The sequence below is a fragment of the Heterodontus francisci genome, chromosome 40 (assembly GCF_036365525.1).
Source record: "Heterodontus francisci isolate sHetFra1 chromosome 40, sHetFra1.hap1, whole genome shotgun sequence".
Taxonomy (NCBI): Eukaryota; Metazoa; Chordata; class Chondrichthyes; order Heterodontiformes; family Heterodontidae; genus Heterodontus; species Heterodontus francisci.
Window position 1 is genome coordinate 11193954 of NC_090410.1, and position 144179 is coordinate 11338132.

Genomic DNA, 144179 nt, shown 5'->3' on the forward strand with positions numbered 1-144179 from the left:
TTGGGTAATATCCTGAAAGGGTGGGGGAATATGTCGAGAGGGAGAATCAATTATGATATCTAGCTTCTCAAAACTGGGCATCCATGAGGTGCTGTGGGCCATCAGCAGCAGCAGAATTGTATTCAACCACAATCTGTGACCTCGTGGCCCGGCATATCCCCCACTCTACCATTACCATCAAGCCAGGAGACCAACCCTAGTTCAATGAACAGTGCAGGAGCAGCACCAGGCACACCTAAAAATGAAGAGTCACAGGACGACTTGCGTGCCAAACAGCGGAAGCAGCATGCCATAGACAGAGCTAAGCTATCCCACAACCAACGGATCGGATCAAAGCTCTGCAGTCCTGCCGCATCCAGTCGTGAATGGTGGTTGACAATTAAACAACTAACCAGAGGAGGAGGCTCCATAAACGTCCCCATCCTCAGCGATGGGGGAGCCCAGCGCATCAGTGCGAAAGACAAGACTAAAGCATTTGAAACCATCTTCAGACAGAAGTGCTGTGTGGATAATCCATCTCGGCCTCCTCCTGAAGTCCCCAGCATCACAGATGCCAGACTTCAGCCAATCTGATTCACTCCATGTGATATCAAGAAACAGGTGAAGGCACTGGAAACTGCAAAGGCTATGGGTCCTGACAATATTCCGGCAATAGTACTGAAGACCTGTGCTCCAGAACTTGCCGCGCCCCTAGCCAAGCTGTTCCAGTACAGCTACAACACTGGCATCAACCCGGGAATGTGGAAAATTGCCCAGCTATGTCCTATCCACAAAAAGCAGGACAAATCCAATCTGACCAATTACTACCCAGTCAGTCTACTCTCAATCATCAGTAAAGTGATGGAAGGTGTCATCAACAGTGCCATCAAGCAGCACTTACTCAGCAATAGCCTGTTCACCGACGCTCAGTTTGGGTTCCGCCAGGGCCACTCAGCTCCTGACCTCATTACAGCCTTGGTTCAAACATGGACAAAAGAGCTGAATTTAAGAGGTGAGGTGAGAGTGACTGCCCTTGATATCAAGGCAGCATTTGACTGAGTGTGGCATCAAGGAGCCCTAGCAAAACTGAAGTCAATGAGAATCAGGGTTAGAGTCATACCTAGCACAAAGGAAGATGGTTGTGGTTGTTGGAGGTCAAGCATCTCAGCCTCAGGACACAGCTTAGGGTAGTGTCCTAGGTCCAACCATCTTCAGCTGCTTCATCAATGACTTTCCCTCCAACATAAGGTCAGAAGTAGGGATGTTTGCTGATTGCACAGTGTTCAGCACCATTCGCAACTCCTCAGATACTGAGAATAACTCACTTCCTGACTCCCCATAGCTTGTCCACCAACTACAAGGCACAAGTCAGGAGTGTGATGGAATACTCTCCACCTGCCTGGATGGGTGCAGCTCCAACAACACTCGAAGCTCAACACCATCCAGGACAAAGCAGCCCGCTTGATTGGCACCCCATCCACAAACATTCACTCCCTCCACCACCGACGCAAAGTGGCAGCAGTCTGTGCCATCCACAAGATGCACTGCAGCATCGCACCAAGACTACTTCAACAGCACTTTCCAAACCCGCGGCCTCTACCACCTAGAAGGACAAGGGCGGCAGATGCATGGGAACACCACCACCTGCAAGTTCCCCTCCAAGTCACACACCATCCTGAGTTGGAACTATATCACCGTTCCTTCACTGTCACTGGGTCAAAATCCTGGAACTCCCTTCCTAACAGCACAGTGGGTGTACCTACCCCACATGGACTGCAGCGGTTCAAGAAGGCGGCTCACCACCACCTTCCCAAGGGCAATTAGGGATGGGCAACAAATGTTATGCTTGCTAGTGATCTCAGGTGGGGGTCTGGTGGGCAGAGTCTAAAGAAGATACCCAGACAGAGTCTGCACTTGGCCCAGTCTGCCAGTTACTCCAGGATTTCCTGCTCCCCACCTCTTCAAATCCAGAAGCGGATTGAAAGGAGGATGACACCGGACTGATATCTGTTGCCTGGAGACGAGCTTGTAGATCAAAGGCTCACCTTGGTGTCAGACCAAGCAGCATCCTCTGTCGGGAGGGGGAGGGGGAGGGGGGTCCAAAACACTGCTACCCATATCCTAACTCGCACCAACTCCCATCACCCACTGTACTTACCAACCTACATTGCTGCCCGATCCAGAAATGCTACAATTTGAAAACTCTCATCTTTGTTTTCAAATCCCTCCACGGCCTCAACCCCTCCCTATCTCTGTAACCTCCTCCAGCCCCACAACCCTCCGAGATCTCTGCGCTCCTCCAATTCTGGGCTCTTGCGCATCCCTGATTTTAATCGCTCCACCATTGGCGCCCGTTACTTCAGCTGCCTGGGGCCCTAAGCTCTGGAATTCCCTCCCTAAACCTCTCCGCCTCTCTCTCTCTCTCTCTTTCCTCCTTTAAGACACTCCTTAAAACTGACCTCTTTGACCAAGCTTTTGGGTATCTGCCCTAATATTTCCTAATGTGGCTGGGGGTCAAATGTTGTCTGATTTAATGCACTGGTGAAGCACAGCCTTGGATCACGAGCAATCAGAAGGAGTTTTCCTGATCCCTGCGCTTGGAGTCAACAGCGAACCTGCTACAGACTCGACTTTTAATGTAAAGTTGGTGTGGTCATCCAACCAATTTTGGATGCAATCAGCAGCACTTACCCTCCCCCACACAAGTGCCATGGAGAGAGAAAAGACTTTCTCCGAGGGGAATGGATGACCTTCACACTGCTGGGAATGTTAAACAGCACAGGGGTGTGACAGTAACACATCGTTGGGTCTCACACCTAGGTGTTTGCTTAAATATTCAAGTGTCTCGCACATGTTTGCCTTTTGTGAAAGCAGATGTTCCCGTGTCTGAACCATAAATTCAGCTGTTCGAGTTTCACTCTCTTTCTCATTACTCTCGAGTTCTTAAAGCGTCTCAGGTCATTTTATTACGTGAAAGGCACTATACGATTGCAAGTTGTTGTCAGCTCTCCAGCGGGCCCTCCGACTTGGGTAGCGGCAAGAGCCAGTATGCGTTGCCTTGGTGACCGGGCATCCCAGCGTTCCACTGGCTCTGCTGGTAGCACTCTCGCTTTCTCAGGTTGTGGGATCTTGCTGTGCGCCACTACTTATAACCATGGCCGCTGCTCCCCAATGCAATTCATGAAGCACTTTCAAGATCTTTTGGGGACGAGTGAGAAGGCGCTGCATGAAAAGGAATAACTTGCATTTCTATAGCACCCTTCATGACTCCAGGATGTCCCACAGCGAATGAAGTACTTTTTGAAGTGTGTTCACTATTGTAATATAGGGAAAGCGGCAGCCAATTTGCTGAGGAAAATGAGTGGAGGGAGACAGAGAGAAGGGTGGGGGGGGGGGGAGGTGGTGGAAGAGATAAAGGACAGGGACAGAGAGTGGAAGAAGGACAAATGGAGTGAAAAGGACAAGATACAAAGGGGGAGAGTGGCAGAGATCAGGAAGGAGAGAGAGAAAGGGAGAACAAGACCAAAAGAGAGGACAAAGGAAAGCACAAGATGGGGAGGAACAACAAAAATAGTGAAAGAGAAAAAGAGTACAGGAGATATGGGGAGAACGACTGGACAAAAAAAGTGAGACAGAGGGGAAGAAACAGACGAGGAGACCAGACAGAGTGATGTCGAATGTGTGAATGTACTTAATTAGCAAACAGGCAATAAATTGTCCTGAGCTACTTCTGGAAATGTTTTTACAATCTGCAGGATGTGGAGAAGGTCCAGGGCATGACCTCCCCCTGAGGGTCTCGTGGACCTGGGACCCCAGAGCGAGGAGGAGGGGTTTGTGCCCCTCAAAGACCACCCGGCTAGTCTGTACGTTTGCCCTTCTATCTCTGAGAAGTGATGTGCAGGAGGCTCGGGGTAGGGAGGAGTGGCGGCAGGGGGTGGGGGCAGTGTTTATCTCTACCCTGTGAATTATGGTCATTCTTACAAGAGCCTTGTAACACTGCGGCCATTTGTACCTTGTACAACAGTCACCAGCCAATCTCACAGGTCAGAGAGCTTTCTGCAGCCTCACGCCAACTGACGTCTGAACTTGATCCGGGCACAGCATCTAATTATTCTGCTCCTCCCTCCTCCCCAGCTGTCCTCCAGTACTTCACCTAAAAGTGTCCTCCTTCATTTGGAAGTTGAATCAGCGAGGCTGTTCAACAATGGGAGGGATCACTGGACTGCAATCAGGAGTACGAACCCTGGCTGATTTATTCCTCTCCCTCATTCAGGAATACGGAGACCCACGCAGTGCCCCTGGCCAAGATCAGAACCAAAACTGAGACAGAAGGAGTTAACTGATAGGGAGACAGAGAGACAGATCGACATTTGGATGTACAGGGAGGGCCAGAGAGAGATACATACACAGTCAGAGAGTGATAGACAGAGGGAGAATAGGCAAAGAGAAGAATATAGAGAGAGACAGACAGAGGGGCAGAGAGACAGACAGACACAGACAGAAGGACGGAGAGACATGCCGACAGAGAAAGAAACACAACAGTTGAGGCAAAGAGACCGATTGAGATAGACAAAAAGAAAAAGAAAGACATTGAGTGACAAAGGCAGGCAGCGAAAAAGATAAAGCGACAAAGGGAAACAGCAACAGTGACAGAGACAGAGGACGAAAGAGGAGATTCAGAGAGGCAGAATCCGATTGAAAGACAGAAATACAAGGGGAACAAAGGGTGAGAGAGACAGGAACACAGAGCGAGACGTACACAGAGGAACAGAGACTGAGGGTGAGATTCAGAAACGGAGGGAGAGAAAGTGTGACAGGGTGATAGAGTGAGAAGGTCACAAAGAGGTGGAGAGAAAATATGGTCATGTTTGCCAGAAAGCGTTTGAATTGAAAAGAGCATGCAGCCGTACCGTCAAGAGTTTCCAGCCATTCACTGTTCACCCAACCATAAGATATTAGAACCTCATCCGCCTCTCCCTTCGAGCTCTGCGACTGCCAGTTTCTGAGGCAGGAAAAGCCTGTGTCCAGTTCCAGGAGACGCTGAGCATCCTTCTGTCCTAAGATCATCAAGGTGGAAAAGATTGCATTACTTCAATTTGTTCTTGGACTGCGGGCAATTCCTGAGGCACTGAGGGTGAAACTTCCCCTGGAACCATTGCAGACGGTGGGCTGATTGTTTTGGACAGGCCATTCCAGGATGAAGGAATGCTGATATATCACTGATAAATCCAATAGGAAATTCAGGAGAAATTTCTTTACTGGAAGGTTAGAATTTGGAACTCGCTATCGCAGGGAGCAGCGGAGGCGAAGAGCAGAGATGCATTTGAGGGGAGGCAAGATGAGCCGAGGAGGGAGAAAGGACTAGGATGTTATTCTGATCGGGTGAGATGAAGAGTCTTGCGTGGAGCATAAACGCAGTTGTGGTCCTGGATGGCTTATCACACAGCTGTAAATTCCCTGAAACACTTTCTGAGTTAGGTCCAAGTTGGGATGACATTTGACTTGATGGGGAACTTGAGGGAGGTGATGTTGTTGCCTTAACGTTGCTGTGTTTGACCACCTCATCCACTAGAGAGACATAAACTCACACCCCCTCTCCCCGGCCTCAATATAATTTTCAATAACCTCAGCAACACAAGATGAGAATAACCATCTCTGAGCCATGAGCCCCTCTCACAGGTTACCCACTCTGACTGCCTTCAATAGCCCTGCCCACCAAAAATAGATCCAATTGCCCTTAACATCCCCGGCATTCCCTGCTTCCAGTGTCTCTCTGGATTGCTGCACCAGATTCCCTCTCCGGGTGATTCGGGTTGCACGTTCCGGCTGGGGACCCTCGCCTGGTGGGAGCACCTATCTAAAATTCGGACACTCACTGTGATCCGATTTCCGAACTGTTAAATGGTGAAGGTGGAGAATTGCAGGAGAGTGTTAGAGACAATGGAAGAGAGGGAATGGAAAAAGTCATCGGAAGAGAGAAAGACAGGCAGAAATAGAGAAGAGGAAGACGGAGCATGAGAAGTAGGTGGAGAGTAGGGGAGAGAGAAGGAAGACATGAGGAAGGGAAGTGAGGGACAGAACAATGAGAGACAGAAAGATAGACGGGGCAGAGAGAAGGAGAGAGAGAGAGACAGCAGCAGAGAAAGAAATGGAGTGTCTGTAAGAATGTCAGAGATGGAGACAGAAAACGTCTGAGACAAATAGTGAAAGACCGAGAGAGAGAGGGATTGTGAGAGAAACTGAGTGGGAGACCGAGTGAGAGAAAGAGAAATTATTTGTGGAGGCAGTGTTCTGAAATTCTCCCTGGTGTAATGGGGGTGAGACGGGCAAGACCACCAGGGAGGTGGTGGGAACATAGTCAAGTTGCATTTCTGGGAGTTTTCTGGTCCTCTCATTAACTCCCTCAGCCCCTCCGAAGGAAAACAGGTGGAGTTGCTGCAGTGTCTTGAAGCTGATGTCCTGGGAACAGGAGCAGGCCATTCAAGCTCACGAGGCCCTGCTTCTCAGGCTGGACTCCAGTGCTTTTGTGTGTGAGCAAGTGGAGGGTTTACCAGCCTCCGCTGAGGGGCATATGTGGGTCCCCTAATGTGGGTCCAGACCAGGCAAGTGGGCTGAAAATCCTGAGGAGAGGAAATTTCCGGATCAGTTCCCGTGATCAGAGGACCGAGGGGAATCTGGGAGTAAACGTCATCATCGTGACCCAAAGAAATTCACGGTCGGAATCTTGGGGATAGAGACCTGGAGCAAGAACCAGGAGGCACCCAAAGTGAGTGCGACAGAAATCAGACATGGATTACTAGAGTGGCTAAGATTGAAAAGAAAGAGGAACCCTCAAGAAGAGAGAGAGGGGGAGACACACAGAGACAGGGAGAGAGAGAGCATGACAGACGGACAGGGAGAGAGACAAACGGACAGGGAGTAAGTGATAAACACAGATAGGGAGAGAGAGACACACACAGGGAGAGAGAAACAGAGAGTCACAGGAAGAGATGTAGAGAGCTAGCGAGAAAGAGAGAGCGAGAGACAGACAGCCCGAGAGAGACACATACACAGACAGAGAGAGGGACAAGGGGAGAGAGATACACGGACGGGAGAGAGACACACAGAGACAGGGTGAGAGAAGATGCATAGATGGAGAGAGATAGAGACAAGGGGGGAGAGAGAGAGAGAGAGAGAGTGAAGTAGACACATAGAAATGGGGAGAGAGGGTGACTCGGGTAAGCAGAGACAGACACAGACTGGGAGAAAAAGAGAGACAGAGCGAGGTATAGGAGAACACTGATATAAAACATCAATAAATATAGCTTAGGACTGAAAGAAATTGAAAGACTTATGTTTTAATATTGTAAATTTGATGTAATCAAATATGTTTAAATGGAAAGCAAAGGATTGAATTTAAAATTAAATTATGTGCTACTAAAATCCACATACAAATATTTCTTGAGGGTATTCTCTCTTGAGTGTGATTTATTTCAGAGATTTATTTTGTATGAACTGTTTCTATTACACTTCCATGTATTTTAGACAGTCAGTTCATTTGAGGATGGGTAAAGGTTGCTGGAAGCACCAGTGGAGCAAATTATGTCTAACAACAATAATTTGTATTAATCTAGCACCTTTAATGTAGCAAATCATTCCAAAGTGGTTCACAGGAACATTATATATAGAACAAAATTTGACACTGAACCACAGAAGGAGATATTAGGACAGATGACCAAAAGCTTGGTCAAAGAGGTAGGTTTTAAGGAGTGTCTTAACGGAGGAAAGTGAGGTAGAAAGGCCGAGAGGTTGAGGGAGGGAATTCCAGAGCTTAGGGCCCAGGTGGCTGAAGGCACGGCCGTCAATGCTGGAGTGATTAAATTCGGGGATGTGCAGGAGGGCAGAATTGGAGGAGCACCGAGATCTCGGAGGGTTGTGGGGCTGGAGGAGATTACAGAGATAGGGAGGGGGCGAGGCCCCGGAGGGATTTGAAAACGAGGATGAGAATTTTAAAATCGAGGCGTTTGCTCGACCGGGAGCCAGTGTAGGTCAGCGAGCACAGGGGGTGACGGGGGAACGGATTTGGTGCGAGTCATGACGCAGGAAGCGGAGTTTTGGGTGGCCTGAAGTTTACGGAGGGTAGAATGCGGGAGGCCAACCATCCAGGAATGCATTGGAATAGTCAAGTCTAGAGGTAACAAAGACATGAGTGAGGGTTACAGCAGCAGATAAGCCGAAATGTAGCTGTCTTCAAAATGGTCAGAAAATCAGACCAAGGACACAACTAAATTTATGAGATGGACTTTGACTGGAGAAGGTTACTGGCAGGAGGATGTAATCAAGAAACACTCCGAAAATACTCACTGATTTGGTTGCTGTTGAGATGTAGTCTTGGTGAGAAGGCTCCATTTATCACCCTTACCTAGTTGCCTTGGGAACATCAGAAGGGTGACATTGGTCTTTGACAGTAGCCCAAAACGAGGGGTAGTGAATCGGCGGCTCGTTTTACACGCTTCACCAAGTGGCAATTGATCTCTGACTGACCCTGGTCTCTAAAATAAAGAGCTTGCATTATTACAGCACCTTCCCTGCTTTTGGAACGTCCCAAAGAGCATCTCAGTAAAACAAAATACACTCAGTGTAGATACCTTTGTTATACAGTACTGAGGGAGTGCTGCACGGCTGAAGGTGCTGTCTTTTGAATGAAATGTTAAACCAAGGCATCGCCTGCCTTTTCAGATGGCTGTAAAAGATCCTGCAGCACTGTTCGAAGAAAAGCAAGGGAAATTTTCCCTGGTGTCCTGGGCCAATATTTATCCCTCAACTATGTCTCTAAAACAGATTATCTCATTGTGGGAGCTTGCTGTGCACAATACTGACTGCTGCAATTCTTACAGTATCGCAATATTACACTTCAAAAGGAATGTGTTGAATTGCTTTACGGCCACTTTGAGATGTCCTGAGCTGTTGAAAGGCGCTATATAAATGCAAGTTCTTTCGTTCATTCTTTATCTCACTGCTGTTTGTGGGAGCTTACTGTGCACAAATTGGCTGCCACATTTCCTACATTACAACAGTGCCTAATTTCAGAAGCACTGCACTGGCGGTAAGGCACCTTGGTCGTAAAAGACGCTATAGAAATGCAAGTCTTGCTTTCTTTATCTTAAAACAAAACTACTCAGCTATGCTTTTAGTGCGCTCTCGGCTTTTCTGTTACATGGGAGGAAAGATTATTCGCGGACATTTAAACCAGCGGTTTGTAATGAGAATACTCGCTGGAGTCAATGTCTTATCAAATTGGAAGCCATTTACAATCAGTTCGGGCTGATTGCTTGTTTGAGTTTTGGTTGTGGGGGGGATGATTACTGTGGATACTTTCACAGCCGGAGAATGTTTACTTGGCAGCTCGGTATTCAGAGTCTGCCACCAGCTCCTTAAACATGGCCCACTGATTCCTTTTGCATTTTTTAAACAATTTGCGAATTTTGTTGCCTTGAGTGGAACATTCCGGCGGCTTCCGCTCATTGGCCGCGCTTTCCCCTCCCGTCAAACTCTCCTGAGAAGGCTGACCGGTCTCGACGGGAGTTTAAATGATTTGATTCTTGGCTTGTGGGCAACACTGGCAAAGTAGGCATTTATTGCCCAACCCTAGAGATCCATTAGTCCCCTTGGGCTAGCCCTTCCTTTTTCTTTCCTGTGTTGTCTGTGGCTCGGTGTATAAACACTCCTGCCTCTTCAGTCAGAAGGTTGCGGGTCGAAGTCCCACTTCAAAGCCCATAGTCTTGGCTGATGCCTCATTACGGTACTGAGGGAGTGCTGCACTGTCAGAGGTGCCGTCTTTCAGATCAAACCTTTAAACCGAGGCTCCGTCTGCCCTCTCATTGGGAAAGACCGCGTGGTACTGTTTTGAAGAAGAGCTGGGGAGTTCTCTGGTGGTGGGTGTGCTGGTATTCCCAGGAAGGGGAAAGGTTCGGGATGCTGGTGAGGGGCTCTTGCCCTTAGTGTTGGTCTGTTTCACTCAGCTTTTCGTGGCTCTGTTTTTAGTTTCCGTGTCTCTTACTAGTCACGCATTCGATCTCATAAGTGGCTTTAACTTTTCTCATTTTGCCTCCTATTGTCTTAAGTCGATATCACACCTGCTATTTAAGTATCTCCTGTTTTCCACTTAACCACTTCACTGCTTATTATATTTTCAATGGGTGTGGGTATCTGTGCACATGTGTGTGCTGTGTGCACACTTGTGTGTGACTGCGTATGTGCATGTGAGTGTGTGTATGGCTGTGCATGTATGTGATGTTACTGGATGTGTGTGCATGTGTGTGCGAGCGACTGTGTGTGTGTGTCAGTGCGTGCGACTGTGTGTGTGTGTCAGTGCGTGCGACTGTGTGTGTGTGTCAGTGCGTGCGACTGTGTGTGTGTGTCAGTGCGTGCGACTGTGTGTGTGTGTCAGTGCGTGCGACTGTGTGTGTGTCAGTGCGTGCGACTGTGTGTGTGTCAGTGCGTGCGACTGTGTGTGTGTCAGTGCGTGCGACTGTGTGTGTGTCAGTGCGTGCGACTGTGTGTGTGTCAGTGCGTGCGACTGTGTGTGTGTCAGTGCGTGCGACTGTGTGTGTGTCAGTGCGTGCGACTGTGTGTGTGTCAGTGCGTGCGACTGTGTGTGTGTCAGTGCGTGCGACTGTGTGTGTGTCAGTGCGTGCGACTGTGTGTGTGTCAGTGCGTGCGACTGTGTGTGTGTCAGTGCGTGCGACTGTGTGTGTGTCAGTGCGTGCGACTGTGTGTGTGTCAGTGCGTGCGACTGTGTGTCAGTGCGTGCGACTGTGTGTCAGTGCGTGCGACTGTGTGTCAGTGCGTGCGACTGTGTGTCAGTGCGTGCGACTGTGTGTCTGTGCGTGCGACTGTGTGTCTGTGCGTGCGACTGTGTGTCTGTGCGTGCGACTGTGTGTCTGTGCGTGCGACTGTGTGTCTGTGCGTGCGACTGTGTGTCTGTGCGTGCGACTGTGTGTCTGTGCGTGCGACTGTGTGTCTGTGCGTGCGACTGTGTGTCTGTGCGTGCGACTGTGTGTCTGTGCGTGCGACTGTGTGTCTGTGCGTGCGACTGTGTGTCTGTGCGTGCGACTGTGTGTCTGTGCGTGCGACTGTGTGTCTGTGCGTGCGACTGTGTGTCTGTGCGTGCGACTGTGTGTCTGTGCGTGCGACTGTGTGTCTGTGCGTGCGACTGTGTGTCTGTGCGTGCGACTGTGTGTCTGTGCGTGCGACTGTGTGTCTGTGCGTGCGACTGTGTGTCTGTGCGTGCGACTGTGTGTCTGTGCGTGCGACTGTGTGTCTGTGCGTGCGACTGTGTGTCTGTGCGTGCGACTGTGTGTCTGTGCGTGCGACTGTGTGTCTGTGCGTGCGACTGTGTGTCTGTGCGTGCGACTGTGTGTCTGTGCGTGCGACTGTGTGTCTGTGCGTGCGACTGTGTGTCTGTGCGTGCGACTGTGTGTCAGTGCGTGCGGCTGTGTGTGTGTCAGTGCGTGCGGCTGTGCGTGTGTCTGTGCGTGTGTCTGTGCGTGTGTCTGTGCGTGCGGCTGTGCGTGCGGCTGTGCGTGCGGCTGTGCGTGCGGCTGTGCGTGCGGCTGTGCGTGCGGCTGTGCGTGCGGCTGTGCGTGCGTCTGTGCGTGCGTCTGTGCGTGCGGCTGTGCGTGCGGCTGTGCGTGCGTCTGTGCGTGCGGCTGTGTGTGTGTGTGTGTGTGTCAGTGCGTGCGGCTGTGTGTGTGTCAGTGCGTGCGGCTGTGTGTGTGTCAGTGCGTGCGGCTGTGTGTGTGTCAGTGCGTGCGGCTGTGTGTGTGTCAGTGCGTGCGGCTGTGTGTGTGTCAGTGCGTGCGGCTGTGTGTGTGTCAGTGCGTGCGGCTGTGTGTGTGTCAGTGCGTGCGGCTGTGTGTGTGTCTGTGCGTGCGGCTGTGTGTGTGTCAGTGCGTGCGGCTGTGTGTGTGTCAGTGCGTGCGGCTGTGTGTGTGTCAGTGCGTGCGGCTGTGTGTGTGTCTGTGCGTGCGGCTGTGTGTGTGTCAGTGCGTGCGGCTGTGTGTGTGTCAGTGCGTGCGGCTGTGTGTGTGTCAGTGCGTGCGGCTGTGTGTGTGTCAGTGCGTGCGGCTGTGTGTGTGTCAGTGCGTGCGACTGTGTGTGCGCGTGCGGCTGTGTGTGTGTCAGTGCATGCGACTGTGTGTGTGTCAGTGCATGTGACTGTGTGCGTGTGACTTGTGTGGGTGTGTGACTGGATGTGTGGGTTTATCTCTGTGTCCCGTGTGATTTCCTTCCCCCTTTGCTTTGTTCTGATCTTTTTTAATTGCACTTCATCAGTTAAAACCTTCCAGTTGTGATGAAGGGTCCACACAGGGAACGTTAGCTTGTCTGTTCTGTTCAGTCTGCCCCGCTGAGTGTTTGCAGCATTTTCTGTTTTTAGTTCGGAATGTCAGTGTTATTTTGTTGTTCCTTGTGTTGGAGGAGGTTCCTGCAGGGACAGAGATGTCAGCACTGGGGATGGGGCATTGTCCCAGTTTGAGTGCTGCCAGGGCAGGTACAGCATGGGTTAAATCTTGATTTAACTGCCAACTCGAGAACAATTCCACCTTCCGACACCCATTGAGACATTTTTAATTTTCCATTTCAGGCCTCTCTGAACAACAACAACAACTTGTGTTCATATAGCACCTCCAATGTGCTAAAACATCTCACGACGCTTCACAGAAGCGTTATCAAATAAAATTTGCCACCGAGCCACATAAGGAGGTATCGGGGGCAAAAGCTTGGTCAAAGAGGTCGGTTTTAAGGAGCGGCAGAGAGGTTTAGGGAGGGAATTCCAGAGCGTAGGGCCCCAGGCAGCTGAAGGCACGACCGCCAGTGGTGGAATAATGAAAATCAGGGATGCTCAAAAGGCCAGAATTGGAGGAATGCAGAGATCTTGGAGGGTTGAGGGGCTGGAGGAGATTACAGAGATAGGGGGGAGGTGAGGCCATGGAGGGATTTGAAAACAAGGATGCGAATTTTAAATCCGAGGCGTTGGTGGATTGGGAGCCGGTATGTCTCGGCAAGCACAGTGGGGTGAAGGGTCAACGGGACATTGGTGTGAGTTGGGATATGGGCAGCTGGGTATTGTCAACTAGCATGTTTCTTGAGATTGCAGCAAGGTCAGATTCGCGCAGGCCGACCTCTGGTACTTTCTGTGCATGTGTGATGCAGTGAGCAGTGGTGGGCTATTCGACTGGGGGTGCCATCACAGTTGAAGTCGTTACAGTCCTTTGCTACCGTAGCCCCTCCCCTCTCCCCCATAATGTCTTTCTGGCAGAGAGGTTGTGTCGGGGGTAGGTGAGTCACAGCTTTGTGATCAGGAGAGGCTGAATTTGGCACCTCCCACTCCCCTCGTCCCAGTGTGATTACACCAGTTGTAGACTTCCTACCGACACCTAGACTGGCATCAGACCAGGGATCAAAACATGGGCCCTCCTGGTGAGTATCCACAGGGCCTTGTAAGAGGGGGGAATCTGCGGTTTCCTTCACTCCATCTACCTGTAGGGTTGCCAACTCTAGTTGGGCCTATTCCTGGAGATTTTATCACATGCCCTTCTGCCTGCAACTGCTCTGCCCAGTCAAACAACCTCTTTTCCACATTTCTACTATTCCTATACCTAATAAACAGAAGTCTTCAAAGAATATGAAAAAAAAATTATTTATTACTGCTGTGATTTTATTTCTCTTCCCCGAGTGTTGCTCACTGTAGTGTCCTGGAGATTAACCTTCAATTCCTGGAGACTCCAGGCTAATCCTGGAGGAGTTGGCAACCCCATCTACTCGCTGTAGGATTCTGTTTATTGAAATTTCAGGAGAGAATTCCCTCAGGGCTCGGGTAACGGGAAGACTAAAGATACAGGCAGCCTGAGTCTGTGAGAAATCGGGGATTATTGAGTCTGCCTGTGCATCATTCCATGGGTGAATGAAGCAGACCAAAACCTCAGCCATTCAATAAAAATACAAGCCAAGATATTTAAGCAGGGTCTGGAGTCAATAAATGAAACAAAGTAGAAACAGGTGTAGAAAAAGGCATCATAAGGAGACCTATCTCTAAACTTGTCGGCAGGAAAGGGTTAATGCAGATTGGTCATCAATTCCAAGGGAGTGCAGATAAACATTGAGAATTATTGGGTCAGTTAAAGAAAGAGAGAGTGACACACACACAGAGGGAGAGATGGAGGCAGATATAGTGAAAATGACACACACAAAGGAGTGAGAGAGGGGGAGAGAAATGGCAGCCGACATAGAGACGGAGAATTGCTAAGGGGCAGAAAGTCAGGAACATAAAGGAGGGGTTCACAGAGATGGAGAGCTAGAGAGATAAATGGAGACCCAGGTGGAGGCAGAGATATATAGAGAGATAGAGAGACACAAACAAGGAGAGGCAGAGACAGACAGAGACAAAGGGAAAGAGAGGTGGAAACATAGAAACAGAGAGAAAGGTTCACAGAGTCAGAGAGAGAGAGAGACACACACACAGACAGAGAGAGGTGGAGACATAGAGAAACAGAGAGAAAGGCTGACCGAGACACAGAGAGAGAGCGTGACATATAGACGTACAGATGGAGAGAAGCATACAAAGGCTCATGGAGAGAGACACACACGCGCAGACAGAAAGAGAGAGAGATTTAGAGATGGAGAAACAGAGGCAATGGTTCACAGAGATGGAGAGATTAAACACAAAGAGGCAAAGACACAATGGGAAAGAGTGACCGAGATGAACAGAGACAGAAGAAACACTGAGGCACAGAAAAAGAGAGATAAAGATTTAAGAGACAGAGAGAGAGAGACAAAGACGCAGAGGAAGAGAGACACAGACAAACACAAAAGCAAAACGGAATGACAGACTGTGGTATAAGGGAGAGAGAGAGCAGGACACAGACACACACACACAAACAAAAGGGCAGAGTGAGAGAGACAGAAATATGACCCACTCTGGGGTGAATTGGTAGAGGCCAGCAGCAGTTACAGAGGCTGGTCACCCATGACCTTTTTTCCCCCATCAGACTGGCTGACTGCAGTTTTTATTAACACTGGCCCCACAAGGGGTAGGTCACTGAGCAGCTTCCGAGCCTAGTCCGCTCACTGGGGGATGGGGTATTTACATCCAGTACATGTCACCCTGACCCGAGCTGCTTGGGGCCTGCACAGGTCTGGGAATCTAAAGGGGGTGGGGAGCACATTCTGGGAGACGATTCATAATCCGACATCACGAACAAGGGACCATTACACCAGATGGGAAAGAGCTGAGTGGTGCAGAGAGATAAGGAGCGAGACAGTGGAAAAATAGACTTGAGATAAAGAGAAATGAAGGAAGAAAGATTCTGAGGTAAATTCTGTGATTTCTCAATTATTTGTTCAATTGGTGCCAATACATCAACCCAGTGCTCCCTAAAGTTCCTTAGACTATTATGGTGATCTTTTAATTTGGATGAATCCTGAAAAATGAACAAACTTTCATTTATATAGCACCTTTCACTGTCTCAGAATGTCTCAAAGCACCTTACAGCCAATGAGGCACTTTTGAAGTGTATTCACTGTTGTAATGTGGGAAATACAGCAGCCAATTTGTGCACAGCAAGTTCCCACAAACAGCAATGTGATAACCAGTTTTTCTTTTTAGCAAAGTTGATTGAGGGATCAACTATTGGGCGGGATACCGGGGGAACGCCCATGGACACCTGCAAAATAATGCCTATGGAGTCTTGTATGTCCACCTCAGAGGACAAACAGGGCCTCGGTTTAACGCCTCATCCGAAAGGCAGCACCTCCAGCAGTGCAGCACTCCCTCAGTACTGCACTGGGAATGAAGGCCTAGATTTTATGCTTAAGTAAAAGCAAGAAATGCTGGAAATACTCAGCAGGTCTGGCAGCATCTGTGGAGAGAGAAGCAGAGTTAACGTTTCAGGTCTGTGACTCTTCATCAGAGCTGGTCACTGACCTGCTGAGTGTTTCTAGCATTTCTTGCTTTTACTTCAGATTTCCAGCATCTGCAGTATTTTGCTTTTATTTTTATGCTCGAGTCCCTGGAGTGGGACTTGAACCCACAACCTTCTGATTCAGAAGCAAGAGTGCTGCCCACTGAGCCACAGCTGATGAGCAATGGCAGACTTAGAGAGTAATTATAGCCTTATGCGCCAGGCAGGAAGCTGTGGGATCAGGTGGAACGGTTGTTTTGCAAGAGTCAAATTGACCAGGGCATGAGTCCAGAGTTGCACCCGTCAGTTTCCCGATGGGCGAGTGAAGTTGAAATTTTCCCAGTAAACTCGGAGGGGAAAGCTGGATTTACAAGTGTGACTTCCTGACTTCACGCTGGTTTTGTTAGGGGGAGTGGGGTGTGGAGCTAGTTGCATTGCCTACTGACAGCGCCTGCTTGGAAATTCAGGCCTGCGTTGGGCGTGACCTCTTGAGTAATGGTGTCCATATGTCTGCCGACCGTTCGGTCGCCACTGTGAAGAATGCCCGCTACCTGCCTTGCTGCCAGTCTAAAGAAAGTGGATGTAACAGCCACCAGCTGGGTTGACGAATGCTGGAATCGCAAGGAGAAGAGCATGTAAAAGTGACTATAATCCACCTCGACAAATGCCCCTCCCCACGGTGAGTGAAGGACCTTATTCCATTGGTGCTTCACCCGAGTGTGATGGAAAAGCAGATCCAACCCAAGCTTCTGACCAGGATGAAAAAGAATTTTTGTGCCCGTTACACCTTATACGCTACTATACTGTCTTCCTATTACAGCAGTTCATTGCTTTCCTGGAAACTTCATCCAGTTGTTAATCATCCTTTGTGTAAGGAAAGACTTCTTGGCACCATCCCAAACTTGCCCTGCACCTCCTCGTATCAGTGCCACGTTGTCCTGGATGGAGGTAGGGAGCAGGATGGATTTCTCCGACTCTACTTGACCAACTGTGCCTCCTTAATGGCACTGGCTAACTCAGCAGAGTCCAGGGATCGAATCTTGCACCTCTCTCATGGGCACCAGGTCAAACACTGTACTCAATCACTGATGTTTACCCGAGTTGCTTCAGTTTAAGAAAATAATTACAGTGGACGGGCCAAGTCTATAAATCTAGAAACCGCGGTTAGTTGGTGCCAAATTTGGCTTATAAAAATCTGCAGGTTGAAGCCGGAAAGGGAGATTGAGGGATGTGGCGAGTTTAATAGGCTGGAGATCCTTGGAAAGAGCAAAACAAAGTGGGAGATGGTGCAATGGGTCCTTGTTTTCAACATGGTGAGGACATAGGGAGGGAGGGTCTGCTTAACATCAAAGTCGCAGCTTGATGATGTCATCAGTGCCCTGACGCCATCTTAAGAGGCCTGCATGGGAACCAGTCCCAGGGAACCATGGAGCAATTGACCGGAAGAGGACAAGGCTACCAAAATCTCTCTCCTGTGGAATCCTTGTGGCATGGGAGGGACAGAATTGCTGCTATAGTCACCCACTGCCCCCGCACAACACACTCCCCACCACCCCATGTTCCTCACAGGTCCCTCAAGAAACACTTGGGCTTCCCAGGCTTGGTCTTGCCCCTTGTCTCCCACTGCCGGTTATCAGTTGCCAAAGCACACCCCCTCCCCCACCACCCCTCCGCCCAGTGCTAATTTTTATGGCGGGGTCTGTTCCTTTGAGTTCGGGTATGGGGGAATTTTTGGATTATTTGAATGAGATTTAGGATGGCCTGAGCCTCATGCTGATCAAACATGGTGGAGGGGAGGGTTCTCGCCTCCCCCAAACATATCCATTCCCTCCCCCATCTCAGTTAAATCAACCGCAGTGTGTCGGACAGGACAGTCAGTGCAAGTTAGGCAAATTGACAGGACCCACCGCCATGGTCATGTCAATACAATAAGGTTGCATTTAGTCACACCACTGTTCCTGGCCAGAGTGCGGACGATTGAGTAATTCCCTCATCAATCACACCTGGTTACTGGAATTGATTTTACGCACATAATTTGTATAATGCAACTATCCTCCACTCACTGCATTTTTCTGGAGAAATAATCCTGTTTTTATTGGGGGGAGTTGCTGTAGTTTTGGTCATGAGCTTTGTTTGCTGCAGTTCATAGTGACACTTTTTAAATAGACTCTGTAGACTGATGTATTATTTATTTATTTAGAGATACAGCACTGAAACAGGCCCTTCGGCCCACCGAGTCTGTGCCGACCATCAGCCTCCCATTTATACTAATCCTACATTCCTACCACATCCCCACCTGTCCCTATATTCCCCTACCACCTACCTATACTAGGGGCAATTTATAATGGCCAATTTACCTATCAACCCGCAAGTCTTTTGGTGGTGGGAGGAAACCGGAGCACCCGGCGAAAACCCACGCCGACACAGGGAGAACTCGCAAACTCCACACAGGCAGTACCCAGAATTGAACCCGGGTCACTGGAGCTGTGAGGCTGCGGTGCTAACCACTGCGCCACTGTGCCGTCCATATTGTGCTATTTAAATAGACTCTGTAGACTGTTTGATGTAGTGTGCTATTTTAAATAGATTCTGTTGAGTACACAGATTTTGTTTGCTGTAAAATAGACCGAGAGTCCTGCTGTAAATCCCATATTCCTCACTGCTTTTGAGGGCATCAGATGAAGCTGGATACGGGGTAACTGTGACTATCTGCCACTTGGTGGTTTAAGTGGAACAGTTTCCCCTGATTAAAAGTACCATTTAGTGTGTGGTTCCCTCGGCGTCTCCTGGTTTAGGCTTGCCAACCCTCCAGGATTAGCCTCTTCTGCTGCAAGCAAAGACAGGGTAAAAATCACAGTGTGGTTATGTTCATAATTATTTCTTCATTAGTTATTAAGGTATTGGAGATAGGGGAAAGCATGGCAGTTTGGCTGACGGTCACGAATCATCCAATCAGGAAGCAAGTTGTCTGTTCACTTTCCGATTGGGGGAGGTGGGCTGCCATGACGATGAACGTGCCAGACAGTCAATGGTTGGAGGCGAGAGGCCATGTGATGAAACCTCCAGGAATGTGGCCTGCCAGAGTTGGCAACCTGGTACTTCACCCAAGTGGCTGTCCATCCCATGTGAATCTAGACATTATTGCCAGGCTAATAGTCATGGGGAAAGAAGGGATGCATTGATGCCTTGTGACTGCTCCCTGTCGTGCAGTTTACAGCATTTAATTGTGTCTGTATTATGGGCACAAATTGATGCCCTGGAGCTAATGACAGTCTCACTCTGCTGGTTTCCAGCATGTTTCTGTTAATATTTGTGGTGCGGAGGTTGGCAGTCATTGCTGAGTAGAGTTATTCACTTGAGGACACTCTGAGGGGCTCACATTGTTCCGACTTAGCAGTCTGCAGTCCACTGACCGGTAAGTGTCTCGGGCCGAGAAATCATTTGTCTTCAGGTTGTAAGAGGCCAACATCAATTTAAGATTTCGGCTCCCCTCAAATCCTTGGACTTTGGGACAAAATACATTAAAATACTAGCTCATTGCCTGTGGCATTGCTCCCTGCTAACAAGGAACGAAAGACTTGCATTTATATAGCACTTTTCACAACATCAGAAAATCCCAAAGCCCTTTACAGCTAATGAAGTATTTTTGATGTGTAGTCATAGACATTATTCCACTTAGAAACCACCCAAATTCCTCGATTAGATTCCAGCCTGTAACTCATTCCGAGGTATCTCTTATTCTAAATATAAACCATCCAAACCCCTCAATTAGATTCCAGTCTGTAACTCGCTCCTGGGGCATGTTATTCTATATATAAACCATCTGATTCCCTTGCTTAGATTCCAGCCTGTAACTCACGCCCGGGGTATCTGTTATTCTATATATAAACCATCCAAACCCCTCAATTAGATTCCAGTCTGTAACTCAGTCCCAGGTATCTGTTATTGTATATATAAACCCCCCGAACCCCTCAATTAGATTCCAGTCTGTAACTCAGTCCCGGGTATCTGTTGGTCTATATATAAACCATCCAAACCCCTCAATTAGATTCCAGTCTGTAACTCAGTCCCGGGTATCTGTTATTCTATATATAAACCATCCAAACCTCTCAATTAGATTCCAGTCTGTAACTCAGTCCCAGGTATCTGTTATTCTATATATAAACCATCCAAACCCCTCAATTAGATTCCAGTCTGTAACTCAGTCCCAGGTATCTGTTATTCTATATATAAACCATCCAAACCCCTCAATTAGATTCCAGTCTGTAACTCAGTCCCAGGTATCTGTTATTCTATATATAAACTCCCTGAACCCCTCAATTAGATTCCAGTCTGTAACTCAGTCCCAGGTATCTGTTATTCTATATATAAACCATCCAAACCCCTCAATTAGATTCCAGTCTGTAACTCAGTCCCAGGTATCTGTTGGTCTATATATAAACCATCCAAACCTCTCAATTAGATTCCAGTCTGTAACTCAGTCCCAGGTATCTGTTATTGTATATATAAACCCCCCGAACCCCTCAATTAGATTCCAGTCTGTAACTCAGTCCCAGGTATCTGTTGGTCTATATATAAACCATCCAAACCTCTCAATTAGATTCCAGTCTGTAACTCAGTCCCAGGTATCTGTTATTCTATATATAAACCATCCAAACCCCTCAATTAGATTCCAGTCTGTAACTCAGTCCCAGGTATCTGTTATTGTATATATAAACCCCCCGAACCCCTCAATTAGATTCCAGTCTGTAACTCAGTCCCGGGTATCTGTTGGTCTATATATAAACCATCCAAACCCCTCAATTAGATTCCAGTCTGTAACTCAGTCCCGGGTATCTGTTATTCTATATATAAACCATCCAAACCTCTCAATTAGATTCCAGTCTGTAACTCAGTCCCAGGTATCTGTTATTCTATATATAAACCATCCAAACCCCTCAATTAGATTCCAGTCTGTAACTCAGTCCCAGGTATCTGTTATTCTATATATAAACTCCCTGAACCCCTCAATTAGATTCCAGTCTGTAACTCAGTCCCAGGTATCTGTTATTCTATATATAAACCATCCAAACCCCTCAATTAGATTCCAGTCTGTAACTCAGTCCCAGGTATCTGTTGGTCTATATATAAACCATCCAAACCTCTCAATTAGATTCCAGTCTGTAACTCAGTCCCAGGTATCTGTTATTCTATATATAAACCATCCAAACCTCTCAATTAGATTCCAGTCTGTAACTCAGTCCCAGGTATCTGTTATTCTATATATAAACCATCCAAACCTCTCAATTAGATTCCAGTCTGTAACTCAGTCCCAGGTATCTGTTATTCTATATATAAACCATCCAAACCCCTCAATTAGATTCCAGTCTGTAACTCAGTCCCAGGTATCTGTTGGTCTATATATAAACCATCCAAACCCCTCAATTAGATTCCAGTCTGTAACTCAGTCCCAGGTATCTGTTATTCTATATATAAACCATCCAAACCTCTCAATTAGATTCCAGTCTGTAACTCACTCCCGGGTATCTGTTATTCTATATATAAACTCCCTGAACCCCTCAATTAGATTCCAGTCTGTAACTCACTCCCGGGTATCTGTTATTCTATATATAAACTCCCTGAACCCCTCAATTAGATTTCAGTCTGTAACTCACTCCCGGGTATCTGTTATTCTATATATAAACAATCTGAACCCCTCAATTAGATTCCAGTCTGTAACTCAGTCCCAGGTATCTGTTGTTCTATATATAAACAATCTGAACCCCTCAATTAGATTCCAGTCTGTAACTATGGCCGTTGTGTCTTATGAAAGACTCGGAGCTAGGTGGGACTACTGTTCCTTTTGAGTGAGTTGATAAAGTACTGAGTCTATATTTAACTTCAGACACTCATTGCTCTCACATTATTTTCTAAATATGGATGAAAATTGCCCTCCTGATGGATATTATTTATTTAAGTTTGGCCACCCATTGTGCAGTGTTGTTGCACATCCCATGCTTTTTCCTCTCGTTGGAATAATAATCAGCCGGTCGGCAGCTTCTTTCTGATTTAACCCCTCGCTGCCAAATCGCCAGAGAGGCAACTGTGATAGCGTGACCAATCTTGGGATGTTCCCTCTTCTCCCCCCCCGCCCCCCATCTCTCCCGATTTGGGGTGCGGTTCCTCGGTTGCTGGTCAGCTACCAGAACCCCATGTGCCCATTGAACGCACATGAGCTGAGTGTCAGCAGGCTGTTTGACCACAGGGTGCGTCGCAGGCGAACCCGATCAGTCCAGAGTCAACATTTCGTGCGTGCAGACCCTTCCCGGGTCGGGAGTAACCAGCTCGCGAACAGGAACTGGGAGCCCCGGCTGACCTTTCGCCCCCATGACCTCAAGGTTATCGTAGTGCCTCTCTGCCACCTCATTGACCTGGAGTCTCCAGAAATTGGCGATTTAACCTTTAGGACAGTGTGGGGAGCAAAACCAATAGAAAACTCATACGGGCATTAAAAACATCTTTTTTTAACACTTCTATTTTTAGTTATAAGAGCAGTTGGAGGTGGGAAATGTTTTGTGGTTGACAGTCAAGTATCATCTAATTGGGTAATGAAGAGTGCTCATTTCCAGTTGGTGGAAGGTGAGGTGCTGTGAGGATGGACATGATGGGTGACCAATGGTGGGGGAGTGGGGGCGGGGCAGTTGGAGGTGAGAGGTCACGTGATGAAACCTCCAGGAATGCAGTCAGAGTTGGCAATACTCATCTCAAGTCCCACTCCAGACTTGAGCCCATAATCCAGCCTGACACTCCCAGTGCAGTGCTGAGGGAGCGCTGCGCTGTCAGAGGTGCCGTCTTAATGATGAGACATTAAAGCAATGCCCCATCTGTCCTCTTGGCTAGATCTGAAAGATCTCATGGCACTATTCTGAACAAGCGAAGGGGCATTCTCCCTAGTGTTCTGGACAATATTTATCCCTCAGCCGACCGATGATTGGCTCATTGCTGTTTGTGGGAGCTTGCTGTGCGCAAATTGACTGCTAAGTTTCCTAAATTACAACAGCGACTTCACTTCAAAAAAAAGTTCTTCATTGGCTGAGGTGTAAAAGGCGTTATAGAAATGCATGTTCTTTCATCCAGCGCCACCAAATTAAGGGGAGATGAGGAGAATTCTTTCCGATTGGACAGTGGTCGGGATCTGGGATGCTCTGCTTGAAAAGGTGGTGAAAGCTGATTCCATAAGTAATTGTAAAAGGGAATTGGACAGGTACTTGTTGAGGAACTCGCAGGGATACGGACAGAAAGCTGGGCGGGGGCAAGTGGGACCACGCATAACTGCTCTTTCTAAAAGGCGGCACTGGGCCTGATGGGCTGAATGGCCTCCTTCTCTGCTGTAACTATCTTTTTAAAAAAATTCCTTCATGGGATGTGGGCGTCGCTGGCAAGGCCAGCATTTATTGCCCATCCCTAATTGCACTTGAGAAGGTTGTGTTGAGCTGCCTTCTTGAACCGTTGCATTCTGTAGCAGTTTGGTACAACTGAGTGGCTTGCTAGGCCATTTCAGAGGGCAGTTAAGAGTCGACCACATTGCTGTGGGTCTGGAGTCACATGTAGGCCAGTCCAGGTAAAGACGGCAGATTTCCTTCCCTAAAGGACATTAGTGAACCAGATGGGTTTTTACAACAATTGATAATTTCACAGCACCGTTATAGAATCATAGTCAGTTACAGCACAGAAGGAGGCCATTCGGCCCATCAAGTCCATGTTGGCTCTCAATGGAGCTATCCAGTCAGTCCCACTCCCCCAGTCGATCCCTGTAGTCCTGCAAGTTTATTTCTCTTAAGTGGCCATCTGACTTCCTTTTGAAGTCTTTGATTGTCTCCGCTTCCACCAGTCTTGTGGGCAGTGAGTTCCAGGTCATTACCACCCGCAGCGTTAAAAAAAAAAAAATGCTTCCTTATATTCCCCTTGCATCTCTTGCCCAAAACCTTCAATCTGTGTTCCCTAGTCCTTGCACCATTAGTTAATGGGAACAGAATTTCCTTATCTAACTTATCTAAGCCTGTCACAATCTTGTACACCTCTATCAAATCTCCCCTCAATCTCCTTTGCTCCAAGGAGAACAACCTCAGCTTTTCGAAACTAACCTAGTAACTAAAACCCCTCATCCCTGGACCCATTCTGGTACATCTCCTCTGCACCCTCTCAAGGACCCTCACATTCTTCTGAAAGTGTGATGACCAGAACTGACACAATACTCCAGTTGGGGTCTAACCAGAGCTTTATAAAGGTTCAGCATAACCTCCCTGCTTTTGTACTCAACACCTCTGTTTATGAAGCGCGAGATCCCATATGCTTTACTAACCACTCTCTCTCAATATGTCCTGCCACCTTCAAAGACTGATGGACATGCACCCCCCAGGTCCCTCTGTTCATGCACACGCTTTAGAACTGTGCCATTAAGTCTATATTGCTTCTCCCTATTCCTTCTGCCAAAATGCATCACCTCACACTTGTCAGTATTAAATTCCATCTGCCATCAGTCTGCCCATTCTGCTAGCCTATCTATGTCCTTTTGCAGGCGGTTCATATCGTCCTCACTGTCTGCCATACCTCCAAGTTTGGTGTAATCGGCAAATTTTGAAATTCTACTCTGTATTCCAAGATCCAAGTCATTTATATATAGGGGAAAAAAGCAGTGGTCCCAGCACTGACCTTTGGGGAACACCACTGTCGACCATCCTCCAGTCTGAAAAACAATCAATTTTTTTTTTTATCCAATTGGATACTGACCCTCCTCTTCTATGAGCCTCAATTTTGTTAACCAGTCTTTTATGTGGTACCTTATCAAACGCTTTCTTAAAATCCATATAAAGAACATCCGCCGCATTCCCTTCATCAACCTTCTCTGTTACTTCATCAGAAAATTCAACTAGATTAGTCCAGGATGATCTGCCTTTTACAAATCTGTGCTGACCATCCTTAATTAACTTGAACCTCTCCAAGTATCTGTCGTTTATTTTCCCCCTGATTATTGTTTCTAAAACCTTACCCACCACTGATGTTAAACTAACTGGCCTGTAGTTTCTGGCCTGTCCTTACACCCTTTCTTGAATAAGGATATCACATTTGCCAATCCTTTGGCATCTCCCCCATATCCAGGGAAGATTATGGCAAGCCATTCCGCGATCTCTCTTCCCGTTTCCTTTAGCAACCTGGGATGCAAGCCATCCAGACCAGGTGTCTTATCTACCCTAAGCACAGCCAGCCTTTTTAGTATCTCCCCCTCTCAATGTCTACCCTATCCATTGCCTCTACTCTCTCCACTTCTACTGATACTTTATCAGATTCCACTTCCTTAGTGAACACTGATACAAAGTACTCATTAAGTATATTAGCCTGGCCCTGTGCCTCTAAGCATATATTTCCCCTTTTGTCCCCAGTGGGCCCCGCTCCACCTCTTACTACCCACATACTATTTACATGCTGGTAGAAGATTTGTGGGTTCCCTTTTATGTTGACTGCAATTCTATTCTCATATTCTCTCTTTCCTCCTCACCTCCCCTTAACTTATTGTATAAGGCTTGGTTCTCACTTGAAGAATTCACCCAACATGCATCATACACCTTTTTTTTATTTCATCATCATCTCGATCTCCCTCGTCATCCAAGGAGCCCTGTTTTTTGTTCCCTTACCTTTCACCCTTGTTGGAATGTTTCTAGCCTGTACCTGAAGCAACTCTTCCTTTTAAAGATAACCCATTGTTCTCAAACAGCTCTTCCTGTTAGTCTTTGGTTCCATTTTAACCTGGCTAGATCCCTTCTCAACACATTGAATTAGGCCTCTTCCAATCTAGACATTCTACCTGATTTTATTCCTTGCTTTTCTGCATTACCAGTCTAAACCTTATGATACGATGATCACTCTTACCCAAGTTTTATTTTTATTCGTTCCTGGGATGTGGGCATCACTGGCAAGGCCAGCATTTATTGCCCATTCCTAACTGCCCTTGAGAAGGTGGTGGTGAGCCGCCTTCTTGAACTGCTGAAGTCCATGTGGGGTAGGTACACCCACAGTGCTGTTAGGAAGAGAGTTCCAGGATTTTGACCCAGTGACAGTGAAGGAACGGCGATATAGTTCCAAGTCAGGACGGTGTGTGGCTTGGAGGGGAACTTGCAGGTGGTGACGTTCCCATGCATCTGCTGCCCTTGTCCTTCTAGGTGGTAGAGGTTGCAGGCTTGGAAGGTGCTGTCGAAGGAGCCTTGTTTGCGGTGCTCCCCAGCAGACACTTGGTCTACCTCATTGCCCAGCACCAGATCCAGCAATGCCCCCTTTCTAGTTGGACTGAGAACATACTCATAATTCCAGATTTTTCTTTAATTAATTGAACTTAAATTCCACCAGCTACCATGGTGGGATTTGAACCTGTATCCCCAGGGTATTAGCCTGGCTCACTGGATTAATCCAGTGACACTACCATTACACCCCCATCTCCCCATCTCCAACTCAATCCCCCTCGTCTCTCTCTATATCCCCATGCTGTGTTTCCCTACTCAACAGCAACTGAACATCAAAATGAATTCATGGGCTGTATCAAGGGAGAGGTCCTGTCTGATAGTCTCTGGTGTCTCCTGGATTCAGAAATAAAATTCCACAACCCTCTCCCTCCAAACAGCAGATCAGACAGGCACTGTAAAAGGGATAAAATATACAAGATGAAGGGAAAAAGCTGTTCAAATACTCCATATATATGCACTGCCACATGACTCACCTTTCTCAATGATTCACGCTGTTTCTCTACAAGATGTACTCTGGAGAATTTAGAAAGAGGCTGGCAGGAAGGAACTCACCACACTAATGATATAATCATAAGATCTAGCAAATAATTCCTTGCTTTAAAGTGTAGAACATGACGAGGAGTGAGACAGGCAGAGGAACTGGTATCTGAGAGTGGGACAGGCTGTGTGTGGGTGATGGAGGAGCTGGTATCTGAGGCTGTATTAATGATGGTGAATCCACATACTGTTATTTGGGATTCAATTGCTTACACAATGTGACTAGTCTGTAAAATTCAACATCATTGCAAGTTACGATGCACATTCTGCTGACTGGCTTCCAGCACTGTGTGGAGAAGATCAGCAGAACTCCGAGAGTTAAGGATGTAAGGATGAGAACCTCCACCCCCACCCCCCCCACCCTCTTTTTGTTGGTTCGCAATCACTGATAACTTAATAAATGACATGTTGTTAGGGCAATCTATCACCTTGGAGATCAGCCAACTGAAGACAGATGGTTAAAACATGGAGACTCGAAACAAGAATGTCAACCAGACCAGCTACACAGTACTGGCTATACGGAGCTGGGGGAGAAATCCCTGGTCTTACACATTCTTGTCTGTTGCTGCTTTACTCTGACCCCAGTGTGGACCAGAGAAGGGAGACAACCCGTATTGTTTAAACAGGGGATAATTTAAAGAAATATTTACAATTTCAGAATTATTTTAACTATCCCCTTCATTACTTATTTACCCCTAAATCCCTCCCCTTCGGTTTTGGGGACCCCATCATGGCAAGGAGAAGGTTGAGAGATTGCAGTTTTGAAGAGAGGCACAAAATAAATTAACAGGTATTTCTCTCAGCTGGAGTAGTGTGTGGAGTTTTGGTTTCCTTACCTAACGAAAGACATATCAGCCCTGCAGGGAATACAATGAAAGTTCACTTGACTGGTTCCTGCGATGAAGGGCTTGTCGAATGAGGAGCGATTGAACAGAATAGGCCTATATTCACCAGAGTTTAGAAGAATGAGAGGTGATCGCATTGAAACATATAAAATTCTTCAGGGCCTTGATAGGGTAGATGCCGAGAAAATATTTCCCCTCACTGTGGATCCGAGAACACGGGGTCACAATCTCAGAATAAGGGGTCGGCCATTTAGGACTGAGATGAGAAGAAATGTCTTCAGAGGGTTGTGAATCTTTGGAATTCTCTACCCCAGACAGCTGTGGATGCTCAGTCATTGAGTATATTCGAGACAGAGGTCGATAGATTTTTGGGTTTGAAGGGGATTAAGGGATATGGGGATAGTGCGGGAAGCTGGAGTTGAAGTAGATCAGCCATGATCTTGTTGAGTGGTGAGCAGGCTCGAAGGGCTGAACGGCCAACTCCAGCTCCTATTTCTTATGTTCACTTGGACAGAGAAGATGAAGGAGGAATCCAACAAGGGTTTACACTATTCTGGAAGGTGTTGAGGGAGTCAATAGTGATATTGTTTTCCACTGGTTCCACTGGCACCTTACAGACTGAGGATTCTACTGGATGAACAAGGCTGGAAGGAAGAGGGAAGAGGATTTTTCCACACACAGATATTCGAACAGGGTATGCTTCACCACAAGAGACTATTGAGACAGAGTCTGTGATGTCATTTCGGAGAGAATTGGAAGAAGTGGCACTCACACAGGCCTGATGGATCTTGTTCTGGGACATAAATTTGAAGGTGCTGCCTCTTGTTGGCATACACTTGCTGGGCTGTCGCCCAGTCCCTCGCCTAGCTGGTGCTTAACAGCAGGCTATTGAACCATGGGGGCTGTCACAGCCGAGCCTGATCCTGTCCTTTGCCCAATGTCTGCATCCAGCCATTTTCCAGCAGGAAGCGTTTTTCCCCCTCTTAATTCATTCTTGGGATGTGGGCATCACTGGCAAGGTTGGCAATTATTGGCCATCCCCAGTTACCCTGACAGGTTGGTGGTAGACCTTCTTTTTGAAAGTGGTTTGGCACAACTGAGTCACAGCTGAGGGCAGTTAAGAGTCAATTGTGTTGGTGTCGGACTGGAGTGACATATAGGCCCGAACTGGGTGAGGAGTAAGCCAGTGACCGATTAGGAGCCGGGACCCTGGCTGCAGTGATAGAAGGAGTCACTCCGAGCACGAGTAAGAAAATTTCAGCAGAGGCGGAGAGAAAATTGGAGCCCTGCTGGGCCTCAATTTATTCATTATATAAATTCCCAAAATAGCAACATATTTTCCTTTTGACAGATTAAGTATCTCTCTCTCCTTTTCTCTGTAGACACTGCTGCAATGTTTTATTGTGAGTGAGCCAACATTAACAACTCATTAAAAAGAAGATTTTCATATACTTAGATCAGGACTCGGCCTGAGCTTTGGGACACCTCTGATTCCACTGGGTAATGTCCACTGGTATCTCAGAGGCTAACCCCAAACTCCCAGTGTTGCTATGCATGGTTAACTGTGAAACATTGTTCATGTTAAAGGGCGTTCCACCAGTGAAACATTAAGGGGTGATTTAGTCATCCCGTTTTCCGAATTGGAGTAAGGTAAAAATGGGCTGAAGTTTGGAAGTTACCACAATAAAATGTTTTATCTGCTGACAGCGGATGGATTGTGGGTAAACATGAGGCATTGCGCATGCTGAGCTCTACAGAATAGGACAGCTGGCACAATGGTCAGGCTTGCCTCAGTGCCCCTGGCGTGCAGAAGGGAGGAGTCAATCAAGGTTCAGACGGCTGTGGGTTCAAGTCCCACTTAAAAGACTTGAGCACAAGACCCAGGCTGACATTCCCAGTGCCAGTACTGCACGAGCGTTGCACTGTCAGGGAGGGGGGGTGGGTGGTGCCGTCTTTCAGATGAGACATTAAACCTGATGCCCCTTCAGCTGGATATAAGAGATCCCATGGCACCATTTTGAAGAAGAGCAGGGGAGTTCTCCCCGGTGTCCTGGCCAATATTTATCTCCCATTCAACATCACTAAATCAGATGATCTGCTCATCACATTGCTGTTTGTGGGATCCTGCTGTGTGCAAATTGACTGCTGTGCTTCCTACCTTACAATAGCGACTACACGTCAGGGTTATTTCATTGGTTGGCAATTTGCGCGGAGCAAAGCTCCTGCAGCAATGTGGGAACAGTCAGATCATCTGTTTTATTGATGGTGTTTGAGGGGGAAACACTGGCATTGTAGGAATTTGCCTCAACAAGAGGCTTTAAGGAGAGAAAGGGAGAAAGATAAAGCTGGCTGGGAGAAGAGCAGGAGACTTTAATTGGAGGCAAATGTTTCGGAGGCGAGTTGCGATTTTCCAATGGCTCTAATTTGGGACTTTTCTTTCAATCCTTCTTCGTGTTTCTGCTTCTCTCCCTCAGCTCTCTCAACACCGTCTGGCCCATCCACCCCCCTCCCCCCTCCACCTTACATAGTCCCATATGGAGTAACTCATTGAGCATAGCCGTTACATCAGATCATGAGACACGCGAGTGATGAGATTAGCATTTCTATTGCCTTTCTGTCACAGCGATGAAAATGTGAGTTTTGGAGACAGATTGCCTTTGCTTCCTAGCCCTGCTTGCAATGCAAGCCTCCTGGCCTGTGTCACGAAGCTAAGTCAAGATTCTATGTTCGTCAAGCTTTCCTCCCTTGTTATCATCTGAGCTCGCCCTCTTCTCTGTATCTTCATTCTGTTGAATTCGAGGCTTATCCCCTCCTCTAAATTGTTCCTTGATCCGACTTACCTCGTCTTTTTTGCCCCTCTTACAACTTTGGTGGTGCCCTGAATAACGGATCTTGACCCTTTCCCTCTGTTTCTCAAGAAGAAGAATTAAGAAACAACCAGCAGTAGCCTATGGGAGAGGAGGAAGGGTTTTCTAAACAGCCTAGTGTCTGGAGAGCCAAGATTTAAAACAAAAAAAACCCTGACAAGTGCTTGGAACTGAGCTACACAAACATCTCAGCATCTGAATGAATAACAATAATGGACTTCTTGACAAATTGGGCGATAGGCTCGGAAGATTGATGGACTTGACCTATGACCTTGTTCTTCAGTCACCCCCGGCCTATCCGCAGTCTGCTCATGCTGGTCACGGGACACGCTGTGTCCATAGTGACTTAATTCCATGGGCTGGAGGCAAGGCTGACTTGGGAAAATGAAATGACACTGCGGACATCAGCAGCTGTGCAAAGGCTTTGATTAAAAATTTGCTACACTTTACTAATTAGTAGGAATGCGTTTTGAGTTTTGACCCCGACACAATGCGTGCGACAGGGAGAGACAGATGGCTTCGCTATTGGATGAAAGGGTCTTTCTCTTTGTTTTCGCTCAGTATCCTCTCTTGCCCCCCATCTCTCTCACCCCCCCCCCACCCCCATTCTCCCGAGAGCCACAAGTTCCATTGGCACTGACTGCCCTTTGGCACACTCCGCCCATGCCTGCCACTCTTCATACACACACACACACGCATTCAAGCAGGAGGGTCACTGCATAGTGGTTAAGAGAGTGTGAGCTCTGTCCGATCATTTGCTTACAGATCAGGACTTTGAGGCCAATTTAGAAGGACTGGCAGCACACACACCCTTCCCCAGCGAGATGACCTAAATCAACATGGAATGGGAATCAAGGAGAAGCTAGTTCTAGAGGGAAGTATGATTGCCATTGTGTACATGGTGCAATTCGAAGACCGACACCTGAAACAGATTATCTGATCACTCGTTTCATTCCTCTTTGTGGGAGGTTGCTCAGTGCAAACTGCCTGTCATCTTCCCTGTATTACAACAGGCACTTCAAGAAGTAATTCATCGGCCGCAGTGCTTTGGGACGCCTACCTGAGATGCAGCCGCAGTTTGACGTCTTCTCCGAAAACTGGCACCTCCGACAGGGCAGCACTGGAAGTGTTCACTGGAAGTGTTCACTGGATGTGTTCTTGAACCCCCAACTTTCTGACTGACTGGTGAGAGTGCGACCCACTGGCTGGCACAGAACCCCTGTGTGGCTCAGTACCACACGAAGCCGTGCATTCACCCAGTGAGCGATAGGGTGGCTCAAGTTGCAATGACAGTCCCCAGAATGTGAAAGCGAAAGGCGCTATATAAATGCAAGTTCCTTCCTTTCGAGGAGCAGCTGCAGTTTTTGTAGTGACCTGTTTGTGTTAGTCTTTGTGATGTGATATAGCCATCCTTATCTCTAACAATGTCTTTCTTTCTCCATGCTCTCCCCCTTTCGTGCCCCCAGAATGGTCTGAGACGACAAGAGCTCACATTCCTCAGCCCTCTCCAGCAACTGGAGAGGCAGGTCAATGACCTCCGACTGGATGCGTCGCAGACGTCTGGAGGGGAGCCAGAGATTGACAGCCGCCCAAGCTCTGGTAAGCCATGACTGGGGAGACGGGGGGGGGGGGGGTGGGGGTGGTGTGGTGGGGAGATGAGGGGGGTCGGTGGCATAGCGGTAATGTCACGGAGCTAATAATCTAGAGGTCCACCCTAATGCCCTGGCGTCACGGGTTCAAATCCCACCACGACAGCTGGTAGAATTTAAATTCAATTAAATAATAAAAATCTGGAATTGAAAGCTAGTCTCAATGATGGTGCCATGAAACAATCACGATTGTCGTTAAAAACCCATCTGGTTCACGAATGCCCTTTAGAGAAGGATATCTGCCATCCTTACCCGGTCTGGCCTATATGTGACTCCAGACCCACTGCAATGTGGTTGACTCTTAACTGCCCTCTGAAATGGCACAACAAGCCAGTCAGTTGTCAAGGACAATTAGGGATGGACAACAAAAGCTGGCCTTGCCAGTGACACCCACATTCCATAAAATAATTAAAAAAAAAATTATTAAATATAAATAGCTTTGAGTAATGAATGGATTTACTAGCCAACGATAGAGAATTAAATTCCTGTCGAACAGAAGGTCTTTCAATTATCATGTTACATTTCTTTCTAACTCTTAGGCCAGGCTGCACTTTCCATAAACACAGAGCCTATCTAAATGGTTTGAAGCCTATCCCTTTATTCAGTCTGTGTACAGGCTGGTATGCCCTGGTATAGCAATCAACTCTAGTTTCACACAGTTTCTTACTGGGGAAATACATGGAATGCCCACCAACATTTGCCCAGCACCTTTGAAGGTGGAAAACAGCACATGACTAGACCTACGGTAACAGGTTAAAGCGACTTGTTCGGATTTATTTACGAACAAAATAATATACAGAAGCAAAAACGACGCAGTGAAGCCGCGATGCCAGCCAATAACAGAAGTTACTCAGTGTCTCCAACCATGGAAATGTGGGAATTCACAGAAGTAAAATCACAAGCTGCACACCCGCCATTTCCCGAGACGTGGGGCCAGCGGATGAGACTCCCTGGTGTAATGAGGCATTCAACAAATTGACCCTAAAATGCAAACAGAAAATACTGAAAATACCTAGCACATCTGTCTGGATCTGTAAAGAGTGAAAAATAGCTTCCAGATGTTCCTGTCAAAGATGCACAATATCCCAAGTCAAGGGTTTGAGGTCATTTGAGGGGCAATGTTTGATTTCTGTGCCCTTGGGTTCTTCCTGTTAAGTTTTCCCACTGCAGTTGCCTGTCAACCATTGAAATGTAGTTGGATTGTCTGAAGACTTAGTTCTGGCCTTTTAATCATTTCTCTGTCTGTCTCTTCTCTTTTGTCTGTTTCCCTACTTTTCAATCTTTCCCCTCTGTATTTAGTGTTTCCGCTTTGTATCTCTTTCGAACTGTCTCTGTTTCTACTCTGTAAGTGGCTTTTTTTCAATACCTTTCTCTCCTACTCCCTCATTTATAGTATCTTTGCGTCTGCCTGTGTTTCTGTGTATTTGTATTGCCATGTCCTTTTCTCTCTGTGTTCTTGTATCTCCCTCTTTGTTTCTGTCTTTCTCCAGCTCAATTCCCACCCCCACCCCCTCAATATCTCTATTGTCTGGTTGTATTTGTGTCGGTTTCTTCCCCTACATTACAAGAGTGACCCACACTTCAAAAGTATTTCATTGGCACTTTGGAAGCCCTGTGGTTGTGAAAGGTGCTGTATAAATGCAAGATCTTTCTTTTGTTCTTTCTCTCTCTCTCTCTCTCTGCACCTTTACTGTCTGCCCCACACTGTCCTGTCCCTCTGTCTATCCTTGTTTCTGTCCATATATTATTTCAAAGCTTTAGCAGGAAAACCCCTCATTGATTGAATTATTTCACAACGCATTCCCAGTAATGGGCCTTGAGCAATTGATGTCACTGTGAGAGACATACACGTCCATTCCCATTGGCAGCAGTAAAGCTGATCTGTGAAAAGGCTCATTACTGTCTCCGATTCTGGCGTAACACGTTCTGTTAGTTGCCAGAGTGTGTCAAGGTGCCTATAAAGAGGTTGGCAATTGGCCAAGTGCAGTACAAAGCAAGGAGCAGTTGCCTGCAAGTCCCCTTCGCTTTCTCAAGCTGAGCAACGCACTTCGTGTTTCATGAGTGAGATTTGCATCCCTTTTTGTTTCATCTGCTTGTTCTCGGGAAGTTTAAGGCTGCTTTTACTGCTCGTCCCTAGCTGACCTGCGTAGGTAGGCCTTCTAATAAGAAAGGCTTGCACTTACAGAGCTTGCAATGACTTCAGGATGTTGCAGAGCTCTTTCATGGAATGATGAGACTGCTTACAGCCAATGAAAAACTTTTGTAGTCGCTGTTGTAGCAAATGCAGCAGTCAATTTGTGCACCGTGAGATCCCACAAACAGCAATGTGATGATGACCAGATCATCTATTTTATTGATCTTGGTTGAGGGATAAATATTGGCCAGGGAAGAACTCCCATACTCTTCTTCGAAATAGCACCATTACGTCAACCTGAGAGGGCAGGCGAGACCTTGGCTTCATGTCCAATGGGCATCGAGAATTAATCACATCAGCTAATCCAGATAAGGCGTGGCAGGTTCCCTTCCCTGAAGGACATCAGTGAACCAGCTGCTTTCTTAAACAACCCAGTAATTTCCATGGCCATTTTACTTATGCCTTTCTCAATAATGATTAGATTTCTTGAGCTTGTCTGTCATAACTTTTCGTTTGCTAGTCTAGTTCTGTAATCACTATAATCTCCTGCTTCTCTGTCTGGCTCAAGCTCACAATCTTGTGCCTGTAGGGGCTGTGCCGATCTCCTCGGCCTTTTGTCTTGTGCTCCCTTGCTGGAGAGAAATGGAGGGAGGGCTATCCCAGCATCCTTAGCAGCACTGAAAGCCCTCTATTAAAACTGAAGGCCAAGTAAAAAGGACTTGCATTTCCATAGCGCCTTTGACAGCCTCAGGATGTCCCAAAGTACTTCACAGCCAATGAAATGTAGTCCCTGTTGTAATGTTGTAAATGTGGCAGCCACATTATGCACAGCAAGATCCCACAAACAGCAGACCCAATTGATCTGTTCTAGTGGTGGTCATTGTGTGATAAATATACAGGTGCCTCTGAATTTTTCACTCATCTCGTTCTGGCTGCCACCCTTTAGTTTCATCAGCCAGACAAAAACACACTTTCACAGTGTGTAACTCTAGTGCTGTAGCCAGGTTGAGTTGGCCGTGGCTCAAGTGATAACACTTGTGCCTCTGACTCAGAAGGTTGTGGGTTTAAGCCCCATTCCTGAAACTTGAGCACCAAAATCTAGGCTGGCACTCCAGTGCAATACCCAGGGAGTGCTGCACTGCCGGAGGTGCCGTCTTTCCAATAAACCTGCCTCCCCCCTCAGGAGGACGTAGAGGATCCCATGTCCCATGGATAGGGGAGTTCTCCCTGGTGTCCTGGCCAATATTCATCCTTCAATTAACATCACTAAAATAAACAGATGATCTGGTTGTCATCACATTGCTGCTTGTGGGATCTTCCTTTGCGCAAATTGGCTGCCCTGTTTCCTAACTTGCGCGACTTCAGAGCAGTATTTCATTGGCTGTAAAGCGTTCTGGGCCACCCTGAGGTTGTGAAAGGTGCTATATAAATACAAGTCTTCCTTCTCTTTCATCCATTCTTCTTGGAAGAAAAAGTCAACCTCAAACTGCTCTCCATTGTTTCAGCTCGACGAGTGGCCCATAAAGTTCCGTGCTGCACGTCGTTAGCTGTGCCACAAAGTTAAGCGTCGCGAACACGTTCATCGTGTTGGGTTCACTTGAGCTTATCCAGTGGGAGCTGAGGCCTGGAAACCATGGGGAGATTGTAGGTTTCGTCCCCCTGGTCTGATCAAGGCAGCTGAGCCGCACTGGTGACCGGCGCTGGCAAAGGGCCCAGCTCTCCCGTGCTCGGTGACGAAGACATCCGTAGTCGAATAGCCACTGCTCGCCACCTGGCGCACACACACAGCGGGTGCCGGGGCCAGTTCTGGCAGGGGAGACACTTTACGAAAGGGAATTTTTTTTTTCTATCCTTAAGAAAAACAGTTCGCAATCCATAGATTTTGCCTTCCCTTTAGAGGCTTTGGCAGACTGCCACAGAAGACTGAAAGCTATTACAGGCTGCAATTATCTACCACACTACTCAGCCTGCAGCTTCTAAAATCATTGATTCCCATGACCGAATCCCCTGTGCCCTGTCACTCCAGGAGGGAGGTGGAGGGCTGCTCACCAGGAACTTCACAGCGAGTGCCAGCAGGCTGTTCGACCGTGGGGGAGTGGGGAAACAACAGAGTTGAGCCCAATCCTGGCCATCCCCTCTTGCCCCACGAGCGTGCGCCACGGCCTAGCGATCAGGAGGGAAGCCTGGGCTGCTTTATATTTTTTTTTAGAGATACAACACTGAAACACTGAGTCTGTGCCGACCATCAACCACCCATTTACACTAATCCGACACTAATTCCATATTTCTACCACATCCCCACCTGTCCCTATATTTCCCTACCACCTACCTATACTAGGGACAATTTATAATGGCCAATTTACCTATCAACCTGCAAGTCTTTGGCATGTGGGAGGAAACCGGAGCACCCGGAGAAAACCCACGCAGACACAGGGAGAACTTGCAAACTGCACACAGGCAGTACCCGGAATCGAACCCGGGTCCCTGGAGCTGTGAGGCTGCGGTGCTAACCACTGCGCCACTGTGCCGCTCCTGCTCACGTGACTGCCCACAAAGGGAGTCGGGGTCCGAATTGCGTATGGGGTCAATAAGCAAGAAGGAGACCCCTCCCTCCCTTTCCCCCCGGCAACTACCCCCTTCCCCGCCTTCCTGAGCGTTTTTCCGCAGCTGGGCCAGAGGCCTGGGTCACCTGCTGAGCTTCTCAGTGAGGGGCAGCGTACGTAGGGAGCAGCGACCCTGAAATGTGACGAGAGACAACAACAGCAATGTGCATTTATCTAGCGCCGCTAATGTAGCAAGAACGTCCCAAGGCGCTTCTCAAAGAACGTTCATCAAACAAAATTTTACACCGAACCACTTAAGGGGGATATTAGGACAGGTGATCAATCACTTGATCGAAGGGGAATCTTAAGGAGGAGCGAGAGAAGGAGACAGATTTAGGGAGGGAGTTCCAGAGCTTGGGGCCTCGGCTGCTGAAGACACGGCCGCCAATGGTGGAGCGATGGAAATCGGGGATGCTCAAGAGACTAGAATTGGAGGAGCAAAAAGATCTTGGAGAATTGCAGTAAGTTACAGAAATAGGGAGAAACAGATCACAGCATATGGAAAAATACACCGAAATGGGTTTGACTGTATTGCCTGGATATTAAGATCAGTTTGAGCAGTGCTGACATTGGGCTCACTCGCACATAACCCAATTCACCTCAAAGTTGTGTAATTTCTTTAATTTATCCCCTCTTGCCATCAAAGACAGACCTGTCCCCTCCAGTACTGTACCCCAGTGTTATACAGTGACAGACCTGTCCCCACCAGTGCTGTACCCCAGTGTTATACAGTGACAGACTTGTCCCCACCAGTGCTGTACCCCAGTGTTACACAGTGACAGACCTGTCCCCACCAGTGCTGTACCCCAGTGTTATAGTGACAGACCTGTCCCCACCAGTGCTGTACCCCAGTGTTATAGTGACAGACCTGTCCCCACCAGAGCTGTACCCCAGTGTTATAGTGACAGACCTGTCCCCACCAGTGCTGTACCCCAGTGTTACACAGTGACAGACCTGTCCCCACCAGTACTGTACCTCAGTGTTATACAGTGACAGATCTGTCCCCACCAGTGCTGTACCCCAGTGTTATAGTGACAGACCTGTCCCCACCAGTGCTGTACCCCAGTGTTACACAGTGACAGACCTGTCCCCACCAGTACTGTACCCCAGTGTTACACAGTGACAGACCTGTCCCCACCAGTGCTGTACCCCAGTGTTACACAGTGACAGACCTGTCCCCACCAGTGCTGTACCCCAGTGTTACACAGTGACAGACCTGTCACCACCAGTGCTGTACCCCAGTGTTACACAGTGACAGACCTGTCCCCACCAGTGCTGTACCCCAGTGTTACACAGTGACAGACCTGTACCCACCAGTACTGTACCCCAGTGTTACACAGTGACAGACCTGTCCCCACCAGTGCTGTACCCCAGTGTTACACAGTGACGGACCTGTACCCACCAGTACTGTACCCCAGTGTTACACAGTGGCAGACCTGTACCCACCAGTACTGTACCCCAGTGTTACACAGTGACGGACCTGTACCCACCAGTACTGTACCCCAGTGTTACACAGTGACAGACCTGTACCCACCAGTGCTGTACCCCAGTGTTACACAGTGGCAGACCTGTCCCTACCAGTACTGTACCCCAATGTTACACAGTGACAGACCTGTCCCCACCAGTGCTGTACCCCTGTGTTATACAGTGACAGACCTGTCCCCACCAGTGCTGTACCCCAGTGTTATACAGTGACAGACCTGTCACCACCAGTACTGTACCCCAGTGTTTTGCAGCTTATACACTCTTTACGGCCGCCGCCCATGCCCTTTCTTTGTTACTGGCTCTTTTTATTTTGTACCATTCTAGGAGACACTCCACAAAAGGTTCACCCGCCCGGTGCTCGTTTGACTGAAATTCTTGCGACAAGACTGGGCAAGTGTTTGAGCCACACCCTAACGTTCTGATTTTTTTTTTCTACCCCCTTCCATCCCCCTTTCCTCCTTTCCTCTTTCCCTCCCCCCACCCCCCCCCCCTCACCCCTCCCCCACTCCCCTCCGCTCCTTCCTACAGGCTTCTATGAGCTGAGCGAAGGGCCATCTCCAGCACTGTCTGACTCCTCTGCCTCCATCTTTGCCGAATGCTTTTCCAACTTTCAGTCTGCCGCCTGCAACTATCCGCGGATTGGCTTGGCTGAAGCTCGCATTAATTATGCAAATGAACGGCCCAAATCTTTCGGTAGGTGCCAAGCAGCTGATACCCAGGAGAATTGTCTGGTTGGATGAGTGGAGTGTTTTTGAAGCCGGGTGTCAGCCACTTCGCCTGATAGCTAGATGAGTGTTCAAAAAAAAATCAGCACGTCCACTTTTAGACCAGTAGGACCTTCGGCCCATCGTGGCTGTGTTGGCTCTTTGAAAAATTCTATCCAAATATTCACCCAATTTCCCTTTTGAAAGTTACAATTGAATCTACCTCCAACGCCCTCTCAGGCAGAACATTCCAGATCATAACCTGCTGCATTTAAAAACAAAATCTCTTTATCTCCTCACTTTTTTTTGATCTAAATTATCTTAAACTCCCTTCAGGAATTGTCTATTTTGGCAAAAATTTCTTCTCAGTTTAATTCCTCCATCACTTAGAAATGCTATCTCCCTCCCCCTGTAGTGGGTCCTATCCCTTGCTGGGGTACACACCCTCCATTATCTCATCCAAGGGGCCCTGGACTGTGTCTGTCGTCAGGATGTTCAACCATGGAAGGCAGCGCAGCCCACCCCAATCCAATCCAACGGCATTTCCAGAAGGAGTCACCGAGTAGGGGGCGGGGGTTCAGGACCGCCGAACCCAGAGTCGGGCATTGGAACGGAAGTAGGCCATTCAGCCCCTCGAACCTTGTCCACCATTCAATTAGACTATGGCAGATCTGTATCATAGCTCCTTAACCCACCTTGGTTTCCTATCCCTTAATATCCTTCCCTAACAAAAACCTACCCTGAGATGGAATCTGACACCTGGATTCGGACTTGGCAGAAGGGATGCTCCTTGACGGAATTCAAGACACTAACACTCACTGCTGTAAAGTTCACTGCTTTTGGCTTCCGAACACAAAAAGCATGGAAACAGCCCCCTAACCAGTGTAACAGATCATTTTCATATAAAACACCCTCCAGGAGCTTTACTCTGTATCTAACCCACTTTTTTTTGTAACTTGATATCTTTATTTCAGTGTACACAGGCATACAAGAAATGTGCATGGTGTGTGAAATGTTGTGGGAGAGGGAGAAATGTAGATGGAGAGAGTGCAACAGAGAAAGGGAGTGTTAGGCATGAGAGAGGTAGGGAGCGACTCTTGCTGGTAATCTCTCTCCATTTTTGTCTCTCTTCCCCTCTCTTTCACTCTCGCAATTCGGGAGAGAACAACGCACTGTAATAAGTACGGACCAAGAGGCCCATTCCCTCCTGATCTGTGACAGAGGATCCGTCGTCGGCCAGCAGCTCAATGAGCTGCTTACTGATCCCCCGCCATTTTTCCAGCGAGTAGAAGAAGGGTGAGGCGCGGTCCAAATCTTCCAGGATCTGGATCCGCCACCTCACGTATGCGCCTCAGGACCCCACGAGCTGCAGATCCCTCAGCGCGCCCTTCCCTTTGTACGCCTACCACAGGCCGGGTCCGCGACGGCATGACCGAAACGGGACTCCAAGTCGAGCACCTCCCGATCTCTGCTTCCCACCTTTTGGTCGTCCCCCTCGTGTACTGTTGACAGAAGACACGGATGTGAGTCTTGTCCACATCCCACTATAGCCTCAAGGAGGGGAATCCCCCCTTCTTCCTTCTCCAGTTGGCCCAGAATCGCTCATTCTCCAGTGGCCAGTTGTTAAAGCGCCAGCACTCGGACCCCGCCCGCATGCTGAGCGGAGTGAACTTTGCCCACGCCAGGTGGTGGTCCGAGCACGGCACCAGCCGAGACGCGGGAGACGTACGCCTGCGAAATGTAGAGGCGGTTGATTCGGGACCCTCCTTCTCCAGACCTCCATGTGAAGGCGCTGGAGTCGGTATGGAGATTCTGCCAGACGTCCACCAAGTTGAGGGAGTTGATCAGTTCCCTCAACTTCTCCACTGACGCTTGGCTGCGCTAGGGACCAGAGTGATCCCTCACCGCGAGGGTACAGTTAAAATCCCCCCGAGGATGATGGACTCGTTGCTATCGATAGAGCTCAAGAAAACGGACACTTTTTTCAAGAAGCGTGTTTGCTATGCACCGGACCTGGGCGTGTGCACGTTCACAAAGTGGAGCAGCACGCTACCCAGGTGAACGGCGAGGTGGAGCAAGCGACTCTGCACAAGCTCCTTGACCCCCAGGATCTCCGGCTGAAAATTGGGGCCAACAAGATAGCCACCCCACTAGATATAGGTGACTCATGTAGATCTCACCCTGCCACTCCAGGAGCCAGGTGGCTTCATCTCCCGGAACGGTGTGGGTTTCCTGCAGAAAGCTCACTACGTATCTCCCTTCCCTGAGGACTGAGAGATTGTGAAATCTGTGGTGAGACCCCCTGCTGCTGTTGATGTTGAGGTTGGCTATGGTTACCTTCATGTCAAAAATACTTTGATCCCATCACTGACACCATACTGTGAGGAGGGAGTGGAAGTGCACCTCGCCTTCCACTCCCCCAGCAACCCATTGAGGAACGCTTTAAACCAGCGCCTCTTAACCAGTTTCACGCCTGCATCCTTCCCCGCCTTCTTGAGGGCAGCACAGACGGACTGGATGATCAGCGCCAAACTTGACTACCCACCGAGGGCCAGCTGAACTTTATTGTGGCAAGCCCTGTATGCTGCAAGGAAGTCCCGGAGTTCCACGGTGGGGATGAGAGGAGACTCGGCAGAAGGCATGAGGGATTCCACCGCCGCACTGGTTATGGATTCAAGGTTTTCCTCGGTGCCCCACACTGAGTCCTCATCCTCCTCTGGGTCGTCACTGCCAGTGGCCGACATACCCAGCACAAACTGTGGGGGTGGATGTCCTGGCCGCGCTAGCTGGTCCTCCCTCCATCACAATCTCACCCCAGGATCGATGGCGGAGGAGTCGTCACTGGGTTCTTCTGTGGAACTGAAGCCTATGGGCGCCAACAGCTCAGATCCCCCCCTCCACCTTCATTCCCAGGCCAGTGAGCGGCCCAGGGGAGATGGAAGTTTCCGACTCCGGAAGTCCAGCCAGAGCCGAGATCGGAGGTGGAGAGAGGAGGCCATCTCCTGCCCCACCAGCACCCATAGGCCCAGCAGACGGGGCAGCATTTTCACCCATAACTGGGCCGGGTGCACCATGGTTGGGAGTGGATTTTGGCTGGGAGGGCCGACCCTAATGGGGCCTCACTCTCCCTTCCACTCGGGGCACCCGACCCAATGGCAGAATGGGAGGCTTTTTCAGGAGTGTCTCCAGGCTCCCCCCCACCCCAAGCAGAGCTCCACCTGTTCCTTCAGGCGGGGCCACATGTACAGGGGTCTCCCCCACCCCTCCATCCTGAGGGGTAGGGAGCGCGTGCCGAGGCTTTACAGCCTTGATGGTGGTGACAGGGTGAACCAGGAGACAGCTCCCCTCCAGCAGATGGGCCCTGCACCTCAGGGCCCTCTGTTACCTCTGTGGAGGGGTGCCTTCACCTGTCTTTTTCCACGAGGCGCGGAGGCTCCGAGACCTCCATGTCCTCAGAAGCTTCTGTCTCCGCACCCTCCTTTTGCCTGGTTACCCTGGGCCTGAGCGCAGCCCTGGGGCAGGTGGGTTCCCCGGGATCGGGCCTTGGCCTGAGCTCACTAGGGTTGTGCCTCGGTGTCCAGGGACATGCCTCTCAGTGTATATTTTTTCTCCGTGTCTTCCTTCCACTCGGATGGACACACCCTCCCTGCTGGAGGCCGGGTGCCTGTAGGAGGTGGAGGGGGAGTGGGAGGAGGTGCAGCAGCGCCCTCCTGGGCTGCTGAGGTGGAGTTGGCGGCTGCAAGGTTGGGGCAGTTCTTTCGAACATGCCCCACCCCTTTGCAGGCATGGCACCATGCCCCGTCCGAGGTCCAGAGGTCACGGTAGGCTGTCCCCTGGAACTGAACAGCAAAATAGCCTTCCGTGGCCGCCTCCTGCGCCAGCCGCATGAATAGCTGGCGGCGGACGGAGTAGACATGTCGCAGGCTGTTGTCCCAAAGACTGAGCGGGACTGGGGTGATCCCAGACCTCACCTCCCCCAGATGGTGCAGGTGAGGGAGGAGGAGCTCACTGGGAATAAAGGGTGGGACGTTTGACAACATTATCCACTGTGCAGTGGCCCCCAGAGGGTCCACAGGCAGGAAGGTCCCCCTCCACAGTGAACCTCTTACTCAGGGCCAGGGACACCTCCTGTTCGGTCTTCAGGACGGACACAGCCTTCCTGTACGTTTTCAAGGCTGCCACAATGGCTGAGAGGCCGACAACCTCGGCCACTGCCTTTACGCAAGCCTCAATAGACATGTTGGGCTGGGCATAGCTCTTCACCCCATTGCTGGAAGTGATCAGCTTGAATGGTGAAAGGGCCACATGGGCGGCCGCAGAGACTGCAGCCGCTTAGGTGTTAGAGGGCCCCGCCACCGGCACAGATGGACTTGCCATGGGTCAAGAGCTAAACCCCACCCCAATTGTAGGCCTACAGATTTGAAATAAAGCAAGAATAACTAACTAAATAAATAAATATAATAAGTAATAAGGTAGGGGAGAGGCAGAGGGTATGCTGAAGAGGAAAAGGGAGGCTGAGAGTGATGACTTGCTTCACCGAGGTGGGATGACAGACAACAGTTCAATCAAACAGTCCTTCACAAACTCTTCTGGTCTTCTGTTTGGGGAGAGGTGTCTTCACCTGGGTCAGCCGAAAGTCTTCTGCTTTCTTCTTAGCCAGGCAGCTTCAGCTGACCCAGGCTGGGTAATTGGGGTGGGGACGAAGCTTCCTTGTATGTTTAGTGCAACTGCACAGCTCCCTGCAGAATTGTACAGCCCCCACCCCTTGTTCTTCCGACCTCTCCCACCTCTCCCAACAGTCCAAATCAAATTCAAGTCTGGTGCTCGACATCCACCTCGAAACACAGCCCGATGTTTGAAAAGTCTTTTCCTCCTCTGTCGCAAAAGTTATTCAAAATGCTCTCTCCTGAGCTCTCCCTCTCAAGCAACTGACTGCAGCACTGTCAGCTGCACCTCGTTGATGCACTCAGGGGTCCCAATCAGGCAGAAGCCAACCCTGTGCTATACCTGCCCTGGGAGTGTTTGATGGGACAGTGTAGAGGGAGCTTTATTCTGTATCTAACCCTGCCTTTTTTTTCTAACCCCCGTTTTTTTTTAAAGTTCAGAAAAGGTTCACTAGGCTGATTCCTGGGATGAAGGGGTTGTCTTATAAAGAACAGCTAAACAGGTTAGGCCTTTATTCATTGGAGTTGAGAAGAATGAGAGGTGATCTTATAGAAATATATAAGATTTTAAGGGGGCTCGACAGGGTAGATTATGAGAATATGTTTCCACTGGTGGGGGAATCTTGAATTAGGGGACATAGTTACAGAATAAGGGGGCGCACATTTAAAACTGAGCTATGAAGGAATTTCTTCTCTGAGGATGGTGAATCTCTGGAATTCTCTACCTCAGAGAGTTGTGGAGGCTAGGACACTAAATGTATTTAAGGAGGAAGTAGATAGATTTTTGAAATCTCGGGGAGTCGAGGGGAATGTGGAGCAGGCCCGAAAGAGGAGTTGAGGCCTGGGACAGATCAGCCATGATCTTATTGAATGGCGAGGCAGGCTTGAGGGGCTGAATGGCCTACTCCTGTCCCTATTTCTTATGTTCTTATGTTTCTTAGCCCCCGTTTTTTTTTTTTAGAGGGAGCTTTACTCTGCATCTAACCCCCGTTTTTTTTTTAGGTGACCTTTATACCCCAGGCCCCTTTTATATTTTCATGTTGAGGGGGCCTTTATTCCTCAGGCCCCCTTTATATACATATTTACATTTCTTGTTTAAATAACTTTATTTAAAACCAGATAAATCAACAAAAAACTCAAATTAAAATGCCATTTTCAGCGTCAATGATGCACTCGAGTCCCTGCGGTGCCCACCGGTCGCGGAAGGCCTCAAGCGTACCGGCGGACACCGCATGCTCCTTCTCCAGGGACACCCGGGCGCGAACGTAACCGCGGAAGAGGGGCAGGCAATCGGGGAGGACGGACCCCCCGACAGCCCGCAGCCTGGACCTGTGAATTGCCACCTTGGCCAGGCCCAGCAGCAGACCGACAAGGAGATCCTCCTCCCGGCCCATGCCCCTCCACACCGAGTGCCCAAAGATCAGGAGCGTGGGACTGAAGTGCAGCCAGAATTTGAGGAGCAGCCCCTTCAAATACTCAAAGAGGGGCTGCAACCTCGCACACTCCGTATAAACATGGAACACGGACTCGTCCAGGCCGCAGAAACTACAGGCGGCCTGGGAGTCTGTGAACCTACTTAAAAGTCTATTGCACGGGACTGCTCTGTGCAACACCCTCCACCCCAGGTCCCCGATGTAAAGGGGGAAAACTCCTGCGTAGAGCGACCTCCATCGGGGTTTCCCCTCGCCGCCAGATGGCAACGCCGACCGCCAGGGCGTGTCTGGCCGGCTGACGAGGGCGAGGAAGTGGAGAGTGTGCAGGAGCAGCCCGTACAGGAAACCCCTCCACGCCGATTGGAATGGCACGGAGGGCATTTCCGAGAGGCGGCTCGGGTTATGTGGGACCGGCTACCGAGGAGGGTTTCGGGGCCTGGGTCCGATGAGCAGTTCCGGCCGAGCGGAGGTCAGCTCGGCCGGGAGCGCCCCGCACTCCCGTGCCCCCTCGCCACCCGCAGTGAGGGGCGTCCCGGGGTTTCGGCTACTCCTCCGCCCGCCGGACCGTCCCCGGAGTCGGCTGCCCGGACAGCCGAGGCACTCTCCGCCGGCGGGGGAGCGCCCCGACTGGAGGCAACCATGTTCCAGACTCTGAATAGATCCCGGTAAAAGACAGGCAACTCCCTCAGAGAGGCGCGGCTAACGGACTCCGCCGGGAGCTGCGTGTCGTCTTGAAGGCAGTGACACTGGCGGAAAAAATACGTCGCCAGCGCACACCATCTGGGAGGACGCTCGACGTACAGGTATCTCTGCAGGGTCCGAAGGTGGAGAGTCGCAGCCTGGGTGCGGGCGCACACCAGCGACTGGCTGCCCTCCTCGATCGGGAGACTTAGGACCGCAGCAGAGACCCAGTGTTTCCTCTTACCCCAGAAGAAATCGACGAGTTTCTTCTGGATCTTGTTGGCAAATACAGGGGGCGGGCCAAAGTGACCTACCGGTACCACAGCATGGAGGCCACCAGTTGGTTTATGACCAGCGCTCGGCCCCTGTAGGAAAGCACTCGGAGCAGTCCTGTCCAGCGCCCCAGCCGAGCGGTGACATTCGCCTCCAACTCCTGCCAGTTTGCCGGCCAGGCTTCCTCAGCGGGGTTAAGGTGGACTCCCAGATAGAGGAGGTGCGTGGTGCTCCACGCAAAAGGTGCCATCTCCTCCGGCAGGGAGTCCACCCGCCACTGACCAACCAGGAGTCCGGAACTTTTCTCCCAATTGATCCTCAGGGAGGACGCGGCAGAAAAGGTCTGCTGGCAGTCGCGCATCCTCCGTAAGTCAACGGGATCTGTGATTGCGAGGAGCACGTCGTCGGCGTAAGCCGAGAGGACGACCTGCATGGCCGGCTCGCGCAGAGCCAATCCAGTCTACCTCCTGCGAAGCAGGCACAGAAGGGCTCCACGCAGATGGTATACAATTGGCCAGACATGGGGCATCCCTGACGCACTCCTCTCCCAAATCGAAGGGGCGCCGTCAAGGACCCGTTAACTTTGACTAGACACTCTGCGGCGGCGTATAAAAGTCGGACCCGGGCCACAAAATGCGGCCCGAGTCCGAAAGTGCGCAGAGTCCCGAAAAGGTAATCGTGATCCACCCTGTCGAACGCCTTCTCCTGATCGAGGGAGAGAAAGGCGACCGACTGACCAGTCCTCTGGGAAAGATGGATCAGGTCCCGGACCAGGTGGATGTTGTCCTGGATGGACCGGCCCGGGACCGTGTAGGACTGGTCGGGGTGGATCATGTGGGCCAGCACGGAGCCCAGGCGGGTAGACATAGCCCGGGCAAAGATCTTATCATCCGTGCTGAGGAGGGAGACCGGACGCCAGTTTTTAAGCAGGCGGAGATCGCCCCCTCTTCGGCAGCAGGACGATGACCGCCCTGCGCCACGAGAGGGGCATCTCCCCGGTCGCCAGGCTTTTCCCCCAGGACCCGCGCGTAATTGTCCCCCAGGATGTCCCAGAACGCCCTGAGGAACTCCACGGTCGACCCATCCAGCCCTGGGGATTTGCCCCTCGAGAGCTGGTGGAGGGCGCCAGTCAGCTCCGCCAACGTGAGCGGAGCCTCCAATCCTTCGGCGCCCTCCGGGCTGACCTGCGGCAGGTCCTCCCACAAAACTCTACACGCATCCTCGCTGGATGGATCCGGAGAGAACGACGCACTGTAATAAGTACGGACCAGGAGGCCCATTCCCTCCGGATCCGTGATGGAGGATCTGTCGTCAGCCAGCAGCTCAACGAGCTGGTGAAAACCACAGCCTCCGGTACCGACTGAATGGTATCTGGTGGTGGTGTAGGGGGGGTGGGAGGAGGTGCAGCGTCGCCACCCTGTGCCGCCGAGTTGGAGTTGGCAGCCGGGAGGTTGGGGCAGTTCTTACGAACATGCCCCACCCCCTTACAGACATGGCACCGCACCCCGTCCAAGGTCCAGAAGACGCGGTAGGCCGTCCCCTGGAATTCTACATTAAAGTGGCCCTCTGTCACCTCCTCCCGCGCCAGCTGCATGAATAACTGGCGGCGGAAGGAGTACACGTGTCGGAGGCTGTTCTCCCGAAGACCGAGCGGGACTGGGGTGAGCCCCGTCTTTACCTCCCCCAGATGGTGCAGGTGGGGAAGGAGGAGCTCACCAGGAATGAAGGGCGGGACATTGGATAGAATGAGCCTTTGCGCAGTGGCCTCCAGGGGGTCCACTGGCAGAAAGGTCCTGCCCACGGTGAGCCCCTTGCTCAGAACCAGGGACACCGCCCGCTCGGTCCTCAGGAAAAACACTGCCTTCCCGTACATTTTAGAGGCTGCAACAATGGCCGAAGGGCCGACAACCTCGGCCATTGCTTTCACGCATGCCTCGATAGTCATGTTCGGGTGGACGTAGCTCTTGACCCCATGCTTCGATGTTAATAAAGCAAACGGTGACGGGGCAACAGATGCAGCTGCAGCAGCCGCAGCAGCATATGAACGGGAAGGCCCCGCCACCGGCGAAGAGGGGCTTGCCATGGGGTCGCAGAGCTACGCCCACTCCCAAGAAACAAAGCACACGACAGTTTTCTTTAACACAAGCAATATGATGGGGGAGGGGGGGATGGGAATAGAGGAGGATAGGGCTGAAAAGGACAAGGAGAGGAGAGGATAGGTGGCCGAGTGATGGAAGAGAGAGAACAGCTGCGAGGATGTTACACTTCAATTGGTGGTTGGAGCACCTTCCTGCAGAGTCGACAGTTCACTCTTCCAGTTAGGGGAGGGTTCTTCACCCGGGTCGGTTAGAGCCGCCTGGTTCTCTCCCTTTTCTGTTGTTGTGTAAGGATTTTCTTCAGCTGGGCAGCTCCAGCCGTCCCGAGCCACACAGTTGGGGGTGGGGAGGGAGCCCCTTCTGTGCAGGATGGCAGATAAACACAAGACCAAATACAAGGGCTCCCTATAGAATTTGGCAGCCCCACCCCTGGATCTTCCGGTGCCTTCTCCCTCCCCCAACAGTTCAAACAACCAACAGTTCTCTGGTGCTCCAACACCCACCTCTCCAAAATGACTCTCAGGTCTTCTTAGTCTTGAAAAAGTGCAACAGTTCCACAGTAAATACAGCTGTCTCCACTCTACAGTCACCTCTCTGCAGTAACTCCTCTCTCCAGTTCCAGTTGCAGCAACACAGGTGCAGCTGCTCCCCCTGATTGCTGGCAGGAAGTGCTCCAAATTGACCAGCCAATCCCAGTGCTGTACGCGTCCTGGGAGTGTTTGATGGGGACAGTGTAGAGGGAGCTTTACTCTGTATCTAACCCCCGTCTTTTTTTTTCTGTACCTGCCTTGGGAGTGATTGATGGGACAGTGTAGAGGGAGCTTTACTCTGTATCTAACCCCCGTCTTTTTTTTTCTGTACCTGTCCTGGGAGTGTTTGATGGGGACAGTGTAGAGGGAGCTTTACTCTGTATCTAACCCCCGTCTTTTTTTTTCTGTACCTGCCTTGGGAGTGATTGATGGGACAGTGTAGAGGGAGCTTTACTCTGTATCTAACCTGTGCTGTACCTGCCTTGGGAGTGATTGATGGGACAGTGTAGAGGGAGCTTTACTCTGTATCTAACCCTGTGCTGTACCTGCCCTGGGAGTGTTTGATGGGACAGTGTAGAGGGAGCTTTACTCTGTATCTAACCCTGTGCTGTACCTGCCTTGGGAGTGATTGATGGGACAGTGTAGAGGGAGCTTTATTCTGTATCTGCCCTGGGAACATTGGACTCTCACTTGGGGACATGTTGTCTAATGCTGACTATTGATTGTCGTTTCAGCTGAGCCTCTGCACCTGGACCAAGAGGAGAGTTTGAGCTATGCAGACAGTGATTATGTCTCGTCTATCCCCCGTTCCTTCTCTGCGACCCACTCGGACTCGCTGGAGGCTCTGATGGATGTGCGGCCAAAGTACCAGTGCGACTTGATAACCCGCGACGGCCTGGACCTGTTCCCTTACCCAAGTCCGCTCCACGCCATGGCAGTCCAGAGCCCACTGCTCTGTCAAGCCCTGCGGGTGAACAGTGAGGAGAAATCCTTGTCTCCCAGCTCTTTCCTGAGTGGTTACAAAGTGGATGCCGATGGGGAGATGTTTTATGGTTCCCAGGGCGAGCTGCCTCATGGCCTGGAGGCTGTGCAGTCGAAGAGGCTGGAGAATTACATAGCAGGCCTGGTTCATAAAAGGATATATCCAGTTCGTTCGAACAAGCCAAGGACCAGCCTCAGCACAGAGTCCATAAAAGGTCTGATTAGACAGAGCAGCATGTGCCAGAGAAATGTGGAAGCAGCCAACCCACAAGGTGCAAATTGTGAGCCAACTCATCCCTCATCTGAGAGAAGAAATATCTCCAATTCCCACAGCTTTGACGGAAGTCTGCCATCTCCAAAGTACAGGCCCCAGTGGAATGCAGGCAGGGATCAGTTGTCGGCCAAGAAAAATATTCCAGGTTGCCAAGCACCAGACAGCTTTGTTCAACAGCAAAAGGGTGCCGAGGAGACCCAGTGTTCCCAGAGTCTGAGGAAACCAATCAGGTTGATGGCCAACACCCCCCCAATGAGGCCAACCTCACTTGAGTATCATGAGTTGAATTATCATCCGGCCATGAGGAGCTCACCTCAGGAGAGTTATTACCAGAACGTGTACGAGTTGGATGACAGGCCTCAGGCTTTCATGTCTGTTAGGCCCGAGTCCGTTGACGTCCATTCCCCGACTTTCGACCAGCGGGTCGGGTCAGAGGTCAGAGATAAAAGGTCGCCCCCACACAGCACGGACGACTTGGGGTACCAGATGGTCAACGCGCAGTACATCCCGGCTCAGCAGCAGTACAAAGCCCACACTGCCAACCAAAGCGGCAAGACCAAAGCCGCGGTGCTGAGTAAGGGCCGGTCTTTGGACATGTCGCCCGAGGGAGGGCCTCAGGGCTTTCGGGAGAAGGGCAAGGCCTCGAGCAAGAAGTGCCGCTTCAGCGAGGAGGCTGAGCTGGCCAAGAGGAGTGGGCGGAAGCCTTCCCCGCGGGGCAAGAAGACCTGTCGCTCGCAATCAGAAAACAGCCTCCTCAATAAACAGGGGATAGCCTGCGTCAAGTACAACACGGTGGAGCGGGACGAGGCCATGCTGGCTAGGCCGCTGCGGTCCAGGCGCCACCAAAGCGGCAGCTACCGGCGGTGGAAGTCGACGGCGGAGATTTGCCGGGACGACGCAACGCCGGCGACCTCTGACCCCTACCCACCGGGCGAGGGGCAGCGGCGGGCCAAGAGGTACCAGAAGGCCCCCGGGGCCCAGGGGCCCCCGGGCAGCGACTCGGAGTACCCAGCCCAGTGCCACGAGCCCGGCACGGTGGCGACAACGGGAGAGGAGGGGGGCCCAGGGGTCGGAGTTTATGCTGCCAACTGCTTTGGCGACAGCGAGTCCAGCCTGAGCGAGGTGGAGTCGCCCGGCTTCAGCACCTGCTCCAGTGATACAGACGAGGACGGTGCAGGCCTGGTGTGGCCCCAGCAGGTTGTGCCACAGGCTGCCGGACGTGACGCCGCGCAGCCCAAGGTCTTTGTGAAGATCAAAGCTTCCCACGCGTTGAAGAAGAAGATACTCCGTTTCCGTACTGGCTCCCTCAAGGTAATGACTACCGTCTGATGAAGGGAAGAAGGACGCGCTGGCATTTAAATTTTGGGCCTTTCGCCATCTCAGGATGTCCCGAAAGCGCTTTGCAGCCAACAAAATACTCTACTTTTCTTGAAGCCTGTTTGTAAATGTCGGGAGACGCAGCAGTCGATTTGCGCACAGCAAGATCCCAGAGATAAATGACCAGACTATCTGTTTTTTTTTAAAGTGATTCTGGTCGAGGGATGAATATTGGACACCTAGGGACAACTCCCTCTGCTCTTCCTTTCGAAACAGTGGCCGGGGCCCTCGGTTTAACGTCGCATCCGAAAGAGGGCACCTCCGAGAGTGTGGCACTCCCTCGGTGCTGCGCTGGGGGAGCGGTGGCCCATGTTACGGGGCTCGAGTCTCCAGACTGGGACTTGAACCCAGGAGCTTCTGACTTGGAGGCGGGCGTGTTCGCAACTGAGCCACGGGTGGACCGCAAGGTATTAAAAACAAAAAGAAAATTTGGTCCTCGTTGGCAAGTAGATGCACTTTCCACGGGTTGACAAGTCACTCAGCGTCTAAGAGAATCGCTTCAAGAGGGCGGCACGTCGAAGGGCAGTTTCAATTGGTGGGCGAGTTGTGCTGGAATGTGTTATGTTTTTGCCAGGCAGACAGAACTCACTGATTGTATCAACGGAGGGGTGTGTATTAATTTTATGCAGTGTTAGCGGACTGCGATTTATTTAACTCTATGTTACCATAGAAAGTGTTTGATGTCGCAGTTGCTACAAAGCTTCTAAGGTCAAGTGCCGTACGAGGGCTCGGCTAGTGAGCCTCATCAGTTTGCACCTCTCCATCCTTTTTAGGGCACTTCTTCACCCGTCAGCATTGACTCACCAACCTACGCCAACTCCTCATTCTTCAACACCTCAAATTTAAATTTCTCATCTTGCTGTTTAACTCCCTCTCTGCAATATCCCCCAGCCCTACAATCCTCCGCAACCTTTACACTCCTCCAATTCTGGCCTCTTACGGAATCATAGGATGGTTACAGCACAGAAGGAGGCCATTCAGCCCATCGTGTCCATGCTGGCTCTCTGCGAGAGCAACTCACCTAGTCCCACTCCCCCCTCCCTTTCCCCACAGCCCTGCAAATCTTTCCTCTCCAGATAATTTTCCAATTCTCTTTTGAGAGCCTCGATTGAACCTGCCTCCACCACGCTCTCGGGCAGTGCATTCCAGATCCTAAACACCCGCTGCATAAAAAGATTTTCCCCGTGTCGCTGTTGCTTCTTTTGTCAATCGCCTTGAATCGATGTCCTCTGGTTCTCGGACCTTCTGGCAGCAGTAACAGTTTCGCCCTCTCTACTCCGTCCAGACCCCTCATGGTTTCGAACACCTCTATCAAATCTCCTCTCAATCTTCTCTCCTCCAAGCAGAACAGCCCCAGCTTCTCCATTCGATCCTCGTAACTGAAGTTCCTCTTCTCTTGTGCATCTCTGTCTTTCACCCTTCAGCTGCCCCAGCCATAAGCTCTGGAATTCCCTCCCTAAACCTCTCCGCCTCGCTCTCTCCTTTAAAACGCTCCTGAAAATCTATTTCTCTGTCCAAGCTTTTGGTTCCTGTCTAAAGATTTACTTCCTTTGGGTCCGTGCCACGTTTCGTCTGATTGGCATTCCTGTGAAGCACCTTGGGACGTTTTACTCCAGGGTGCTAAATAAATCCAAGTTATTGTTGTTGATTCTTTCTTTTCTCCCTTTATTATTGGAAATGAAGGACCAGGCCCCGGGGGAGAGGGTATGGAGGGGGGGTGGTTTAATCCCTCAAGCCACTGTTGCTCAGCGAGTCACACGATGGGCACAGTTTTCAAGCCATTTTGTTTTCCCCCAACAATTTGCGACGGCGGGTGATGGAGAGGTTGTGGGCCGGTGAGGCTGACGAACTAACCGACCTGTTATAAGGCACTTGACTGCAGAAGCCCTTGTGCCAGCTGGAATGTGGGGGGGGGGGGGGGGGGGGAGAAGGGGAGGGGCATGGGGTAGGGCTGCCCACGTCCAAACCCGCTCGGAGCTGCTGAAGGCCGCAGTGGAACTGGCTTTCCTCTGGCTGTGATCGAAATCCACCCTGAGCCTTAACAACGAATGTCTCCACATCCCAGGACACAGAAGCGAGGAAAAATAGATTGGGGCGGCCTGCTCTAAAAGCCAAAGCATAGCAGAGTGGGTGGGAATCTGGATTTTGGGGAGAAGGAACAGCGAGAGGGCTGGAATGAGGGCCCCGCAGTCCTAACGTGGCGTGAAGTTAGTTCTGGACCGTGTATTCTGGCTTCTTGTCTCACCTTGCCTCCTCTATGCTGGGCAGTTGGGGGTAGTAAATGTTAAATGCGTATATGTAACCGGTATGAGTGTCCACTTCAGTTATGTAATAATTATACTGCAAATAATTTGATGCAGAGGGGGCTGTCAATGGGACATGGAATTCCAAAAGGATTGTTTTAAGCCCGGTCTGCAACGTGTGGCTCCAGCTGTGTGTCAGAAAAGGCATGTTGAATTAATTTTCTCTGCAGCTACAGTGCAGACCGTGCTGTCTTGAAGGGGGCAGAAGCAGATTCACTTAACGTTCCAAAATGAACTGAATGTATACTGTCAGGGGGAAAAAAGCCGGCATGGCTACAGGCAAAGAGCAGCAGTGGGGGAAGGGGGGGGACTAATCGGGCAGCTTTTTCAAAGAGCCAGCACAGGCACGATGGGCCGAATGGCCTTTTTACTGTGCTGTTTTTCATTTGATTTACTATTTTTTTTTAAGACCGTTTGCAGCTGGTCAGGTCTGAGGTGGGGGAGGGGCTGAAATGATTCTGTCCCGTGGACCCGACTCCTTCCCCCTCCACGTTCCGGCCAAACCCCAACGGGCTCCGAGTGGGTCTGACACAGGCGAAGGTGCGTTAGCCTGGTTGCGTAAATACCCGTGTAGCTGTTGTCGTGGCTGGTGTCTGGTGGGTGAGAGGGCTGTTTTCCCCATCACGGGCCGCCATGGTGCTGGGGGTACAGGTGTGGGGACTCGCAGCGACTGGAGGGTGAAACACTCCATCTAGTGGTAAAAATGGGGCGGGGCGGGGCAGAGGGGAGAGGCCACGGATGGTGGTGCCCAAATAAGGATTGCAAATCTCATGAAGTCCATCGATACGTTCGTCTCGATGTATGACCTATATGGGGGAAGGGGGCATGAGGCAGGGGGTGGGGGAGGAGAGAGGATGGGGGTGCGCATTCAGTTTGACCTCTGACCCACGCTGCGATCTGACCTCCAAACAGGGCTTAAAGCCAAGTGTCATAACCCGAGTGTTCACTAGGGTTGCCAACTCTGATTGGGTACAGTCCTGGAGGTTCCATCACATGACCTCCCACCCCACCCTCACTCTTCCGCCATTGGTCCATCCTCCAGGCACCCCCCCCCACCTTCCCTCGGCCAATCGGAAAGGGAAAAGGCTCTTCGTTACCCAATCGGATGATTCTTAACTCTCAGTCGAGCAGCCTTTTCTGCCCCGCCAGCACTATTATAACTAATAAGAGTACAAAGAGAATGTAAAACAAAAATTCCAATTTTTAATGCCCCTGCGAATCTTCTCTCGCGTTTTTGCTCGGAGCAGTGTCCTGGACATTAATCTTTAATTCCTGGAGATTCCAGGGCAATCCTGGAGGAGTTGGCAACCCAAGGACCCAGCTGTCAGAAGGCTGCTGGTTTCCAGCAGTCTGAGGTTCGTGTCTTTTCCTCATTCAAATCTAGCGGGGCCTGAGGCCTAGCTCGGCTGTGGCTGGTTAACGTTGTCACCTGATGTCACTGTGTCACGGTCAAAGTAGTGTTTATGGAGTATTCAAAGATATTAAAAGTTTTATCATGAAGTGAGTACGAAAAAAAAAGTGAAGCTGTTGTCTTTTTTTTAAAGCTTAGTTTTCACTGTTCTTGCAACCAGAATGGGGAATTAAAGAGTTAAATCATGAGGACAGATTGCAATGGCTTGGCTTGTATTCCACCCGACTACAGACGATTAAGGAATGACTGAATCAGAGTGTTTAAGATGATTAAAGGATTTGCTAAGGTCGATAGAGAGAAACTATTTCCTCTGGTGGGGGCGGGGAGCCCAAAACCTTAAGATGAGAGCCAAGCCATTCAGGGGTGATGTCAGGGATCACTTCATCACACAAAGGGGAATGGAAATCTGGTATTCTCTTCCCTAAAAAAGCTGGGGGTCAACTCAGAATTTCGAAACTGAGTCTTTTGTTCAGCAAGGGGATTGAGCGTTACGGAACCAAGGTGGGTAGATGGACTTGGGATACCAATCAGCAGTCTCGAGGGGCTGAATGGTCGCCATATGTTCCTCTTAAACTCATTTAATGTCCAGAGTTAGACGGGCTCCCTCAACACTCGTGTCTCTGGGAAGTGCCTTGGGGGGTGGGGTGGGGTGGGGTGGGGGTGGTGGGGGGCTGGTATTTCTATATTTAAGTCACTGCATGAACACAAATTATTGTCGGAAAGCGAAAAGGCTTCCAAGAGGAAGCAGAAAAATTCATGTCACTGAGTGGTACTGAGTCAAACAGAGTGTGTAAAAGGGAAAAAAACTTGCATTTATATAGCGCCTTTCACAACCTCAGAGGGGCTCAAGGCTCTTTGCAGCCAATGAAGCACTTTTCAAGTGTAGTCACTGCTGTAATGTACGGAACGGGGGCAGCCAATTTGCGCACAGCAAGATCCCACAAATAGCAACGTGTTAATGATCTGATCATCTATGTTGTTGATGCTAACTGAGGGATAAATATTGGCCAGGAGCACCAGCCGATAGCTCCCCTGCTCTTCTTCAAAATAGTGGCCGCAGGATCTATTATCTCCACCTGAGAGGGCAGACAGGGGCTCTGTTTAACGGCTCAGCCGAAAGGCGGCACCTCCCACAGGGCAGCACTCCTTCGTTACTGCACTGGCAGTGCTAGCCTAGATTTTGTGCTCAAATCTCCAAAGAGTAGGACTTGAGCACATGGATTCCTGGTGCAGTGATACCATGAGCTGAAGTTGGCACCGCGGTAGGCCCCCAGACTTGAACCCAGGCCTGCACTGGCGTAACGCAATCCAGTTTGGGATGAACGGTTGAAATCAGCCAGGGATCAGGTTCGGCTGGCTGTGATGGTCTTCCTGGTTGAATAGTTTGCCGACACCTACTATCCGGGCTCCCAAATTGAAGAGGGCCGACTTACTTCAGCTACTGGTTGTCGGAGGAGGGGAGAGGTGTGATGGGGGATGTGGGTGCCGGGATTGCAGGAGGGTAAATTGTGCTTCGTTCTGAAGTGGAAAACGGAAGGAGAATTTCCTCGGGTCCCTGATATCTGGACGTCTCAAGTGAAGTGGCCCGGATGTTGAACCTGACTCTAAGCATAGCTTTCCTGTTGCCATGGCACTGCTTCGAGAAAGACATCTTAGGAATTCTTTCAGGAAAAAAACATTTTTTTTCCAACATGGGTTCAGCAAAAAAGAAGAGACTGCGTCTGACTCCGACCCTCCCTTCCCCCACCGTCCACTTGCGGCGGGCACCAAGGGTTAAAGGTCACACATCCTGTCATGGGGAGGACGGCGGGACGCGAAGGTGACCCTTGTCAATTCTTTATTACTCTGCATTCTCCCACCTCTCTGGCAGGTGCCGACCCTTTACAGTTCCACAAACATCAGCTCGACGCAACTGGCCATTCTCCAGGGATGAGGCCTATACAGGAAATGTCAGGCTTTCAGTCCCAGGGTGGGGGGGGGGGAGGAGCTGAGAATCATCCTGTAGTTCCTCCCACCTCGCCAAACCCCCCACACCCCAATATTCCCTCATTTTCCAGAGTGGGTCACTGGGCAGCATTGAAGGAGCGAGGTTATAATATTGTTCCGAGAAGACTGAAATATTTTATTCGGCCCTGCGACAGAGAAATGCAATATTATTTTGCAAACGTCACATGATCAATGCCAAGTGGTCGAATAGCTCACAATCGAACATCACATGACCACATGTTACGTGATCAGGCGTCCAGGAATCCGACTAACCAATGTTGATGATCCTACTCCGGTTGCCAACTCTGGTTGGACATATTCCTGGAGACTCCATGTATCCCGGCGGGTTGGCTACTCCACCTGTTGGTGTCCTGCACTTGAGGCCTTGGTGTGCACCTCAGTTTCCTCACCAACCACAGACTGCGACCTTTGACCCTGAATGGTGCACGTGTCTCATTTTAGCCTCCTTCACGGAATCTTCTCTGGGAAACACGAGGAGTTGCGGGAGGCAGCAGCTTGCTCCCCCCTCCCCCACTTTTTCTTCCGTGAAGCGGTGACAGACGGGGAGAGGCAGGTGAAACAGCTCAGCTTTTTCACAGGCTGCACCCAGGTTACAGAGACACCAATAGGTGCCCCCTTGATCAACGAGGAGAGGGAGAACAAGAGGGTGATGAATTCACCAATGTTTGCACTCATCAGGGAGTCATGGTTTGCAATGGTCTGGGGTCTGTACTTCTCCTTATACACCTTATATTCCTCCAGTGTTGTGTTACATTCATGAGCAGAATTCATTATACACCTGAGTGGGGGTATTTACATGTGGAGGATGACATTTACACACGGTAGGAGTTTACGCAAGAATATACTGTACCCAAGGGCAAAGGAGTGTGTGTATTATATACAGAGTGTGTGTATTATACACAGAGGATGAGTGTTATATATACAGAGCATGTGTGTTATAATCAGAAAAGGTGCGTGTTAGCCATAGAGAGAATGCATGTTGTTCCAGAGAGGTTGCTTGTTCTGTACAGAATGGGTGCGTATTTTATATATAGAGGAAGTATTCTATATACAGAGAGGGTGCATGTTATATACAGAGAGTGTATGTGTTATTTAGTGAGGAATATTTTCGTGTGTGTGTGTGTGTGTGTGTGTGTCGTGCTCGTACACAAGACATTGATGCAGCAAGGAGGTCCCAGGTAACACAGCACAGGCGTCTCCATGGAAACAGGAGGATCTGGAAAACAAATCCAGATGCTCCTCCAATACCATAGTTGCTTAAGCTTAAACCACGTAGCATCAGGCAAGCTGCCCACACAATACTGATCTTTGACCTTGGTCTCAACTTTGACTCCTGCAATTAAAGAGGAATTGTTTGGGTCTCGCTGGTTCAGTTGCTCTCATACCACCCAGTGTGCTACTGAGCTGAGGGGTTACTAACTCTCCATGATTGCCCTGGAGTCTCCAGGAATTCAGGATCCACGTCCTGGACACAGCTTTCCAGGGGGGAATAAATCAACAGGACATTAAAAATAACTTTTATAAATTATATAAATATCGGAGAGTGGGCAAGAAGACGGTTTGACTGACGAGTCAAGAGTCATCCGATCAGCTGACCAAGAGTCTGTTCGCTCTCCAATTGGTGGGGCACCATGAGGATTGACATGTTAGGTGACCAATGGCAGGAGCGTGGGGGCAAGGTGGTTGGAGGTGAGAGATCATGTGCTGTGATGGCCCCCATGGTCAAGTAGCCAGAGAACATTTGCCCTCCTGGTCCATACATGAGGAAGGGGCGCGTCACAGGAATGGACAGACCAGCGAAAGTGGAACAGTGTGCCCAACAAGTGTTCATACCTTCTGGAGAGAGCGAAGAAAGATTTGTACTTCTACAGCAACTCTCGTGGCCTCAGGACATCCCACTTTACAGCCAATAAAATACTTTATTGAAGAGTAATCCCTGTTGTAATGTAGGAAACACAGTAGCTAATTTTGCACAGACAGAGCAAGATCCCGCAAACATCAGTAATAATGACCAGAACATCAGTTTTAGAGATATTGATTGAGGGATAAATATTGGCCAGGACACACGGAGAACTCCCCTGCTCGTCTTTGAAGTGGTCACCTGACATGCCAATCCTCATGGTGTCCCGCCAATTAGAGAGAGAACAAAGTCTTGGTCACCTGATTGGATGACTCTTGTCTGTCAGTCAAACCGTCTTATTGCCCAGTCTCCAATATTTAACTTCTGAACTGAAAGACAGAACCTCTGACAGTGAACCACTGTCTAACCCCCAGTTCCTTTTTCTTTTTTTTTCTGTGTTTCTGCCTCTTTCTTTCACTCTCTCTCTCTCTCTCTCTCTCTCTCTCACTGTCTCAGGAGTGAGGCTTTTTTGGAGTGGACTGGGTAGTGTAGAGGGAGCTTTACTCTGTATCTAACTCTCTGCTGTACCTGTCCTGGGAGTGTTTGATGGGGACAGTGTAGAGGGAGCTTTACTCTGTATCTAACTCTCTGCTGTACCTGTCCTGGGAGTGTTTGATGGGGACAGAGTAGAGGGAGCTTTACTCTGTATCTAACCCCGTGCTGTACCTGTCCTGGGAGTATTTGATGGGGACAGTGTAGAGGGAGCTTTACTCTGTTAGATATAGTGTAAAGCTTTGTAGGGACACAAGAACAGGACGAGGCTATTCAGCCCCTCGAGTCTGTTCTGCCATTCAATAAGATCATGGCTGATCTGGGAGCTAACTCCATGAACCCAACTTTGTCCCGAATCCCTTAATAACAAAAATCTGTCACGCTCAGCTTTAAAATTAACAAAGAATCTATAATGACTTACTGTTTGTGGAAGAGAGTTCCAAACTTCTTCAAACTTCACCCTTTGTGTGAAGAAGTGTTTCCTGATTTGACTCCTGAAAGGTCTGGCTCTAATTTTTAGACTGTGCCCACCTCGTCCTGGACTCCCGAACCAGTGGAAATAGTTTTTCTCTATCTACCCTTTCTGTTCCCCTTAATATCTTGAAAATATTGAGCAAATCATCCCTTCACCTTCTAAATCCTGGGGAATACAGTAGTGTCTCCTCATAATCTAACCCTTAGAGTCCAGATATCATTCTGCTAAATCTACATTGCACTCCCTCCAAGTCCATATAATCTTCCTAAGGTGTGGAACCGAGAATTGCTGACAGTAACTCCAGCTGTGGTCGAACCAGGGCTTTGTAGAGCTGAATCACAACTTCTACTCCCTTACATTCTCTACACTCTCCCATCAAACACCTCCATTGCCTCTCTGAGATTTTCAGTTCAGGGTCAAATTAGGATGCAGTTTTCTATCATTGACCTACCTCCACCCTCCCCAAACTGAGACAGACTCGAACTCAGTCCATGGACCAGGGGACACAGATTTAAGATTTTGGGCAAGATATTCTGGGGGGGATGTTAGGAGGAACTTTTTACACAGGGAATGGTAATGATCTGGAACTCGCTGCCTACGAAGGTGCTAGAAGGGGAGACGGTGAATGATTTCAAAAGGAAATCAGATGGGCACTTGAGGGAAATAAACTTGCAGGGCACAAGGATAGAGCGGGGGAATGGGACTGACTGGATTGCTCGACAGAGAGCAAGCATGGACTCAATGGGCTGAAAGGCCTCCTTCTGTGCTGTAATGTTTCTATGCAACAGCTATGTAGCAGCAGAGATTGCTCTCGCTGATTAGACCCAGATTCCTGGATTCTCTGCTATGATATGATGGCCCTCGGGATCCTGTCATTCAAAATTAGGTTTGAGAAGCCATATGCAAAATAAATGCCCATTTGCCTTGAAGTCAGACTGGCATCAACCCAGCACCAGATGGTATCTCTCGTCATGAATGATTTAAATATTGCGTTTTACACAGAGAACACGGATGGCTGATAGTGAGTTATGCACAGTGCTAGAACACTCAGTCCTGTTACACACACACACACACAGTCAGTGCTAGAACACTCAGTCCTGTTACACACACACACACACACACACACACACAGTCAGTGCTAGAACACTCAGTCCTGTTACACACACACACACACACAGTCAGTGCTAGAACATTCAGTCCTGTTACACACACACACACACACAGTCAGTGCAAGAACATTCAGTCCTGTTACACACACACACACACACACACACACAGTCAGTGCGAGAACACTCAGTCCTGTTACACACACACACACACACACACACAGTCAGTGCTAGAACATTCAGTCCTGTTATACACACACACACACACACAGTCAGTGCGAGAACACTCAGTCCTGTTACACACACACACACACAGTCAGTGCTAGAACATTCAATCCTGTTAGACACACACACACACACACACACACAGTCAATACTAGAACACTCAGTCCTGTTACACACACACACACACAGACACACACACACACACAGAGTCAGTGCTAGAATATTCAGTCCTGTTACACACACACACAGTCAGTGCAAGAACACTCAGTCCTGTTACACACACACAGACAGTCAGTGCGAGAACACTCAGTCCTGTTGCACACACACACACAGTCAGTGCGAGAACACTCAGTCCTGTGACACACATACAGTCAATGCTGGGACACTCAGTCCTGTTACACACACACACACAGTCAGTGCTGGGACACTCAGTCCTGTTACACACACACACACAGTCAGTGCTAGAACACTCAGTCCTGTTACACACAGTCAGTGCGAGAACACTCAGTCCTGTTACACACATACAGTCAGTGCTGGGACACTCAGTCCTGTTACACACATACAGTCAGTGCTGGGACACTCAGTCCTGTTACACACACACACACACACACAGTCAGTGCTGGGACACTCAGTCCTGTTACACACACACACACACACAGTCAGTGCTGGGACACTCAGTCCTGTTACTTACACACACACACACACACACACACACACACACACACAGTCAGTGCTGGGACACTCAGTCCTGTTACACACACACACACACACAGTCAGTGCTGGGACACTCAGTCCTGTTACACACACACACACACACACACACACACACACACACAGTCAGTGCTGGGACACTCAGTCCTGTTACACACACACACACACACACACACAGAGTCAGTGCTGGGACACACAGTCACGTGACACACACACATACAGTCAGTGCTGGGACACTCAGTCCTGTTACACACACACACAGAGTCAGTGCTGGGACACTCAGTCCTGTTACACACATACAGTCAGTGCTGGGACACTCAGTCCTGTTACACACATACAGTCAGTGCTGGGACACTCAGTCCTGTTACACACAGTCAGTGCTGGGACACTCAGTCCTGTTACACACACACACACACAGTCAGTGCTGGGACACTCAGTCCTGTTACACACACACACACAGTCAGTGCTGTGACACTCAGTCCTGTTGCACACAGTCAGTGCTGGGACACTCAGTCCTGTTACACACACACAGTCAGTGCTGGGACACTCAGTCCTGTTACACACACACAGTCAGTGCTGGGACACTCAGTCCTGTTACACACACACAGTCAGTGCTGGGACACTCAGTCCTGTTACACACACACAGTCAGTGCTGGGACACTCAGTCCTGTTACACACACACACACAGTCAGTGCTGGGACACTCAGTCCTGTTACACACACACAGTCAATGCTGGGACACTCAGTCCTGTTACACACACACACACAGTCAGTGCTGGGACACTCAGTCCTGTTACACACACACACACAGTCAGTGCTGGGACACTCAGTCCTGTTACACACACACACACAGTCAATGCTGGGACACTCAGTCCTGTTACACACATACAGTCAGTGCTGGGACACTCAGTCCTGTTACACACACACAGTCAGTGCTGGGACACTCAGTCCTGTTACACACACACAGTCAGTGCTGGGACACTCAGTCCTGTTACACACACACACACAGTCAATGCTGGGACACTCAGTCCTGTTACACACATACAGTCAGTGCTGGGACACTCAGTCCTGTTACACACACACAGTCAGTGCTGGGACACTCAGTCCTGTTACACACACACACACACAGTCAGTGCTGGGACACTCAGTCCTGTTACACACACACACACACAGTCAGTGCTGGGACACTCAGTCCTGTTACACACACACAGTCAGTGCTGGGACACTCAGTCCTGTTACACACACACACACAGTCAGTGCTGGGACACTCAGTCCTGTTACACACACACAGTCAATGCTGGGACACTCAGTCCTGTTACACACACACACACAGTCAGTGCTGGGACACTCAGTCCTGTTACACACACACAGTCAGTGCTGGGACACTCAGTCCTGTTACACACACACAGTCAGTGCTGGGACACTCAGTCCTGTTACACACACACAGTCAGTGCTGGGACACTCAGTCCTGTTACACACACACACACACACACACACACACACACACACACACACACACAGAGTCAGTGCTAGTATATTCAGTCCTGTTACACACATACAGTCAGTGCTGGGACACAGTCCTGTTACACACATACAGTCAGTGCTGGGACACTCAGTCCTGTTGCACACGCACACACAGTCAGTGCTGGGACACTCAGTCCTGTTGCACACATACAGTCAGTGCTGGGACACTCAGTCCTGTTACACACACACGCACACACAGTCAGTGCGAGAACACTCAGTCCTTTTACACACACAGAGTCAGTGCTGGGACACTCATTCCTGTTACACACACACACGCAGAGTCAGTGCTGGGACACTCAGTCTTCTTACACACACAGTCAGTGCTCGAACACTCAGTCTTGTTACACACACAGTCAGTGCTAGAACACTTAGTCCTGTTACACACACACAGTCAGTGCTGGGACACTAAGTCCTGTTACACACACACACACAGTCAGTGCTGGGACACTCATTCCTGTTGCACACACACACACACAGAGTCAGTGCTGGGACACTCAGTCTTGTTATACACACATACAGTCAGTGCTGGGACACTCAGTCCTGTTATACACACACAGTCAGTGCTGGGACACTTAGTCCTGTTATACAGACACAGTCAGTGCTGGGACACTCAGTCCTGTTATACACACACAGTCAGTGCTGGGACACTCAGTCCTGTTATACACACATACAGTCAGTGCTGGGACACTCAGTCCTGTTATACACACACAGTCAGTGCTGGGACACTCAGTCCTGTTACACACACACACAGAGTCAGTGCTGGGACACTCAGTCCTGTTGCACACACACACAGAGTCAGTGCTGGGACACTCAGTCCTGTTATACACACACACAGAGTCAGTGCTGGGACACTCAGTCCTGTTACACACACACACACAGAGTCAGTGCTGGGACACTCAGTCCTGTTATACACACACACAGAGTCAGTGCTGGGACACTCAGTCCTGTTACACACACACACAGAGTCAGTGCTGGGACACTCAGTCCTGTTGCACACACACACAGAGTCAGTGCTGGGACACTCAGTCCTGTTATACACACACACAGAGTCAGTGCTGGGACACTCAGTCCTGTTACACACACACACACAGAGTCAGTGCTGGGACACTCAGTCCTGTTACACACACATACAGTCAGTGCTGGGACACTCAGTCCTGTTACACACACACACAGAGTCAGTGCTGGGACACTCAGTCCTGTTACACACATGCAGTCAGTGCTGGGACACTCAGTCCTGTTACACACACACACAGAGTCAGTGCTGGGACACTCAGTCCTGTTACACACACACACAGAGTCAGTGCTGGGACACTCAGTCCTGTTACACACACACACAGAGTCAGTGCTGGGACACTCAGTCCTGTTACACACACACAGTCAGTGCTGGGACACTCAGTCCTGTTACACACACACAGTCAGTGCTGGGACACTCAGTCCTGTTACACACACACACACAGTCAGTGCTGGGACACTCAGTCCTGTTACACACACACAGTCAGTGCTGGGACACTCAGTCCTGTTACACACACACAGTCAGTGCTGGGACACTCAGTCCTGTTACACACACACAGTCAGTGCTGGGACACTCAGTCCTGTTACACACACACAGTCAGTGCTGGGACACTCAGTCCTGTTACACACACACACACACAGAGTCAGTGCTAGTATATTCAGTCCTGTTACACACAGAGTCAGTGCTGGGACACGCAGTCCTGTTACACACATACAGTCAGTGCTGGGACACTCAGTCCTGTTGCACACGCACACACAGTCAGTGCTGGGACACTCAGTCCTGTTACACACATACAGTCAGTGCTGGGACACTCAGTCCTGTTACACACATACAGTCAGTGCTGGGACACTCAGTCCTGTTACACACACACAGACAGTCAGTGCAAGAACACTCAGTCCTGTTACACACACACAGACAGTCAGTGCGAGAACACTCAGTCCTGTTGCACACACACACACAGTCAGTGCGAGAACACTCAGTCCTGTGACACACATACAGTCAATGCTGGGACACTCAGTCCTGTTACACACACACACACAGTCAGTGCTGGGACACTCAGTCCTGTTACACACACACACACAGTCAGTGCTAGAACACTCAGTCCTGTTACACACAGTCAGTGCGAGAACACTCAGTCCTGTTACACACATACAGTCAGTGCTGGGACACTCAGTCCTGTTACACACATACAGTCAGTGCTGGGACACTCAGTCCTGTTACACACAGTCAGTGCTGGGACACTCAGTCCTGTTACACACACACACACACAGTCAGTGCTGGGACACTCAGTCCTGTTACACACACACACACAGTCAGTGCTGTGACACTCAGTCCTGTTGCACACAGTCAGTGCTGGGACACTCAGTCCTGTTACACACACACAGTCAGTGCTGGGACACTCAGTCCTGTTACACACACACAGTCAGTGCTGGGACACTCAGTCCTGTTAAACACACACACAGTCAGTGCTGGGACACTCAGTCCTGTTACACACACACAGTCAGTGCTGGGACACTCAGTCCTGTTACACACACACAGTCAGTGCTGGGACACTCAGTCCTGTTACACACACACAGTCAGTGCTGGGACACTCAGTCCTGTTACACACACACACACAGTCAGTGCTGGGACACTCAGTCCTGTTACACACACACAGTCAATGCTGGGACACTCAGTCCTGTTACACACACACACACAGTCAGTGCTGGGACACTCAGTCCTGTTACACACACACACACAGTCAGTGCTGGGACACTCAGTCCTGTTACACACACACACACAGTCAGTGCTGGGACACTCAGTCCTGTTACACACACACACACAGTCAATGCTGGGACACTCAGTCCTGTTACACACATACAGTCAGTGCTGGGACACTCAGTCCTGTTACACACACACAGTCAATGCTGGGACACTCAGTCCTGTTACACACACACAGTCAATGCTGGGACACTCAGTCCTGTTACACACATACAGTCAGTGCTGGGACACTCAGTCCTGTTACACACACACAGTCAGTGCTGGGACACTCAGTCCTGTTACACACACACACACACAGTCAGTGCTGGGACACTCAGTCCTGTTACACACACACACACACAGTCAGTGCTGGGACACTCAGTCCTGTTACACACACACAGTCAGTGCTGGGACACTCAGTCCTGTTACACACACACACACAGTCAGTGCTGGGACACTCAGTCCTGTTACACACACACAGTCAATGCTGGGACACTCAGTCCTGTTACACACACACACACAGTCAGTGCTGGGACACTCAGTCCTGTTACACACACACACACAGTCAGTGCTGGGACACTCAGTCCTGTTACACACACACAGTCAGTGCTGGGACACTCAGTCCTGTTACACACACACAGTCAGTGCTGGGACACTCAGTCCTGTTACACACACACACACACACACACACACACAGAGTCAGTGCTAGTATATTCAGTCCTGTTACACACATACAGTCAGTGCTGGGACACAGTCCTGTTACACACATACAGTCAGTGCTGGGACACTCAGTCCTGTTGCACACGCACACACAGTCAGTGCTGGGACACTCAGTCCTGTTGCACACATACAGTCAGTGCTGGGACACTCAGTCCTGTTACACACACACGCACACACAGTCAGTGCGAGAACACTCAGTCCTTTTACACACACAGAGTCAGTGCTGGGACACTCATTCCTGTTACACACACACACGCAGAGTCAGTGCTGGGACACTCAGTCTTCTTACACACACAGTCAGTGCTCGAACACTCAGTCTTGTTACACACACAGTCAGTGCTAGAACACTTAGTCCTGTTACACACACACAGTCAGTGCTGGGACACTAAGTCCTGTTACACACACACACACACACAGTCAGTGCTGGGACACTCATTCCTGTTGCACACACACACACACAGAGTCAGTGCTGGGACACTCAGTCTTGTTATACACACATACAGTCAGTGCTGGGACACTCAGTCCTGTTATACACACACAGTCAGTGCTGGGACACTTAGTCCTGTTATACAGACACAGTCAGTGCTGGGACACTCAGTCCTGTTATACACACATACAGTCAGTGCTGGGACACTCAGTCCTGTTATACACACACAGTCAGTGCTGGGACACTCAGTCCTGTTATACACACATACAGTCAGTGCTGGGACACTCAGTCCTGTTATACACACACAGTCAGTGCTGGGACACTCAGTCCTGTTACACACACACACAGAGTCAGTGCTGGGACACTCAGTCCTGTTGCACACACACACAGAGTCAGTGCTGGGACACTCAGTCCTGTTATACACACACACAGAGTCAGTGCTGGGACACTCAGTCCTGTTACACACACACACACAGAGTCAGTGCTGGGACACTCAGTCCTGTTACACACACACACAGAGTCAGTGCTGGGACACTCAGTCCTGTTACACACATGCAGTCAGTGCTGGGACACTCAGTCCTGTTACACACACACACAGAGTCAGTGCTGGGACACTCAGTCCTGTTACACACACACACAGAGTCAGTGCTGGGACACTCAGTCCTGTTACACACACACAGTCAGTGCTGGGACACTCAGTCCTGTTACACACACACACACAGTCAGTGCTGGGACACTCAGTCCTGTTACACACACACACACAGTCAGTGCTGGGACACTCAGTCCTGTTACACACACACAGTCAGTGCTGGGACACTCAGTCCTGTTACACACACACAGTCAGTGCTGGGACACTCAGTCCTGTTACACACACACAGTCAGTGCTGGGACACTCAGTCCTGTTACACACACACAGTCAGTGCTGGGACACTCAGTCCTGTTACACACACACACACAGAGTCAGTGCTAGTATATTCAGTCCTGTTACACACAGAGTCAGTGCTGGGACACGCAGTCCTGTTACACACATACAGTCAGTGCTGGGACACTCAGTCCTGTTGCACACGCACACACAGTCAGTGCTGGGACACTCAGTCCTGTTACACACATACAGTCAGTGCTGGGACACTCAGTCCTGTTACACACACACACACAGTCAGTGCTGGGACACTCAGTCTTCTTACACACACAGTCAGTGCCAGAACACTTAGTCCTGTTATACAGACACAGTCAGTGCTGGGACACTCAGTCCTGTTATACACACATACAGTCAGTGCTGGGACACTCAGTCCTGTTATACACACATACAGTCAGTGCTGGGACCCTCAGTCCTGTTATATACACATACAGTCAGTGCTGGGACACTCAGTCTTGTTACACACACAGTCAGTGCTAGAACACTCAGTCCTGTTACACACACACAGTCAGTGCTGGGACCCTCAGTCCTGTTACACACACACAGTCAGTGCTGGGACCCTCAGTCCTGTTACACACACACAGTCAGTGCTGGGACACTCAGTCCTGTTACACACACACAGTCAGTGCTGGGACACTCAGTCTTGTTACACACACAGTCAGTGCTGGGACACTCAGTCCTGTTACACACACACAGTCAGTGCTGGGACACTCAGTCTTCTTACACACACAGTCAGTGCCAGAACACTTAGTCCTGTTACACACACACAGTCAGTGCTGGGACACTCAGTCTTCTTACACACACAGTCAGTGCCAGAACACTCAGTCCTGTTACACACACACAGTCAGTGCTGGGACACTCAGTCCTGTTACACACACACAGTCAGTGCTGGGACACTCAGTCTTGTTACACACACAGTCAGTGCTGGGACACTCAGTCCTGTTACACACACACAGTCAGTGCTGGGACACTCAGTCTTCTTACACACACAGTCAGTGCCAGAACACTTAGTCCTGTTATACAGACACAGTCAGTGCTGGGACACTCAGTCCTGTTATACACACATACAGTCAGTGCTGGGACACTCAGTCCTGTTATACACACATACAGTCAGTGCTGGGACCCTCAGTCCTGTTATATACACATACAGTCAGTGCTGGGACACTCAGTCTTGTTACACACACAGTCAGTGCTAGAACACTCAGTCCTGTTACACACACACAGTCAGTGCTGGGACCCTCAGTCCTGTTACACACACACAGTCAGTGCTGGGACCCTCAGTCCTGTTACACACACACAGTCAGTGCTGGGACACTCAGTCCTGTTACACACACACAGTCAGTGCTGGGACACTCAGTCTTGTTACACACACAGTCAGTGCTGGGACACTCAGTCCTGTTACACACACACAGTCAGTGCTGGGACACTCAGTCCTGTTACACAGACTGGCAGCACTGGATTTAAAGAGAAGTCAGTGACTAAGTGGAACGTGTGTCGTCTGATTGCTGAGACACCACCTGCGATATGAAACCAGTCCCCTTGAGTGAGAACCAATTAACACTTCATGTTTAAATGAGTATAACAGCGTATCCTTCAATTAGCAAGACTGTGCTGCTAATTTAATTATTTTAGGCGTGCCTAATAACAGCTCCTCTCTGAGTTTGCCTAATAGCCCTGGTTTAGGAAGGTGCACAAAAAAGTTTCATCCATGTCACTACAATGGGAATCTGTTCTGTCCCTCTGTGAATTTTCAAAGCAATGTCTCTGTGTTTTCTTCTTACACCAGGCTTACTCTTTCTGAAGGTGCCGACTCTCATTAGGGGCTGATTTCAGTTTTGTGACCCCCTCCCTTGCCCCATTGGTGATCTTAACTAGCAACAGGTTAATCCCCGTGGAAACTGGAAATTGTGAAACCTCTGTGAGTCGGTGCATCTTTTTAGAGACACACCCTAAATGACACACTAAGCACTCACTGAAAACAGGGGCTGGTGATGGATTCAGTGACTCCGTTACAGCAGAGTCTAGGCTCAGATCCTCCCATTAAAATGACTCATTCCCAACCTGATTCCTACTAATCACCTACAACATGTGCAAAAACCCATCACATGTCAACCAGAAAGCGGACAGCTATTTAAAGGAACCACACCATCTGGGATTTACCACTTGCAAGCCAAGAAAATCCTACCATAACATAAAAAGAGGAACCAATGTGAGGGGAAAAACAGGGGAAAGATGATATTTAATTCAGTTTGAAGAGAGGGGCCTCGTCCCAAAATAAGCATCGTTTCACCACAGTTTTGTAAAAGATTTTTCCTGTTTCAATAAACACAGTTAGAGTTTCGAATCACTGCCCCCAGAGTCTCTGTGCTTCACTCATCTCTGCTGTCTTAATTTATATCTCTGGTACTGTATAATTATTTGGAGTCACTGTTTCTTCACAGGGTAAGGGTCACTCACTGTGTAACTGTATAGAGTCACTTTATTCAGCAGGGTAAGGGTTACTCACTGGATAACTGCACACAGTCACTGTTTATTCAGCAGGGTAAGGGTTACTCTCTCTGTAACTGCACACAGTCACTGTTTATTCAGCAGGGTAAGGGTTACTCACTGTGTAACTGTACAGAGTCACTGTTTATTCAGCAGGGTAAGGGTTACTCGCTGTACAACTGAACACAGTCACTGTTTATTCAGCAGGGTAATGGTTACTCTCTCTGTAACTGTACAGAGTTACTGTTTATTCAGCAGGGTAAGGGTCACTCACTGTGTAACTGTACACAGTCACTGTTTATTCAGCAGGGTAAGGGTCACTCACTGTGTAACTGTACAGAGTCACTGTTTATTCAGCAGGGTAATGGTTACTCTCTCTGTAACTGTACAGAGTCACTGTTTATTCAGCAGGGTCAGGGTTACTCTCTCTGTAACTGTACAGAGTCACTGTTTATTCAGCAGGGTCAGGGTTACTCTCTCTGTAACTGTACACAGTCACTGTTTGTTCAGCAGGGTAAGGGTTACTCACTGTGTAACTGTACAGAGTCACTGTTTATTCAGCAGGGTAAGGGTTACTCACTGTGTAACTGTACAGAGTCACTGTTTATTCAACAGGGTAATGGTTACTCTCTCTGTAACTGTACAGAGTCACTGTTTATTCAGCAGGGTAATGGTTACTCTCTCTGTAACTGTACAGAGTCACTGTTTATTCAGCAGGGTAATGGTTACTCTCTCTGTAACTGTACAGAGTCACTGTTTATTCAGCAGGGTAAGGGTTACTCTCTCTGTAACTGTACACAGTCACTGTTTATTCAGCAGGGTAAGGGTCACTCACTGTGTAACTGTACAGAGTCACTGTTTATTCAGCAGGGTAAGGGTCACTCACTGTGTAACTGTACAGAGTCACTGTTTATTCAGCAGGGTAATGGTTACTCTCTCTGTAACTGTACAGAGTCACTGTTTATTCAGCAGGGTAATGGTTACTCTCTCTGTAACTGTACAGAGTCACTGTTTATTCAGCAGGGTAATGGTTACTCTCTGTAACTGTACACAGTCACTGTTTATTCAGCAGGGTAAGGGTTACTCTCTCTGTAACTGTACAGAGTCACTGTTTATTCAGCAGGGTAATGGTTACTCTCTCTGTAACTGTACAGAGTCACTGTTTATTCAGCAGGATAATGAAATACCTTGCCAAACTAAGGGCTGCAGTTGGATTAATTGCAGTTTGAATCCCTGCTTTGCTGGCTGGCCCATTTAAGACACCCTGAGAGGAGGAGGCAAATTCGGAGGAGATGATTGTGCCTGAGCAGCAGTCTGGAGGTTGGCCATTGTGGGAGGTGGGTGGTAGTGGGGAGTGGGGGGGGGGGGGGGGGGGGGAGGGCGGAGGCGGTGAAGACTGTCAGCTGTTGGAGATCTTGCTCTCATTCGTGTGAATAGCAAGCAGGAGTTAATTGTTCTCCATCGCCAGGTTTTCTCTGGCTGCATTCCCACTCCTCCCCCTCCCAATGGTGCCGACTGCTTCCCGGATTTAGGGATCCACAGCCATTGGCCAATCTCCATCGCCATTTGTCCACCACCCATTCTTCCCTGTTTGGGCTCCGGGCTCAGGATACTAAAGAAAGAACTTGCATTTATATAGTGCCTTTCAGGATGTCCTGAAGCACTTTACAGCCACTTTTGAAGTGTTGCTGCTTGCAATGTAGGAAACATGGCAGCCAATTTACACACAGGAAACTCCCACAACCAGCAAGGTGATAATGACCAGAACATCAGCTTTTTTTTTAAAGACATTGGATGAGGGACAAATATTGTTCTGGACACTGAGAAGAACCATCCTGCTCTTCTATGAATACTTCCATGGAAATGTTTCACATGTACCTGAGAGGGCAAATGGGGCCTTGGTTTAGCGTCGCATCCAAAAGAAGGCACCTCCAACAATGCAGCACTCCCTTGGTACTGCACTGCTGCGTTCGCCTTGGTTTTGTGCTTGTGTCTTTCGAGTGGGACTTGAACCCATGACTTTGTGACTCAGAGGTAAGAGTGATCTGTGTGGGAGCGTCATGCATCTTCTCTTACAATGGCTGGCATTTTACATCGGGGTGGTAACCCCGCCCACCGGCTTAAAAGTTAGGGGCGAGCCTGCCTCCGCCGGGCCGGGGAGCAAAGCAGAGATTTTACGTGGCCCAGGCCCTAAATAGGCATCAGGCAGGACTTCCCTCTGAGGCAGGAAGTCCCGCCTGCAGGAGCTGCCAGCCAATCAGGGGGCCGGCAGCTCCTGCAGTCTCAGCAGCGCCACGGGGAGCAGTGGCTGCTGCCTGGCATTGCACCCAGCTTCAGGAGGATCGTGGATGTTGGCGCCGAAAATGGTAAGTGGGGTTTTGGACCTTGCCGGGGACAATCGGCAGGGCCCTGGCCGAGGATGGGGGGGGTGGTCAATCAGGTGGGCGTTGTGGGGGGGGCAGCAGGAACTGTTGGAGTGCCCTCTGTGGGGCACATGGTGCCCGCTCAAGAGGGCCTCCCTCCTTGGGCCCGTAAGGGGGGCGCCTGATTTGGTGGGCAGCCTCCACAACTGTCAAGGTGCCGTCTGCCGCAGGTAATATACCACTGGCAGTGGGAGAAGGCCCTGAGGTGGCATTCAATTTTATGCCACCCCTTCCTCCAGCACGCTCCCGTAGGGGCCTAAAATTCCGGCCAATGTCTACATGTGTTTCCAGCAGCATCCCCAGACAGGGGCCAAGAACTGGCAGTCCTTCTCCTGGGCCCAGGGGCCCTGACTGCCAGTTAAATTAGCACAGCCTGGTGAACTAGGCCCGTTACATGTCTCAGCTGTGCACTGCGGAGGTGATGAGCTCACTGGCTTCTGAGGGATCTTTCTCCTGTTGTGAGGAACAGACTCCAAGTGAGAAGTGTCCAAACGCACTTTTGGTACGTGTTTCGGACTTACATTAGAGTTGCCAACCCTCCAGGATTGCCCTGGAGGCTCCAGGAATTGAAGATTAAGCTCCTGGACACTGTTGCGAGCAAACCCGCGAGAAAAATCAAAAGGCCATTAAATAAAATTTTAGGGTTTTTTTCCCTTTTATTTGAACACTTTTGTTGGTGAGTAAAATTTGGAGATGGCGGGAAAAAAATGTCTGTTTGACTGAATCATCTATTCATGAAGACTTTGATCGCTTTCCAATTTGGTGTGGGAAGGTGGGATGCTCCGAGAATTGTCAGATCAGGTGGGGGGAGGGGTGGTTGGAGGCACAAGGACCGGCCAGGCCCTGGCTTATATAAAGTTTAAATCCTGACTCCCAGATATCTCAAGTTCTAATTTTGGCAGCTGTACTAATAACCGGCCTTTCCAAACCCCTCGGCCCAACAAAGATTCCAACAGGACAAACCAACAAGTATGAAATATAAGAGCAAACAGTTACATGGTAGTTAGGCCCTGGTTCCAAGGCCCTGGTTGCTAGGCCTGTAGTTTGGGCATCCCCGAGCTATAGGAAGTTGCTGCCTGTTGGTGCCCTGGGGCTGAATTTTACCAGCCTAGTGGCGTTGGGAACGGAGGCGGGTGAGGCCAGTAAAATAGCGGGGAGCCACGTCCACGTGGCTGACTAACGCAGTCCTGCAGCCAGCGAGTTTTCCAGCATGCAGGCAGGACTGGGGATCAGTAGCCTGCTCCACAGAGGCGGGCGGCTGATTTGAAATTAAGGCCCAATTAGGGGCCATGTATCAGGGCCACTGGCATTTTGACAGTCGCGTGGCATTGGCCAGCATCTGTTGCCCATCCCTCATTGCCCCTGACAACTGAGTGGCATTTCAGAGAGCATTTAAGAGTCAACCACATTGCTGTGGGTTTGGAGTCACATGTAGGCCAGACACGGTAAGGATGGCAGATTTCCTTCCCTAAAGGGCATTAATGAACCAGATGGGTTTTTACGACAATCGATGATGGTTTCATGGCACCACGACTGAGACTAGCTTTCAATTCCATGTTTTTATTAATTAATTGGATTTAGATTCCACCAGCTGCCGTGGTGGGATTTGAACCCCTGTCCCCAGAGTTTTAGCCTGAGCCTCTGGATTACTAGATCAGTGACATTACCACTACGCCACTGGCTCCCACTTGATCCCCGTCATCGGGGGTCCCGACGTCCACAGTAAAATTCAGCCGCGGTTTAGTGGGTCCTTTCTACCTTTTTAGGTGGATGTCAAAGATCCCACAATACAATTTCAAAGAGCAGTAGGGAGGAGTGGGGGGTTGGTGGTTGTCCCCAGTGTCCTGGGCCAATAATGATCCCTCAGCCAACATCCCAGAAAAAACGATAACTGGTCATTATCACATTCTTGTTTGTGGGATCTTGCTGTGTGCAAAATTGGCTGGCGTACTTCCTACGTTACAAACTTCAAAAGACAGTACGTCGTTGACTGCAAGGCGCTTTGGCGTTCATCCTGTGATCATGAAAAGCGCTATAGAAATGCAGATGTATTATTTTTGTTTATGGCTTAGAGATCTGAGAAGGCACCAGAATCCATGCTTTGGTCGCTTTTGGTGGGTGGCCATTCGTATAGAGCCGTCCTGTGCTGTTCCTGACCATCTGGACCCCTCGCTGGCAGCTCCCTGGTATTTTGGTCACAGCCCCCTTGCATTGCCAAAGTGCACACTCCGTCCTCTGGCACATTCAGACATGCCATGCTGTGAGGCCAAGGAACGCAAGAGCCAGCATGCCAGGCATCTCTGACATTCCTCACGTGCAATAAACCGTAGACCACCCCCCGCCCCCCTCCCGAAGGCCCCCTCCAATCAATCCAGGCAAAGGGAAAGTACTTCCTATGAACATTTCTGCGTGTGCGGTTAGCCACTGATCTAGCCGTCAGCTGAGTCTTGCTGTGATAGCAAACTGCTTCAATGTCGTTGTCAGCCCTTATTTAACATGGTATCACCACCCAGAATCCACCTCCTCAGCAGGTTAGGAGTTTGCTCACTCGTTGAATGCACCTCTCTGTATTATACTGACAATAACAACAGAAATTTGCATTAATATAGCGCCTCAATGCAGTGCAACATCCCAAGGCGCTTTACAGGAGCGTCATCAAACAAAATTTGACACCGAGCCACGTAAGGAGATATTAGGACAGATGGCCTAAAGCTTGGTCAAAGAGGTGGGTTTTAAGGAGCATCTTAAAGGAGGAGAGGGAGGCAGAGAGGTTCAGGGAGGGAATTCCAGAGCTTAGGGGCCAGGGCAGTTGAAGGCACGGCCGCCAGTGGTGGAGCGATGGAAATCAGAAATGCACATGAGGCCAGAATTGGAGGGAAATGGAGATGTCGGTGGATTGTAGGGCTGGAGGCGGTTATACAGAGAGGGAGGGGTCAAGGCCCTGGAGGGATTTGAAAACTAGGATTTTTAAAATTGAGGCGTTGGTGAACCGGGAGCCATTGTGGGTCAGCGACGGGTGAAAGGGGCTCGGTGTGCGTCAGGATATGGCTAGTTTAGTTTTTGAATGAGCTCAGGCTCACAGGAGGTGCAGAATGGGAGGCTGACCAGGAGAGCAGACCAGTGTAGGCCTCAGGCCCAAATCCTGCTCTGTGCTAGGGAGCTGGTGTTTGTAGGAACTCTACAATTTGACTCAGTGTCCTGGAGGCTCTTCACAAAGGGGAGAGGGAGGAAAATGATGAAAGAATGTGAAATCAGCTATGGAGAGAGAGATTAACGGGAGGTGGGAGGAAGAATGGAAGCCGAGACAAAAAGATGATTGAGGAAGTTTTCAGAGACAAGAGGAAAGAACTTACACTTATTTAGCGTCTTTCCAAATCCTCAGAACATCCTAAAGTGCCTCTGATAATTAGTTACTTTTGATGTATTTTACTCTAGGCAAATATGGCGGCCAATTTGTGCACAGCAAGCTCCCACAAACTGCGATGAGATCACTGACCAGTTTGTTTCTTTCTGGCCTTGCTGGTTGAGAGAGAGAAATGTTGACTCGAACTCACGGCTGAGGGTCCTGCCACCAATGATGGGGAAAAGAGGAGGGGGAAGGTGGTGATCGGGAAGCAGGGAACACAAAAAGCCAAGGCGAGGGGGCAGGAGGGTGTGGGAGGGAATGGAATGTGAACGGAGGCAATGGGGGTGGCGCCTAGAACGAACCGTACCAATCAGGGAGATCCCTGGTCTCTCCTGGTCTAGCCAGTCAGAGCTAAGGAGTGCTACAGCTGGCCTTGTGTAGGGAGGAGATAAACCAGACCAGATTGCATGTGTCAATGTTGGGGGCAGGTCAGCTGTGAAGCCCTCGTCCCTCCCTGTTGCCCTAACCCAACAGCTCAGTAACCTGTTAATAGTTTCTGATAACTTCTCATCCTTGTTTTCCCTCCATGGCCTCTCTCCACCCACTGCCCAACCCCGTCCTGGCTCTATGACCTCCTCCAGCCCCAAAAACCCTTGGAGATCTCTGCACTCCACCAATTCTGGCCTCTTGCGCATCCCCAGTTTTCATTGCTCCACGATTGGCAGCCAGGTCTGCAACGGCCTCATCCCTGAGCTCTGGAATTCCCTCCCTACACCTCTCCACCTCATTTTCCTCCTTTAAGACGCTCCTTAAAACCTACCCCTTTGATCAAGATTTTGGTCGCCTGTCCCTAATCTCATGTGGCTCGGTGTCAAATTTTGTTTGATTATGCTTAGAAGAGAGTCAGGCGTTGTGAGGGAGGGAGGGGAGAGAGACATAAACACTCGTCTAGAGCGAGGAGTCTCTGAATCTACGAGAACAGATTGGTTAAACAAAGAGCGCATGCGTTAAAAGATTCCTCCAATAGTGTCATAGAGTTATACAGCACAGAAACAGGCCCTTCGGCCCATCGTGTCTGTGCTGGCCATCAAGCACCTAACTATTCTAATCCCATTTTCCAGCTCTTGACCTGTAGCCTTGTATGCTATGGCGTTTCAAATGCTCATCTAAATACTTCTTAAATGTTGTGAGGGTTCCTGCCTCTCTCACCTCTTCAGGCAGTGTGTTCCAGACTCCAACCACTCTGAGTGAAAAAAACTTTCTTCAAATCCCCTCTCAACCTCCTGCCCCTTACCTTAAATCTATGCCCCCTGGTTATTGACACCTCCACTAAGGGAAAAAGTTTCTTCCTATCTACCCTATCTATGCCCCTCATAATTTTGTATACCTCAATCAGGTCCCCCCTCAGCCTTCTCTGCTCTAAGGAAAACAACCCCAGCCTATCCAGTCTCGCTTCATCGCTGAAATGCTCCAGCCCAGGCAACATCCTGGTGAATCTCCTCTGCACCCTCCCCAGTGCAATCACATCCTTCCTATAGTGTGGCGCCCAGAACTGTAAGGTAATTTAATTCAGTAAGGAAAGAGTTAACGCTGCGCTTCAGACGGATTTATTCCATCACATGAACCATGGCCTGAAAAAGAGATGAGGAAGGTGAAGTGGAAATATTTAACCAGCTGACATCACTCTCTTGTACTCTGCCAGGCTGACTTCATGTGGTCCTTCAGGAATTTGCAGACTGAAGGCGATCACTTCTGCACATTACGTGGGCTATAAATTTACTAAATTATACGACAGTGCTGTCTGGTTCGAAAGCAAATGTTAGCTCTTATACAGTCATTCTACAATTTCCCAACTCTTCTCAACCTCTTAAAGGGACAGCTCGTTGCTTAGAATTCAGTTGTTATCTAAGGCTTCATTGATCGAGTTTGGCTCATTTTTATTGTGATTTTTCCCCTCTCTGAAGGCACCAAGCCTCACAGTTCCATTGGGTGATGGGGAATCTCCAAGATCCCATGAGGGTACAGGTCCATGTCCATTGGGTGATGGGCACTCTTCACACCCACGCAGGTGGAGGTGGACACGCCCACACACATGGACACACATGGGCAGAACCCACACATGTGGACACATCCACACACATGGGCACACACGGAGTCAACCGCACGCATGGACACACCTGCATATATGTGGACACACCCTCACACATGGCCGAGACCATACATGTAAACACACCCACACACATGGACACACCTGCATACATGGTCACACCCACACATGTGGACACACCCATGCACATGGACTAAGATGAGGATACATTTCTTCACTCAGAGGGTTGGGAATCTTTGGAATTCTCTACCCCAGGGAGCTGTGGATGCTCAGTCGATGAATACATGAGATTGATAGATTTTTGGATACTTAAGGGAATCAAGGAACGTGGTAGGAAAGTGGAGTTGAGATAGAAGATTAGCCATGATTTTATTGAATGGTGGAGCAGGCTCAAGGGGCCGAATGGCCTACTCCTGTTCCTATTTCCTGCATTCTAAACTGGTGAGGGTGACCTTCCCACAAACAGAAGCGTTAAGATTCTGCTGGTCACCTAATGTGGCAGTGCAGGAAGGCTGGACAATGACGGACTCCCTCCTCTTGCGAGGATTCTGTCGCTTAGCCCCACGCACACAAGAACAAGAGGAGAGAAAGATCCCGTTCAGTGATGTCAGCTTCCTCGGCAGAAATAGAAAAGCAGAAAAATAAGAGCTACCGTGTAATTATACTTCCCTCAAAAGGTCACGCTGCATGAAATTATATTGAATTCAAGTAGTGACGCCCCAACAGGCCGGGAAATTAGATGTTGTTCTGGTTTTCACAAAATTATAATTTGTGCTCTGCCAGAAGTGGAACTGTTCCCAGATAAAGACTGTGCAATGGTAACGAGCTGATACCATCTCAGTGCTCAGATAAAGACACATTCCAGTCTAACTCATTCTTTCACCCCCCCACCGCCTGGGACCTTAACGCTAGTGAATTGTTCTCAGCCTTGTCTCAGTGGGTAGCACGCTTGTCTCTGAATCAGAAAATCATAGGTTCAGGCCTCAGTCTGGAGACTTGAGCATAAAGATCTAGATTGGGGGCACTCCTAGTACCAACACTGAGCGAGTGCTGCATTGTCCGAGGTACTGTCTTTCAGATGAGGTAGTAAATCAAGTTGCTCTCACAGGTGAATATAAAAGATCCCATGGTGCTATTTCGAAGAACAGGAGAATTCTTCCCCACCCCCGCCCCCCCCCACCCCCACCCCAAAGTGTCCTGGACACAATTTATCTTTCAATGATCATGATTTTAAAAAATCAAGATTTTCTGGTCATTGGTGTTTGTGGGATCTTGCTGTGCGCAAATTGCCTACATTGCAACAGTGACTGCACTTCAAAAGTACTTCATTGGCGTTCATAGGTCATGAGGTCGTGAACGGTGCTATATAAATGCAACTCCCTTTTCTCTCACGCTGAGCCGTTGGGCAGTCTAGATTTAGTTTCAACAAAAACTTGCACTTATGTAGTGCCTTTAACATAGTAAAAAGTCCCAAAGTGTCTCACAGCAATGTTATCATTTGACACCGAGCCACATAAGGAGATATTAGGACAGGTGACCAAAAGCCCAGTCAAAGAGATCGGCTTTAAGGAGCGTCTTAAAGGAGGAAAGTGAGGCGGAGAGGTTTTGGGAGGGAATTCCAAAGCTTGGGCCCCAGGCAGCTGAAGGCCTGGCCGCCAATGGTAGAGCGCAGAGATTTCAGAGGGTTGTTGGGTTGAAGGAGATTATAGAGATAGGGAGGGGGGGGAGGCCATGGGGGAATTTGAACACAAAGTTGAGAATGTTAAAATTGAAGCATTACTGGACTGGGAGTCAGTGGAGATCAACAAGCACAAGGGCAATGAGTGAACGAGACTTGGTGCAATTTGGGGTACAGGTGGCAGAGTTCTGGATGAGCTCATGTTTAAGGAGGGTGTAAGTTGCGGGGGGTTGGGGGGTAGCCCAGAGCTCATTGTAATTGTCGAGTCTGTAGGTAACGTAGGCAAGGATGAGGATTTCAGGAGCAGATGAGCGGAGACAGGGGCAAAGACGGGCAATATTACAGGGGTGAAAGCGGTCTTGGCGATGGGGTCAGGAGCTCAGCTCAGGGTGAAGGTTGTGAAGAGTCCAGTTCAGCCTCAGACAGTGGCCAGTTTTTCCAAGAGTGACTTGTCTACAGAGGAACATAAGAAACAGGCCAGTCATTGTTGTAATGTCGGAAACGCAGCAGCCAATCTGCGCACAGCAAGCTCCCACAAACAGCAATGTGACAATGACCAGATCATCTGTTTTAGTGATGTTTGTTGAGGAACAAATATTGTCCAGGACACTGGGGCAAACTCCCCTGTTCTTTGAAGTAGCGCAGTGGGGTCTCTTATATCTACCCGAGAGGGCACATGAACTTCGGTTTGATATCCCATCCAAAAGACAGTCCCCTCTCTCAGTACTACTTTGCGAGTGTCAGCCCGGATTATGTGCTCAAGGCTCTGGCATGGAAACTGTAGTCATAGCCTTCTGAATTAGAGACGGGGCTTACACCTTAGATGAATGCTGACCAGGTTGTTGAGACCTTTGCGGGAATTGGCAATATTGTCTATGTCCTCACATGAAAGGAAGCTGGGAGTCTGGGCCTAGTGAGGTGAGGCTGCGGGCTGCTGAGGGTGAGTTGAGGGAGTGTGGCGATAGTGCAATACAAATTGATCATCTTTATCCTGACGGTGGTGGGGAGGAGTTGGAACTCACTGATTTTTGGCTCAATATCATTTTTTGAAAATCCAGTTGCCGTGGTAACGGTAAGATTGCTTCATCAATTGCCTTCATCAAAACAGTTGGGAGTGGAAGGTCCAAATTGGCTGTGGGGGCACATTAGGGTGAATGGTTACGGCTCCTTCGGAGTGAGGCTTCAAGAGGCACGTAGGCCTTGAGTGTGAACAAATTAAAGGTCTCCAAAGGTATCGGAATCAACCTGAATTAAGTAAACAATTCATCGGTGACCAGAGGAGACAGATTTAAGGTACTAGGCAAAAGAACTGGCGTTAGGATTGGAGATGAGGAGAATTTTTTTTTCAAACATAGAGTTGTGATGATTTGGATTGCGCTGCCTGAAAAGGCAGTGGAAGAAGATTCAATAGTAACTTCCATCATAAGTCAGCACTGAAACAGGCCATTCGGCCCAACTGGTCCATGCTGGTGTTGATGCTTCACATGAGCCTCCTCCCACCCCTCTTCATCTCACCCCATCAGCATATTCCTTTCTCCCTCGTGCTTATCTTCCCTCGATGCTCTCCTTAAGAGTGTTGCCACCCTCACTCACCCTCGGGTGTGCCAGGTCACCGTGTTACCCTGAGCAATCCTCGACCGAGAGCTATTGACGCCCGTCTTTTAGAGAAGCTGTTAAAAGGAGGCTCCCGTCTGCCCTCTCAGGTGAATGCAAAAGATTTCATGAAACTATCGCGAAAAAAGAACAAGTGAGTTCTCCCCGGTGTCCTGGCCAATATTCATCCCTCAACCAGCATCAAAAACAGATGATCTGATCATTTATTTCACCACAGTTCATGGGAGCTTGCTGTGCACAAATTGGCTGCTATGCTGGCCTTAATTACAGCAGTGGAACACTTGAAGTGGAATTTAGTGATTGTGAAAGACTGTAAAGGAAGAAAGTTGCATTTATATAGCACCTTTCACAACCTCAGGCCATCCTGAAGCGTACTCGCTGTTGTAATGTAGGAAACGCAGCAGGCAATTTGCGCACAGCAAGCTCCCACAGACAGCGATGTGATAATGACCAGATCATCTGTTTTGGCGATGTTGATTGAGGGATAAATATTGGCCCCCCCAGGACACCTTGAGATGTCCTAAGGACGTGAAAGGCGCTATATAAATGTACGTCCCTTCTTTCACTGTTGGGTTGTTACTGTCCGGAACAGGTGACTGTAACAGACCAATAGGCAAGGCGAGACAAACTTAGCTCAATCACAGGGCAGTCAATGGGCAGGTAGATGATCCTACAAGGGAACCCAGAGTGAGAGGAGGCCTTTCAGCCTGTTAATCCGACTCCAGTCAGAGTCTATATAGGATTTCCCTCTCACGACCTCCCTCTCCTCCGACATCTGGGTTGGATTGCCTGGGTCCAATGAATGTGGGAAAATCGACCAGGAAGTGCACATGCCTGTTGGATGGCCTGCTGGAATGTCCCCTGTTGGTTGTGCCCAGGACTGGAAGTATTGTCCCAAGTTGTTTTCTCCACCTCTCCAGAAATTAAACCAGACAGAGCTGATAATCTCTCTCTATCCCTCAATTGTCCATCTCAACAAGTATCGATTTTGCTCGTTTTTGGCAGTGCCTTTTGACTCAAGTTGTGCAGTACCACACAGGAGTCAATAGTTTCCTTTTATCCGCTGTGTACTGTACACTGAGACACACAAGGGCTGTACCATATTGGACATGAGTGAATGATTCCATTGATCGGCTGCGCAGCTGATAGACTCGGTCTGTGCCGACATCAGGGAATGTCAGTGCAATGGTCACCAGCTTTCAGGGTGGCAAGGCAGAGAGAGAGGTACAGAGAGAAAGGTAGAAAGGGAAAGAAAGAGTTGCAGAGAAAGGAACAGGTTCAAGAGAGACAGAGAAAGAGAGACTCGCGAAAATAGTGAGAGATACAGAGAGAGAGAGACAGGATAAATGAGAGTGAAAAATAAAGAGGGACAGATAGAGAAAAGAGATACTTAGAGACAGAGAAAGAGAGAGAAAGACATGGATACACATGCTGTGAGACGGACAGAGGGAGCGAGAGTGAGGGGCAGAGAAAGAGAGAGGGGGAAGAGAGAGAGACAGAGACGGGGAAAAGCGAGAGAGATACAGACACACTCAGAGGGACAGAAAGAGAGACAGAGAGAGGGAGGTCAGAGAGAGAGAGAAAGAGAGAAACACAGAGAGAGATGCAGTGAGATATAGAGATAGAGACAGAGAGAGAGAGAGAGAGAGACAGAGAGGGGAAACAGAGAAAGACAGAGTGAGGGATGGGACAGAGAGAGAGAGACTGATAGAGAGGGAGATAGATAGAAACATTGAGAGAGGAGCAGAGAGACAGAGGAACACAGGGAGAGAGAGTGAGACACAGAGAAGGAGACACAGAGAGAGAAAGAACATAAGGAGAAAGAGGAAGACAGAGAGAGAAATGCAGGGAGAGAGGGAGAGCAAGACAAAGAGAGAGAGAGAGAGAGAGAGACTAACGGTTTTGCTGTTCAGCCAAACAACAGTTCAAATGAGTCAGAACTAACAGCCATTTTGAATGAATTATACCTTTGAGAGCCTCCAGGCCCATCCCCCACCTCAGCTCACAGAATACCAGAACCAATTTAAACAGGACCCTAGAGCCTGGAGCTCCCAGCAATCACAGAACCACAAGCAAGTCCTGTATGAATGACACAAAGTATGTGAACCGTGACCTTGAGCCGCAGACGTCTGCTCTGCTCCACTGGACCTGAGCTGTTCCTCAGTTCTGCTATTTTTATTCTTGAAAAGGCATTTCTAATCCCCTAGCCTCCACTCCTTCACATTCTCCCCTCCTCTCCTCACTGTTGCCATGGCAGCAGCTCCAATGGGGAACCTCCTCCCTCCAGTCCCGCACCCCGAGTGGTAAGTCTTTAAAACCCAGCATTGGGAACCACAGACACTGTATTTTCTCAGTAAGCGTTGGCCTATCTAGCAGGAGGCTGGCTAACTGATCACTCCCTAACCCTAAGGCATGTTGAAGACTGTTGTCATCCTCCTGAAGGTTAACCCACATCTCCCCAGCTTCCTAAGCTCTGGCATCTTTTTTTGATTCATTCTTGGGCAGCATTTCCTGTCCATCCCTAATTGCCCTTGAGTAGGTGGTTTCAGAGGGCACTTTGCTGTAGGCCAGACCAGGTAGGGATGGCAGATTTCCTCCCCGAAAGGGCACTTGTGAATGAGCTGTTTTATTTAAGCAATTCAATTCCAGCTTTATTAGTTAACAGCATTTAAATTCTTCCCACTACCATGCTGAGATCTGAATTCACACCTTCAGAGCATTCCCAGCCGCTAGGTTATAAAACCAGTCACATCAGCACTGCACTACTAATTCCGTTTCAAAAGGTCAACTACATCTTTTAACCCGGTCTTACACGGGTCATACTGTACCTGACAGGGGTACATCATTCTGTGTACCCGCTGTGTACTGTACATGTTCAGATCTTTGGTGAGACCACACCTGGAGTACTGTGTGCAGTTTTGGTCTCCATATTTATGGAAGGATATCCTTGCATTGGAGGCAGTTCAGCGAAGGTTCACTGGATTGGTTCCTAGGATCAGAGGGTTGTCCTATGATGAGAGGCTGAGTAAATTGGGTCGATATTCTCTGGAGTTTGAAAGAATGAGAGGGGATCTCATTGAAATGTACAAGATTCTGAAGGGGCTTGACAGGGTAGACAGTGAGAGACTGTTTCCCCTGGCTGGGGAATCTAGAACGTGGGGGCACAGTCTCAGGATAAGTGGTCGGTCATTTCAGACTGAGAGGAGGAAAAATTACTTCCCTCAAAGGGTTGTGAATCTTTGGAATTCTCTACCCCAGAGGGTTGTGGATGCTCAATCATTGAATATATTTAAGGCTGGGGATAGACAGATTTTTGGTCTCTCGGGAAATCAAGGGATATGGGGAGCAGGCAGGAAAGTGGGGTTAACAGAGAAACATAGCAAATAGGAGCAGGAGTAGTACATTCGGCCCTTCGAGCCTGCTCCGCCATTCATTATGATCATGGCTGATCATCCAACTCAGTAACCTGTTCCCGCTTTCGCCCCATACCTTTTGATCCCTTTAGAACCAAGGGCTATATCTAACTCCTTCTTGAAAACATACAATGTTTTGGCCTCAACTGCTTTCTGTGGTAGCGAATTCCACAGGCTCACCACTCTCTGGGTGAAGAAATTTCTCCTCATCTCAGTCCTGAAAGGTTTACCCCGTATCCTTAGACTATGACCCTTGGTTCTGGACTCCCCCACCATCGGGAACATCCTTCCTGCATCTACCCTGTCAAGTCCTGTTAGAATTGTATAGGTTCTATGAGATACCCCTCACTCTTCTGAACTCCAGCAAATATAATCCTAACCGACTCAATCGCTCCTCATACGTCAGTCCCGCCATCCCAGGAATCAGTCTGGTAAACCTTCGCTGCACTCCCTCTATAGTAAGAACATCCTTCCTCAGATAAGGAGACCAAAACTGTACACAATATTCCCGGTGTGGCCTCACAAGGCCCTGTATAATTGCAGCAAGACATCCCTGCTCCTGTACTCGAATCCTCTTGCTATGAAGGCCAACATACCATTTGCCTTTTTTACCACCTGTTGCACCTGCATGCTTACTTTCAGAGACTGGTGTATGAGAACACCCAGATCTCGCTGCATATTCCCCACTCTCAGTTTATAGCCATTTAGATAATAATCTGCCTTCCTGTTTTTGCTACCAAAGTGGATAACCTCACATTTATCCACATTATACTGCATCTGCCATGCATTAGCCCACTCACTGAACTTGTCCAAATCACCCTGAAGCCTCTCTGCATCCTCCTCACAACTCACCCGCCCACCCAGTTTTGTGTCATCTGCAAATTTGGATATATTACATTTAGTTCCCTCATCTAAATCATTAATGTATATTGTGAATAGCTGGGGTCCTAGCACCGATCCCTGCGGTACCCCACTAGCCTGCCATTCGGAAAAAGACCCATTTATCCCTACTCTTTGTTTCCTGTCCACCAACCAATTTTCTATCCAACGAATACACTACCGCCAATTCCATGAGGATTGACGCAAAAGATCAGCCATGATCATATTGGATGGCAGAGCAGGCTCGATGGGCCAAATGGTCTACTCCTGCTCCTATTTCTCACATTTTTATGTCAGGAACTGATGCTGAGACACACATGGGCCATACTGTATCAAATGGAAATAAATTGTTCCCTTTTAACTGCTGTGTATTGTAGATGTACAGGAGCTGACATTGAGACACACATGGGCCATACTGTATGTATGTGAAACATTCCCTTTTACCCAGTGTGTTCTGCTCCCAAAAAAGCAATGAATTACCACAGCAGTCCCAGTATCCTGTCTGCAGATTGCAATCCTGATTAACTATAAGCTGAGTGTACTTCACAGCTGGGAGTAATCTTGTCAGAAAGATTTTTTTTCTCTCTGTTTCCTGATGTAATTAGGTGCCCTGTGTAGGTCTGGCGACGTAGTCAGAGCAGGACTGCGCCGGAGAAAATAAATGGAGAACGTTTTTAAGCAGCCTGGTCTCTTGTCAGAGTTTCTAATCAGCGTCATCAGCAATTATATCAGTGGCGGAAGGTATCGGTTACATGAGAAGTAGGTTTAAGGGTGTTTGCAGTCATGGGTCGGTGGGTGAGCTCCTGGACGAGGGAGGCTGGGAAGATTCCAAGTTTAATTCCTAGGGGTATCAGTGAGCATCACCACAATTACAGTTAGTACCCCTGGGCTAGACAGCGGGTAAATCTCTGGTTGGAAAGAGAATGACTTGCATTTCTATAGCACCTTTCACGACCTCAGGACGTCCCAAAGCACTTTACAGCCAATGAAGTACTTTTGAAGTGTTGTAATGTAGGAAAGACGGAGTCAATTTGTGCACAGCAAGATACCACAAACAGCAATGAGACATATGACTGGATAATCTGTTTTAGTTGGTTGAGGGATAAATATTGGCCAGGTCACCCGGGGAGAACTCCCCCTGCTCTTCTTTGAAATAGTGTCCGGGGGATCTTTTACGTCACCCGAGAGGGCAGTCAGAGCCTCGGCTTAATGTCTCAAATAAAAGGCGGCTGTTCTGACAGTGCAGCACTCCCTCAGTGCTGCAAGTTCAAGAGGCGCAGGGTTGCCCTCCAGGGTTCTCCTCTCCCACTGCAGGTGATATTAGCAGGAGACACACATTCTTTTCTAAACCCACTTAAAATAAACAAATGGCCACAGTTTAAATTTGAGCAGGCGAGACACCTGAGGCCATGTTGAATATCGCCAAGTGAGTGAAGGCTCGACAGGGTATTTGCTGAGAGACTGTTTCCCCCTGGCTGGAGAATCTAGAGCTCGGGGGGCAACAGTCTCAGGATAAGGGATCAGTCATTTCAGACTGAGATGAGGAGAAATTTCTTCTCTCAAAGGGTTGTGAAGCTCTCTACCCCAGAGAGTCCTGGATGTTGAGTATATTCAAGACTGAGATCGAGATTTTTGTGCTCTTAAGGAATTAAGAGCTTTGAGAATAGGGCGAGAGTGTGGAGCTAGAAAGTCATAATACCATTGAATGGTGGAGCAGGCTTGATGAAATATATGGCCTACTTCTGTTTCTGTGTCTTATGCACTTACGTGTCAGTAAGGGCCTCACTTGCTAAAGCTTCCAGCACTCAGGCAGGTTCTGGCGACTGTGCTGGGCAGTTAACCCTGGACCGTCACGGTTCTGGTGATGGGAATGGCCCCCTTTAAAATTTCATGACGGTGAGTTGAGAAGTCTTGCCTGTTACCAGTGAAAGGAAGGTCAGTGGGGCGAGGGTCTGCGCAACAGAGCAACGCAGGTGATCTCTGAAGGAACGCTGGTGGGTAATTGGATCAAGATATGTTAGAAATGCAGACCATCTGTTTGAGACACATTCCTTGAGATTCTGAATTCGGAAAACTTTTAACCCTATGCTGCCCTTACAGACTGTGAATGGGGGAACTGAGGGAAGGCACCAGTAAATGGGGGCAATGCAGGAGGGGACCAATAAATTCGTCTAGAAGGAAGAAGACTGAGTGGTGATCTGATTAAAACCCGAGGGCTTTAAGATTATAAAGCGGTTTGATAGAGTAGACGTAGAGAAAATGTTTTCATGTTGGGGAAGCCAGACTAGGAGCCATTGATATAAGATAGTCACTAATAAATCCAATAGGGAATCGGAGAAACTTCATTACCCAGAGAGTGGTGAGAATGTGGAACTTGCTACCACAGGGAGTGGTTGTGATGAATAGCGTAGACGTATTTAAGGGGAAGCTGGATAAACACATGAGGGAGAAAGGAGTAGAAGGTTATGCTGATGGGGTGAGATGAAGTTTGGGTGGGAGAAAGCTCATGTGGAGTATAAACCCTGGCATAGACCAGTTGGGCTGAATGGCCTGTTTCTCTGCTGCAAAATTCTGCGTAATTCTTTATTCTAATAAAGTTTTCCTGTTAATTGAATATTAATTGCATGCAGTTGGTGGGCATTAACTGGGGATTCACTTGTGCTCCTGTAAATAGGAACAGACTGAAACTGTGGCTGTTGGGTTAGCAAGTGCATCCTTGTAAAGTGTTAAAAGCTTATTAAGTGTGTAAAGATTGGCTCCAGTTCTATCCTTCACTGCCTGGCTTTCTGGAGTAGAATATTCTCTTCTGTGGTTGATGACTTTCACTGGAATATTATCCTGCAGGCAGGGCCATCCCTTGGTACCTCTTTGCCCACAGGGCCCAAGGAATAGCCCAGAGGCTATTCAACCAAGTGGAGCATCAAGGCCAAAACCAACCCTGCCTTGAACTAGGCATTACATTCATGTGCACTTTCCAGGGCAATGTCACTGGATAGTGCTGACCTAGAGCAAGAATCTTGGGAGGATTTGCCCCTCCCCACCCCACAACTACTGCAATGGCCGAGCACAGCTAATTCTGTTCAGTCCGTATCCCTGGTCAGAATGGAAATGATTAAGTAATTCCCCCATCATTTTCCATATTGCTGGAGAAATAATTCTGCTTTTCTCGGGAGACTTTGCTGCAGTTTTGGTCATGAGTTCTGTTTCATGTAATTCGCAGAGACTCTTTTTAAATAGACTCTGTAGACTGTTTGATGCAGTGCATAATTTAAATAGACTGGTTTTGCTGACTATATAGGCTTTGTTTGCATGAATCCTGCCTTAAATTTTGCCCACCTCCAACTCTTTGGCTGATGCTGTCAATAGCTACTGAATTCTGTATGGATCAGGAATCATAGCTGGAACCCTCCTGCTTACTATGTCTTTCAGTATCATTGCAAGGCCGTGCATTCATCCTTTGAGCCATCCAATGAGGCTGGTGTTTTTTCTGAAACGGTCTCACAAAGATCCTGAATTGGTGGCTTTATTTTAAAAGATCCTGATAGGGAAAGAAAGAAAGACTTGCATTTATATAGCACCTTTCATGACCGCAGGACGTCTTAAAGCGCCTTACAGCCAATGAAGTACTTTTTTGAAGTGTAGTCACTGTTGTAATGTCGGAAACGCGGCAGCCAATTTGCGCACAGCAAGATCCCACAAAGAGCAATGTACTAATGACCAGATCATCTGTTTGAGGGATGAATATTGACCAGGACACCAGGGAGAACTCCCCTGCCCTTCTTCATAAAGAGCTGCGGGATCATTTATGTCTACCTGAGAGGGCAGTCGGGACCTCGATTTAACATCTCATTGAGAAACCAGTCCAGGGCTTGCTCAGTACTGGTATTGCGATTGTCAACGTAGATTTTGTACTCAAGTTTCTGGAGAGGGGGTTGAGCTGACAACCTCCCAACTCAGAGTGTTACCCACACTGAGCCAAGATTAACAACAGTTAAATAGGTTGCCTCCCCCTCACCATAGCACCAAGATCTAGGATTCCCAGACTCCATCTGCAGTCTGCCTTGAGTTAGCTGCTTGTAGTCAGGCTGAAAGTGGGGGAAGGGAATCAGGGGCAGTGTTACCACAAGACAATCAGCGGCCCATTCTCAGTCTGTTTTCTATATTTTGCGGTCGTCTGCGTTTCCGATATTTAATCTGTTGACGCGTCTCCCTATTTATTTGTGAATAAACAGCATTTCATTCGCTTTTTCGAGTCAGACTGTGTTTATGTTGGGACAACTGTTCTCATTCTCCTCGTTCTCCCTCAACCTTTCTGTTGCCAGAATGATGAATCTGCAGTGGCCTTAATATCTCAGTGGAAAGAAAGACTTGCATTTATATAGCAGCTTTCGTGACCTCAGGACGTCCCAAACCACTTTACAGCCAATTAAGTACTTTTTGAAGTTTAGTCACTGTTGTAGGGAAAGCAGTGGCCAATTTGTGCACAGCAAGATCCCACAAACAGCGCTGTGGTAGTGACAAAATCATCCATTTTAGTGATGTTGATTGAGGGATAAATATTGGCCAGGACACCAGGGAGAACCCCCCTTGCTCTTCTTCAACGTAATGCCATGTGATCATTCACGTCCAGCTGAGAATGCAGGCTGGGCCTCTGACAGTGCAGCACTCCCTCAGTGCTGCACGTTCAAGAGGTGCAGGGTTGCCCAGTCAGGGGCTCCTCTTCCCACTGCAGGTGATATTAGTGGGAGAGGCACATTCCTTTACCAAACCCAATTAAAATAAATAAATGGCCACTGTTTAAACTCTAGCGGGTGAGATGTCTGAGACCATGTTGAATCCACCGAAGAGGACATCGATTTAATGTTTCGTCGGAAAGTCGGCACCTCCGACAATGCAGCACTCCCTCAGTACTGCATTGCGAGTGTCCGCCTGGATTTTGAGCTCAGGGCCCTGGAGTGAGACTTGAAAACCTTTAACTCACAGGGCGGGAGGGTGGGGTGGGGGGGCGGGAGTTCTACCCACTGAGCCCTGGCGAACACCCTCGGGTAAGGCTGCTGCCTGGTTTGGGACAACCCAGATCCGATGGGCAGAATGGTCTGCTCCTGTGCTGTACGATCCTTGATCTTTCCTGAGTTGGATGATGTCAGCCAAGGCAACAACAATAGGACGGCAATAACTATCGACAGGAACCCGGGATTAGGGATGGGGGCGGGGTGGGGGGGGTGTTCAGCAGGAGATGATTTATTCCTAATCCTACCTCTTATGAGATTACAGCTCCGGTCCCTGGGGTTGATATCCAGTGGGATACTTGCGTCTGATGGGCATGGACAGGTGACCTCCCCATGACCCCCTCCATCACTTCCAGCTGATTGTGGGGGTGGGGTGTAAGTCAGGTCATCCTCATAAAGCAAATTATGTTATTATGGAAAGACGCCAGCTCCCAAACTGCTGGAGATAAAAGCAGCAGAAAAGTGGGTGGTCTCATGTGCCGTTAGAGAAGAGATCAACCAGGGGTCTCCATCTGCATCGTTAATGCAGTGAATCCACCCCATTGGACTGGACTCAGTGTGATGCCACCCATGCTCGAATGCCCTATTGTGGTTCACTGTCCACACTCAAACAGGACAACCAGCCGCCTGACGAGAAAGTGCCCACAAATCCCTGCAAGGTGTCAGAGACAGTTGAAGGACGCCCTGGGGGAGTATGTACACAAATCTCGGAAGGTGGCATGAGAAGTTAATGAGGCTGTTAAAAAGGGCATACAACATCCTTGGCTTTATAAATGGAGGCATAGAATACAAACAGAAGCATGCGAAACCTTTATAAATCACCGGTTAGATCCCAGCTGGACGATTGTGTCCAATTCTGGGCACCAAACTCTAGGCGGGATGCCAGGGCCTTGGAGAGGGTGCAGAGGAGATTTACTAGAGTGGTACCAGGGATGCGGGACTTTAGCTGTGTGGGGGAGACTAGAACCAGGAGACGCAGTTTAAGAATAAGAGGTCTCCCTTTTAAGGTGGAGATGAGGAGAATGTTTTTTTCTCAAAGTATCGTTAGTCTGTGGAATTCTCTCCCCCAGAAAGCAGTGGAGGCTGGGTCATTGAATTTATTCAAGGTTGAGTTGGATGGATTCTTGATTGACCCGAGAGTCAAGGGTTATGGTGGGGCGGGGGGAGAGATAGGAAAATGAAGTCGAGATCAGGGCCGAATGGCCTACTCCTGCTCCTAAGTCCTATGTTTCTATGTCCTAAGGAGAGATTGGAGAAGCTGGGATCATCCTCCTTAGAGCAGTGAAGGTTAAGAGGAGATTTAATAGAGGTGTTCAAAATCATGAAGGGTTTTGATAGAGTAAATAAGGAGAAACTGTTTCCAGTGGCAGGAGGGTCGGTAACCAGAGGGCACAGATTTAACAATTATCGGAGAGACCAGAGGGGCAGATGAGGAGAATTTGTTTACACCACGAGTTGAGATCTGGAACGCGATGCCCGATAGGGCGGTGGAAGCAGATTCAATAGTAACTTTCAAAAGGGAACTGGATAAATAGTTGAACAGGAAACATTTGCAGGGTTATGGGGGAAAGAGCAGGAGGCATGGGGACTAATTGGATAGCTCTTTCAAAAGGGCTGGCACAGGTACGATGGACCGAATGGCCTCCTTCTGCAGTGCAAGAATCTACGGATTTTAAGTTCACAGGAAAAGTGTTATGAGGGACATTAAAACTGGAGGGTCTTAATTTAGAGATTTGGAGCGGCTGAGTGTGAGTGAGGGGTTGAATGTTTAAGCAGCCGAGAGACAACACTGAGCCAAGCTGCGAGCACACAGAATGTTCATTTTGATTTTGGCTCTAGCTGATGTTTGGTTCCAGAGGTTAGAGAGTTGATCTTCCAGAAGTGCTTTGGGAGGAAGTCTCCACTAGAGCACAGACTTCAGGCTACTCACTGCTTCTTTTCTTTTCTAACCCCGTGCTGTACCTGTCCTGTCCAGTTTGATGGCGACAGTGTAGAGGGAGCTTTACTCTGTATCTAACCCCGTTTTTTTTTTTCTTTTTTTCCATGTTGAGGGGGCCTTTATTGCTCAGGCCCCCTTTATATACATACTTACATTTCTAAAATAACTTTATTAAAAACAGATAAGTAAACAAAAAACTCAAATTAAAATGCCATTCTCGGTGTCGACAATGCACTCCAGTCCCTGCGGTGCCCACCAGTCGCGGAAGGCCTCAAGTGTACCGGCGGACACCGCATGCTCCTTCTCCAGGGACACCCAGGCGCGAACGTAACCGCGGAAGAGGGGCAGGCAATCGGGGAGGGCGGACCCCCCGACGGCCCGCAGTCTGGACTTGTGAATTGCCACCTTGGTCAGGCCCAGGAGCAGACCGACGAGGAGATTCCCCCCCCCCCGGCCCACGCCCCTCCGCACCGGGTGCCCAAAGATCAGGAGCGTGGGACTGAAGTGCAGTCAGAACTTGAGGAGCAGCCCCTTCAAATACTCAAAGAGGGGCTGCAACCTCGCACACTCCGTATATATGTGAAACACGGACTCGTCCAGGCTGCAGAAAGTACAGGCGGCCTGGAAGTCCGTGAACCTACTTAAAAGTCTGTTGCACAGGACTGCCCTGTGCAACACCCTCCACCCCAGGTCCCCGATGTAAAGGGGGAAGACTCCCGCGTAGAGAGACCTCCATCGGGGTTTCCCCTCGCAGCCAGATGGCAACGCGGACCGCCAGGGCGTGTCCGGCCGGCTGACGAGGGCGAGGAAGTGGAGAGTGTGCAGGAGCAGCCCGTACAGGAAACCCCTCCACGCCGATTGGAATGGCATAGAGGGCATTTCCGAGAGGCGGCTCGGGTTGTGCGGGACCGGCTCCCGAGGAGGGTTTCAGGGCCTGGGTCCGATGAGCAGTTCCGGCCGAGCGGGAGTCAGCTTGGCTGGGATCGCTGTGCGCTCCCGAGCCCCCTCGCAACCCGCAGTGAGGGGCGTCCCGGGGGTTTCGGCTACTCCTCCGCCCGCCGGACTGTCCCCGGAATGGGCTGCCCAGACAGCCGAGGCGCTCTCCTCCCCCGGTGGGGGAGCGCCCTGACTGGAGGCGACCACGTTCCAGACTCGGAATAGATCCCGGTAAAAGACAGGCAACTCTCTCAGAGAGTCGCGGCTAACGGACTCCGCCGGGAGCTGCGTGTCGTCTTGAAGGCAGTGACACTGACAGAAAAAATACGTCACCAGCGCACACCATCTGGGAGGACGCTCGACGTACAGGTATCTCTGCAGGGTCCGAAGGCGGAGAGTCGCAGCCTGGGTGCGGACGTACATCAGCGACTGACCGCCCTCCTCAATCGGGAGACTCAGGACCGCGGCAGAGACCCAGTGTTTCCTCTTGCCCCAGAAGAAATCGACGAGTTTCTTCTGGATCTTGGTGGCAAATGCAGGGGGCGGGACTAAAGTGACCAACCGGTACCACAGCATGGAGGCCACCAGTTGGTTTATGACCAGCACTCAGCCCCTGTAGGAAAGCACTCGGAGCAGTCCTGTCCAGCGCCCCAGCCGAGTGGTGACTTTCGCCTCCAACTCCTGCCAGTTTGCCGGCCAGGCTTCCTCAGCGTGGCTAAGGTGAACTCCCAGATAGAGGATGTGCGTGGTGCTCCACGCAAAAGATGTCAACTCCTCCGGCAGAAATGTCCACCCGCCACTGACGCACCAGGAGTCCGGAACATTTCTCCCAATTGAACCTCGCAGAGGACGTGGCAGAAAAGGTCTGCTGGCAGTCGCGCATCCTCCGCAAGTCAACGGGATCTGGGACCGTGAGGAGCACGTCGTCGGCATAAGCCGAGAGGATGACCCGCATGGCCAGCTCGCGCAGAGCCAATCCCGTCAACCTCCTGCGAAGCAGGCACAGGAACGGCTCCACACAGATGGTATACAATTGGCCGGACATTGGGCATCCCTGATGCACTCCTCTCCCAAAGCGAAGGGGCGCCGTCAAGGACCCGTTAACTTTGACTAGACACTCTGCGGCGGTGTATAAAATTTGGACCCGGGCCACGAAATGCGGCCCGAGTCTGAAAACGCGCAGAGTCCCGAAAAGGTATTCATGATCCACCCTGTCAAACGCCTTCTCCTGATCGAGGGAGAGAAAGGCGACCGACTGACCAGTCCTCTGGGAAAGATGGATCAGGTCCCGGACCAGGTGGATGTTGTCCTGGATGGACTGGTCCGGGACCGTGTAGGACTGGTCGGGGTGGATCATGTGGGCCGGCACGGAGCCCAGGCGGGTAGACATAGACCAGGCAAAGATCTTATAATCCGTGCTGAGGAGGGAGACTGGACGCCAGTTTTTAAGCAGGCGGAGATCGCCCCTCTTCGGCAGCAGGACGAAGACCGCCCTGCGCCACGAGAGGGGCATCTCCCCGGTCGCCAGGCTTTCCCCCAGGACCCGCGCGTAATTGTCCCCCAGGAGGTCCCAGGACGCCCTGAGGAACTCCACGGTCAACCCATCCAGCCCTGGGGATTTGCCCCTCGAGAGCTGGTGGAGGGCGCCAGTCAGCTCCGCCAACGTGAGCGGAGCCTCCAATCCATCGGCGCCCTCCGGGCTGACCTGCAGCAGGACCTCCCACAAAACTCTGCACGCATCCTCGCTGGACGGATTCGGAGAGAACAACGCGCTGTAATAAGTACGGACCAGGAGGCCCATTCCCTCCGGATCCGTGATGGAGGATCCGTCGTCGGCCAGCAGCTCAACAAGCTGCTTACGGACCCCCCGCCATTTTTCCAGCGAGTAGAAGAAGGGTGAGGCGCAGTCCAAATCTTCCAGGATCTGGATCCACGACCTCAAGGACCCTCCTCGGGACCCTATGAGCTGCAGGTCCCTCAGCACGCCCTTCTTCTCTTTATACACCTGCCACAGGGCCGGGTCCACGACAGCATGACCGAGACGGGACTCCAAGTCAAGCACCTCCCTCTCCAGGCGCCCGATCTTGGCTTCCCGCCTCTTAGTCGACCCCTTCGCGTACTCCTGACAGAAGATGCGGATGTGAGTCTTGCCCACATCCCACCATAGCCTCAAGGAGGGGAAGCCGCCCTGTTTCCTTCTCCAGTCGGCCCAGAATCCACAGAACGAGTCCCGAAATCGCTCGTCCTCCAGCAGCCAGTTGTTAAAGTGCCAGTACGCGGACCCCGCCCGCGTGCGGAGTGGAATGAACTCCGCCCACACCAGGTGGTGGTCCGAGCACTGCACCAGCCGCATGGAGGCCGCCGAGACGCAGGAGACGTACGCCTGCTAAAAGTAGAGGCGGTCGATTCGGGACCCTCCTCCTCCAGACCGCCACGTGAAGGCGCTGGAGTCGGGATGGAGATTCCGCCAGACATCCACCAAGTTAAGGGAGCTGATCAGTCCCCTCAACTTCTCCACTGACGCTTGGCCGCGCTGGGGATCAAGGGTGCAGTTAAAATCCTCCCCCCCCCCCTCGAGGATGATGCACTCACCACAATCGATGGAGCTCAAGAGAGCGGACACTTCTTCAAAGAAGCGCGCTTGCAACGCGCTGAGCCTTGGTGCGTATACGTTCACAAAGTGGAGCTGCACGCTGCCCAGACGAACGGCGAGGTGGAGCAAGCAGCCCGGCACTAGCTCCTTGACCCCCAAGATCTCCGGCTGAAAAGTTGGGGCCAACAAGATAGCCACTCCACTAGAAGTAGGGGTGAGATGACTCATGTAGACCCCACCCTGCCACTCCAGGAGCCAAGTGGCTTCGTCTCCAGGAACGGTGTGGGTTTCCTGCAGAAAGCTCACCACGTATCTCCCTTCCCTGAGGACTGAGAGATTGTGAAATCTGCAGTGAGCCCCTCTGCTGCCGTTGATGTTGAGGCTGGCTATGGTTATCTTCATGTTAAAGGTACTTAAAACCCGTCACCAACACCTCACTGTGAGGAGGGAGTGGAGTGCACCTGGACCTCCACTCCCCCAGCAACCCATTGAGGAACGCATTAAATCGGCGCCTCTCAACCAGTTTCACGCCCGCGCCCTTCCCGCTTTCTTGAGGGCAGCACGGACGGACTGAATGATCAGCGCCAGATTCGACCAATGGCCGAGGGCCAGCTGAACTTTATTGCGGCAATCCGTGCAAGCTGCAAGGAAATCCCGGAGTTCCGCCGTGGGGATGAGAGGAGACTCGGTGGGAGGCACGAGGGACTCCACCACCTCACTGGCGATGGAATCAAGGTCGTCCTCCGTGCCCCACACCGGGTCCCCATCCTTCTCCGGGTTGTCACCGCCAGTGGTCGACACACCCACCACACACTGTGGGGCGGACGTCCCGGCCGCGCCAGCTGGTCCCGCCTCCGTCACGATCCCACCCCCAGGGTCCATGGCGGAGCAGTCCTCTCTGGGTTCTACTGTGAAACTAGAGCCTGTGGGTGCCAGCGGTTCAGGACCCCCCTCCACCTCCGTCCCCAGGCCAATGAGCGGTCCAGGGGAGACGGAAGTTCCTGACTCCAGAAATCCAGCCGGTGCCGAGACCGGAGGTGGAGAGAGGAGGCCATCTCCCGCTCCGCCACCACCCACAGGCCCAGCAACAGGGACATTTTCAATTGCAACCGGGTCGGGTGTCTCCTGGTCGGTGGAGGACTCCGGCAGGGAGGGCCGACCCTTTGGGGCCTCGCCCTCCCCTCCACTCAGGGCACTCGACCCAGTGGCAGTGGCAGAATGAGCAGCGTCCCCAGGCTCCCCCACCGCTGGCAGGGCGCCACTTACTCCTTCAGGAGGGGCCTCATGTACCGGGGCCTCCCCCTCCCCTCCATCCTGAGGAATAGGGAGCTCCTGCCCAGACTTTGTAGCTTTGGTGGTGGTGGTAGGGGAAACCTGGGGACCCGAAACAGGAGACAGCTCCCCCCCAACAGATGGGCTCCGCACCTCAGGACTCTGTGTTACATCTGGGGAGGGGTGCCTTCTCCTCTTTTTCCCAGTTGGGTGCGGAGGCTCAGAGACCTCCATGTCATCAGAGGCCTCTGCCGCTGCAATCTCTTTTTTTTTTTACTCACCCTGGGCCTGAGCCCAGCCCTGGGGCAAGTGGGCTCCCCGAGATCAGGCTTTGGGCTGAGCTCAGACTCGGGTTGTGTCACGGTGTCCAGGGGACACGCCTCTTGACGTTTATTTTTCCTCCGTGCCTTCCTTCCACTTGGACGGGCACTCCCCTCCCCGCTGGAGGCCGTGAAAACCTCAGCCTCCGGTACCGATTGAATGGTATCTGGTGGAGGTGTAGGGGAGGGGGGTGGTGGGAGGAGGTGCAGCGGCGCCACCCTGGGCTGCCGAGTTGGAACATGCCCCACCCCCTTACAGACATGGCACCGCACCCCATCCAAGGTCCAGAAGACGCGGTAGGCTGTCCCCTGGAACTCTACATTGAAATGGCCCTCTGTAACCTCCTCCCGCGCCAGCTGCATGAATAGCTGGCGGGCGGAAGGAGTACACATGCCGGAGGCTGTTCTCCCGAAGACTGAGCGGGACTGGAGTGAGCCCCGTCTTTACCTCCCCCAGATGGTGCAGGTGGGGAAGGAGGGGCTCACCAGGAATGAAGGGCAGGACATTAGATAAAAAGGCCCTTTGCGCAGTGGCCTCCAGGGGGTCCACTGGCAGAAAGGTCCCGCCCACGGTGAGCCCCTTGTTCAGAGCCAGGGACATCGCCCGCTCGGTCCTCAGGAAAAATACTGCCTTCCCGTACATTTTAGAGGCTGCAACAATGGCCGAAGGGCCGACAACCTCGGCCATTGCTTTCACGCATGCCTCTATAGTCATGTTCGGGTGGACGTAGCTCTTGACCCCATGCTTCGATGTTAATAAAGCAAACGGTGACGGGGCAACAGGTGCAGCTACAGCAGCCGTAGCAGCATATGTACGGGAAGGCCCCGCCACCGGCGAAGGAGGGCTTGCCATGGGGTCTAAGAGCCACGTCCACCCCCAAGAAACAAAGCAAATTTACACAGTTGACACAAAAAAAAAATCAAACTTTAAAGTGGAGTGGGAGTAGAGGAGGATAGGGGAAGGAAGATAAAGGAAAAGGGGAGGATAGGTGACTGAGTGGAGGAAGGGAGAGAAAGGCTGAAAAGGATGTTTGTTCCAACTGCCAGTTGGAGCACCTTTATCACAATTAGTCCAAAACTATTGTAGTCTTCCAGTTGGGGGAGGCTTCTTCACCCGGGACGGCTGGAGCCGCCCGGTACTCTCCTCTTCTGATTTTAACAAGAAAGTCTTCACCCGGGCGGCACAGTGGCGCAGGGGCGGCACAGTGGCGCAGTGGTTAGCACTGCAGCCTCACAGCTCCAGCGACCCGGGTTCAATTCTGGGTGCTGCCTGTGTGGAGTTTGCAAGTTCTCCCTGTGTCTGCGTGGGTTTCCTCCGGGTGCTCAGGTTTCCTCCCACATGCCAAAAGACTTGCAGGTTGATAGGTAAATTGGCCATTATAAATTGCCCCTAGTATAGGTAGGTGGTAGGGAAATATAGGGACAGGTGGGGATGTGGTAGGAATATGGAATTAGTGTAGGATTAGTATAAATGGGTGGTTGATGGTCGGCACAGACTCGGTGGGCCGAAGGGCCTGTTTCAGTGCTGTATCTCTAAACTAAACTAACTCCAGCTGTCCCGAGCAGGCAGTTGGGGTGGGAGCTCCCTGTGTGCAAACACCAATATAAATACAGGGGCCCCCTACTGGATTTGGCAGCCCCACCCAAGTCTTCTGGCCTCTTCTCCCTCCCCCAAACAGTTCAAACTTAGAGTACTTCAGGTGCCCTGACACCTACCTCTGCAAAACAATTGCAGCCTTCCTTGATGGTTTCAATCCACTCTGCATTCACCTCTCTCCAGTTTCTCCAATTACTCCAGTCTCCTCTCGCCACTCTGCAGTTGCTGCAGCACAAGTGCAGCTGCTCCCCCTGATTGCTGGCAGGAAGTGCTCCAAATTGCCCAGCCAATCCCAGTGCTGTCCCTGCACTGGGAGTGTTTGATGGGGACAGTGTCGAGGGAGCTTTACTCTGTATCTAACCCCGTTTTTAAAAATATTTTTCATGTCGAGGGGGCCTTTATTCCTCAGGCACCCTTTATGTACATATTTACATTTTAAAAAATAACTTTATTAAAACCAGATAAATAAACCAAAAGCTCAAATTAAAATAAAAGCAAAATACTGCGGATGCTGGAAATCTGAAATAAAAACAAGAAATGCTGGAACCACTCAGCAGGTCTGGCAGCATCTGTGGAAAGAGAAGCAGAGTCAACGTTTCGGGTCAGTGACCCTTCATCGGAACCGATGAAGGGTCACTGACCCGAAACGTTGACTCTGCTTCTCTTTCCACAGATGCTGCCAGACCTGCTGAGTGGTTCCAGCATTTCTTGTTTTTAGCTCAAATTAAAATGCCATTCTCGGTGTCGACGATGCACTCCAGTCCCTGCGGTGCCCAAAGGTCGCGGAAGGTGTATCTAACCCCATGCTGTACCTGTCCTGGGAGTGTTTGATGGGGACAGTGTAGAGGGAGCTTTACTCTGTGCCGTACCTGCCTTGGGAGTGTTTGATGGGACAATGTAGAGGGAGCTTTACTCTGTATCTGACCTTTCTGCCACCCCAGGTACCAGAATTCTGTGCACTAATTGTTTGTATAGAATATTTCCCTAGTTAGTTGAGACCTTAGGTTAGTGATCAGATTCAGGAACTCTGGCAGGTTTCTCTCTTCCCTAACCAAGGGTAACTGTGACCACCCAGTACAGCTTTACATAGAAACATAGAAAATAGGAGCAGGTGTAGGCCATTTGGCCCTTCGAGCCTGCTCAACCATCCATTATGATCATGGCTGATCATCCAACTCAGTAGCCTGTTCCAACCTCCGCCCCATACCCTTTGATCCCTTTAGACCCAAGAGCTATATCTAACTCCTTTTTGAAAACATTCAATGTTTAGGCCTCAATTGCTTTCTGTGGTAGCAAATTCCACAGGCTCACCACTCTCTGGGTGAAGAAATTTCTCCTCATCTCAGTCCTGAAAGGTTTACACCGTATCCTTAGACTATGACCCCTGGTTCTGGACTCCCCCACCATCGGGAACATCCTTCCTGCATCTACCCTGTCAAGTCCAGTAAGAATTTTATAGGTTTCTATGAGATTCCCCCCTCACTCTTCTGAACTCCAGTGAATATAATCCTAACCAACTCAATCTCTCCTCATATGTCAGTCCCGCCATCCCAGGAATCAGTCTGGTAAACCTTCGCTGCACTCCCTCTATAGCAAGAACATCCTTCCTCAGATAAGGAGGCCAAAACTGCACACAATGTTCCAGCTGTGGCCTCACCAAGGCCCTGTATAATTGCAGCAAGACGTCCCTGCCTTGGGTGCGATAATCTAATTTAACAGCCCACGATCATACCTGGGCCTTTTGTGATTTAGTCAGCACCCACCCTGGTTCCAATAGGTATTTGAAATGGAAGAACATACTGGGCACAGAAATGGAATTGGACAGAAAGAACCTGCATTTATATAGCGTCTTTCACAACCTCACACATCCCAAAACGCTTAACAGACAAGTAAAGTACTTTATGGAGTGTGGTAATGTAATAATCTCAAGGGTTTTACAGACAAGTTTTTGGACCTTTTATGAGGGGAGGCAGTCGGTAGTAGCCTTATAATATATGTTCGTAAAAAGGTCATTTTTCTTCAGCGAGGCGGTCCTGACACGGGAACAGTGCGATCCCAACAACTCAGCCCTTCATGGCGGCAGTCCGGCCTGTTATTAATCTGGAGTCAAAATGTTTCAAAACAGCAGGGCCCTGCTGTCTAAACAGCGGGTGGGATTACATTGCCGAAGTATGTTTCCATTTTCACAGAAGGAGGGTTATAACGAAGTAATTGGGGAAGTCAGCCAAGAAAGGGTGGGGTGAGGGACACTTACTGTAAGAAGAGATTACGTTGTCAGAAACATTTTAAGAAGTGTCGACATCAGCAACAATAACAACTTGCATTTCTATAGCGCCCTGTTAACATTAGGAGTAAAGCCCCAAGCTGCTTCACAGAGGTGTCCTGAAAAGAATTCGAAGCCAAGCCAAAGGAGAGATTAGATACACCCACATCCTAAGAATGAATGAAAACAAACAAGCATAGTTTCCTGTCTCTCTTCCATTTACTCTCTGAGAAAGCTTGGTGCATTTGCCACGCAAACCCCTTCAGACTGGAGAGTATGATCTTCTCCAGCTTTTCACATTGCTCGCAAAGGAAAGAATTGCATTTATATAGCACCTTTCATGACCTCAGGATGCTCCAAGGCACTTTACAACATTACCATTGCTGTACCCCCACTATCAACATTCTGGGGGTTAGCATTGACCAGAAACTTAGCTGGCTACAAGAGTAGGTCAGAGGCTGGGAATCCTGCAGCGAATAACTCGCCTCCTGACTCCCCAAAGCCTGCCCACCATCTACTAGGCACAAGTGAGGAAGTGTGATGGGATACTCTCCACTTGCCTGGATGGGTGCAGCTCCAACACTCAAGAAGTTCGACACCATCCAGGACAAAGCAACCCATTTGATTGGCACCCCATCCACCACCTTCAACATTCACTCCCTCCACCACCAACGCACAGTGGCAGCAGTGTGTACCATCTAAATGACGCACTGCAGCAACTCACCAAGGCTCCTTCGACAGCACCTTCCAAACCTGTGACCTCTACCACCTAGAAGGACAAGGGTAGAAGACGTATGGGAACACCACCTCCTGCAAGTTCCCCTCCAAGCCACACACCATCCTGACTTGGAACTATATCGCGAGTGATTGAGGAGCTGGTATCTGAGAGTGGGACAGTGTGTGTGAGTGATGGAGGAGCTGGTATCTGAGAGTGGGACAGTGTGTGTGAGTGATGGAGGAGCTGGTATCTGAGAGTGGGACAGTGTGTGTGAGTGATGGAGGAGCTGGTATCTGAGAGTGGGACAGTGTGTGTGAGTGATGGAGGAGCTGGTATCTGAGAGTGGGACAGTGTGTGTGTGAGTGATGGAGGTGTTGGTATCTGAGAGTGGGACAGTGTGTGTGAGTGATGGAGGAGCTGGTATCTGAGAGTGGGACAGTGTGTGTGTGAGTGATGGAGGTGTTGGTACTGAGAGTGGGACAGTGTGTGTGTGAGTGATGGAGGTGTTGGTATCTGAGAGTGGGACAGTGTGTGTGTGAGTGATGGATGAACTGGTATCTGAGAGTGGGACAGTGTGTGTGAGTGATAGAGGTGTTGGTATCTGAGAGTGGGACAGTGTGTGTGTGAGTGATGGAGGTGTTGGTATCTGAGAGTGGGACAGTGTGTGTGAGTGATGGAGGTGTTGGTATCTGAGAGTGGGACAGTGTGTGTGAGTGATGGAGGTGTTGGTATCTGAGAGTGGGACAGTGTGTGTGAGTGATGGAGGTGTTGGTATCTGAGAGTGGGACAGTGCGTGTGTGAGTGATGGAGGTGTTGGTATCTGAGAGTGGGACAGTGTGTGTGAGTGATGGAGGTGTTGGTATCTGAGAGTGGGACAGTGTGTGTGTGAGTGATGGAGGTGTTGGTATCTGAGAGTGGGACAGTGTGTGTGTGAGTGATGGAGGTGTTGGTATCTGAGAGTGGGACAGTGTGTGTGTGAGTGATGGAGGAACTGGTATCTGAGAGTGGGACAGTGTGTGTGTGAGTGATGGAGGTGTTGGTATCTGAGAGTGGGACAGTGTGTGTGTGAGTGATGGAGGAGCTGGTATCTGAGAGTGGGACAGTGTGTGTGTGAGTGATGGAGGAGCTGGTATCTGAGAGTGGGACAGTGTGTGTGTGAGTGATGGAGGAGCTGGTATGAGAGTGGGACAGTGTGTGTGTGAGTGATGGAGGAGCTGGTATCTGAGAGTGGGACAGTGTGTGTGTGTGTGAGTGATGGATGAACGGGTATCTGAGAGTGGGACAGTGTGTGTGAGTGATAGAGGTGTTGGTATCTGAGAGTGGGACAGTGTGTGTGTGAGTGATGGAGGTGTTGGTATCTGAGAGTGGGACAGTGTGTGTGTGAGTGATGGAGGTGTTGGTATCTGAGAGTGGGACAGTGTGTGTGTGAGTGATGGAGGAGCTGGTATCTGAGAGTGGGACAGTGTGTGTGTGAGTGATGGAGGAGCTGGTATCTGAGAGTGGGACAGTGTGTGTGTGAGTGATGGAGGTGTTGGTATCTGAGAGTGGGACAGTGTGTGTGTGAGTGATGGAGGAGCTGGTATCTGAGAGTGGGACAGTGTGTGTGTGAGTGATGGAGGAGCTGGTATCTGAGAGTGGGACAGTGTGTGTGAGTGATGGAGGTGTTGGTATCTGAGAGTGGGACAGTGTGTGTGTGAGTGATGGAGGAGCTGGTATCTGAGAGTGGGACAGTGTGTGTGAGTGATGGAGGTGTTGGTATCTGAGAGTGGGACAGTGTGTGTGTGAGTGATGGAGGAACTGGTATCTGAGAGTGATGGAGGAGTTCGTCATCCAGTGCCTCTATAGCTCAGTTCCAGTTGAATTTTTCATAATGGGAGTACCTGCTTATTTCAAGATTTGGCTGTAAAACTTCCCTAATCACAGGCACTTCCTTTAACTGCCAGACTTATACCTTGCAGAAAAAAGTATGTTTACAGGACTTTTATGAGGAACGAACACAGACAGGAGGAGGCCATTCAGCCCCTCGAGCCTGTATTGTTAGATAATGGTTGGGCTGTAACTCAGTTCCATTGATGGCCTTGGTTCTCTAACCCTTACCTAACAAAAATCTATCCAACTGAGTGGAGAACGTTTTAATCGACCCTTAGCCGCAACAGTTTTTTTGGGGGAGCGATTTCCAGATTTCCACGATGCTTTGAGTGAAGAAGTGGTTCCTGACTTCCTTCCTGAGGGACCTGGCTCTAATTTTAAGGTTTTCCCCTCTTGTTTTGGGCTCTCCCACCAGATTGTAGATGAGCTGAAGGCACTCCAACCACAGCTGGCTGATGTGGAGAGTTTTAGGTGGTTTCCATGTGAGAAACTATTACATAAATATTTTTGTAATGTAAAAGCAAAACATAACTTTCCTCCAGCTCTCCCTGTGGATGATGGGTTCGTGGTCAGGTTTTTAGGCTCCATCAACAGGAATTAAAATAGCGGGGGAAAAAATGTCCCCTCCTAGAAAAAGAGGGAGCATTTCTGCAGGGGCTTAAATTTGTGAGTGTGTGTGTGTGTGTGTGTGAGAGAGCGGGTGTGTGTGAGAGCGTGTGCAAGCGGGTGTATGTGTGTGTGTGTGAGAGCGTGTGTGTGTGTGAGAGAGAGGGAGTGACATAAACACATGTGAATTCAAACTAGCTGTGAGGCATTACACACAGCTGCACACAGCACAGAAGTGAAAGCAGTTCCGTTAGCAGTGGCGGGAGGAGTGGGGGATGGGCTGTGGGCCGAAGACAGACGAGGTCTTGTCTGGACGAGCTGGGTGTGGGGGAAGTTAAAAGCCGCAGAGTTTTTCCTGTTTGGAGGAGCCAGACATGCAGGTCTGGGACAACCTGAAATAATCTCTTGAGATTATTCGAGGCAAGGTGTGGAGGGGGGGCACACTGGGGTTTAAAGGAGATTCGATTCGGAAGCTCAACTAACCTCCAGTCTTTCTCTTGGTAGAATAGTTTTTGTGACATGTCTACCATCTGTCACAGAACATTCCAGAAAATCCCAACAAGAACGTGTGGTTAGATCACGTCTTTAGCATAGTAAAAACATCCTAGAAGGCGTGTCGCAGGAAAAGTTATCAAACAGAATTGGACACCGAGCCACAGAAGGAGATATTAGGGACTGGCGACCAAAAATCTGGTCAAAGAGGTCGGTTTTAAGGATTGTCTTAAAGGAAGAGAGAGCGGCGGAGAGGTTTAGGGAGGGAACTCCAGAGCTTAGGGCCCCAGGCAGCTGAAGGCACGGCCGCCAATGGTCGAGCAAAGCAAATTGGGGGACATGCAAAAGGCCAAAATTAGAGGAATGCAGAGTGTGAAGGGTTGTAGGGCTGGAGGAGTTTACAGAAGTTGCGGGGGTGTGGTGGGGAGGACCGTGTTGTTTAAGACTGGCTGCTTTGCCTGCATTAAGGCTCAGGGAAAAACTGCTGGACAGTCATGACTTTCTTTCCCACAGAGGCTTGAAGAGAGAATTAGGCCATCCACTGGCACAGGCAATGGGCCCAAGGCTGGTTTCAGACGGCACCTTAACCGAGTTGGCACGCGGTGCTGCTCTCCCTGTGAAAACGGAGCATGTCACACTGGACTCTCTCACTGTCCTTTCTCTCTCGGCCCAATCCAACTTCTAAGCCGCCACCGTCAAGTGGGGACGACAGAAAATTTAGGCTTGGGGGTGGTGGGAAGAGAAAGAAAATTCTTCCTGTGAAAATATCCCACAAAGAAAAAAGCTGCACCGAGTCTTCACAAAACTACAGCCGACCCTCACTGTCTTCCGAAGGCAGCTAATCCTCTCTGTCGAGGGTTCTCGGGTTTCTGGAGGGGAGGGAGTGATCTTCCCACACGGCAGTGTGGAGCTCAGGCACAGCCTGTGCTAAGTCAGTGCCAGGGCCCGAGCTCCATCCTTTATAAATTCAGCTTCAAGATATTTCCTCATCCATTCTTCCACATTCACTCCCTTCTCTCTATATTCATCTATTCCCTCTCTCTCCTTCCCAGTGTTTCTCTCTCATTCTGTTTCTCTCTCTTTGCGTCTCCCCTATTATTCCTCTCTCTCCTACTTGCCTGTACATACAAACATACATATGAACATACGAATTAGGAGCAGGAGTAGGCTATTCGGCCCCTCGAGCCTGCTCCACCATTCTACAAGATCATGGCTGATCTGTTTGTGGACACAACTCCACTTTCCTGCCTACCCCTACCCCTGCCATTCATGCGGTTGTCATGGTAACCGGAACCACAGGGAATACAGGCCCGAAATTTATAACTAGGCCGAACATTACTTTATAGCAAGAACCTTGAAACGTTAACTCTTTGGAGGCTGAAATATGTACAGTACTGGCAGACATATCATTCTGGAGCTGATGAGATTGCAATTTGCTTTTTAAAAAATTATTTATCTTGCCGACTCCTTCAACCCACAGCCCGATCTTCAATTTTCTCTCCTCTCCTCCTGAAGGTGCTGAATCTTGCTGGGGTGTGGCTTCCTGTACCCTTCCAGTGAATCACCCAAAAGACCATTCCACGTCGCTGAGCATGAATAGTGTCGGCAGACTATTGGACTATAGGAGGCATCAAGGCCTCCTAAGATCACCTCTCATTTTTCTAAACTCCAGTGAATACAGACCCAACCTGTCCAATCTTTCCTCATAAGATAACCCTCTCATCCCAGGAATCAGTCGAATAAACCTTCCCTGAACTGCTTCCAATGCAATTAAATCCTTCCTTAAGTAAGGAGACCAAAACTGTACACAATACTCTAGATGTGGTCTGACCAATGCCCTGTACAACTGTCGCAAAACATCTCTACTTTTATATTCCATTCCCCTTGCAATAAATGACAACATTGCATTTGCCTTCTTAATCGCTTGCTGTATCTGCATACTAAACTTTTGTGTTTCGTGTACTAGGACACACAGACCCCTCTCCACCTCATGCCACAAGAATGGTTTGCATTTATATAGCGCCTTTAAGGTAGTAAAATGTCCCAAGGCGCTTCACAAAACCAACAAAATCACCGTCGGGCAACATAAGGTGATTTTAGGGCAGGTGACAAAAGCTTAGTCAAAGAGATACGTTTTAAGGAGCATCATAAAGGCGGAGAGAGAGGTGGTGAGGTTTAGGGAGGGAATTCCAGAGAATAGGACCGAAATGCCCAGAACTACAGGCGCTAAGGGTTGGCAAAGGAGCCTGGCCAAAATGTATCCCTCGACAAGCATCACTCAAACAGCTTATCTGGTATTATCACGGTTGTTTGTGAGATCTTGCTGTGCGCAAAGCAGCTGCCACATTTCCTACGTGACAGCAATGACTGCACTTGAAAAATAAAGTGCTTCATTGGTTGCAAAGCACTTTGGGTCATCCTCAGGTTGTGAAAGATGGTATATTTATTTATTTAGAGATACAGCACTGAAACAGGCTCTGTGGCCCACTGAGTCTGTGCTGACCAACAACCACCCATTTATACTAATCCGACATTAACTCCATATTCCCTACCACATCCCCCCCTACACTAGGAGCAATTTACAATGGCCAATTTACCTATCAACCTGAAAGTCTTTGGCTGTGGGAGGTAACCAGAGCACCTGGCGGAAACCCACATGACCACAGGGAGAACTTGCAAACTCCACACAGGCAGTACCCAGAACCGAATGCGGATCGCTGAAGTTGTGAGGCTGCGGTGCTAACCACTGTGCCACTGTGCTGCAAGTTCTTCTGTTTTGCTCAAGACTGTTCATTTCGTGCGGGATGCTTCATGACATGGTTATGAGCGGGTTGACCACATGGTATTGCAGTGCTTCACGGTGTTACTCTGCCATGTTACTCAGTACACCCTTTGTCACACTGGCACTTGTCAAGCCAACCCTAAGATGCTGGTTTGCACGATTGCCTCAAGGCTCCCTCTCTAAAACCTGACGATATGAGGTTGAAATTTCCTATTAATCTGCATCTTGCATTTCAGTTCTTGTCAGAAGTCCCCAGCTCTCATTCTCAATGCTCAGGTAATCATGCTGAATGAGGGCCATTCATGCTGTTGTCATGGTAACCGGATTTTACAGGCCCACAGTGAATGCAGGCCCCAAATCCATAACTAGGCCGAACATTACTTTATAGAAAGAACCTAGAACCGTTAACTCTTTGGAGGCTGAAATATGTACAGTACTGGCAGACATATCATTCTGGAGCTGATGGAATTGCAATTTGCTTTTTTGAAATTATTTATCTTGCCGACTCCTTCAACCCACAGCCCGATCTTCAATTTTCTCTCCTCTTCTCCTGAAGGTGCTGAATCTTGCTGGAATGAGGCTTCCTGTACCCTTCCAGTGCATCACCCAAAAGACCGTTCCACATCGCTTAACACGAATAGGGTAGCAGACTATTGGACTATTGGAGGCAACAAGGCCGAGTCTGATCTTATCTTCACCTGATGTCCACACAAATGCACATGTCAGTCAGAGCTGGAATCCTGGCTGTTCCTCTGCTGCTGCCATCACATCACCACCAAGCCCCCACCTCCCCCCAACCCCCTGCCTAGCCTGGGACACCGAGAACAATTTCGGGGCCCCTGCTGCATCCCAAACTAGCCCAATCAGTCAATTTGACCCCGATCGGAGATCAAACCTGGTGTCTTCTTGGTGTATCCGGCTAAGTACCATGCTGCAGATTAGTTCAGAGAGCTGGATCAAGACTGGACTACAACACACCTCAGGGTGAGTGGAGAATAGTCAGTGTACGGAACAGAAAAACATGGATAAAGAGGGGAATGTGGTCAGGATCATTCCTCTATCTTAAGAACAGGGATTGAATACTGTGGGAATCCATAGGAATGGGTTTAGTCCATTGGGATTCAATACAAAAAGTGAATGGGAAGGGATTTGGCCCGTTGGAATTTTATACAAGGAGTGAATGGGAAGGGGTTTGATGCATTGGGATTTTATACAAGGAGTGAATGGGAAGGGTTTGATGCATTGGGATTTTATACAAGGAGTGAATGGGAAGGGGTTTGATGCATTGGGATTTTATACAAGGAGTGAATGGGAAGGGGTCTGATGCATTGGGATTTTATACAAGAAGTGAATGGGAAGGGATTTGGCCCGTTGGAATTTTATACAAGGAGTGAATGGGAAGGGGTTTGATGCATTGGAATTTTATACAAGGAGTGAATGGGAAGGGGTCTGATGCATTGGGATTTTATACAAGGAGTGAATGGGAAGGGGTTTGATGCATTGGGATTTTATACAAGGAGTGAATGGGAAGGGGTCTGATGCATTGGGATTTTATACAAGGAGTGAATAGGAAGGGGTTTGATGCATTGGGATTTTATACAAGGAGTGAATGGGAAGGGGTTTGATGCATTGGGATTTTATACAAAGAGTGAATGGGAAGGGGTTTGATGCATTGGGATTTTATACAAGGAGTGAATGGGAAGGGGTCTGATGCATTGGGATTTTATACAAGGAGTGAATGGGAAGGGGTTTGATGCATTGGGATTTTATACAAGGAGTGAATGGGAAGGGGTCTGATGCATTGGGATTTTATACAAGGAGTGAATAGGAAGGGGTTTGATGCATTGGGATTTTATACAAGGAGTGAATGGGAAGGGGTTTGATGCATTGGGATTTTATACAAGGAGTGAATGGGAAGGGGTTTGATGCATTGGGATTTTATACAAAGAGTGAATGGGAAGGGATTTGGCCCGTTGGAATTTTATACAAGGAGTGAATGGGAAGGGGTTTGATGCTTTGGGATTTTATACAAGGAGTGAATGGGAAGGGGTTTGATGCATTGGGATTTTATACAAGGGGTGAATGGGAAGGGGTTTGATGCATTGGGATTTTATACAATGAGTGAATGGGAAGGAGTTTGATGCATTGCGATCGTTTGTTACAGAAAGGGGGCTGAATGAATCAATCTCATTGAAGCAGTAATTAGCCTCAGTGCCCTTGGACTAAGGGATGGGAAAAATCAGCCAAGGCTCTGAAAAATGTGAGTGCATGCCCACAGAATTCGGAATTGGCCATCCTGTGCCCATCATCAAGGAGCCCGGTCTCTACTACGGCCTAAACTCAACAGTTATGGGATGGCTGTATGGGATGACCGAGCCATCAGTATCCATCGGATGAACCGTGGTCTTCAGAAGAAGAGGGGAGAAGGCCATGAGAGTGAGGCGGGACCCAGGATAAAATCCCCGCAGGAATCCAGCACACAGAGGGTTAATGACCAGCACTTGACTCCATCGTCACTGCTGCCGTGACGGCAGGATGATATGCATGAGAGCAAGAGAATGAGAGCAGGGCAGAGCAGATTAGATTAAACCCTCACTGTCACTCATTATTGCTCGCAGCCTGCGAGGTAGGGAGATGAAAACAAAAGCCCATGGAGGCCCGTTTAACCCTTCGAAGGCAGAAGGCTGCCTTCAAAATGCTGCATCCACATTGAAGTGGGTATCTGACCCGATCCCCTCTCACTCGTTACCATGCCCACCCCTCTACGCCCTGTCTCATCTCACCCCATTTTGTATTAAAGAGAATAAATTGAGGGTTTATAACAACAGGGCTGCCAATTCTGGTTAGATACATTTGTCACATGACCTCCCACCTCCAACAGTCTGCCATTGGACGCCTGACATGTCCATCCTGATGGTGTTGGCCTTCTCGCACCAATCAGAAAGCGAGCAGGCTCTCCATTACCCAATTGGATGATGCTTAACTGTCTGTCAAACAGCCTTTCTCCCCCATCTCCAATAGTTTGATGACCATTGAACTAAAATTGATTAAAACCACAAATTTTTTTTAAAGCTTCCTCTGATTTTAATCTCCTGGGTGTTGCTCACAGCAGTGTCCAGGAGACTGATCTTCAATTCATGGGGACTCCAGGGCAATCCTGGAAGGATTGGCAACCCATGACAACTTAAAGCTCCTAAGGGCCTTAAAGAAGCCTCTGAATCCCCAACCAGTTTGCCCGAACCTTCTGTTTGGGGCGTTTGGCACCTTCACCTACATAAAGTCTACCTCAGGTTGTGCACCCTGTGATATTTCTACTTCTGGGACATTCCTTTATGCTCTGAAGTTCAGGCGTTAAAGTGTGAAAGTCGCTTGTTGAGGGAATCCATTTTGAACAGGGTTGCCAACCACCACTGACCCTCCTCCTCCCCTCACCCCCCCCCCCCCCCCCCCCCCCCGCCCTCCCAACATTGCCCCGGATTTTCCAGGAATGAAAAACAATCAGAGAGTCATTACGGCACAGAAGGAGGCCATTCAGCCCATCGAGTCCATGCTGGCTCTTTGTAGAGCAATCCAGTCAGTCCCATTCCCCTGCTCTATCCCCATTGCCCTGCAAGTTGATTTCACTCAACTGCCCATCCGATTTCTTTTTGAAATCATTCATCGTTATTTCCCCTCTCAGTTTATTGTATTTGGCCTGGCTCTTCATTATTAATCTAAATTTTATGATACAATGATCACTATTACCCAAGTGCTCCCCCACAGACACTTGCTCCATTTGGTCCACCTCATTCCCCAGCACCAGATCCAGCAATGCCTCCTTTCTAGTTGGACTGAGAACATACTGACCAAGGAAGTTCTCCTGAACACATTTTAGAAATTCCTCCCCCTCCTTACCCTTCATTCTAACATTAACCCAATCAATATTTGGGTCATTAAAGTCCCCCAATATCACCACTCTATAGTTCTTGCACATCTCTGTGATTTCCCTGCAGATTTGCTCCTCTATCTCTCTCTATCACTATTTGGAGGCCTATAGAATATCCCCAGTCGTGTGATCTTACGCTTTTTGCTTCTCAACTGTAACCAAATGGATTCTGTCTTTTCCCCCTCAAGGACATCATCTCTTTCCAACAATACAATGTCTTCCCTAATCAGTACTGCTGCCCCACCTCCCTTTTTCCTTCCCTATCTTTTCTGAACACTTTGTATCTTTTAATATTAAGCGCCCAGTCCTCACCATTTTTAAGCTATATTTCTGTTATTGCTGCTACATCATATTCCCACATGATTATCTGTGCTTCTAGCTCACCAACCTTATTCATCACACTTTGTATGTTTACATGCACGCATTGTAAACCTGTCTTTGTATTCTTCATAGTCCTATCCAATATCTACTACTTCCTTCTCTAGTACTACCCAACACTCTCACTCCTTTATGCACCTTATTCCTCTTTGCTACTTCCATATGCTAGTGCCTACCCCACTGCCAATTTAGTTTAAACCCTCCCCAATCAAACTAGTGAACCTCCCCACGAGCACATTGGTCCCTGTCCTGTTGAGGTGTTACCCATCCCTTTTGAATCGGTGCCTCCTGCCCCAGAACTTGTCCCAATGTCCCAAGAATCTGAAGCCCTCCCTCCTGCACTATACTTCAAGCCACACACTGTTCCTCCCTAGCTTCTTATTTCTAATCTCACTAGCACGTGGCACTGGGAGTAATCCAGAGATTACTACCTGCAAAGTCCTCATTTTTAACTTCCTCCCTAGCTCTGGAAAATCTGACCGTAGGACCTCAATACCTCCTCTCTCTATGTCACTGGTACCGACATGTACCACAATTCCTGGCACACTCCCTTCCCCTTGCAGAATGTTCTGCACCTTCTCCGTGATGTCCTTTATCCTGGCACTAGGAAGGCAACACAACATACAGGACTCACGATGATGGTTACAGAAATGCCCAACTGCTGCCCTAACTATGGAATCTCCTATAACGATTGCATTTCTACTTTTTGCTTTTCCCTATGGTGCGGTCCCTTGCCCATTGGTGCCAAGGTCTGGACTGCACTTCTTTAAGGTGTCATCACTTCCAGCTGCCTCCAAAGCTGACAGTGACACACACCCCGAAGACACCTGCACCTCCTGTCTCTTCCTAGTCTTCTGGATGGCCTGCCACCTACTATCCTGAACTCTCACTGCCTGTCGAGTGACCACCTCCTGGAACGTACGACCCAGGAAACTCTCATCCTCCCTGATGCTCCGCAGTGACTCCAGCTGCCCCTCGAGCTCAGAAATCCTGAGCTCGCACTCAAGCAGCCGGAGGCACTTCTTACACACCAATCCTCACAATTTTAAGCCACATTTCCGAGATTGCTACTACATCATATTCCCACATAGATATTCCTGCTTGTAGCTCACCAAGACACATGAAGGGTCCTGAACTTTCCACAATGGTGCAGAATTGCAAGCAACAGGCAACAGAGAGATGAAAAAAATGAAAGATTAAATTCCTGGACATTGCTGCAAGCAAAACCGAGACACATTTAAAAAATGATACCCTCCTGAACTTTCTTTTGCCCTTATTTGTAATAGAAGTTTGTCAACTGGGAAAAGTAGGCTGATAGTTTGGGTGGAGGTGGGAAGTCTGCAGGATATCTGCAGGCATACGACAAAAACTTGGAACGACGTCCAACCAGAGTGACAACCCTGAATTCAAGACGCTGTTGTTTAAGATTGTTGAGTTTGTAACTCAAGGTGATGCAGTGAGTCAGGCATTGGAATTAGACATGCAGCTTGAGATGTGTGTTTGATTTCAGCAGAGGCCAGCAGTTTGAGAGCTTGCTCTCATTCTGCGCCGTAAGATTTCCATGTTTCAGGTGATCACAACATTGACCAGTTGCAGTATGAATCACATGAGGACCATTTGAAAGTAATCACGAGTAATTGAGATTAAGGCTTATTGTTGGTGCCAGTGTAGAGGGAGCTTTACTCTGTATCTAACCCCGTGCTGTACCTGTCCTGGGAGTGTTTGATGGGGACAGTGTAGAGGGAGCTTTACTCTGTATCTAACCCATCCTCTGCCCTGTGATTTAGCAATGTTTACTCTTACTGGGGATGTTGATTGTGGGATAAACTTGGGGGCAGGACATCGGGGGAGACCTCCCTTGCTCTTGAAATAGTGGCCGTGGGATCTATTAACCCCAGCTGTGAGGGCAGACAGGGCCTCAGTTTAACATCCCATCCAGAACACGGTACCTCCGACAGTGCTGCACTCCCTCAGTAGTGGCACTGGGAGCGTCAGCCTGGCTTCTGTGCTCGAGTATCTGGAGTGGGATTTGAACCCGTACACTCAGTAACACTGCCCGACTGTTTCTCAGGCATCGTGGCGTCAGATCCCATGCGGACAGGCCACGTCTGAGGTAAACTTTGTCCGTTGTACCACCGCTGCCCAGGATGTGGTCGAGAGTCGGAACCGCCGTCAAAACAGAAACAGTTTCACATTCCTTTCTGCCTCAAGGAAGGGAAATGTTTGTTCAGAATCCGAGCAATCTGGCTGAAAATCGGAACTTTGCCAGTTCGAAAGCTTTGTAATTCAGATTTTGCAGTATTTTCAATCCTATAATTAGTGTTTCGTGTAAGCTTTAATTACTGTGATAGTGTAATTCCGAAATATTAATCTCCAGCTCACATTTGAAGGGCCCACGATTGGGTTCCACCTTTCAGTGCCCTCCTGGCATGGACCTGTTGGGCCGAATGGCCTGTTTTTCTGCAATGGAAATCATGGCATGTTTGTGCCAATGCGCTGGCAAATGTTTAGGGTACAGCTGGAGCTGGGCAGAGATGAGAGTGTGGGGGTGTGTGGGCCTCAGAGCCCCACTGGAGAGACAATAAGAATCAGCAAGGTTTCCTGCCCACTCTGGTCTGCTACGCCATAACATCCTCCCCCCCACCACCACTCCCCCCACAACCTCCACCCTGAACCCCACCCACCCTTTGCCGGAAGGTGCCAGTTTGTGTTGGGTGAGGACAGGATTGGGCTGGACTTGTCACATCTCCCCCACAAGGTGGAATAGCCCATCTGAGGTCACATGTGACGAGCGGCTACCTGGGCTGGGTGAGGGAGTGGGGCCGATCACGGCAGAAACTGCAATCCCGTCAGGAAAGGAGAAGTCATGGGCTCATAACGGCGTGGGAGGAGGCCATTTGGCCCATCGTGCCGGTGCTAGCTCTTTGAAAGAGAACCAATTACTTTTTTCCCCTTATCCCTGGAAATGTTTCCCTTTTTGCAGAGGACGCGGGGGGCATGTGTCGGGTTTGGGTCGGGTTGCTCTTCCGGGTCCAGCTTGCGGGCTCGGGTGGGGTCGGGCCTGGTCTGGGTCGGACACACACAGTAAGTATTACATTTTTCTCTGCTGGGAAGTTGAGTTTAGTAAGTGTCAAAAGTTGAAAAGCCCATCTGAGCTGGGAGGCCGGGACGTCAAGGAGGGAAACTCTGAGTCTGAGCAGTGAGCGAGTGAGTGTCTCTATGACGTCATCGCGCTCATGCTGCAGCTTCCTGCAGATTCGGAATCGGAAGGCAGGTAACGTGAACATTGCAGTGGTCGGGTTGGGCTCGGGTTGGGTCGAGCTCAGGTCAGGTTGGGCTCGGGTCGGGTTGGGCTCGGGTCGGGTCGGGTCGAGCGCGGGAAAAAATGGAGGGACTCGGACCAGGTCGGGCTCGGGTCCAATGTGATCCTGTCGGGTTTGGGTCGGGTTTTTTTTTCCTGACCTGAGCAGGCCTTTACTCCCTAGCCCAGCAACTCTGAGGCCAAGTCTCTCGACCTCTGACCTGCTCCATCAGTCCAATCCAGGGATGGACTCTGGGACCCGCCTGGATTCGGAGGCTCAAACTGGACAATACTTGTACAACCCCAAACCCCATTTGACCCCAAACCCTGTACGACCCCAAACCCTGTACAATCACAAATCCTGTATGACCTCAAACCCTGTACAACCCCAAATGACCCCAAACCACGTACGACCCCAAACCCTGTATGACCCCAAACCCTGTACATCCCAAACCCCATACGACCCCAAACCTCATACGACCCCAAACCCTGTACGACCCCAAACCCCATACGATCACAAACCGCATACAATCACAAACGCTGTACCACCCCAAATGTTGTACAACCCTAAACCCTGTACAACCCCAAACCCTGTAAGACCCCAACCCTGTAAGACCCCAATCCCCGTACAATCACAAACCCTGTACGACCCCAAACCCTGATTAACCCCCAAACCTGTACGATCCCAATCCCTGTATGACCCCAAACCCTGTACGACCCCAAACCCCATACGATCACAAACCGCATACAATCACAAACGCTGTACCACCCCAAATGTTGTACAACCCTAAACCCTGTACAACCCCAAACCCTGTAAGACCCCAACCCTGTAAGACCCCAATCCCCGTACAATCACAAACCCTGTACGACCCCAAACCCTGATTAACCCCCAAACCTGTACGATCCCAATCCCTGTATGACCCCAAACCATGTACGACCTCAATTCCTGTACAACCCAGAACCCTTTAGGACCCGAAGCCCTGTGTGACCCCAAATCCAGTACGACCCCAATCTCCGGATTACCTCAATTCCTGTACAACCCCAATCCGTATATGGCCCCAATTCCTGTATGATCCAGTGCCAGTGCGATCCCAGTTTCCCGTTTAATGGTGCAGGATTTCTCTGAGAGATTCTCTGGACGACACTGCCCCCGGCTGGCTAAGGATGTAAATGATACAGGGATGAGCCTTTGAAAGATAAAATTCACAGTAAACAGCCTCACATCCAAAATGGGGAAAAACAATCTCTCACACATCCTCATTATACACAATTCCTCATCCTGCTCCATACTGATTTGCCACAGAAAATTCAAAGCATAACAACGACATTCTCCTCAGAGTCTTGACAAATATTTATTCCTCAACCAACCTCACTAAATACAGGTTATTTCGTCATTTTATCACATTACTATTCGTGGGATCTTGCTGTGTATAAATTGGCTGCAGCATTTCCTACATTACAAAAGTGGCTACAATGCACTGGCAGTAAAGCGCTTTGGGATGTGAAAGGCGCTATATAAATGCAAGTCTTTCTTTCTTCCTAATGCTTCTCTACGTTTACAGTAGTCGCGGCCAGGTACACAGTATCAGGGAACAGTTTAACCCAAACCCAGTGGAAATCCGTTGGGCTAACGCTTACAGTGTCCCCCGAGTTACCTGCCAGCCGGAAAGATGTCCGGATCCTGGCAAGTGTTGCTTTTACTCCCCGGGTAGGTGACCAAAGCCTCCCACCCAAAGACGGCAGTGTCACATTTCGGGCTGAAGAATCACACTTTAAGTCACAGATTTAACTTTAACAAAGATTTAACAAGCTTTAATAAAAAGACTTCTGTGGAGTTCTTGCTTACTGCTGCTCACAGAGCCTATCTGACCTTACAACAACCCCCAGGTCAGGTGTTTTCCTCAAAACACTGAGTTCCTTTCAGTTTCACTTCCAAGCACCATATAGTCTCCAATACTCAAACATCGGGGGTGGATGACGTCATTGGGCCTCAAGTGTGATTTTAACTCAGGCCGGAACAGAGCCAGTCACCGGGTGAAGAATGGCGGAAGCTGCCAAGACGATGAAAAGGGCTCCAGAATGAATAAACTCACCCCTTGTGGGGCCAGCGAGAGTGAGTGGGCCTTTAGGATCCACTGGGGAAGTCCTGGCCTCCTTTATCTGGTCCTTTTACCCCTTCCCCACCTCCCCCTTCCCAACGGGAACCCCTGGCCCACAGTTATCTCCATGGCAATCTGGTTTTCTATAGACCGACAGCTACTTCCTGCCCCCGCCTCTGGACAAGATGTAGACTGTCGGTCTGCGGACAAGCAGGTTGCCATGGAGATGGGTGTGAGGCCCAGCAGGGTTGCTTGAGGCCTCTGGACTGCAATTTAGTGAGGCTTGAGTGTTAAAATAGCCGGGGTCTCAAACTGTGTCAGGCGAGTGCGTCTCGCTCCCCCCACCCCCCGCCCCCCACAACACTCACCCGAAACCCACCCAGAGTTAACACCGGCACCATGGTCTGTCCGTATTCCTCACAGGCCCATCTGAGGTTTGAACCATCCACAGCGCCCCCGGGCTAGAATAGGGGAACAGAGCCAAGGTTCCCACTCCTGACCACCGCCCAGTGGCTCCTACTGGACAGCGAGTCTATGACCATTGGGTGAGGCCAGATTCCGAAGCCCCCCGTGGTCGAATAGCTCACCGGAACATCTCAATTCTCAGCACGGGTCAACAGCATCGGGAGATTGGGGTTAGAATAGTTGGGTGCTTGATGGCCGGCACAGACACGATGGGCCGAAGGGCCTGTTTCTGTGCTGTATAAACTCTATGACTCTATGACAATCGTGCCAGTTGTGGTTTGGTCAGTAAACAGCCATGTTCCTAAGTTAGGCAATGATGAGTTCAAAACCCACTCCAGTAACTCAAGCACAAAATCCAGGCTGATGCTCCCAGTGTTGCACTCGGGGAGAGTTGGAGGTGCTGCCTTTCAGATGAGACGTTAAGTCGAGCCTCTATTGTCCCTCTTCAGTGAATGTCCATGTTCTCACACCACAGAAGGAGACCATTCAGCCTGCTGGGTCTGTGCTGGCTTTCTGCAAGACCAACTCACCTAATCCCACTCCCATTTTTCTTTTAGATAATTATCCAATTCTCTTTTGAAGGTCTCGATTGAATCTGCCTCCACCACACTCTCAGGCAGTGCATTCCAGATCCCAACCACTCGCTGCGTAAAAAGGTTTTTCCTCGTGTCGCTGTTGCTCCTTTTGCCAAACACCTTAAATCAGTTCCTCTTATTCTCAATCCTTCCACCAACAGGAGCAGTTTCTCTCGATTTACTCTCTCAACCCCTCATGATTTTGAACACCTCTATCAAATCTCCTCTTAACCTTCTCTTCTCCCAGCAGAACAGTGCCAGCTTCTCCAATCAATGCACGTAGCTGAAGTTCCAACGCCTTCACATCCTTCCTAAAGTACGATGTCCGGAGCTGAACTATTTGGAAGAAGAGCAAGGGGTGTCCTGCCCAATAATAATCCTTCCAACAACATCACAAAAAATAGATTATCCGGTCACTATCACATTGCTTCTTGTGGGATCTTGCTGTGCGCAAATTGGCTGCTGTGTTTCCCACATTACAACAGTGACTAAATTTCAAAAGTACTTCATTGGCTGTGCAGTGCTTTGGGACAGCCTTAGGTTCTGGAAGGTTCCATAGAAATGTAAGCTCGTTCTTTCTTTACGATTACAATTTATAATCACTAAACCTCTCTGCCCTGTGACCTCATGACTTTTGAGTATATGAGGATGTTGGGATGATGGGAGAAGGGGGGATGGTTTAGTTATCATCCCTTTCCTCACCCCCACTCCCCCCCAATTCCTCACCAGTTGGGGCAGTCCTCCATGGGCCCCAAAGAACAGATCTCGCCAAGTGCACTGACAACACAACCCTTGATGCCCAGGTAACTCAATCCGACAGACCTTCAAATTTCCCTCTCAATGTTTTTTTTCTGGCTTGTGGCTTCAGTTGTTTAAAAAGAGTGTTTCTGAAACCCTCACCAAGGCATAAATCCGACGCCAGAACAACAAGATCCGTCAGTAGCAGCACCCTCAGATCTGTGCAGATGCGCTCTGACTCATTGACTCAATGCGAGTTCTCAGTTTGGGCCATGAATGTTGGCAGACTATTTGACTGTGAAGGCATCACAAGAGGACCCCCCATCGCACCTCTGATCCTGTGCTCACCCGACACTCCAAATACTTCACAGCAAGGGGCGCGGGATAGAGATCAGGAGCAGATTGTGCGTGGATTATTTTCCTTCTCTTTAGCTCAAGTTTTGTGAGGCCTTGTGCAGGCCTTTCTAACCCAGCACATCCACCTCTGTGTATCTTAGTACTGGGCCTCTCTGAGGACCTACTTGGATTTTGTATCTCATCCCAGAATTACTATGTGGGTCTTCATTTGACATGCTGAACTAATGTGTGCCGATAGTACCTGAGGGACCAAACCAGAGTGTAACTATTATCGACATGAGCTCTGTTAAACCAGCACCTTCTCCTGGAAAGTGGTCACAAACCAAAAGTGCACAGGAACAAAACACACCGTGAATTTCACAGGGGGGTTGTCCTGGCATGACAACAACCAACAACTTGCATTTATATAGCGTCTTTAACATAGTAAAACATCCCAAGCTGCTTCGCGGGAGTGTTATCAGACACAATTTTGACAATGAGCTACTACATAAGGAGATATTAGCACAGGTGACCAAAAATGTGGTCAAAGAGGGAGGTTTTCAGGAGCGTCTTAAAGGAGGAGAGGGAGAGGCGGAGAGGTTTAGGAAGGGAATTCCAGACAGGAAAATAATAAAAGAAAGACTTGCATTTCGATAGCGCCTTTCACAACCTCAGCACGTCCCAAAGTGCTTTACAGCCAATGAATTACTTTTGAAGTGTAGTCACGGTTGTGAAGTAGGAAACACAGCAGCTGATTTGCGCACAGCAAGCTCCCAGAAACAGCAAGGTGATAATAATCAGATATCCTGTTTTTTGTGATGTTGGTGGAGGGACAAATATTGGCAAAAACACCAGTGCTCTTCAGAATAGCAACCCCAGGATCTTTTACATCCACCTGAAAGAGTATACAGGGCCTCAGCTTAATACCACATCTGAAAGAGAACACCTCTGACAGTGTAGCACTCCATCAGTACTACACTGATGTGCCAGCCTTAGCACTCAAGTCCAGAAGTGGGATTTGAATCCAGAATTATATGACTCAGAGGTAAAGCTGCTACCAACTGAGCCACAGTTGACTCAAGCACTACTAGCTTACTACTTCCTTGACTGACCTCAACTATTCTGTACTGGTTGATGAAGTTCTGTCCCTCAGTCTCTCCGTATCAAATAAAATGGGCAGCACTGTTAGAGGCGAGTAGAGAGCCCTCTGGTAGCAAGTACAATGTTAGTGTGTCAGACTGTGTGATAGCTCTGCCCTACAGGGAGGGATTTGATGAACTGAGCAAAGGGAGGGGATTCTGTTCGTCCCTGTAGACCAACCTCCTGACTCATTCGCCAACTTACTACCTGCTCCTGCACATCCTCACTGACACCGGAGAGGCACTTGGGGCTGACACTGTCTCCGAGCAGGTAAGTGGACCCGACATTCTTTCCAATAGCTTGGACTTTCTGTAGCTAAGCTGCCAACATTTTTAGAGTTTACCTGCTACTGATTGTGCCTGGTCTTGATTCCCGGTTCATGTGGTTAGCAACTGAACCGAGAGTGTATCTTTCTCTACAGCATTTGTGATTATCGATTTGTCTTATAGGACACGGGAGGGAGAGAAAGTGTTAGACATTGTAGGAATGCGTGCACATACGCATGTGTCTAAGTGTGTGCATGTGCGAATTTGTGTGTGTGCATCTGTGTCCGTCTATCTATGTGTGTGTGTGTGTGTGTCCGTCTATCTATGTGTGTGTGTGTGTGTGTGTGTGTGTGTCTGAAGCCCCTCTGTAATGGAGATAAAGCCTCCCAGCCTTCTCCCCGTAACCCCACATTCAGCAGCTAACCGGAGTCTAATCCCAGGTCCAACCTCTCGCATTTGTGAGTCGATCTCGAGAAAGGGGTTTACTGACATTCCCCCACCCCCCACCCCCCCCACTCCCCCAGATCCCACCAACCGCCGAGTGAGTCACTCACGTCCAGGAGTCCTTTCCCACCCCTATACATTCCCCATCATCCATCGGGGGAAATCTGTTGGAAAAATCCCCCCCCCCACCCCACCCCACCCCACGATTCACATCGGTATCGAGTCAGAGCAGGGAGATGGCTTCAGTGAGAGGTCAGGGTGAAGGAGCTGTTGGAGTTGATCGTACAGTGGGATTTACGAACCATTCATTTCTTGAGGAAAGGAAGCGCTGACTTGGTTTTCAGTGATATCCTGCTGCTCAGTCCCCTCCAGCTCATTCTCCAGCTGAACCTGCCGATGTTGTGACTGGGCTGTTTGCCTCTTTTTCCTCATATTGCAACATTTCTATAGTGTCTTTCCCAACCTCAGGACATCCCAAAGCACTTTACAGCCAATGAAGAACTTTCTTTTTTGAAGGGTGGTCACTGTTGTGATGCAGGGAAGGCAGCAGTCCATTCGCGCATGGCAAGATCCCAGAAAAAAAGGCAATGAGATAGACAACCAGGTAAAGTGATAAATGTTGGCCTGGACACCATATAGAACTGCCCAGCTCTGCTTTATAATAGCGGGGTGAGATCTTAAATGCTCACCTGAGAGGGCACACGTCTGACCATGAAAGGTGGCACCGCCAACAGTGCAGAGCTCCCTGGGTGCTGCACTGGGACCATCAGCCTGGATTATGAGCTCAAGAGCTGACCGTGAACGCCCAACTTCCTAAGCTGCGAGGTGCCAGTGCCACCCACTGTGCCGCGGCTGGCATTGGTGCACTTCATATTTAAACGCCCTGCCAATCCTCATTCCCTGGGTATGCACCTGTGCTGCCCAAGTGCCAATGGACACCTGGGCAATCTGCCCCCTTGCAAGAGCCAGGCACGCGGGAGAGGCGATGGAGAACGAACAGGCCCCATTAACGTGACTAATTTGCACAAATCGGCTAACAATGGGGGTCGGATCAGAGGTTAGAGGTTATCCGTCACAATCACAAGCCCCCCCCCCCAACTCATTTAATATGCAAATTTATTCATCGCTGCCAAAGCAGACGAGGCCAATTGAAAGGTCATTGGCTAGAATAAAACACCCCAGTCACTTCCTTGAGCTGATTAAAAAATAAAACGGTACAACTCAATTTCCAGACTACCCATCCCCCCCACTGCCCACCCACCTCTCAACACCTGAAGGTTGGGTGTCTGTTCTTTCAAAGGTGACATTTCCCGCTTGACCCTCACGGCAGGAGGGCCCTCGCACGTCGGCCTAATTAGCCGCGCAATCGTTGCATTTTTTATTAGTCGCCTCCTGAGCTGTGGAGGCTGGCAGGTGTGTGGAAGGTTTAATTAAGGGATCCCCGCTTAGGGAGTTGCACACCACTTGTAACACTCTTAATCTGCCTCGCCTTTCAACTGTGACTAATTAAAAAAAAAAGGAACATGTCACTTTATTAACCCCTTTCAGCAAGGAGCAAATTAAGAGTGGGCCTTTGGAGGGGGTGCAGGATTTACCAGGAATCAGGGACGGGAATGTTGGAACAGGAGTATATGGAGTTAGGTCACCAATCGGCCATGATCCTACTGAGTGACAGAACAGGCTCGAAGGGCTGAATGTCCTCATCCCGTCCCTATCTTTCTACCCCAGAGGGCTGTAGATGCTCAGTTGTTGAGTATATTCAAGTTTGAGATCGATAGATTCTTGGCAGTTGAACTTATTGAATGGCAGAGCATGCTCGAGTGGCCGAGTGGCCTAATCCTGCTCCTATTTCTTATGTTCTGAGCTTGGTAGACCATTCAGCCCCTGAGGCCTGTTCAATGAGATCACAGCATGCTCTTGTATCCTAACTGCATGCAGCCTCCATGGCTCCCTATCCCTTAATAACTTTGGCTCGCAAAAAAAATCCCGCGTCTAAATTGTCAAAATTATTAATTGAGCCAGCATTTGCCATCCGTTTCTGTCATCGAGTGAAAACACAATGGATGTTATTATGAAATATTGGTTAGGCCTCAGTTGGAGTGTTGAGTCCCAGTTCTGGGCCCCGCCCTTTGAGAAAGATGTCAAGGCCTTGGTGAGGGTGCGGAGGAGGTTCACTCGAACGGTACCGGGGATGAGGGACATGTGGAGGGACTGGAGAAGCCAGGATTGTTCTGCTTAGAGCAGGGTAGGTTAAGAGGAGATTTAATGGAGGCGTTCAAAACCATGAGGGATTTTGATAAATAAGGGGGAACTGATTCCACTGGCAGGAGGGTCGGTAACCAGGGGGCACAGATTTAAGATAATTGGCAAAAGAACCAGAGGAGGAAGACGAGGAAAATTATTTTTTTACACAGCAAGTTGTTGTGATCTGGAAGGCGCTGCCTGAAAGGGCAGTGGAAGCACATTCAATAGTAAACTTTCAAAAGGGGAATTGGATAAATACTCGAAAAGGAAAAAATATACAGGTCTATAGGCAAAGAGCAGTGGAATGGGATTAATAGTACAGGCACGATGGGCCGAATGGCCTCCTTCTGCGTTGTAAGATTGCGTGGTTATGCAGAGCCTGGGATCAAATGTTCCAAATTCCGGCCCGGGTTGTTTTCCATCCTTTTCGAAGTGCGTGGGTCGCCTCAGCTCCACCCCCACCCCTCGGTAGCTCAGTGGCAAGTCTAGCCTCGGACCAGGAAGCCCTCAGGTTCACTCCTGGGGATGTGGACTGAGTTGGCTGTGGATGGGACATTCCATTTGCCCTCAGTACCCCTGGGCCAGAGAGGGGGGGGGGAAAGAAATGGGTCATAGAGTCATTATGGCACAGAAGGAGGCCATTCGGCCCATCGCGTCCATGCCAGCTCTCTGTATTCCCATTGCCCCCGCTCTATCCCCATAGCCCTGCAAGTTTATTTCCCGCAAATGCCCATCCAATTTCCTTTGGAAGTCATTCATCGTCTCCTCTTCCACCACCCTCGTAGGCAGCGAGTTCCAGGTCATTACCACTCGCTGCGTAAAAAAAGGTTCTTCCTCACATCCCCTCTGCATCTCTCACCCAAAATCTGAAACTTGTACCCCTTAGCTCCTGATCACTTATCTTGTGACACCTGCTAGGCAGGGCACCAGGTTTGGAATTCCTCACCCAGCATCTTACCAGAGCCGAGGGGCACCAGTGGGACCATCAAGAAAGAACCTGCATTTATATAGTGCGTTATGGAGAAAGAAATAGACAAGTTGCAAAAAAAGGTTTTGGATTGGGGGAGAGCGAATTTTAGTAAAATAAGGCAGGATCTGGCCAAGGTAGACTGGAAAGAGTTACTTGTCGGGAAATCTACAGAAGAACAGTGGGGGGCATTCAAAAAGGAAATGGGGAGGGTACAGGCCCAACATGTTCCTTCTAGGGTAATAGGTAGGAGCAACAAGCCCAGAGAACCATGGATGACCAGAAACATTCAGGGTATGATGAGAAGGAAAAGAGAGGCTTTTAGCAAATACAAGGAGAGCAAATCAATGGAAGCATTAGTGGAGTACGAAAAGTGTAGGATGGAGTTTAAGAAAGCAATTAGGAGAACAAAGATATGAGAAAGCTCTGGCTGGTAAAAGTAGGGAAAATCCCAAGATATTCTCTAAGAATATCAATGGGAAGAGGATAATCAGGAAAAGAGTAGGACTCATTAGGGACCAAGGGGGAAATCTGTGGGTGGAGCCAGAGGACATTGGTAGGGTGTTGAACGAATACTTCACATCTGTCTTCACCCAAGAGATTGAGGATGTAGATATGGAACTTAGAGAGAAAGACTGTGAGGTTCTTGAGCAAATTGTCATAGGGAGTGACAAGGTATTGGAGGTTTTGGAAGGCTTAAAAGTGGACAGATCTCCAGATCCGGACGATTTGTATCCCAGGATGCTGTGGGAGGCGAGGGTGGAGATTGCAGGGGCTCTGACCCAAATTTTTAATTCCTCTCTGGCCATGGGGGAGGTGCCAGAGGACTGGAGAACAGCTAATGTGGTCTCACTATTTAAGAACGGTTGTAGAGATAAGCCAGGGAAGTACAGACCAGTGAGTCTCACGTCAGTGGTAGGGAAACTATTGGAGAAAATTCTGAAGGAGGGAATCTATCTCCACTTGGAGAGGCAAAATTTGATTAGGAATAGTCAGCATGGCTTTGTCAGAGGGAGGTCATGCCTAACAAATTTGATTAAATTTTTTGAGCATGTGACCAGGTGTGTAGATGAGGGTAGTGCAGTTGATGTAGTTTACATGGATTTCAGCAAAGCCTTTGACAAGGTCCCACATGGGAGACTTATCAAGAAAGCAAATGCACATGGGATACAGGGTAACTTGATAAGGTGGATTCAAAATTGGCTTAGCTGCAGGAGACAGAGAGTGATGACAGAGGGCTGTTTTAGTGACTGGAAGCCAGTGTCCAGTGGTGTACCACAGGGATCTGTGCTGGGTCCCCTATTGTTTGTCATTTATATAAACGACATAGATGACTATGTGGGGGGTAGGATCAGTAAGTTCGCGGGTGACACAAAGATTGGCCGAGTGGTTAACAGTGAGGTTGAGTGTCTTGGATTACAGTAAGATATAGATGGGATGGTCAAATGGGCAGAAAAGTGGCAGATGGAATTTAACCCTGAAAAGTGTGAGGTGATGCACTTTGGAAGGAGTAATGTGACACGGAAGTATTCAATGAATGGCCTGACACTGGGAAGTTCCGAGGAACAAAGGGGCCTTGGCGTGTTTGTCCTTAGATCTCTGAAGGCAGAAGGGCAGGTTAATAGGGTGGTGAAAAAGGCATATGGAACACTTGCCTTTATCAATCGAGGCGTAGATTACAAAAGCAGGGAGGTCATGTTGGAGTTGTATAGAACTTTGGTAAGGCCACAGCTGGAGTACTGTGTGCAATTCTGGTCACCACATTATAGGAAGGATGTGATTGCACTGGAGGGGGTGCAGAGGCGATTCACCAGGATGTTGCCTGGGATGGAACATTTAAGCTATGAAGAGAGGTTGGATAGGCTTGGGTTGTTTTCGCTGGAGCAGAGAAGACTGAGGGGTGACCTGATCGAGGTGTACAAGATTATGAGGGGCATGGACAGAGTGGATAGGGAGCAGCTGTTCCCCTTAGCTGAAGAGTCAGTTACAAGGGGACACAAGTTTAAGGTGAGGGGCAGGAGGTTTAAGGGGGATTTGAGGAATAACTTTTTTACCCAGAGGGTGGTGACGGTCTGGAATGCCCTGCCTGGGAGGGTGGTAGAGGCGGGTTGCCTCACATCCTTTAAAAAGTACCTGGATGAGCACTTGGCACATCATAACATTCAAGGCTGTGGGCCAAGTGCTGGCAAATGGGATTAGGTAGACAGGTCAGGTGTCTTTAATGCATCGGTGCAGACTCGATGGGCCGAAGGGTCTCTTCTACACTGTATTATTCTGTGATTCTGTGATTCTGTCACAACCTCAAGATGTCCCAAAATGCTGTACAGCCAAAGAAGTACTTTCTGAAGTGTAGTCACTGTTGTAACTAAAATGCGACAGCCAATTTGTGCACAGCAAGATCCCACAAACAAGCAATGAGATATGATCAGTTTTTGCGCCATTGATCGAAGGATAAATATTGTTCAGGACGGCAGGGAGGACTCCCGTGGTCTTGGGATCTTTTTAATGTCGCGTCTAAAAGACAGCACAGCTCTCCCTCAGCACTGCACCGGGAAATGTCGGCCTGGATTTTAGGCTCAAGTCTCTGGAACGGGACATGATTCCAGAAACTTTTGATTCCGTGGCGAGGGGTGATACCCACTGGACCATGACTAACACATGGGAACAGGAATTAAGACTGGATAGTAACAAGAGGGAAGCTATTTACAATAATCTCTGAAGAAACGGTTAGAAAAAATTGTCTTGATGCTGAAGTTGGTCAGAGTGTCAAATCCTCTGTCTTGTTACGAACACAGGAACAGGTGGAGGCCAATCAGCCCCTTGAAACTATCCGCCATTCAATTAGATCATGGCTGATCTGTATCTCAACTCCATCTCCCTGCCTTGGTTGTGTAATCCAGAATACTTTTGCCCAACAGCAAACCACAATTTTTTTGAGGACGGAGTTCCAGTTTTCCACTACCTTTTGTGTGAGGATATGTTTCCTGACATCGCCCCCAATGGCCTATCTCTAATCGTAAAGTTATGCCTCCCCCCCCACCGACTTGTTGCAGATTCCCCACACCCCCACCAAACCACCCAAACCAACCAAATAGGCTGCATGACCTATTTCTCTGCTGTCACATACAATGACTCGATGCCCTCTGTGGCCGAATAGCTGGTGCTCATTTTTCACAGGCTGCTACGTGAGGAATGGTTACGTGGGGTGAGGGACCAGAGAGCAATGCCTGCCTGGTGAAGCCAAACCCAACACGAGGGCCCTCGCCAAAGCTGAATGGCTGGGTAATGGTAATCTGGGGATTGACAATCAAAAGAATGACCATCAAAGATGTCTGGTTGCTTAAAAACCCAACTGGTCCATTCATGTCCTGCAGGGGCCGAAACCGGCCACCTCTAGCTGGTCTGGGCCTACACGTGACTCCAGTCCCACAACGGGCGGAGGGCACCACCTGGTCACCTGATCATGCCGGCCAGAGGCTCAAACCGTTTTGAGGAGTTGGCCTCAGTACCATGGTTGCTAGCCAACCATGCTCGCCATCGCCTCCTGCTGCAATTCAGCACAATATTGAACAGCAGCAACAACAACAACTTATATTTATATAGCGCCCTTAAGATAACAAAACGTCCCGAGGCGCTTCACAGGAGCATTATAAAACAAAATTAGACACTGAGCCACCTAAGGAGATGTTAGGTCAGGTGGCCAAAAGCTCGGTTAAGGAGCATCTTAAAGGAGGAGAGAGAGGCGGAGAGGTTTAGGGAGAGAATTCCAGAGCTTAGGGGCCCCAGGCTGCTGAAATCACCAATAGTGCAGCAATTAAAATTGGGGATGCTGAAGAGGCCAGAATTAGAGGAATGCAGAGATCTCGGAGGGTTGTAGGGCTGGAGGAGATTACAGAGATAGGGGGGGACGAGGCCACAGAGAGGTGTGAAAACAGGGATGAGAATTTTAAAATCGAGGGGTTGCTTAAGCGGGAGCCAATGAAAGTCAGCGAGCACAGCAGGGTGATGGGTGAACGGGATAGGGTGCAGGTTAGGACATGGGCAGCAGAGTTTACAGAGGGTAGAAGGTGGGAGACCAGCCAGGAGTGTGTTGGAATAGTCAAGTCTAGAGGTAACAATTGTATGAATGAGGGTTTCTGCAGCAGGAAATATGGAGAGACAGAGCTGAGGGCACAAGCGGCCCATATTGTTCTCGTCAAGCCTTCTTTTTCCTCATGGCCCCAGAATAAAAATTTGACATTCACCATTTACGGTTCTCTTTGGCTGTAAAGCCTAGTACACGCGCTCCACCCATGTACGAACCAACACCATGTCCTATTCACCCATCACCCCCACTGATTTTCTCAAGCTACATTAGCTTCTGCTCTGGCAACACCTCAATTTTAAAAATCTCATCCTCCTGCACAACTCTTACCACGGTCTCTCCACGGTCTCGTTCTCTCTCTCTCTCTTCCTCTAAGTTGTGCCTTAAAACCTACTTCTTTGACCAAGCTATTGCTCACCGTTCCCAATATGTGGATCGCTATCAAGTTTTGTTTGATAATGTCTTGAGCATTGGGACTTATCCTACATTTAAAGTGCTATATAATTGCAAGTTGTTGTTGTATCCCAAAATGACCCTGATTTGCATATTAAAATGGCTGACCGCCCGAACAGGTGGGACCCTCCGATTGCCATGGCGAGAGGCTCCTATCGAGATGGAGCAGGAAGAGGGCAGTAAGCTTTCACCCTGTGATACTCTGGGAGTTGCAGTCCCACTCGCCTCACCCAACCCCCCCCCCCCAAACCCCCACAGACACCGGTCGAAAATCCCAACAGCGGCCTAGCAAACCCTTCAGTCCCAGAAGCAGTTGCTCCAATGAGGCTCCCTCGTTACCTCCTCGGAGCTGGGACGGAAATTGGGGAGGTGGGGGGGGGGGATGGAAGGCAATAAATGCGGCCTTTCCACATGGCCTATGCCAAGTGCTGTCGTGAGGTGAGGTGAGGTGAGGTGGAGGGGAGTAATGAAAGACTGCCTTGGATCTGCTTGGGCCTGGAAGGGTTAAGAGCCTCCAGTGGAGCTCATACCTGTTTGTAACCGAACCAAACACCAGCTGCCACCAACAGTAAACAAGTGCTGTCAACAGATGCCAATCCCCTCTGAGACTCACTAGCCCCCACTCACAGCTGCGGGAAACTTATTAATTACCTGTTCAGGTATCTCGCCAGGACCCGTGTGCTTTGTAATCGAGACAATCGATCACATCAGACCCAGCAGATATCCAGCAGTGAGTTACAGGCTGGAATCTAATCGAGGGATTCGCGGGGGGTTTATCTACAGAATAACAGATACCCGGGAGTGAGTTACAGACTGGAATCTAATCGAGGGGTTTGGGTGGATTGTATGATAAGGACACCCAAAGTGGGGAGTTGGACGTGGAGAAGGAGGAGGGAGGAGGATTTGGAGGGAGGCTGGAGGGGAATTAGAGCGGGAAGGGGAAGGAGGTGTGGAAAGGGAGGGAGGAGGGGTGTGGGGAAGGGAGGGGGCAGAGAGGTAGGGAAAGGAGTTGGAGGAGGGGAGGGAGGCAGAGGGAATTGGGGAGGGAGGGAGTTGGGGGAGGGGGAATGGAGAGGTGAGAGAGAGGGGAAGGAGGGATGTAGAGAAGCCAGAGGAAGAGGGAGATAGGGCATGGGGATGAGGACAGCAGTGGATTGGGAGATGGGGTAATGGGGTTACGGGAGGGGGGATATGGGAGGATGGAGGGTGGGGAGGGGTGGATGGAGGGGCGGGAGGGAGAGGTGGTGGTGGGTAGGGAGGGAGGGAGGGCAGTGGGCTCCATTCCAAACTCTGTATGTGCACTGGTACCTCCATCATTCCCTGTGCAACTTTATAACCCTTCCCCATGGTTTGATGCCTGTGCTATGAAGTTGACTGTGTTAAACACAAATAACACTGTTTCCCTGGAGGAGCCAATCTGTGTTCAGTCATGAGCAGTGAGCATGTCTGGGCACATCAGATTCCCTGGGCAGAGTTTAAATCCACTAATCGGGGTATCAGGAGTACAGTTTATAATTAGAATTCACTCCAGATTTTCTTTTTTGGGTTTCATGAGTTTGTTTTCTTGGTGGCACCGACTAAATCCGACAGCTCCAGGTCCAGCTGCCGCCCAGTGGGCAGCACACTGCAACACCCCCCCGCCCCCCCCATGAAGGTTGAGGGTCCGAGTCTCACTGCAGAGTGGCGCAGTGGTTAGCACCGCAGCCTCACAGCTCCAGGGACCCGGGTTCGATTCTGGGTACTGCCTGTGTGGAGTTTGCAAGTTCTCCCTGTGTCTGCGTGGGTTTCCTCCGGGTGCTCCGGTTTCCTCCCACATGCCAAAGACTTGCAGGTTGTTAGGTAAATTGGCCATTATAAATTGCCCCTAGTATAGGTAGGTGGTAGGGGAAATATAGGGACAGGTGGGGATGTGGTAGGAATATGGAATTAGTGTAGGATTAGTATAGATGGGTGGTTGATGGTCGGCACAGACTCGGTGGGCCGAAGGGCCTGTTTCAGTGCTGTATCTCTAAAACTAAAACTAAAAACTAAAATAATCCACCCTGACACTCCCAGTGCTGTACTGAGGGAGTGCCGCATTGTCACAGGTGCTGTCTGTCGGAGATGTTGAATAGCTACCCGCACTCCCAGTCTTGATTCACACTTGGCCAGATGCCCGAGATATGGGAAGGTGACCAATGCCCTGGAGCTCATACCCCAGCAAGAGCCTCCATTACCAGGGGGTGGGAGACAGGGGGACTGGAGTTTGATTCTGATTTTTTTATCCCCTCTTCTCCACATCACATCAGGGATCTAATAAATAACTCTCCTCTTGTAGCAATTTTGGTTCAACTGAGGGAGTCAAGAGCAGAGCCTTTCCCTCAGATCAGCACAGGCCTTTCCCCCTCACACTGGGGCCCTGAGGCCTTTCCCCCACACTGGGACACCGAGGCCTTTCCCCTTCACACCGGGGCCCTGAGGCCTTTCTCCCTCACACTGGGACTCTGAGGCCTTTCTCCCTCACCCAGGGCCTGAGACCTTACCCCCTCACACTGGGGCCTGAGGCCTTTTCCCATCACACTCTGGCCCTGAGGCCTTTCTCCTTCACACTGGGGCCCTGAGGCCTTTTCCCCTCCCACACTGGGGACCTGAGGCCTTTCCCCCTCACATCAGGGCCATGAGGCCTTTCTCCTTCACACTGGGGTCCTGAGGATGCCTTTGCCCCATCACATTGGGACCCTGAGGCCTTTCCCCATCACACTGGGGACCTGAGGCCTTTCCCCCTCACACTGGGGCCCTGAGGCCTTTTCCCCCTCATACTGGGGCCCTGAAGCCTTTTCCCCTCTCACACTGGGGACCTGAGCCTTTCTCCCTGACACCAGGGCCCTGAGGCATTTCTCCTTCACACTGGGGCCCTGAGGCCTTTCCCCCATCACACTGGGGCCCTGAGGCCTTTCCCTCTCACACCAGGGCCCTGAGGCCTTTCTCCTGCACACTGGGGTCCTGAGGATGCCTTTTCCCCCACACTGGGGCCTTGAGGCCTTTATCCCTGACACCAGGGCCCTGAGGGCATTTCCCATCACACTAGGGTTTTGAACAGAGTGATCTCCCCTCACACACCAGGGTTGGAGAAGGATGTTCCCCTTCCCGGTTTCAAACCCTACTCCAGAACCTGCACTCATGACCTCAGCCGTGCCGGAAAGTGAGGACTCCGCCTGCCTGTTCATATGGATTTCAAAGGTCTTGCACCACGATCTGAAGCCTGGACATGAGCCAACATTCCTTTCTCAACCAACACTGCCAAAAACAGATTAATTGGTCATTCATCTCTTTGATGTTTGTGAGATCTCACCGTGTCATTTGTTTACAAAATGATGACCGCACTTCAAAGTAATAAATTGTGCGTAAATCGCTTTGAGATTAGAGTTGCCAACTCCTCCAGGCCTGCCCTGGAGACTCCAAGAATGAAAGATTAATCTCCAAGACACTGTTATGAGCAAAGCCCAGGAGAAAAATCATAAGGGCAGTAAAAGCCTTGTGTTTTTTTGTTTAAACATTCTTTGAAAGGTTGCCGAGTTATAAAAAAATTGGTGCACGGGAAGAAAAGGCTTTGATTGACAGTGAGGAATCATCCAATCAGATAACGAAGACTCTGTTCGCCTTCCAATTGGCCGTGGGAAGCGGGGGCACTGCGAGGATGGACAACCAATGGCGGGAGTGTGGGGGGGGAGGGGAATTTGGCAGCAGGAGATCATGCGATGACTTCTCCAGGATTAGGGCCTACCAGAGTTGGCAACCGTATTTGAGATGCATATGAGTGATGAGAGAAAGTGTCCTTTAAATGCGTAGCTTTAAAAGGGAAGACTTGCATTTCTATAGCGCCTTTCAGTCTAGATTTTCCTAATCAAGTCTCCAGGGTGCGCCCTGATCCCTCAAGCTGACTCTGGAGGCAAAAGTGCCACCGACTGGGCCACAGCTGATGCCACTAAGCCAAGAAACCAGAATTTAAACCAGAAAACGGTTTGTATGGCAAACTAAAACACCGATCCCTCTTGCCTCAGTATTGCCGTTTGGGCAGCCCAGGTCCCGAGTCCAGGATTCCACCTGGATTGGAAAGAGCAGGAGACAGTAAAAGATTATGTCGGAAACCACGTTCAGGTGATGCCACAATTGAGTTCATAAAAACATAGAGATTATGGGACGAGGCCATTCAGCCCCTTCAGTCTGTTCTACCATTCCATTACATCATAACTGATCTGTATCTTAACTCCATCTACTTGCCTTAATGCCCTTGTCTACCAAAAGTCGATTAATCTCAGTTTTGAAACTTTCAAATTGACCTCCCAAGCTCTCCACAGCTTTTTGGGGAGAGTTCCCACAATTCCCACAACCCTTTGTGCGAAGAGGTTCTTCCTGACATCATCCAGGAATGGCCGAGCTTTAGTTTTAAGGCGACGCCCCTTGGTTCTGGAGTCGCTGACCCGAGGATATAGCTTTCTCTCCATCCACCCTTTCGAATCCTTCGATTATCTGAAACACCTCGAACGATCACCCTTTAAACGATGCAACAGAAAACAAAAACAGGTTATCTGGCCATTATCGCAAATCATTGTTTGTGGGATCTTGCTGTGTGCAAATTGGCTGCTGCGTTTCCTGCATTACAACAGTGACTGCACGTCAAACATGTACTTCGCTGGCTGTTCCTGAGGTGGTGAAAGGTGCTATATAAATGCAAGTTCTTGAGTCCAGGCTTTCCTCGCAATCCATCTGTCCAAATCCTAGGTTGGGTCTTTTTTCAATTTGTTTTTCAGTCAGCAGCTGAGTGAAGCAAGATGCCCAACCAGACCGCAAAGATTGCGGAGGCCCGGATGACAGTAGAACAGCTGAAGTTGGAGGTCCACATCGACAGAATGCAGGTGAGGACACAATCATTAGAAAACACCCAGAGATTCACCTGGGATCCCAGTGCCAGGTGCTCACATCATGCAGTGAGGATAATGGCTGCACTGGCCAACGATTGGAGATTTTCACAGGTCATCACTTGGCATAACCCACTGTGCTCGCTGACCCACACTGGCTCCCGGTCCGGCCGCACCTCACATTTATCATCCTAATCCTCGTGTTTAAATGGCCTCACCCCTTCCTATCTCAAAGTGCCGGGAGTGCGGTTGTAATTCCCAGATTCTCCAACCCTCCTCCATCTTCTCCCCTCCCTGCGTCAACATCGCTGGACTCCATTCTGAGTTGCCCTCTCGTCCTGCCGCGCCCACGAGTGCTGGGAATCTCCTCCTCATGTAATTGTTTAGTCGGCATTCAGAGGCGTAAGGTCATCTTTCCCGCGTCTGTTGCTAACACCCCCAACCAGGAGGTTTAACCTTCGGATTTGAGCCAGGTCATTCAGGGCTGAGGTCAGGAAGAACCCCTTCACACAAAGAGTAGTGGAAATCTGGATCTCTCTCCCCTCAAAAAGCTGTCAAGGCTGGGGGCCGGCGACGGGCGGGGGGTGGGGGGGGGGGTGCGTCAATTGTACATTTCAGATTGATAGATTGTTACCAGGTCAGAATCCTGTGGATGCTGGAAATCTGAAATACAAACACAAAAGGCAGGAAAACACTCAGTAGGTCAGACAAGAGAGAGAAACGGAGTTAACATTTCAGGTCAATGAACTCTCGTCAAAACTTGGATCGATTTTTGTAGTACCGAAGTGTGTTAAGGGTTACGGAACCAAAGCAGGGAGATGGAGTTGAGGTATGGATCAGCCATGATCTAAACGAATGGAGGAACAGGCTCGAGGGGCTGAATGGCCTCCTCCTGTTCTTACGTTCCCAGCTCTACATCTCCATCAATGCTTGACCAACATTGGCTTCCTCCAACTTTAGATGTCGGCAGCATGGAAGCCCTGCTCTGAAATGTCGGAATTTCCCAACCTGATCCCTTATTCATTCCCTAGCCTGACCACAAGACAAGCTCAGGAATGCAGCTTTAATGTCCTCTTTCGCCCTGGGCTGAGTTTGAAACCTCATGTTTCATCGGACGCCATATCGGCCTCTTCAGTATCATCACCCCTCAATCCTCCAAACTCGCCTGCGTCTTCTTTTTTGCTGAGATCGTGACTCACACCTTTTTCACCTTCTGATTTCTCTTTCCTCAGTGTGCTCCTGACCAACCTCTCCGTCTGCACCTTGCGAAACTGGCAACTGGCCCAAAACTCGACCGCCCGCATCCCATCCCACCCTCCTTGACGAGCTCTGTTAGCTCACCAAATACAAAAATCACAGAAGACAGGTCATAGAGCTGAAACGTTAACTCAGTTTTTCTCTCTCCATGGAAGCTGCCAGTCATACTGAGTATTTCTAACATTTTCTGTTTCTGTGACGAAAATCACGGTCCTCATTTACCGATCTCTCCAGGGCCCTCCTGAACCTACTCCAGCTTCATGAGTAGGTAGAAACCCCCCCAGCCATCCATGTATCTATCTGTGACCTTCTTTAACCTCCATTGGCACCATTGGCAGAGGACCTCACAGCCCACACTCTGTCACCCTTCCCCCTTAAGAGTATGATAATAGTCCTACTGTACTGGGGTAACAGAAGCTGAGATTGTGTGTTCACAAACTCCATCTCAATCAGGGATAACACTAGGGGAAAGTTGTTAGAATCCATAAAAAACCCGACTAGTTCACTGACGATCCAAGTGGCTCCAGGGCCATGATATGGAAAATTAGAGCCAGAATTAGCGAAGCCCATTGACTGCTTTATCAGAGACTGCTGATGGTGGACAATAAATGCAGTCTTGTCAGTTTTGCCCATATCCTGAGAATAAATAAGCAAACTAGAGATTTTGCTGCATCTCTCCCCCACCTTCTAAACCATCACTTTCACCAACTCTCATTTTTTCTCGGGGTTTCACCAACTTAAAGGTGTTATAAATTTGTCGATGCTCTGGGAGTGTTTGGTGGGGACAGTGTAGAGGGAGCTTTACTCTGTATCTAACCCCATTCTGTACCTGCCCTGGGAGTCCTGGACTGTACTGAGCAGGCAGCTCCACCCCTGTGCTGGATTAATTTGGTGCTAACGGGGAACCAGCTGTGGCTGATCCCTCTTGAGCAACACTTGTTGCAAAGTCTGTGTTTGGAAGCTGGGGAGAGCCTTATTGGCCTGGCTTGTGGCTCCCTCCACAGTTGAATAGCCTGTCGCCATTGACTAGCACATGAATCAAGGGTCACCTGGGCCAGGTGCTGGAGTACAGGTAGAACCTGTTGGGGGGGGGGGTGGGGTGCGGGGGAGCAGGGGAGGGGTTGCTGCACCCCAGCGAGAGTCAGATCGTCCAACCCCCACCGTACCCCCACTTACAAGTGAACTTGAGACGACGAAATGTTGTGGCTTTGAACATCCCCGTTTCTGGCTCCCCTCGTGACTCCTTCCCTTCCCTCTATCCTACCTAGGTCTCCAAAGCAGCGGCCGAGCTTCTGGCGTACTGCGAGGAACACGCCAAGGAGGATCCACTCGTCACTCCAGTCCCCTCCGCTGAGAATCCGTTCCGGGACAAGAAACTGATGTGCGCGATCCTCTAGAGCGGCCTCACCTGCCCCCCGCCGCCCGTGTCACAGACGTCCCCAATCGCGGCACTGAGGCAGAAAGGAGTGAAGTGTCGGCTTTGCAAGGAGCTTGGGTAAAGATCAGCCAGGGCCTGAAGATTAATACGTGTAATAATAAAGGAGGAAGATTCATCGCCAGTCCTGTCACAAGAACAATGATTGACAAACTCTTAATTAGAGAAACATAATTTATCTCCCTTCCCTCGTTGTAGCCTTTCATCGAATAAAACTGCACAACTCAATACGTCCTGGCTTAGTAAAGTATAACAGTGGAAAGTAGATAATACACATCAGTACAGGAATATTACAGTGAGTGACACGAGTTGTATCCTGCGTTCTAGTACAAAACCATCTGTAAATAATTCTTCATCACCATCTGTCACAATACAAGCTACCACTACATTGGTCTGTTACTAGTCTAGGGTTGCCAACCCTCCATGATTGCCCTGGAGGCTCCAGTAATTGATGATTGATCCCAAGGACATGAGCAAAACCCAGGAAGAAAAATCAGAGTGCATTAAAAAAAGCAAACAGTCCTATTTGGTTTTGTTTTCTAGGAGCACTGTGGTTCATTAGTTATCAGAGACGTAGGGGGAGGGCCCAATGGCAAAGGCTGCTTGACTGACAGTCCAGTTGGGTTCACTTTCCAACGCTGGTGGGAGGGTCAGTCAAAGGTGCTGGGCAACCTTTCGACCAATGGTGGGAGCGCGAAGGCGGGGCAATTGGACATTGACCATTGACGAAACCTCCAAGGATACATCCAAGCAGAGACCCCCCACTGGAACGTTCCAGGTGGACAATTTGCCTGAAGTAGGGGAGATGGTGGCCATATTGTCACCGAACTAGTAATCCAGAGGCCCAGGCTAATGCCCTGGGGACATGGGTTCAAATCCCACCATGACAGGTGGTGGAATTTAAATTCAATTAATTAATAAACAAAATTCAATTAATTCATAAAACATCAGGAATTGAAAGCTTGTCTCAATAATGGTGCCTTGAAACTAACGTCGATAGTTGCAAATACCCATCTGGTTCACTAATGTCCTTTAGGGAAGGAAATCTGCCAACCTCACCTGGTCTGGCCTACATGTGACTCCAGACCCACAGCAATGTGGTTGACTCTTAACTGCCCTCTGAAATGGCCTAGCAAGACACTCAGCTGTCCAGGGCAATTAGGGATGGGCTTCAAATGCTGGTCCTGCCAGCGATGCCCACATCCCATGAAAGAAAAAGAACGCGGAGGCCCTCATACAAGGCTCTACCCCTGTTTTCAACTAACCATCGATTCTTGTCACACCAGCAACGTAAAGTGGAAATTATCCCCTTTCCCCCAACAGCGATAACATCATTGAGCTTCAGAAAAATAAAGTCATAGATTCTTATATAAACTGCGATGCGCCGGGGACACCCACAATGCTTTGCTTCAAATTCCCATGATCCTCCATGCCGCAGGCGCCCACCGGGGATGGAATCCGGTACTGCGACGGCTTTCCTGTTCAATAAAATGTTGCCCAAGCGTAAAAGCGTACTAGACAGCAAATCGACCAGGTGCAGCTCACTGTCTCCTGTTTGTGGCGTGTTTTTATGGTGACGTAGCATGTTGCGCCAGCACATTTTAAATAAAGTTGTCTCAAATTGAAATTGTTCGCCCTGGCAGCTGGCTTACTGGCAGATTTTCACCGGGGTCACAAAAGGCCATTCGGCCCAGCCAGTCCGTGCTGGCGATTATCTGACATAGAATTGTAGAATGAAACAGCACAGAAGGAGGCTGTTCGGCCCATCGTGCCCGAGCCAGCTCTTTGGTAGACCTATCCAATTAGTCCTCCCTATCCCTGCTATCCTCTCCAGCCCCACAACCCTCTGAAATATCTTTGCTAATTCTGGCCTCTTGTGCATCCCTGATTTTAATCCATTACTGGCCAGGCCTCCAGCTGTCAAGGCCCTAAGCCCCCTCTCGAAACCTCTCCGCCTCTCTTTCCTCCTTTAAGACACTCCTTTAAAGGTACATCATTGACTAAGTATCAGTTGTGGCTTGGTTGGTTGCACTCTCACCTCTACATTGTAAAGTTCTGGTTTCAAGTACCCACTCCACGGCTTGAGCTAAAAATCTATGTTGACACTCTAATACAGTACTGAGGGAGTGCTGCACTGTCAGAGGTGTTGTCTTTTGGATGAAATGTTAAATCGAGGCCTCATCTGCCTGCTCAGGTGGCTGTAAAAGATCCCATGGCACTATTTCGAAGAAGAGCAGGGGAGTTCTCCCCAGGGTCCTCGCCAATGTTTATCTCTCAATCAACATCACGAAAAAAGGGATTACTGGTCATTATGCTGTTTGTGGGAGCTTGCTGTGCACAAATTGGGTTCCAGGTTTCCTACATTACAGCAGTGACTACACTTCAAAAGTACTTCATTGGCTGTAAAGCACTTTGAAGCAGCCAATGGTGGTGTAAAGTACTATATAAATGCAAGTGTTTTTTTAAAGTTTTTGATCACCTGACCGAGCGTCTCCTTATGTGGCTTGGTGTCAAATTTTGTTTACCAACGGTCCTGTGAAGCGCCTTGGGATGTTTTATTACGTAAAAGTAGCTATATAAATAAAGCTGTTGTTGCCTCTCTCCTCTGTTCTTTCTCCGTGACCCAGTAAATGTTTACACTTCATGCACGCAAGTAGTCTCAACCACATGATCCCCAAATCCCACTTTCCTTCCTTCACCTGTCCGATCTCATTTCGAGTGTTGACGTCACTTTTGCCTCAAATCCGAATACCTGCAGCCTCAGAACCCTTTCTCTCTCTCTCTCTCTCTCTCTGTGTAAAGAGGGTTTCCCTGTCCCCTGTTTTGCATTTAATCATGCATCCTGAGCCCCCTTTTCTTTCCACTTTTTCCTGAAGATGCGAAAATCTGTCAACATACAGCTGCAATTTCAATATCACATATTGATCCCACTAAATACTGTTCCCAAAATATCTTTTTGGAATACTCTGCCCATGTTAATGTGCAGACTTAGGGCACCATCTAGTGCCGATGTATATTATCTCCAACTCCAGTTGGATTACACCATCAACTAACCACGTAACTGGAAGAGAATTGCTGAAAATAGAGACATGTTGTCGAAGCTTTTTGTCTTGCACTCATCAGGACAATCCGCAAGAATACCAACGTAAGGGAAAACAACAACTTTATACTGTATGAGAAGAGAGTGCTGATTGGTTGGCAAGTGAACTCTGCTTGGTCAAGGCATTGCCCTGAGGAATGAACCAGCGAATGGCTCTCACTTATTTTGTTTAGCTGAAACAAGCGCAATGGTTATACATGTTCTTTCTGTCTGCAAAGAACAGGGCCCTGTGTATTAATATATGTAGCTTCCAGTACACGTTAATGCATCACACTGCGAGCCTGACTGACAATCTTAGATTGGTTGCCAGCGTAATTATTAGCAAGTTGTTGTTTTCCCTTACATTGGTATTCTTGCGGATTGTCCTGATGAGTGCAAGACAAAAAGCTTCGACAACATGTCTCTATTTTCAGCAATACTCAAGTTCTGTACTACCAGATGGCTATTTGTATAAGTGGAAGAACTATATCAGAAATAAGAACAGGAGTAGACCCATTCCACTCCTTGAGAGTTGTCATTCAATAAAATCATGCATAGAATTTACAGCACAGAAACAGACCATTCAGTCAAATTGATCTATGTTTAATCTCCCCACAATCCTGTTCCCACCCTCTTCAGCTCAGTCTAACAGCGAATCCTTCTATTCCTTTCGGCCTCATGTATTTTTCTAGCTTCTTCCTAAAAGCATCTTATGCGATTCGCTTCAAAGAAAGACTTGCATTTCTATAGCGCCTTACACAACCTCAGGAAGTCCCAAAGTGCTTTACAGCCAGTGAAATGCTTATGAGGTGTTGCCACTGTTGCAATGAAGGAAACGGGGCAGCCAATTTACACACAGCAAGATCCCACAAACAGCAATATGAGAACCACCCAGATTGTCTATTTTAATTATGAGGATTGATGGGAACTGGTCTTCTTTGATAGAGAGCCGTGGGATTTGTTCATGTCCACCTGAAAGGGCAGATGGTTTCACGTCTCATCCAAAAGGGGAAGCACTTTGGGACATCCTGAATTCATGAACGATGCTATATAAATGCAAGCACTGAGCATGCAGCACTCCCCCAGTACTACAATGGAACATCAGCTGAGCTTTTACAGTGCTCAAAGTCTCTGGAGGTACATTTAACTGAGAGGTGAGAAAGCTACCAACTGAGCCACAGCTAGCTATCACAACATGGGACAATAAATTCCATGTTCTAACCACTCTCTGGGTAACATTCACTCTCCTGAATTCCCTATTGGATTTATTTGTGATTATTTTCATCCTATTCACAGTCCCTCGCAAGTGGAAATATCTACACTGACTAAATCAAATTCTTCCATAAAATTTAAGGCCACGACTGGGACATGTCCTCTGCGTTCTCTTTTATAGAGAAAATAGCCCTAGCCTCTTCATCTTTCCTGACAGTTGCAACCGCTCAGTTATGCTAGCAACCTCGCCAATATTTTTTTGCAGCTTCTGCAGGCCGCTACATCTGGCCAATCAGCCTAGCTCAGCTCCTTCATCCAAAAAAATGACCCTTCCATTTCTCACTGCTTCCCCATTCCAGCATCTGAAATGATTCCAGGATTTTCACCTCTGCTTCCCAACCCAGAGCCTATTCCAAGGGTAGATCACTCTCTCTCCCTGAGGAACTCGGTTCTAAATTTACCATTTATTAAACATGTGTCCTGCTTATCCTCCTCTCACGGTAAGATTGGCACTATTACCCAAGATAGTTTAATATTGTACTTCCTGAAAAGTTCAACTCTCCTAGGTCTTTCCTTATAAAGAACTTGCATTTATATAGCACCTTTCATGACCTCAGGACGTCCCAAAGTGCTTTACAGTCAGTCAGCGAAGCACTTTCGAAGTGTAGTCATTGTTGTAATGGATGACAGAGGTTTTCAACCTGGGGGTCCGTGGTCCCCGCACAGTCGGCGAGAAGGTTTCAAGGGGTCTGCCAAAAATAGCCAGCGTTGGAAAAGATTGACGCGATAGTCGGCCAACCTGAAGCAGACTCGGGACAAAATCAGTCGACAAAACGATTGCCCACTTCATCTTCACGCCTCTGATTTTTCATCACCTCCACCCTGTGTGAGGAACTTGACTCTCATGTGTTCCCCTCTCCCACCCTCAGCTGAGTTAGTGTCTGCTGCATTTGTGGGAGTTCGAATTTTGTCCGGTAACGTGTTTATACAGTATAACCTTCTTTTAAAAATGCTCGCTTCAGATACGAAGAAGTTGCAAATTTCCAGAATCTTTGCGTGAAACGTCAGTCAGAGTGTGGGGAAAGGAGAGACTCTCAGTGCAAGACGGGGAAAGACTGGAGGATAACAGTCAAGTAAATAAATCAAAAATAATATTTATCTTTAATTGTAGAACTAATCTTTATACAGAAAACATATCTGTGTGTGTAACAGGAGGTCTGTGGAATTTTAATAAGACAGGAGGGGAGGGCCCATAGGATCATAAAGGTTGAGAACTCCTATTGGTGGAAACATGGCAACCAATTTACACACAGCAAGCTCCCAAAAATACCAATAATCAGAAAATATTTCTAGTGGTGTTGGGTCAGGGAGAAATGTCACTGGGGGAAACTCCTCTACTCTTCCTCAGAATAGTGTCATGGGATCTCTTACAGCCACCTGAGAAGTTTAAGGTCTCCTCTGAAAAGGAGTAATTCTGGCAGTGTAGCACTCCCTCAGTACTGCACTGGGAGCATCAGTCTGCATTATGTGCTTGAGAGTGGGACTTAAACACACAACTTTCCTGAGTCAGGAGGAAGTACAATGCCCACCACGCCACAGATATCAATAGCAAGGCAACTCAACACAGAGGGAACAAAATCGAGTCTTCAGGCAGGTGGTGGAGCAACAACCACCCTTGCCCCCCTCACAAGCTGTGAAATGCTACCCTGGCACCATCCCTGGCAATGTGGGCAGTAGCTGCTGACAATGCAAGCTTGATTCAGTGGGTTGTACTGTTGCCGCTCAGTCAGAAGGTTGTCTGTTCAAGTGCCACTCGAGAGAGACTTGAGCACAAGATCTCGGCTAATGTTCCTAGAGCAGTACAGAGGGAGTGCTGCACTGTCAGAGGTGCCATCGTTCAGGTGAGATGTTAAACTGCGACCCCGTCTGCCCTCTCAGGCGGATGCAAAAGATCCCACGGACACTATTTGAAGAAGAGTAGGGGAGTTCTCCCCAGTGCCCTCTATTTATCCCTCAATCAAGATAAAACCAGACAAACTGACCATTTATTTCATTGTTATTTGCTGGATCATGATGTGTTCAAAGTGTGTCTACACAGTATCAGTGGCCACATTTCAAAAGTATTTCACTTGCTGTAAAGCGCTTTGGGATGTTTAGAGGTTTAGAATGTTGCAATATATGTATAAGTTCTCCCTCTGTACTTTGCTGAATCCAGCTGGATAAAACGTCCCTGAATGTGCCACAA

At 49.4% G+C, this 144179-nt stretch overlaps 2 protein-coding genes across 4 annotated transcripts; both read left to right on the forward strand.

The window, feature by feature from the left end:
• Window positions 1–31914: 31914 nt before the first annotated feature.
• LOC137353211 (dapper 1-like) lies at window positions 31915–53222 on the forward strand. Of its 3 annotated transcripts, none has more exons than XM_068019279.1 (3): window positions 31915–32042; window positions 38639–38704; window positions 49430–53222. In XM_068019279.1, exon 3 carries the CDS (start codon window positions 49543–49545, stop codon window positions 51277–51279), a length of 1737 nt encoding a protein of 578 aa, XP_067875380.1. In that variant the 5' UTR covers window positions 31915–32042; window positions 38639–38704; window positions 49430–49542; the 3' UTR covers window positions 51280–53222. The 3 variants fall into 3 exon arrangements, with proteins under 3 accessions (XP_067875380.1, XP_067875379.1, XP_067875381.1); XM_068019278.1 differs by lacking the exon at window positions 38639–38704 and adding an exon at window positions 38843–39007; XM_068019280.1 differs by lacking the exon at window positions 38639–38704.
• Window positions 53223–134864: 81642 nt separating this feature from the next.
• On the forward strand, window positions 134865–137605 carry gng8 (guanine nucleotide binding protein (G protein), gamma 8). The gene is made up of 2 exons (XM_068019281.1): window positions 134865–134948; window positions 137477–137605. The coding sequence occupies exons 1-2, from the start codon at window positions 134865–134867 to the stop codon at window positions 137603–137605; spliced, it is 213 nt and encodes a 70-aa protein (XP_067875382.1).
• Window positions 137606–144179: the final 6574 nt, after the last annotated feature.

What these genes read in the sequence shown, in the direction of transcription:
- LOC137353211 (XM_068019279.1), top strand. Translation starts at nt 49,543, where the DNA reads ATGGATGTGCGGCCAAAGTACCAGTGCGACTTGATAACCCGCGACGGC.
- gng8 (XM_068019281.1), top strand. Translation starts at nt 134,865, where the DNA reads ATGCCCAACCAGACCGCAAAGATTGCGGAGGCCCGGATGACAGTAGAA. An exon ending in TCCACATCGACAGAATGCAG is followed by an intron (nt 134,949 to 137,476) that starts GTGAGGACACAA and finishes TATCCTACCTAG; the next exon opens with GTCTCCAAAGCAGCGGCCGA.